General features: G+C 39.1%; 4 protein-coding genes and 1 long non-coding RNA gene across 11 annotated transcripts in view; 4 read left to right on the forward strand and 1 right to left on the reverse strand.

Moving 5' to 3' along the window:
* Positions 1-2,001: 2,001 nt before the first annotated feature.
* On the forward strand, positions 2,002-67,347 carry hlcs (holocarboxylase synthetase (biotin-(proprionyl-CoA-carboxylase (ATP-hydrolysing)) ligase)). 4 transcript variants are annotated; one of them, XM_051386386.1, is made up of 12 exons: positions 2,002-2,397; positions 4,837-4,977; positions 8,065-8,227; positions 9,180-10,207; positions 10,724-10,903; positions 19,005-19,285; positions 43,249-43,316; positions 43,484-43,644; positions 43,885-43,999; positions 50,279-50,492; positions 50,575-50,671; positions 59,945-67,347. In XM_051386386.1, the coding sequence occupies exons 1-11, from the start codon at positions 2,122-2,124 to the stop codon at positions 50,636-50,638; spliced, it is 2,691 nt and encodes an 896-aa protein (XP_051242346.1). In that variant the 5' UTR covers positions 2,002-2,121; the 3' UTR covers positions 50,639-50,671; positions 59,945-67,347. The 4 variants fall into 4 exon arrangements, with proteins under 4 accessions (XP_051242346.1, XP_051242348.1, XP_051242345.1 ...); XM_051386385.1 differs by lacking the exons at positions 50,575-50,671; positions 59,945-67,347 and adding an exon at positions 53,679-54,319 and having other exon boundaries at positions 2,003-2,397; XM_051386387.1 differs by lacking the exons at positions 4,837-4,977; positions 50,575-50,671; positions 59,945-67,347 and adding an exon at positions 53,679-54,319 and having other exon boundaries at positions 2,003-2,397.
* On the forward strand, positions 44,006-46,968 carry LOC127355519 (uncharacterized). Its single transcript, XR_007881777.1, has 2 exons — positions 44,006-45,640; positions 46,791-46,968. It is a non-coding gene; the product is annotated as an uncharacterized LOC127355519 (long non-coding RNA).
* On the reverse strand, positions 63,876-88,004 carry sim2 (SIM bHLH transcription factor 2). The gene is made up of 11 exons (XM_051386405.1): positions 87,317-88,004; positions 80,684-80,766; positions 78,011-78,100; positions 75,738-75,846; positions 73,087-73,172; positions 72,023-72,222; positions 71,634-71,740; positions 68,199-68,346; positions 67,912-68,104; positions 65,568-65,889; positions 63,876-64,615 (listed from the first exon to the last, which is right to left on the reverse strand). Exons 1-11 carry the CDS (start codon positions 87,489-87,491, stop codon positions 63,876-63,878), a joined length of 2,253 nt encoding a protein of 750 aa, XP_051242365.1. The 5' UTR covers positions 87,492-88,004.
* Positions 88,005-92,777: 4,773 nt separating this feature from the next.
* Positions 92,778-100,811, forward strand: riox2 (ribosomal oxygenase 2). Of its 3 annotated transcripts, none has more exons than XM_051386421.1 (10): positions 92,778-92,872; positions 93,570-94,019; positions 94,699-94,818; positions 96,413-96,541; positions 96,735-96,838; positions 97,968-98,070; positions 98,507-98,675; positions 98,913-99,001; positions 100,131-100,241; positions 100,583-100,811. In XM_051386421.1, exons 2-10 carry the CDS (start codon positions 93,576-93,578, stop codon positions 100,736-100,738), a joined length of 1,425 nt encoding a protein of 474 aa, XP_051242381.1. In that variant the 5' UTR covers positions 92,778-92,872; positions 93,570-93,575; the 3' UTR covers positions 100,739-100,811. The 3 variants fall into 3 exon arrangements, with proteins under 3 accessions (XP_051242381.1, XP_051242379.1, XP_051242380.1); XM_051386419.1 differs by lacking the exon at positions 92,778-92,872 and adding an exon at positions 93,070-93,093; XM_051386420.1 differs by lacking the exon at positions 92,778-92,872 and adding an exon at positions 93,070-93,093 and having other exon boundaries at positions 100,586-100,811.
* Positions 100,812-106,469: 5,658 nt separating this feature from the next.
* tiprl (TIP41, TOR signaling pathway regulator-like (S. cerevisiae)) overlaps positions 106,470-122,589 on the forward strand; it is a 23,752-nt gene continuing 7,632 nt past the window's right edge. Inside the window, exons 1-10 of one of the 2 annotated variants that reach the window (XM_051386453.1) lie at positions 106,470-106,587; positions 107,867-107,994; positions 108,460-108,639; positions 109,895-109,994; positions 110,103-110,234; positions 110,743-110,838; positions 110,915-110,977; positions 118,266-118,358; positions 119,359-119,535; positions 120,530-120,604. In XM_051386453.1, coding sequence (XP_051242413.1) covers positions 107,870-107,994; positions 108,460-108,639; positions 109,895-109,994; positions 110,103-110,234; positions 110,743-110,838; positions 110,915-110,977; positions 118,266-118,358; positions 119,359-119,535; positions 120,530-120,604 — 1,041 coding nt within the window. In that variant the 5' untranslated portion in view covers positions 106,470-106,587; positions 107,867-107,869. Of the gene's footprint in view, positions 106,588-107,866; positions 107,995-108,459; positions 108,640-109,894; positions 109,995-110,102; positions 110,235-110,742; positions 110,839-110,914; positions 110,978-111,335; positions 112,013-118,265; positions 118,359-119,358; positions 119,536-120,529; positions 120,605-122,589 lie in introns of those variants that run through there. The other variant, XM_051386452.1, reaches the window with a different exon arrangement.

Below are 122,589 nucleotides of genomic sequence, written 5' to 3' on the forward strand. Positions count from 1 at the left end.
TGTCAAAGACTATCAAATGTAACACATCAGTTTAGATTCGTTTGAAAATAACGGGACGGGAATTCATTTAATGATCTGCCACATTTTAAACGGAGGCTTAAAGTCTGTGCAAATGAAATGTATAGCTTTCTTTCTAAACACATTTTAGGCTATATGTTTGAAAATAATTGCTGAAAAGTGAAAACATTATAAAAGACTGTAAACTATGTAGTCCTGAATTGGGAAGTTAGGCCGTTAATTAATTATTTAACAACTATTGATACACTGTATGTGATTGTCTATGATTTTCTGCCACCCCATGAATATTTCTCCAAATTCTCCCATGCAGAGATTCAGGGGGATGAGTTGAGGATAAGTGATTCCGAATCACACAGACTCAACCACCGACCACAGTGAACAAACCTGGCTACCAAGAGAAGACAAGCTGTCTATCCAAAATTTCTCCTGAAATAATAATTGAATTCCCTCATATATTTATTACATCTTTTTTTTCCTCAAAAGCCCAGAATCTTTTAAAATACCTTTGTAGCATTTCCCCTCAGCCTCTCTGACTGGATTAGAGCAAAGATATATTACTGGGAAAATACTGCCATGTAAGTTAGCTAAACATGAATTCTGTGAACACGTGGTTTGGTTTGAGAATGGTAAAGACAGTTGGAAAATAATTAATTCCAAAATAAGATGTAGGCTGTACCGTAAGCAGGGCCGCTGGAAGTAATTTTGAACAGGGGGTGCTGTGAAAACAAAAAACCTTTGAGCCTATAGGCCGATTTAAAATACATTTTAAAAATAAATAAATAGATTGAGATTCATTACTTTATTGTCATATACACCTCAGTGCACACAGCCAGGGTCTGTAACACAGGGACATCATCAGTTCTCAGATGAATATATGCGCTATTAATTAATTTATTTGATTTGGTCAGCTGGCATGAACCTGAGTCACTGCACCATCTACGTTTATGTCACACGCGATTAGCTCCAAAATCCTTTTACTCACACCACAAGGAAATAATCTCTGACTATTTAAACGTTATTGAAATGTTCTCCACATCCGTTACACAAAGAACACACGATCAAAATAACGTTCTCCATCTCCATCCCCACCACCTTGCAAAAATACTACAGTGTAACGTTAAACTGCATGAATAGATATGAAAGTGAGCATTGGCACTATGCTCTTACTTTGAGCTACAGACAGGGTGCCCTGGTTACAGGTGTCCAAATGTTGAAGTGCGCTCTGGGGTCGCGGAGATAAAGTCTCTCATGAGGGGACGAATGTCCAGGGAGTTCAGAATGTCTGTGTGGGCATGCATCAGCGAAAGGTGTGTGAGTCTTTTCTGGGTCATGGTGCTGTGTACCCATGTCCTCAAAAGACGCAAGGCGGAGACAGTGCGCTCGGATGAGGCCACGGAGATGGGTAGGCACAGACATAACTCGATCAGTTTTTCTGTCTCTGAAAACATGGCTCTAGTTTGTGGTTGGAGCTTTGTCAAACATGATGCTACATCTTGGACTGTGACACACTTAGACCCTCTGTCTTTTGTGACATCGGCAAGCTGCTTGAGAACCTCTTTACTCAGCGACCACTAGCCTGCCTGACGTTGACAACGTAACTTCCGTGAACCTGTGTTGATTAGGCCTCAAAATAATTAAATTAAAATCCAAAATACACGTAATAGCCTACGTGTGTCAAAATCATTTCCCAAAATATTCATGAGGAATTTATAAATTGTGTAAAATATTTTTTATATATTTTTTTAAATCTCCATCTCGCCACAAGGGGGTGCTGCAGCACCCCCAGCCCCCCCACCATGGTGTACAGGATCAATTTTCCTGGACAACTGTCATGTTTTTTCCAAATGATGTACATATTTTTTTAGACATTATATTTTATCAACTGGCTTGAAAAATAAAACATTTCCTGCTAATCTACTACGCCACACTCCAGTCCCGCAGGTGGCGGTAATGCACCTACAAGCTAGTTTGCCAACCGCCATTAGTAGAAGAACGTAGCAGTTAGCTTTACAGTGTGACAGTTAGCGTTGTGACCGCTGTGAGCAGTGTCAATGTACATGGCCAGAACAACCACTATGGCCCCGTTCGCGTACGCTGGCTAAGATGTTAATAACTCTGTGCTACGTCTACCTGTGGGTGCGCTTTCACAAGTGCTACTCGGTGCTGATCCGCAACAGTCTGTCCAGACTGAACAGCAGCAGCTTCGGCTTCAGCTTCAGTGTTTGCTCCGGCTCGGCCTCAGCACCAGCCAGAGCTCCGCCGGCTGGACGCACAGCCGGACGCACAGCCGGACGCAGCCGGCAGCCCAGCCCTCTCCCACCCGAGGACGTCGTCTTCCTCCAGCTGGGAGACAAGGCCGTCTATGTAACAGAGCCTCAGGTTGGATAACAGTTAGTTAACAGTTTAATGTCATTCATACAGTGTGGTGAGTGGATACTGTCTGGGCCTGTCACAGCCTTGTTTACTCCTCATTGAGCTGCACAACTGGTTCTCTTTAAGCTACTGTCCAGAACCAGAGCTGTCTGGAGACTGTCCCACAGAGCTGTATATGGCTTTAAAATGTATATACAGTTAATGACATAGATGGAGCAGAAACAGGTTTGACCGAGTCTGTTTCGTCTTATTAGCTTTTGGTTTTACAAGAGAAAAGATAAGATAAGATAAGATATTCCTTTATTTGTCCCACAATGGGGACATTCCAAAAAAAGACTGTCAATGCTGTATAGAATTAAAGTTCCCCTTTCAGTCCAACATTTGTTGTTCTTCTTGTCCCTACAGTGTGATGTTTGAATGCTGTCTGTGCAGAGTTTGACACTAGAAGGATGTTTTCACATTCATCTGCTGAAAGAGAAAGTTTCTCTGTGCTCATTGAAAATCAGATTATAAGGGCGGGGGGGGCAGCATGATCTGTGACATCACCAATAGTTAGGAAGTCCATCCTGGTCCAGTATCAATTTGTACAGTGTGATGTAGAAACTTGAAGCCAGCAGTGCACATCCACTGAGAACGGACTTTACAGTGAAGTAGGAGACATCTTGTGTCCAGCAGCAAAACTTTATTAATTAACAGCATTTGTATATTCAGAGATTCTGGAAGTTTTAATGAGATAGAAGGAAAAGATGACTTTTTAAGGATTTTAATGTTGAAATTATACTTTTTTCGTGGAAAAACTATTACTACTTACTTTTATTATTAGACTAGCCTATATCTATATATATATATATATATATATATGTGTGTGTGTGTGTGTGTGTGTTAATACATGTCTGAAGGAGATCTAACTTAAGGTTGGTAAATGTACTACTGGTTAACTTCCTAACCTTTTCTGTGGGACCATCCTTACTTGTCCACAACTTCTGTAGGAAGTTGTTGCTGTCTTATTTCTTAGGCTTTTGCTCATCTGTCTGTTCATTGAGGCGGGCGGCTGTGGCGCAGAGGCAGAGCGGGTTGTCCCCCAATCAGAAGGTTGTAAGTTCGATTGCCAGCTCCTGGTGCCACATGTCAAAGTATCCTCGAGCAAAATACTGAATCCCGAATCAGTATGTGAATGTGTATGACTGCATTAGTTTCTGTTCGATGGGCTTTGCGTAGTGTAAAAATCGCTTTGAGTGGTTGGAAGACTAGAAAGGTCCATTTACCATTGAGTCATTGCACAGATTATTTAAATATTGTCAGTTTTTCTAAAGCTACAGATCTCCTCTATATTTCCAAAGTTGAATTTCACATGCAGATTTTTTAAGTACACAAAAAGGATGTAAGATATTGTAAATTATTTCATTGGGCACTTTTAAAACGGAGACTAGCATTTGAAAGGTTTAATTAATAAGCAATAAGCAACAAGCAACAGAAATGTGCCCTTATTCAGTACACTCTGGCTTTTTTATTGCTACAGCCATATACAACAGTGTCACCAGTTAAAAAGGTAAGAAAAATAGTACTGTTATGTTGGTACTGCATCTTGCCAATAACATAAAGGTTTATGTCAGAGATGTATGCTCAAGAATCTAGTCAGACTCGACTAATTTTTTAGACATGTCTGAGACTAGTGGTGGGCGATATACTGGATGAACCAGTATACAGGTTTTAATTTGCCATGAGATATGAATTTTTCATATACCTCCATACCATTATTATTATTATTATTATTATTATTTAAATATATCCCTGTAAATATGCACATTACTCTGTACTTTACTGCTTTGCACTTCTGGATATATGCTTAACTGCATTTCCTTGTCTAGTACTTGTACTTGTGCAATGACAGTCAAGTTGAAACTAATCTAATCTAATCTAATAGGCAGCCATATTCTTTTTGCTGAGAAGAGCACTACAGTCGGTGTGTAGCATTATTGAGAGGGTAGCCCTATTAAGTGTGTACCCGTCTTTCTAACAGTTATAACTTTCTAACAACTAATAACTCACAACTAACTCTCTTTAACAGGACAAAACACCATGGCACACAATCATTTGTGACTATTTGTTTCCTAAACCTTTACAAAAAGGTTACATTTTTGGTCATACTGCCCAGAACTATCTGAGAGTTCACTGATTGAAGGCTCAGCTGGATTTGAGACTTGATCAGTTAAACCCTTGGCCCAGAGCAACAAATACTGAAAACTCTTTTGCTGTGTGTAGTTTTGTTACTGATATCACAATACGGATGTCACTGTCACTGTCTATGGTAACCCTCCTTCTACACAGTTTCTGCACGACTAAATGTCATTCTGTTCCTCTGATCAAAGCATTTGATGACTAACTGCTAATCTATCAGCCTTGTAGTGTTGGAGTTATTTTCTGTTCTGTCTGTATTGTCCCCAGGCATGTGAGGACCTCAGCAAATGGACTGTGCTGTTGGGGTCTTCTCTGGTTTGTGGCCCACGAATAGAGAATATTTCATTCATCATTGAATCTACAGGACACAGAGTGGGCTGCCATTTTCCTCACACATCGAATAAAAAAGTAGGCACCACACATTGCTTACCAAGTAATCTTCTCAGAGAAATCATTCTAATGTAGCAAAGCTGGTTTCTAGCACACATACTTTGGCGTGATTTTCCCAAGTTCTTTATTCCCTAATCTCATGAACGCATTCATATTTAAATTAATTGTGCAGTCTAAGAAACATTTGATGGAAAATAGGCATCGACCGATGTGTTTTTTTCAGGGCCAGTTATTAGAAATGGAGGAAACAGATTACCGATATTTGGAACCGATATACATTTGCAATAAAAATTAAAAACTGAGCTACAGCTGCAACATTAAAGTGATCAACACCTTAATGTAGCAATAATTATAATCCAATAATAGCATATACATCAATATTTGAGTATATTTTGATTTGAATACTTTTGTACTTTTACTAAATAAATCCTTATACTTTTATTGTAACAGAATGTTTAAACTGTTATTGCGATTTGAGAACTTTATGCATATATTTAATTACATTTTAAAATGTATTTTTATTTTTTTTTTTATAAAAAAAATTGGAAAAGGCATATGCATTAGTACCATGACATAATTTTGGCATACATACAGTGTATTACCTGTAAATGGCATATCATTTATATGCGTACCAGTTGGAATGAAACATTCTGTAACGTGGCAACCGCAAATTTTTAGACATTTACAGAATGATCACTGCTAGCCACCAATGCGGAGGAATGTACAATCATCTCCAGTTCAATCAGTCGATTTTAAAAGGACAGCAGGGGAACTGTTGGTGTGGTTTGCAGTGGAATTCTATGTATGTTGTTTGGTGAATTTTACATGTACATGTATGTTTTTGTTTAGTCACCAAGCTCTGCTTGTACTTCATAGTACAAGCAGCTTTTAACTGCTAGCTATTGACACTATTGTGCTGCTGAGGAATAATGTGTTCATTTTTACATTGGGTGTGTTAGGCTAATTGTGTGACTGTCAACTTTATATGAAGTCAGTGCGCTCTTCAGTGTCACTTTTCCTGAGAGTAAACTTTCTAAATGCTGTAGATAATTTTTCTGGAATTAATGAACAAAACCTCTATGAAACATAATATATGTAAGGGATAACGCCTGACGATGTGTCCATTATCAAGAATTAATGGACGACGCAGAGGCCAAAACCATTCAGCGTGCAGAAGCATTTAGCTCAGCTTCAAGCCAGAGAACTAACGTCATACTAGCAAGAGTCAAAGTAAATAACACTGCGTATGGTTGACAAACAGTAAATTTAATTTGACAGTATGTTAAACAGCAAGACTAGCTAGCTCTCCAGCTACACCATAGCACCAGCCATAAGATTGTGAATAACACTTATTATCTGGTTATGATGGCACCTGTCAGTAAGTGGGATATATCAGACAGCAAGTGAACATCTTGTCCTCAAAGTTGATGTTAGAAGCAGGAAAAATGGGCAGCAACAAGGGCCAAATTGTGATGGCTAGATGACTGGGTCAGAGCTTCTCCAAAACTGCAGCAATTGTGGGGTGTTCCCAGTCTGCAGAGGTCAGTACCTATCAAAAGGGCTCCAAGGAAGGAGAAGAACTGGAGACAGGGTCATGGGGGGCCAAGGCTCATTGATGCAAACTGCTGAAACAGTTAATGCTGGTTCTGATAGAAAGGGGTCAGAACACACAGGGCTGCATAACATTATGACCACCAGGGTGCCCAGATGAATTAATGTGTCATTGTTAATGGAGGACTGGAACTGGAGGTATTTCCACCTGATGGAAAAGAGTATAGTGGTCTTTATTTCTCCTGCACTCTCTCTCTCTGTCTCTCTCTCTGTCTGTCTCTCACAAACACCAACTGGTCGAGGCAGACAGCCACCCACCTATCGACAGCAAATCCTAAAACACAGGCAGTAACACTAACACTTGCCCAAAAAGTCAGAGTCCTATTTTCATTTATTATAATTTCCCTTCAAGGATAAATAAAGTATTTTCTATTTCTATTATATTATATTCTATTCTATAGTATTTGATATATCCATAAGGAATTCTGAGACACCGGATAAATACAAGCCCAGAAAGAGCTACCAACAGCTGGAGAAATGTGAGACGTAGATTGTGCTGTGAGAGCTCAGAAAATTTGTGAATGATGATTTGTGACTAGTTTAAATGAAAGAATCAATTGAAAGCATTTTTACTAGCCTTTTGTTAAGATTTAATATTTGAAGTTGTCATTCGTTTTCCAAAATCTGTTTAATTTAAATCCCTCACTGCACCCCTTGTACCATTTCTTGTTTGCACAATATAATATATTGTACTGTAGTTCAATACAAATTATTGTCTATTATCCCTCAGTAGTCAGTGTTTTTGGTCAGATTACTTTGAAATGTTGTCAATTACTAGACATAATAATTATAATATTATAAATGTACACAGTAGGCCTATATGTCAGCATTTTGTTCAATTATTTAAGGGAAACTAAATTAAGTCATTTTTTTTTTATTATTTAGATTATTATTGAAGAGCTAAACTAAAAAGCTATATTCACAGAGCTTTAACTCTAATAAACAGCCTCGTCCAGCATTAACCAAAGAGCCAATAGAGCAATGAGAGAGATAAAAAAAGCCTATTAAGTGTGTATGATTGCAAATATGTATACAAAAAAAACAGAATACAGACAGATAATTGTGTAAAAAGTTGCTAAAATATTAGGTAAATGAATCTCTAATCAATATCAGGAAATAATCTGCTCAAAATTCATACAAATCGGTCCTTTTACACAAACTCTATAAAATATGGCACTGATGTCAGTTTAGGCAATGATAAAAGATGGGTCCTATACAGAAAAAGGTTGAACCCATGGTTTACTATACAATTCTTCTTTCATTGTTATCAATTTTATATTCATTAATTAATCTGCTTTAATTTAGTAGGTTTGACACTATGCATCTAAAGACATTTTACTACAGTGCTCATGGTTGAGGAACCTAGACATGCATGTCTCTGTACAAACCTGAGAGAGACTGATGATGATGATGATGATGATGATGATGATGATGACAACTCTACACTGTGGATCAGAACAGTGTCAGCTAACCAGTGGTGTGTGTTGTGTGCAGGTGCTGAAGTGGTCTGACTACTGTCTTCCTCTGGCCTGTAGCCCCGGCCAGCCATTCAGGGCGGTGGCTCAGGCCACTGTAGATAACTTCAGTCGGCTGGGGGTGGCTTTCATCGAAGACCGGCTTCATCTGGAGAATGGACTTGTGCCTTCAAAGATAGTCCGTATGTTGCTTTTAATAACATTTCATATTTGCCCTTTTTATATTCAGTTGTTTTCACATCCCCACCTCTGAACACAGTACTTATGTGTTAATGTATCTCTTGCAATACATACTTCATTTTAGTAGCATTTTGTTATTTCAGTAAAATAAGAATTTCACCTTCACTTTAGGGTTCCAATGCATCCTGGACAATCTGGAAATTTAGAGACTACTTTTCCAGTCATGGAAACCCCTGGGAATTCTTTAAACTGACCAAATATTCTGGAAATTCTTCTTCATTTAAACTGTTACATATGGGCTGTTATGGTGAGAGGAAAACTGTATTAAAGTGTAGTCAATAGACTACAGGCAGTTAAATCAGCTATGGTGAGAACAGCCAAGTGTGCCACAAAACATGGACGTAAACACTGACCAGTTATCTGCAATGAGCTGAGACACATCATCATAAACCTGCATCAGTAGAAAAAGGGGGGATAAAAGTTAGAGTTAAATGTGTCAATACTAGGCTTACTGATAAATAAATAAATACCATTTGAGAGTAAGTGCTTGTCAGATTGTGTGTGTTAATACATGTCTGGAGAGGATCTTTAATTTTAAAGATCTCCACTGTCATTTACCTTGTTTCCAGCAGGCAGTTGTTTTCAGTGATAAAGCTCTGAAAGACCCACTGTACGCTACCAGCACCAAACAGCAGACAGACAAAGCTAGCAACTAGCTGGTGAACATACTAAAGCTTTTAAAGAGCCAGATATTTTCCTCAGTAGTTGGTGAAAACCAAACCAGAGATACAAGGAGAGTGAATATTGATAAATGTTGAGTGCTAATGCTATATATGCTGGTTGTGTAAATAGACAACTGCTAAGCTATACTTAGCTATAGCTTGTTAAAGGCTTGTTAACAGAAATATTTATTTATACATTTTTTGTGCATTTTGTTTTCTGATCTTCCCTTAGCTGTCCTCTTGCAAGAATCCACTCTCAGTGAGCTTTTGGAAAAGAAGTGTCCACGGAAGACTGAGCCGTCATTATGGCTCTGTGGCACTGAAGAGGGCGTTGCTGAGCCTTCACCCTCGCCTTCGCCTCGTCACCTGTCAGTAGACCAGCAGCACCTACAGTGCCGTAAAGGCAGCCTTCTCCTCACCCCAGAGGCGAAGAGGAGGTTGGAGGAGCGACGAGGATCAGAGCCGCTCCGCAGCACCCAGGATCTGGGATCTGCCTTGGACTTGGAGGACCATTCCTTAGGGAATCATCACCACATGGAGGGCCATGGACACCACCTCCATCTGTCCAGCTGCCACGAATGTTTGCAGCTGGAGAACAGTACCATCCTCTCTGTCAAATATGCCTCAGCTGATAACATTCCAGACCTTCCTGATGATAACTCAGTGGGGCTGGATAGTGGGGATGAGACTCTGGACGAAGTTGAGCACGATGCCAAAGGGTTTTTTGGATCTGACTGTAATAGCAAACCGCCAAATGTTCTGGTGTTCACAGGTGGTTCCCAGGAGCGTTTCCAGGCAGTCCGTCAGCTTTTATCAGAGTGTATAAACATGGACAACAACATAATATATCCCCTCCTACCACAGCAGGCTTTGAGTGATCCTTGGCTGGACAACACCAGGCTATTGGTCCTGGCAGAGGAGGAAACCCTGACCCCCCAGCTTCAGACCCGCTTTCTCACCTACCTGAGCCAGGGTGGCAGGGTACTGGGGCTAGCCTCCACCCTGTGCCCCGCAGGCCTGTGTCTGGAAGTCAGGGAAAGGAGACGTGGGCAGATCAGCCGGCTGAGCTTCACCAGGGAGGACAGCACAGAACTGGAACTGAGCTTGTTGGCGAGCGGGAAGGTCTACATCAGGGACACTCAGGGAGGAGGGGAAGTTGAGCTCTGGGGGGAGCTGAAAGGGGACATCCCTCATCAGAGGGACATGGTTATAGTCAGAGTAACCCATGGAGGGGATGGCGGGGAAGCTGTCCTCTGTCAGGTAGGGACATATGACTTTATATTATATTGTATACTATTAAGTGTTTTACATGGCTGAATATTGGTGAAACAGTTTCTTACGATTCAATCTTAGTTCTGTTTTAATTAAAGCATATGTCTTGGCTGGAATACTGCGTAGACACTCTAGCCTGAAAAAGATATGAGCTTAAAAGTATTCAAGTGCAGCCCCATTTAAAATGTGATAAATCTGACAGGTGCTGCAGACTGACTAATGTAAAAGTACGGAGTTAAAGAGGGAGGAGGAACGCTGTTTGACCCCGTCAGAAAATTGATTTGTAGCGCTGGTTCAACCTGAGAGGAAGTTTAAGTTTAAGTTCAAGTTTATTGGAGGGCATACACATGCTAGGTGTGATTACTTTGGAATATATTGTAAGGATATGTCTAAATCACAAGTGCAGAATTGAAATGTTAAATGTATGTAAATATTTGTAAAAGAAAAATGCTTATTCTCGTTTGGGCCGTCCCTGGCTGGACACTCTCTGTGCCCTGTCTGCAGGTCCACCTGGAAATTGCTCCTGACTCCCAGAATCTGACATCAGAAGCTTTCGATGAACTGAAGGTCAGCAATGCACGGCGTTTTGAAGTCTTGACAGAGATCCTCACCTCTCTTGGCCTCACTTGTGAGCTGAACCAGACCCCAGCCCCAGGCCCAGTCCACCTGCTGGCCACTTCTCAGGTAAGACTCAGTGCTCATTTGTCAGGCTGTGGGAAGGTCACAAGGAACCAAGCAAGTGCTAGTCACAGTCTTCTCACATTGTCTAGTCAGATGTGGTAATCTTGACCAGTCATGTAATAGAGTATCATGTGTAAATGTACACTTATTCCATGGTCAGATTAGTGTTTTGGATGCACTATCTGTCTTAAAATAAACATGCTCCAGGAAGGGATGGAGAAAGCGCACAAAGCGTTCTGAAATGAGAGGGGAATTTCTTCGCAAAGCCACCATAATATCCCGAAATTTTAGATGGCTTTACCAGATACTATTGAGATACTATTAAGATCACTAATAGACGGACCATGGCCCGGGTCTAGACTTAGGAATGGGAATTTTGAAGGAGCGTTTCTGTTCTGTAACAGCATCTTTTCTAGCCTTTTAGAAACTGGTTTAGAGGCCCTGGAAACTCACACAACAAATGCAATCAAATCCAATCAAATCGGTGTATTCTAATAAGCACTGTGACTCGAGTCAGTGAGTTAGAAATAAACACAGTAGTGAAAATCAAAGTGTTATCTTTACATTCACCCATCATCATCATCATCATCCATCATCTAACCACCATTCATCCATTCACTCATACACACACACACACACACACACACACACACACACACACACACAGTGAGCACCAGATTGTTTTTATTAAGTTAATTGTATGAGCAGCAAAACAGATATAATGCATACCACACATGTGGAAACAATCTGTCCTCCTAAACGTATGCAAATATATGAGCATATAAGAGCAGGCTTACTGCATGTCTTTGTACAGAGGGCCAATACTAACATGTGAGGGCAGCAAATCAGTCTTCGATCAGCCATCACAGTGACTGCTGCTCACTTTGGGTACCATGTGGTTTGATTTTTAGAAAACATTGAAGTTCACTTTATCTTGAGGATAGGACTATTGAAGGCAGTCTAATTAATAAAAAGCTCAAAGAATATGTTGAACTGAATTCATATTTTCATAGTTAAAAAAACCCCCAAAATAGTCAGCTCTCCTCTGCAGCTGCACTGCCAACAATAAGCACAGAGAATGCATCCAGCATCCATTATGTCCAGTTTACATTGAGAAGTGCTGATTACAGTCTGTTGGTATTGAACTGATTTTATTGACATCTCACCAGATATAATAGGATCCTATTTGGAAAGTAGCTAAATAAATGTTCTTTAAGGGCGGCTGTGGCTCAGAGGCAGAGCGGGTCGTTCCTTAATCGGAAGGTTATGGGTTCGATCCCCGGCTCCTGGTGCCACATGTCGAAGTATCCTTGAGCAAGATACTGAACCCCAAATTGCTCCCGATGCCGTGCGTCGGTGTGTGAATGTGTATGAATGTTAGTTTCTGTTCAATGGACTTTGTCATCACTGAGTGAATGTGTGTGAAAGGGTGAATGTTGTTCATAGCTTTTGTGCTGTTGGGCTGTCAAAGCAAGAGGTTTGTTTTTACAGTTTCTTTATGAATTTTATTGATGTCGAATTGACAAGAACACTGCCATATAAGACGCTAGCTTGTAGTATTGCTGGTATAGAACTAATTTACTGTGCCTTCACTACCTCACTTGGGTGACAAGCTAAGTAGGAAGGCACTGTTCTGACTTCTTCTCCCTAGATTCAGATCACACTCTTTATGGGATGATACACTACGAAATACTGATCCGATAACAATGCTCTTTTTTCCAAATTTAAAGTCTGTAAACCTCTGTGTGGAGATCATTATTCTATGTGTAGGCTGTAACTATGCAACGTCTCTTAACATTCTTGGCAGTTATGTTTATACACCAATGTGGTTTTTAGGCTTGTGCAAGACTTAATGATCCCCTCCAGACACGTTTTAATATGTATAAAATTTAATAAACATAATATATTGTTTTACCACAAAAGAAGGTTAGACATTCTTAAAATTCCATCTACTCCTCCCTCAGGGAAGAATCCAGAATCAAAAAAATATATAAAGGTTTTCAATTTAAGAGTGTAATTTCTGGACACAGGGTATCTTGTACCTAAAGCCAGTATGGGACTGACAGAATGTGCTGATTACCATTGTAGTGAATCTTTTGAGCTGGAACGAAAATATACCTTTTCTACGTGTATTGTTCACCAATTTCGCACCAATATGACTCTGCAGAGCTACTACCAAATAACTTTAATAAAGAATATGAAATATTCTCTAACATGTTAAATCATTGAACATATACATTGTCAACAAATCCTAGTTGACATTGCTGAGAGCTGCTTCTTCTCTCTTACTATGTGATGATGTGTGCCCTCTGCTGTGACACCACAAGCATTTTTTTTATGAATTATATACCGGAAAAAAATGTTTTATATTGTTGAATATCAGATAACGTATATTCCAATACTGATATTGGCCGACTCTGCTTCTATCGCACTAAAATGTCCTTTCTGTGAATGTGCGTCACACATTTTTCTTACAGTCTGTTATCCTCATAATGACAAGATACACCATCAGGGTCAACTTGACTAATAAATGTAACAGTCCCATCAGGAAGATCACTGCTGTAGGGTTGGGACCCCTACAAAGGGTCCCCAAAGCTTCACAGGGGATTGCAAGGCCTTGTAAAGCGGTGTAAGAAAATGTAAATCTTATAAATATAATATAAATAATTTTGAATTTTAGATTATTTAAGATAACTTTGAAGAGCTTAATGCAAGCTATATTCACAGAGCCTTCAGTCTCTGATAAACAGCCTCGTCCTGCATTAGAAAAGTACACAGTTAAACAAAAACAAACAACGAACACAGCTATGGCCAAGAGAGAAGAAAACATTGAATTTATCAAAAAAGAAGCCTATTAAGTATGAATGTATGATTGTTAAAGATGATAAGAAATACATAATACAAACATAGGATTGTATAAAAACTTTCAGTCACTATTTGGGTTCATTATACAGTTCTGAATAAAATATGAAATATTCATATGTGTATGACATAAAGGAGGTCCATTGATTCAGTTCAATTCAATTAAATTTTATTTGTATAGCGCCAATTCATAACAGAAGTTATCTCAGGACACTTTTCAAATAGAGCAGGTCTAGACCGAACTCCTTATAACATTTACAGAGACCCAGCAGTACCACCATGAGCAAGCACTTGGCGACAGGGGCAAGGAAAAACTTCCTTTTAAGAGGCAGAAACCTAGGACAGACCCTTCAGCTCTAGGTGGGTGGTCGTCTGCCTCAACCAGTTGGGGGAGGAAAAAGGTTGGGAACCACTGGTGTACAAGTGCGCAACAGCCCTCCAGGTTTAAATTGTCATAATTTTAAAAAACTTTGTTTTGGGTTTTTTTTTACTAAAAAGGAGGTGTTCTTACTTTGTAGACATTTCCTCTGTAAAATGTTTGCCTTGGTGTGTCAGGAAATGACAACAGGAGCAGCAGTAACTTTGCAGTAAGACTGAGGGAGTTTATCAGAAATGTTGCAGTCGTCATGGAGTAGGAAGAAACCCACCGTTTTGATTATGCATGTCCTCAAGAACCACTAGGGGGAGTCAGAGCTCCAGGTTAAGAAGCAGCTCCTTTAACTGGCTGGTATCAGTGAAGCAAGGTGTCCTTTTTGGTCACAGAGCCTGGGCCCATAAAAACAGTATTTAAAATAATATTAGTAGAAGTAGCAGTAGTATTGAAGCTGCTTTTGTATTCACTGTTGTATGTTTGGATTACTGTGTGACCTTTGACCCTACTGCCCCAGCCACTTTGTCCCAACAAGCAGCAGGCTGATGGAAATTGGGGGCTGCAGAATTGTTTCCAGATTGTTGTGTAGGTTGAGGAGGAGAGCTGGTAGCTGTGGACCTCAACATGTCTGCAGAACGGCCTCTCTGCTCCAAGTGAACCACCTCAGATTGCTTCCATTAGCTTTTATTCAGTCCTAAAGTTGTCAGGATGTTCTGGTCTTGAGTGGATCAGGTTAAGCCTGAGGGTGTTGGTTTCTTTGAGTGCTCGTTGTCAGGCATTGGTACTCATGATCTGTACTTTGGAAGCTCTTTACCTGAATAAATAGACTTTTACAGATCCTTTCCCTTCATGCTCCAAATGTAAGTAATATTCTCGAGAGGCCTTTCAATCAGTGTGTTTCGAGCCGAGGTATGTGAGAGCTTGGGCTTCTGAAAATGTACAAAGGCAGAAAAGAGAAGCATTTCATGCAAATCAAAACTATGAGATGTGTTGTGCTGAAACAGTGACTCTACAGTGACTGTTAGTCAGACAAAACAAGCAACAAGTGCATGTCACCACGGGAGAACTATTTTAAAGGACCAGTGCATAGGATTTAGTGGCATATAGTGGTGTAGTTGCAGATTGCAACTCCCTCATTTCACCCTCCCCTTTCAAGCGCGAAAGGAGAAACGCACGAAAAACGCTAATGCCCCTGTCTAGAGCCAGTCCCTTCTGGGCTACTGTAGAAACATTGTAGTTCAACATTCCATGGAAGGCGACTTGTGGTGTCTGTACAACAACTTTCAGGTAATTATACACTAAAGAAAATGCTATGAATATTATATTCCATTTCTGGCAATAGATCCTCCTAAATGTTACACACTCGACCATAAACACGTAGTTGACCAAATGATTAAAAATAATCCACAGATTAATGTGTAATGAAAATATTTGTTAGTTGCAACCATGTGTTGTTGTAACAGTTGAATTTAATAACTGTATTTTGATGAAATTACCCACATGATCCTCATGTTCAGAGATATTTTTGACATACGACCACCTATCCATGTCCCATATTACATCCTTTAAACAAGTAACAACAAAAAAAATCAAACAGAAAACAAACAAGAAACAGTACAGTAATAACCACATGACATAGCTGGACTGTATATCACAGACTCATATCTAGAGCCCAATAAATACACTGACATGGGCAATAATTAATTGCCCATGTTAATATTTTTTGTATATATATATTAGTTTTTTCAAGTACAGGCTGAATTTCATTATACAACCCTACATTGTAAAATAGCAATTCAATTATGTTGTATTCTTGTAATATATTTTATTCCATTCTTTGAAACATCACCATAGCAACATATCGTCATGCATGTTTTATTTTGCCCTGTTGACATTGCATATTATTGTTTTTTCCTGTGCTGTCCAGAAGGTGTTGTCCGTCTGCCTGAATCCATGTGAATGCAGCATAGATTGTCTCCATGATATAGTTTGTTCATTAGAGAGAACTGACTCATTTTTTACTTTAAAATGTCCCGCTCTGGTCATATGACCAAATTTAGAAAATCCAGAAAATTAAGTTATGTATGTTTTATCATATCCATAATAAAAAGTAAAACAACCACAGCATGATAAAAGCAAAAGTGATTAGATCTGTTGTCCATAGAACACAGCATCCATTTTAGCCGGTTTTTACTGCTAATCAGTGCTTTTAGATAAATGATCTGTCCTCTCACAGTATTCAAATGGAGGTGATAAACAGTCTGGTCAGATAATGTCTAAAGGCAGACCATAGGAATTAGATTATATAAAATATCCATAGAGAATCATTTTGTTTCTACAACTGGCAATATCCACATGTATAATAAATCTAACGTCTGTGATTTATCAGAATCCTTTTGGAAAAGAAAAGGGTTAGTTCACTGCTGTAGTCAATCTAGTAGCAGGACTCCTTCAGGTGATGAAAACCTTCTCCAGCACACACTAATGTAGTCAGTGTGCTGGTGATTAGTGCGGCTGACTTCCATCACTGCTCAGTGGGTGTTCCTGTTCTCTGCCATGAGGTGGCATATCTCCATTTTCCTCTGTCTGGGGAAGAAGTGGGCTCTTGAGTTAAACAGAGTCAGGACTGGAAAGTATTTGCCAAATCCATTTTTTTATTCATTTAAGTGCAGAGGCTTGTTTTGTGTAAAGCTTGTTGGATGGTCATAGTTTCTAGTTACAGTTAAAATGTGCAAAAAGTGGAGTCAGTATTCCTATGGAAGCCCAGATGTTTTGACCGATCATCAAGCCTGATGCCCTGGCCAAATTTACCTCTAAAAAAAAAAAAGGGAGGAGCAGAGTCCTGTTTCTCGGCTAATAAATTACGTTGAAATGATCGGTGCAGAGACACACATACTTGTCAATACCCGATACCACATTTTAGGCAGTATTGGAATTGGAACAACTCTGTCTGCAGGTGGCATGGCTGATTTGTAGCTGAAGTCAGAGGTGTAGAGAGTTAACGGGAAGGGGTAGAAGACCCCCTGTGTTGCTCATCCCAGTTCCTGACATGCATGTCTACAGCATCACCAGCTAACAGAATGCTAACCAGTGCTAGTTTTGGGGGGAAAAAACAAACAATTAGAGACTAAAGACTAGATCTAAAACTTACTCACAATATGAACACTAACCATGAGCAGATTGAGTTTCTTCGGAAGCATATGCAGGGCTTGTCACACCATTGTGATACTGTTTTTGTCTTTGTTCAATTTCAAATCTCATCATAAATTTCAACAGAAAAGTTCAAATGAATGTTTGAGTGGGAACTGTAGGGAACATTATGGAATACAATGCATTCAATCAGTGAGGTCTATCAGGGTAGTTGTGTGTGTGTGTGGCCATGGTTTCACTGGTTCTGCTGTTATGTACAGTAAGTTGAGTTGAAACAATTCTTGTCATGTATCAGAATTACAATGATGTTTGACACTGGGACCAACCTGTTATGCTTAGCCAATCCTGTGACAGAACATTGGCTCATTGAAACTGATTTTATGATCCATCTGTTAAATGTCAGTATCATTCTGTACAAATCATATACTGTTACTCTGTGTCTTGTGGGTATGACTTAGTGTTAATGTCAAATCAAATCAAATAAACTAGCCATTATATAGTAAATATTAGGCAGAATTGCTCAATAAAGTTGACATAATTACATCACATACATACAGTTACAATAAGATCCAATAAGAGAGTTGAAGGAAGTCCATAACAAAATAAGATATATGCACCAAAGATCACAGTAAATAAAACACATTAAGACGATGTGTTTTGTGTTTGTAAGGACATAAGAGAGAAACTTGATTAATGGGAAGTGACTGGAACAGAGCAGACTGGGACTGCTGCCTAATTACACCATGTCATTGATTATCCACACACACTGATGAACTCATTCAGCATATTCATTTCAAATGGAAAATCCATTATTTTGGACAACTGATTCTCAGTATGAACTGTCCTGGTGCCTGATATAAAAACCCAGTAAAACATAGAGCACTTAGATATGTCCTCATACTCTGCACTGCACTGCAGTTTTAGAAGATCCATTCAATTAAAACTAAATGTTCAACTAAAGGACCAGTGTGTAGGATCCAGTGGTATCTAGTGTTGAACTAAGAAACATGGCGGTTCAACATGGCAGACTCCTTGGAAGAGGACCTTTGTGGATAAAAATACCAATAGATGCTTTTAAATGTTACACACTGGATCTTTAACACCCACAGTATTGTAAGAGTAGTGTATTGAGCTTGATATTCCTCTGTGCCATTGAGCTCTATTTTTGTCTAAAAACTATTTGAAGTGTATCAAAACCTCTAATTTCTTCTAGCTCCCTCCCACCCAGTAGATATAAAAAAACTGCAGCAGAGAGAACCATATGGGGGGGTGGCCTTGTGTACGGAGTGTGTGACACTTGAGGTGACATTGACCAGAGTGACAGACTGCCTACCGTTTATTGTAGTAGGGGTACAAATGCTGGTAGTCAGAGCTAACCAGCCATAAGCATCTGCTGTCCGACTTTCAATGTCCATGCTGGAAACACAGTCTGCTGGAGCTTTAACAGTCACTAGAAGCACATTCACAGCCATTTGTAAAAGTTTTTGCAATACTGCCTGCCTGCCTGTGTGTGTGTGTGTGTGTGTGTGTGTGTGTGTGTGTGTGTGTGTGTGTGTGTGTGTGTGTGTGTGTGTGTGTGTGTGTGTGTGTGTGTGTGTGTGTGTGGTGTGGGTGGGTGGGTGTGTGTGTGTGTGTGGGGTGGGCGGGCGTGTGGGGGCGGGCGGGCGGGTACATATCAGAAACCACTGATGCTATTATTGTCCTTCTATGTCTTCCTCACAGGAGGCCAAGGCCCGCTTCCTGATTTGGCTTCACACACGTGCAGATCAAAATGGCCTCCTGAAATTGCCCAAGGCATCCCTCAGGATGGTGTCCTGTTCTGAGCACCAGGATGGTCCTTCGCTGCCCGACAGCTCTCTGGCCCTGATCACCGACTCTTCAGAGTCCCAGAGCTGGGCACAGTTCAGTATGGAGACCTACAGCAAGAACCTGAAGACCAACCTACTTGGGCGCACCGTGCTGTACGCTGAGGTCACCACATCTACCATGGACCTGTTGGAAGGGTAACACATCCTCTGAGCCTGTTTAATGTTTCAAATATACTGAGCCTGCCAGCAGCTTATTCTCACAGGCAAAATAGTGGCTGTGTGACCAAAAACACGTGCAACACTGCAATGTAAACAGGCTAACCGTCTGTTACCTTGCACAGCACCTTTTACCATCCTAAAACACAGTTAGGCTTACCTACAATAGTTGACTTGATTGTTTAGAGATTAAAGATTCAGTGTAGATCTTCTTAGCACAATAAAGAAATCATCATTGAAGTTGGTCACATGGCTGCCACCTTACTTTTCACAACTCCCTATTATACTTTAGGTTCTGATTCAGAGAGAGAGAGAGAGAGAGAGAGAGAGACACCAACAGCTAGTCTCTATGTAAAGATATAGTGGAGTCATGGTGTCACTCTCCCTCTGCCTGTGTTGCTATCGCAGCCTCTCTGTGTTTGTTTCCATAGGCAGTCTGCTCCGTGTGCAGCTGAGTAGAGCGACTGAAACTGCTGTTTTTATCATCAACGTCGCTGAATTAAGGATTTATTTCAACCAAATCAGAGTTGGTGATTGTTAGAACAGTAGAAATACTAAAAAAGATGGTTTTTGGTGACTTTTGTTTCTGTCCACTTTGAATGAACTTGTATAGTGCAAGCTAAAATTTGCATTTTTGTCTATGGAGTCTGGTTATGAGCGATAGCCATATCATGGCTGTTAGATATAAATGTATCTACTTTAAGATCTTTTTGCCAATTGTTCCATGCCCATTGAGCACAGTAAGAAAATGCATATTTCTCCAAATCTGTCAAATCCAAGGTTACATTAAAGAGCAACCACCTGGAGGGACGTAGCTGGTAACTATCAGAGCTGAGAGATAGCTGTAAGATGAGCGGTGTGGCAGCAGGCATGCAACAAAAGAGTGAACAGAACAGCAACACTGCCTGTTTAATGAATAGACCGACATAACTGAAAAACAATGACTGATGTCAGTGGCACTTTAAGGTAATAAAGTGCTGCTATATCAAGGGATGAAAATGAAGCTAACACCAGGCAAGTGAAGGAGAGAATAGATAGCGATAAAACAAAAATCCTACAATCAATCCAGCATTTGGCGTGTGTGTTTGCGCGCATGTGCGCGTGCGCACACTGGGTGGGAGGGTAGACAGGCTGGAACTAATTTAATGCCTAAGTGACCTCACTGCAGCAAAGGCAAGTTGCACCTAATAGACTTCTTTGTCTGCCTCCACACGTGAGTAAAAGTGGCTGTTGAGCAGGTCGATCAGGCAGCAGGTGGGAGCAATTAAAACTGTCATAAAGTTTGAAAAATGGATTGTGAAGCAGCGCTGAGCTGATTGGAACAGACAGTGTTGTCATTAAGGTTATACAAAAACTAAAGCCGGGTGAATGAGTCGACCATATAACCCCAAAACCTGTTGCTATAGTTTGATTTCACTGCTAATGTTTGAGTTTCCTGCTGTCCCTCTGGAGTAGCCTTGATTAATGCTATTATTAAGGAATGCTTGTTTTATTTCTTCAAGCGTTTGTGTTAAGTATTCAGTATGATACTGAATATTTTCAGAGAAAGCCAAGCTTTTTCGTAGAACTTTAACAGTGTTAGAGAAAAGCAAATGGAGCGGATTGCATTGAGTCTTTGCATGGTGCCCACTGATGCTGTGGTATTACACTATGCAACAGTAAAACATTTTGTGTTCTGTGTGTTTCAGTGTAAATATCAGTGTGGCCACATACTAAACTCATGTAGCTAAGTAGGTTAAAGGGCGAGAACACATGAACATCAGTTTTAGTAGTATATAGTACTACATTATAGTCATGAGTTGTGATTGTATAGTGTCCTCTGTGGCTCTGGAGGAGCGTTGTCAAGTCTGAATCAATTCAAGCTTGGGCTCAGAGAATTCTTCAATATGTTTTATAATCGGTCATTTGCAAGTTATGTAACTTTATGATGCATGTGCATTTCTAACTACATTTTGCCACATTTTTTTCAGACTTTTTTGCCTTTTTTGGACAGCAACAGCTGAAGAGAGACAGGAAAGGGGTAGATAGAGAGGGCCGCTGGAATTGAATCTGAGCCACTGCGCTAAGGACCCAGCCCCACTACATGGGGTGCACGCTCCACCAGGTGAGCTACTGGGGCACCCCATAGAGTGTTACAGTAATTAGTCCCAAAAGGTGGAACTGAGTTAGCATTTTAGCACTTCCCAATTGGCTCCCAGCCAGGCTCACGTTAAACCTTTTGTCAGAGTAGGGTGGGTCCTTGCAATCCTGGGGAAGAAAAGGTAAACAGGACACTGCTTGTAAGTATCGGAGTCCTGTTCTGCAGCTAATACCCAATTCTAGTCAGTATCAGAGTAATTTCCCATACTGGTCTTGGTATCGGAACAACTCTAGTTTTTGGTAAGATGGCTGAAATAAACTCGGCTGATTTTCACATTTTGCTCTACAACATGAAATATGTCAGTAAATACCCCACCTGTTTTTAAAAAAAGGAGGTTGCTAAAAAGTGGCTAAATGAGACTGCAGAGGTTGTCAGTGACATTAAAACATAGAAACCTATCTACTCACTAGTACGCCTTTACAGCCTTCTTGTGTTTACACTCGCATTCTTGCAAACTATTCTAACTCCCACTCTCACTTGTAGATTTGTAGATTTTAAATACACATTTTAATTACTAGTTGGAAGTTTAGTGACGATGACTTCTTATACTAACCTTGTTAGAGAACTCTAAATGGATGTCCACACCTCCAATCTGTTCAATGATTCCAGTAGAATGATTGAAGTGGAACAGAGAGTTTTCAGGCTGTGTTTATGTGAAACTGTGCTTTCCACCGCAGAGCAGAAGCTGGAGTCACTCACTGTTCACTACAGTAGTGTTCCTTGTCTGGGTTTAGCTTAAGAAGACCAACTATGTTGTGCAACAATAATGCAGTGATATTCCTTTAGTGACCAGCTAGTTGAAGAGATTAATCCCGCAGTCATTCCTATAAACCTGAAAGATTTAACAGTAATATGCTAATGTTACATTACCAATAGCTTACCTTCTACCTTCATGTTTTAATGGTCTGCCCCAGCTGTTCTGTTCAGTGGATTACCTGAATTAAATCCATTATTATTTGCCTTCCAAGAACTGGTAATGTTAGTGTATATATATAGTATAATGCTGTATGTATACACAGGTCAAATGTCTAAATATAATTCTGTTATTCTACAAATGCATGCGGGTTGTTGAAAAGGACAGCAGTAAAACAGTTAATAGTCAAATTGGCCAAATTATCCATCTAAAATTATGTTACAATTTCTGTTTATCACATTTTAATCCTTGGCCCAACATTTTTTTTTAAAATTATATTTTCCTTTTTATTTAGTTTTAATTGCGTAAAGGATATTGGAATATGAGAAAATAAAGACAATTTTGATTTACTTGTACTTACGAGTAAATCCATTTCACACTACATTACAGATGGAAATATAACACTTTTTTATAAAATATGATGTATTTTAAACTGTCCAAGGTCAAATTCCCATTTTGACCAGCTGTAACATGCTGCTTACATAGTAATGATAATACATAGTATGTGATATGTAGCACTGATTTGTCTTTTGATGGAACATGAACGCAGCTTCTTCATATACAAATATTATATAACATTATGTGATCAATCATTCATTCATTTGTTCATGTAACTATACAACACTGACGAGACTCATTCTTTTTATATACTTTTAATTTTATCATTTTAATTTGTAATACACAGCTTGTAATAGATTATATTTTAAATTCCGCCTTTACTTCTTTCATTTCAGTTAAGTGTTAGAATACTTCTTCCACCAGTGGAGTTTAGGTTGATATGATTTTCCAATCGTACACATGAAATGTTAGTATTTTAATATGCTTGGAGTGAAACATATTATTATCACAGTTATCATGAAAATATAATTCATGCCTTGAAAATTGCACTAAAACATACTGGAATCACTTTACCTTACATTTTGTTAAGAAACATGTATATTTATGGCATCACAGAAAGGGACCTCTTCTCCCTTTCTTTTGGAATATATACTATTTCCACATCCGGTTTAACTTTTCTTTCTGGGGGATAAAACGGGGAAGCCGAGCCTTCAGCCATGGTGACAGGCTTAGGATTTTGGGATGTCTGGAAGATGCGGTATCCCAGTTGTCCCCTTGTTCAAACTAAATCAGGAAAACAATATAGCACTGTATGCTGGAGAGCTAGACAGCTTTGTCACGATAACGGTAATTCAACATGATAAATGTGTTTTTTTATGCTGATACGCAATATTATGATATATTATCCCATCCCTACTACAAATACGTACCCCACTAAATACCACCAGGTTTCTATGTATCAGTGCATACTCTAATTTATAGTCAGTCGGTTTAAATTAATAACAGCCCCAACTCGTTCCTATTTAATCTTTAATCTAGACACAGCGTCTTTCTAATTTAACAATATGATGTAACAGACCCAGTGGCATACCATACCATGAGTCCAGCAGGGCAACTTTGTTGCAGCTCTGTTTCTACTCACTTTATTTTCATAGTGGTTGCTTTATGAGTGGTGACTTGGTGAAAAATCCAAAGAAGCTTTTCTTTGTTTAAGTAGTAACTGGATGTTTGCAGGTCACTATTAAAATTTACACATGATGTAAGGAGTGCAAATATTTAAAAAAATATATAGACAATACATCACATACACCATGACGGCAATAAATACACCACACTACTGCTCAGAAGTTTTGGGTCACCTCTAATATTGGTGTTTTTCTTCTTTCTTTCAACAATGGCTATTTTAACATAGTAGAAAGTAGAAACAGAAACAGTAATTCAGACACCAAATATATTATTTATGTTTGAAATCATTTTGGCCAGAAAAGAATAATAATGAAATGACTGTAACTTCTTTTTAGTTGATGTCCACAGGACTATATGACAGGGAATAAAACTTTTTGAATTTGTTTTCCAGTCCAGAAAGGCATCAGTAACCAGAAATCATTATTGATCCACAATGCTGCAACTGGGTTCTAAATATTTAGGGAAGCTGTTTTTCTCTGGGCCCTCTACATTCTACTCAGTGGTCAGATTCGGCAGGTTTAAACTGTGATCTGTCAGTCCATAGTATGTTCAGCTGATGTTCAATAGTGCTGACCCTATACTAAACATCTGTTTCTATCTTGAAGTTTTAAGAATAGCTTTGCTAAAGCAACCGACCTGTTAATTCTAGCTTGTTAGAGACATTATTGTGCACTCGACACTGAATCAGGAACCTGTTCTTGTTTAAATCTGCACACATTTTCATGATTAGCTTCCAGTTTCTTTTACCAATGGCTGCTGTTTTCTGTTGCCTGTCTTTGTCCCTCTCTGCCCTTTCACTTGTCATTCTGGTTGAACTATTGTGCAGACTTTTCTTTTTTTGGAAACATTTTAACAATATAACACATTTTAGTAAAGAGGACTTTTTACAACCTTTTATTTTTTTAAACATTTGTTTATTGATTTTTCAGTGACATAATAAAATCAAGAGGTGACATTTCGAGAGTCAAAACAGTGTCAAGTATAACAAGTAGAAAAATAAATATAAGCAATAAAATAAAATTAGATGACTTTTTACAACTTTAAAGCAAGGAAGACTGTTCAAAAATATAGTAGTCCTCTTAGCCATCTGACTGTACTGAATCAAGCTTTTTTGGCAGGTGACAGCAAACTTTTGAGTGTTAGCGTGTATTACAGGGTGTCTGCATAATCTTACAAAGTCTAAAATCCAAGTAAACTTTAATCCTTAAAATGTTTTAGATATTGTTTTTGAAGTTAACATTATTTGTAGAAAGTTGGATTTTTAAGTCTCACTTTTAAATGTGTTTTTAGACAATATTTGTATTGCTCATATTGTAACAACTACAAAGGGAAACATGGAACCAGTATCAGTTCTCCTTCATAGCTTTCGTATTTCATTTCTCAGTATGGACATTAAAAAGGTCTTAAATTAAAGGTTCATGGTTCAAGCTTGTTTATTGTCATTTAAACATAAAGAGTATATGGAAATGAAATGTTGTTTCTTGCAACCCAAGGTGCAACTATACAAATACTCAAAAATACACCAGAAAAATACAGTACAATAATCATGGACATTCGTACATTCAGCACAAATTGCTTTCATAATAGTCTTAAAGAGTCTTAAATAAAACCTGTTGAAACATGCAGAAACCCTGTGTTAGGCAAATTAAAATGGTAATTTGTGTACAATATAAAACCCAGTAAAGCCCCTGATAGAAGTCTTTCTGTCATCTAATATAACATATAACTTATGTTAATATTTTCCGCTGAGCATCAAGTATAGCCTCTGCTAATATAATATATATAGTTGGTAGAGAGTATTGCATTATTATGTTGTTCTTGACACTGCACATGAAGATAAACAGACCTTTATTACGGTTAAAATTCCTAAGGATGTTAATGGAATCTTATCTCATTTGAAAGATATGCCTATAATCAAATAAGCAAATAGTCAAACAGATGATGAATTTTAGACGAGTCAGTTATTAGAGTCCTTTGAAATGACAATGTCTGGGCTTTTCTTATATCTGGAGAACAAATAAAGCATTGAGACGGGGCCTAATAGACAGAGAGGGAGCTGGTTTAAAGACGAAGCGCCTTGCACGCTGGCTGAGATTGAGGAGCTGATGAAAACACAGGTTCAGCTGCTCGAGTGCAGAGGTTTGAGGCTGAGGCTCAATGGCCGGCAGCCTGCATGTTTGTTCAGGGTATTAATGCTTTGTTTGGCTGGGAGTGGCTAATAATAGCCAGGACTGAGACGCAGGATGGTGTTCTCACAAGGTCACACCAGACTGAAATCTCAATGCTTTTTAGTTAGCAGCTTCACACTCAGCAGCGCTTTAGACACACCGATGTCCCTGCTATGTGTAGCAGTTGCACAGCCAGTACAGGCTGTCCTTATTGATTGATATTATTAAAGGAAAGTTTGTCATTTTGAGAAATACGCTTTTTAGGCGAGAACTAGAGGAGAAGATTGATACCACTCACATATGTCTGTTTAATATAAACCCACCAGCTGGTTAGCTTATAGGACAAAGCCTGGAAACAGATGTAAACATGTAGTCTGGTTCTGTCCAGCAGTAACAAAGGCTTCCTGTTACTCTGATAATGTTAATTTATTACAGCAATCATGATCTCAGTGTTAAACTGGAATCATTGACACACTTTGATACCTTTTCACTAAAACAATTTCTCTATGTAACAGATCCAAGACAAAAAAATACAATTTTCAATCATATCGCATCAGTAATATTTTTTTTTTAAATGTAAAACAATACCAAGCCCTTCATGTCAGGAGCTCCCCAGTAGAGCACATACCACAAATCAAGTCGTTGCCGCAGTGTCCCAGGGTCAAATCCAGCCCAGGTTCTCTCTCTCTCTCTCTCTCTCTCTCTCTCTCTCTCTCTCTCTCTCTCTCTCTCTCTCTCTCTCTCTCTCTCTCTCTCTTTCTCCCTGCCTTTCCCTTCACTCGTTTCTGTTACTATCCAAATAAAACCACAAGAAAAAAAAAAATACAAATATGTTTGTATATACACACACACATTTTTTCAATATATATATAAATAAATGTGTACACATATATACTATATGTGGTTGGTCATTAACAGTGATGCATTTTTTCTGTCTTTGTTTAGAATGTAATACTTTAAACATACAGATATATGGAAAAGATTAAAGTTATGTCTGCTGCGTGGTATTAACCTTTTAGAATTGCAAGTGGAGAACATAATGACACAGATATAAGAAAATAGAATGACAAAGCACAGCCTCAGACATACTGAACTCCTCTAGTACAGTATCTCTTTTTATTTTTATCATTGATTAAGCTTTAGTATTTTCATTAGCTGTCAGAAATGTATGAAAAATCATGTGTTTCTTAAACACATTATTTAAATTAGCCTATTTTGTCCAACCAGAACAGAGAAAAGCCTCACATTTGGAGAAGCTGGAACCAGAGAATATTTTTATAAATAACTTTATTTAGTTTAACTTTATTAATCATATAGTTATTGGAATAGTTGGCAATTAATTTTCTGCCAGTCAGTTCGTTTATCAACTGAACCCATATTACTAATTGCAAATACAATAACAAGCAAAGAAACTTGTTTGTGTGGATTTACATGTGTAGAATCATTTATCATTTATTCTTCATTAAATTGTTCATGTCTTCTCAAAACACCCCCTCATTATAACTGATTCATTTATACTATGTGAGTGGTGTATGTGGGTGTCAACAACACTGTCTTGGTGTTTAGTTAAGGATCGGTAAAAGTGTGGAAGTGTTTATTTGTGAAAAGTTGGGACAAGTATATAGGAATATAGGGTTTTTCTAACACCACTTGGCTAGTCCAGAGAGCATAATGATTCTTTTCCTGCTCTGCTGAACTTGATCCCTGTGCCTGGAGCAACACACTTCCTACTTGTTGACTTTTTCTTGTAAGAGCTTCAGGCTGAGACATGAAAACCCAAGGGCCCACTTTTATTTTGTGTTTTTTTTTTTTTGCCTACTTTATTTTCCCCCCAAAAGAATGAGATGCAGAAAGAAGCAGCAATGGATGTAAATGTAATTCTGATTATTTTACCTTCTACTTGTGGTCATATAAAAGTTTCCCATGCTGTCTGCACATGTGGAAAGTATTTTTGGCATGTACCCAGTTTTTTTAAAACACTGTCGCTAACTTTCATTATTCCAAAATAGCAACTTCTATGACTGAGAGTCACATAAACAGAATGCTGTACAGTAACTGCAGTGTAACACCTCCATATGCTGGAAATCTGCATAGAAAAACAACCTTAACAAGGGACTCTTCTACTTAAAGCTGTTCCAGTTGTTGGGCAAATGCCCTGGCAATCACTGTTTATTTTGACAAGCAATCCAATATCCAAACTGACACTGTATGGAATTAGAGTCCTGTTTCCTGTGAAAAATATAAACCATGGGACATACATAGGGTTTGGTGCAGAGAAAATGGATTCCTCATAACTGTGGCAACAGGTTCGACCATAAAAATCAAATTGGCCCAATTGACCTTGCATGCTCCACCTGCAATTATAAAAGATTGTAAGCAGATGCCTAAACGTCCTTATTTCTTATTCTGGGGAACATATGGTGCAGTGTTTGACTTGAACTTTTTATGTCCAGTGGAAGGTATGTTATACTCCAGAGCCCTCAGCCCTTCTGTGTGATGCTGACTCCCAACGCAGGGAAGGGACATGCAAGGTCCAAACGCTGCAGACTACACCAACCTGTCAGAAAGCAGTTTAATCTGCTTAAATCCAAAGCCTGTATTTAATATGAGAAGGGAAAACTTAAAGTTAAGTTAAAGGTCCAGTGTGTAACCTTTAGGATCTATTGGCAGAAATATATTAATATTTATAGGTATGTGTGAGTAAGTGTAGAATCACCTGAAAATAAGAATTGTTGTGTTTTTGTTACCATAGGATGAGACAGTGGGGTCGCCTTCCATGGAGTCCGCCATGTTGAACCGCCATGATTCTAAAGTATGAGCTACCTTTAGAAGGGACAAACCAAATACTGGCTCAACATAGGAACGTTCACGTTTTACATGCCTTTCGTGGCCACCGTAGTTTCTCCTTCATGTTTGGAATGGGATGGTGAAGCCAGAGAGTTGCTATCTGCATCTACTAGATACCACTAACCTTTGCCATCTATTATCAAGTGCCATATCAAAGGGCAAAAAGTAATGTACCAGGCCCATAAGCAACCATGGCTCATTCACATTCTTTCTATAAATGAATATGAATATAAATATATATATTATATAATATGTTATTATAGGGATGGTTTTCACCGGAGAACCACCTGTCTCACTCGAGCTCTTATATAATATATAACGAGAGGCTACTGACAAGTCCATGTCTTGTCCATATACTGAGTTCAGTTGTATGCCACACAACAAACCCTGTTTCCTAATTAAACAATGAGACTAACATTATGGTGAACACTGCATCCTGCTGTAGGGCTCACATGAAAAGAACTGTGTTTTTACAAGGACACCAGTCAAACACACTGTTTAGAATAATCACATCTGAAAAGGATCACTGTGAAATAAACCTATGCACATTCTGTTTAGTTGACATATGAAATAAAGTTACAATTGTAACTTCTTGAGCAGCCTTTGTTTTTTCTACTTGTAGTAAGTTAACATCTTTCAAATGCTTTTTCCTCAAACAATATTTAAAAATATTAAATGTATAATTTATAACAGATAGTCAGACTGCCAGAACAGGGACCATTTCTGACCCACTATCCCCCTAAATATCCCCCCATGACATGATGTCAAAACTAATATAATCTGACCTTCTAGTTGTTTCCTATCAATTTAAACTACCCCTTCATATAAAATTCAAATAAAAACGCAATTCTATCTTAACAAAACATATTTAACTTCGTGTAACATGAAAGGTCAAATGCATGCAACAGGTTAATAAGAAGAGAGCAGGTTTCGTACCTTCATTTGTTGTTTGCTGGCAAAGACCCCTGATTTATAACATGATAAATGCAATGGAAGAATGAAAGGTTCTTAGATTTGGAATTGCACTGATTAGAACATTTTGCTTCAGAAACAATTTGGGATGAACTTGTCTGAATGCATTGTCTCTTACTTCTTTGCATTTGTAAAAAACAGTTTCATTAGCAGGGGCCCTGTACCTTTTATTATTTAGAAATGTGACCAATAATTGTATATTCAGATTGACTGTTTCTCTCTAAACTGTTTCTCAGGCTGCTGAAGAAGAACCAAAGAAATTATTCTAGATTTGGTACTTCCTCCATTTTTTTTTTACATACATTTAGCATAGTTCTAATTTACTCTGCAGTCGGTATTAGTGCATCTACATGCTAGCCTGGCAGTGAAGAGCATGTTTTCTGTCCGCCAGTATGGCAGCTTTTGGAGACTGTGAAATAAACTGTAGGACGTCCATGAGAGGAGGAGACTTGCTTTGTTTGAAAAACTGAAAGAAACTGGACATTTCAAGGTGTGCAGACAGTATAAGGGATGATTGTGTGTTGCTGTCCAGAACCTCTGCCAAAGAAGGCAGGCCTTGTCCAGACAAGCAAAGCAAGGTCATTCATTGGTGCCTCAGCTGCCCTGTGGTAATGGAGCAGCCCTCTCTCATTGATCACTTCCAATAGTGCTATTTGGAAATGATAATTTCTGCTGTCCCTCAGTAAACAGGATTAGCTCAATTAATCACATTTACAGATTAGTTTGTCCTCTCTTATTGATCATTCCTTTGATGCTTCTGAATGATCAATACAAACACGCTTATGCACGGCAAATCCTGTTTCAAAAATGAGAATCGATGGCAGAAATAATCTTTTAATCTGAGATATTTTAATCTGGGAAGTGAGAGGGTTTTTGGGGGGGCGGGGGATAAATGGCTTTCAGAAAAATTATATTTTAACTGACCATATCAAATCCACCAATTTAAGTACTAAGATTATGTGTATATATAAGGAAATGTAAAGGTAGAACCTCTACTGGATGAGTAGCTTTACACCCCTGTGAATATAATCCGCCTTTATTTCCGAAGTGACCGGTCATTAGCCTTGCTTGTTGCTGTGTTTGAGAAAGTGACATGCCCATAGCTCATGATGGCAGGTCCTCCTCCACCTTTTTTTTCTCACAGATGACTCGGCTGTTAGGCGTTTATCCTCCTGACCTGCTGTATCTGGAAGGGTGACCCCTGTGGCTTAGCTGCCCTCTAAAACAAAGACTTCTGAGCAGGGATTTAGAGGCCCATGGTCTTCCTCAGGAGGACAATAGCTCCTCTCTCTATCGTCAAATACGCTACTTTGTACGTCTTTGTTCTGGTCTTGTTGGAATGAGTAGATGACAATGGTCACAGAGTGATCTGAGGAGATGAAATGGATCTCAGTAGTGAGAGTAACACCGCAGAGGGTCCACATTTTCTCTGTCTGTTTCTGTCCACGTGTCTCTGTCTGGCACCTTCTTTCTCAAATAACCTGCTTTTTTCCTATTGCACAGCTGCACACTTTGCTTTAACTAGATAATTGTTTTATTTAAAGCCCTAAATAAAACTTCTGATATTGGTAGTTTTAAACAAGCCTCCAGGTTACCCAAACGTATCTGTGAGGGAAAACAAAGGTGAACTGAGCAGAAACCTGGTGCAGTCAAAAAATACACATAACACTAGTAATTTTCAGAACTAGTCATTTATGAATACTACAGCACTAAGGTACACATCAGTTAACTATTATACAGTATAATACAATCAGTGATAAAAAGCATTTTGGGTGGCTGCCAACTTACTTTTCACAACTCCCTATTATACTGTAGGTTCTGATTCAAAACTATTAAGATGATAAGTTTGAAATACTAATATGATATGTATGTCCACCTCCTGAAATTAACGTGATGCGATCAACCTGACATTTTCAGTTGAGACGACTCCTCTCTCTGTTGGTCTTGTTGGACTGCAAAAACATGTGAACACACTGTCTGCACATTATATATTTATGTATACATATATATATATATATATATATATATATATATATATATGGATGGATGGATGGATGGATGGATGGATGGATGGATAGATAGATATACTTTATTGATCCCAAGCTGGGAAATTGCAGTGTAGCAGCAGCATTATACACAGTAACATCAAAAAAGCAATATAAAATGCAATATAAAAAAATTTATAGAGAATGTATAAATAAGCGGTCTAATTGTAGTGCAAAGTAAAAATATAAGGTGCAGTGAACAGATAATGTAAAAACATATAAGGTGCTTGGAGACTGTATTATTATGGACAGAGTTTTAGCTGTTATTTTACAGGGCATGTGGCAGGAAAGATTTCCAGTATCTGTCCCTTCGACAGCGGAGCTGGAGCAGCCTGTGAGAGAAGGTGCTCTGCTGTCTGACCATTGTGTGTTGGAGAGGGTGCTGATCATTGTCTATGATGGATAACAGTTTATTCAGCGTTCTCCTCTCCACCACGGACTCAAAAGACTCCAGCCTGAGACCAAGTACAGAGCCAGCCTTCTTGATGATTTTATCAAGTCTGTTGGTGTCACTGGCTCTGATGCTGCTGCCCCAACACACAGCAGCAAAGAAAATGGCGCTGGAAACAACAGACTGGTAGAAGATCTCCAACATCTTGCTGCACACGTTGAAGGATCTCAGCTTCCTCAGGAAATAGAGTCTGCTCATCCCCTTCTTGTACACAGCCTCGGTGTTAGATTTCCAGTCCAGTCTGTTGTCGATCACCACTCCCAAGTATTTGTAGTCCTCCACCACCTCCCCCCTGATCCGTAGTGGCTGTGAAGGCATCCTCTTCTTCCTACCGAAGTCGATCACCATCTCTCTGGTCTTGTTGACATTCAGACTCAGGTGATTCTGTTCGGACTACTCTACAAAGTTGTCTACCAGTGTCCTCTACTCACCCTCATCTCCCCCTCTTATACACCCGACAACAGCTGAGTCATCAGAAAACTTTGGTGGCATGACTCAGAGTTGTACTGGAAGTCAGTGGTGTATAAGGTGAAGAGGAAGGGAGAAAGCACAGTTCCCTGTGGAGCTCCTGTATCACTGACCACCACGTCAGACAGGACACTGCCCAGACGGACAAACTGTGGCCTGTAGTCAGTAATCCAGGAGATCATAGTGTCGTCAACACCCACCACCCGCAGCTTCTCACCCATCAGCAGAGGCTAAATGGTGTTGAAAGCACTGGAGAAATCAAAGAATGTGATCCTCACAGTGCCTCCCCCACCATCCAGATGCACATGGGCTCGTTGCAGCAGGTAGATGACAGCATCATCGACTCCTAAATGGGTCTGATAGGCAAATTGCAAAGGGTCCAGAAACGTCCTCAGATATAGATATACAGTCCTGCTCACCATTATTGGCACCCCTTCATTTTTTGCATAACCTCTACAATATCTTCAGAAATAAATAGAAATATACCAAATTTATATCATCAGGATCTTTTAAGTGGAGGTCCAAAGTAATTTAACAAAGAAAATTGTTTTCTCAACTTACATATTGTAATTTCAAAGAAGAAACAGAAAAAACAGCATGTGCAGCAATAATGGCACCCTTCTTTAATATTTGGTTGCACACCTGTTGGCAGTGATGACAGCCTCAAAATGTTTCTATAAGCTTCTTGCACTTCTCAGCTGGTATTTTCTCCCACTCTGTCTTTGTAAATTGTTCAAGCTCTTGAACGTTTGCAGGTTTCTTTTGCCCAATGGCAGATTTCAGCTCATACCAAAGATTTTCAATCGGATTGAGATCAGGACTCATTGCTGGCCATTTTAAAACAGGCCATTTTTTCCTTTTCAACCATTCCTGCATGCGTTTGGATGTGTGCTTTGGGTCTTTGTCTTGCTGGAGGACCCATGATCTTCAACTCAAACCAAGTTTTCTTACACTGGGTAGGACATTTCACTCTAAAATCTCTTGATAATTCTCTGTTTTCATGATTCCTGTGATACGGTCAAGGCCTCCAGTCCGATGCAGCAAGCAGCCCCACAGCATTATGGATCCTCCTTGCTAACTGTTGGTAGGGTGTTCTTTTCCTTGTAGGCTTCATTGCGCCGTCTGTAAACAAACTGTTGGTGTGCATTGCCAAAAAGCTCTATTTTTGTTTCACCTGTCCACAGAACATTTTCCCAGAAGGATTGTGGTTTGTCCAGGTACTCTTTGGCATAGATTAGTCTTTCCTTTTTATGTCTTTTCCTCAGCAATTATGTCTTCCTTGGCCTTCGCCCATGAAGCCCTGTTTGGTTTAGTGTGCGGCGTATGGTAGTTGTTGAAACCATGACCCCAGACTGTTCCAGGTTGGCCTTCAGGTCTTTGGATGTTTGACGTGGTGTTTTGTCCACCTTTCGCACCAACCTTCGAAGACTTCTCTCATCAATTTTTCTCTTCCCCCTACGTCTAGGGCGGTTCTTGACAGTTCCATGCTTGGCATACTTCGTAATAACATTATGCACTGTTGAAACAGGGATACCAAGGTCTTTGGAGATGGCCTTATACCCTTTGGAGGTCTTGTGTTTGCTAATTATCGCACTTCTGATGTCTTCAGAAAACTTCTTTGTCTTCACCATTGTGACAAAGGAACAGGGGATAAGAGATGGCTTTTTAAAACACGGAAGTCATCATTCATTGGCTAATTCATGTCACATGGGCACAGACAATTCTCATTTGTGATTTACCATAGGTGAGTCACAATGTGTTTCCATACTGATTTACAGCAAAGGGTGCCAATACCAGTGACACAGCAAGCTTTAAGTTTTTCTATTTTTTCCTCCCATAGTTTATTGTTTTAAATTGTTGTTTATCATTTGCTCTTTTGTATCAAACACGAGTTCTCTATAGAACAGAAATGTTTCACTTGATTAATTTTTTTCAGAAGATATTCCACTTAAACTTCATGGGTGCCAATAATGGTGAGCAGGACTGTATATAGATTTAGAACATAAATATAGCAGCCAACAACTAGTCTCTATGTAAAGATATAGTGAAGTCATGGTGTCTCTCTCCCTCTGCCTGTGTTGTATCGCAGCCTCTCTGTGGTTTGTTTCCATAGCCGGTCTGCTCCGACTGAAACTGCTGTTTTTATCATCTACCTCGATGAATTAAGGATTGATTTCCACCAAACCAGAGTTGGTTATTGTTGGAACAGTGGAAAGACTAATAAAGATTAAGTTAATGTTACGATGATATGTAACGTAAAATTCCAGTTTTTTTCTATGGAGTCTGGTGGTGAGTGATATTGAGTTTGATTTTATTTCTGTTTGGTTTATTTTGTCTGAGATTGTGGTGATCTAGTGCAATATCCAGTGGCTCCATATCCAGTGGTGAATTTTGTATAAATAACCTTCAAATTGTATTTTTGTTCACACACTAAAGAGTTATTTCCACATGGGTTTTCTATCAGTTATCAAATTATAGTATGCACCAAAGTAATTACTGACATCTCTGAACACAGTGGCATTGTTGAACTGAATTGAATTTGAACTGATTTTTTTTTTAAATAGGTCCAAAAGTAAGCATAGCAAAAAGTCAGTGGGTCTTTAAAATGTGATGGTGAGATGAAGAATATTTTGAGTAATAATTTTACCATTGTCCTTTTGTTTTCGCTTTTACATTTTTAAACTAACTTGGAGGTTTGATCCCTGGCTGCTTGTGTTTCTTATGCCCATGCACTATATTCATCTGTCATATCACTTGTAACATACAGAAAAAAGCCTTTAAAGTGGATGGGAGTTAAGAGAAATGCGTGTTATATCAGTAATATCACCTGAGCTGTTTTAGTCAGGACAGTTGGTTATTTGAACAGATTGCATATGACAGTCCAGTCCAGAATCCATAATGTAATGGCTTTACCACGTTAAACGTGGTGATGATTGCTGTTGATGCTATTATTGACAGGATCAGATCCGATGGGGGGGGGGAATCAGCAATGAGCATCTTAAAACTCCTGATGCAGAAATCCATCTACTTCTGTAGTTCAGGCCCTTATAAATTGAATGGGGTACATTTCCAAATAAAGTCCCAGCTCCATCCTGTCCCCCCTCACTCAGTGCAGACAGTACTGTGATATCAGAAGAGGCAGTCAGCACTGGACTTACTTGTCTTGTTAGGTCCAGCTTTTCTGATTTAAAGCTCATTTCTAAAGCTTGAGAACTCAAGAGAGCCAGCTGGGCTCCTGGTTTTGTTCTCTGTGGAAGTTGATTGTTGGCAGAGACCTCTCAGTCACGGATCAGGCTGATTCTCTGGTGGTCCTGCCAAACAGCAGCATCCCCCAGTTACAACCCCAGCAGGGACTAACCACCTCCTAACCAGCCTCACCGTCAGCAGGGTCATGCTCCAGCTAACATAGCTTCCACTGAGCTCTCACACAGTCAGTGCTGTACTGAGTTCCACCCCTCACACAATGTGATGAACACATTGTGTGTGTTTATCAATTCATATTTAAATATTTGATGTTCTAATATGAGGATTTATAATAATTGAATGATAATTCAATCAAAAACAAAATCTTTTTTTCTTGTCATTCTCCGTTTTCTGCATATGTAATCAGCTATTAACATTCTGTTTTCAAGATGACTTCTTTCCATGATGCTTTAAGGCAATGGGTTTCTTTTTTTTTCATTAGTGAGTACATGTTGGCAGTTACTTGGCTGCAGAAACGTTTTACAAAATGTCCAGTGTAATCATCTTCAGTCTAGTGAACAAATTCCTGAGGCTGTGAACTATTTTCAGAAAGTAATTTTTTTTTACATTCCCTACATGTTTTCATTTTCCCCAGCTATAAACGTCTGGCTGATTTTTTTTAAGTATTTATTGAGGATTTTCTCATTTTTTACAGAAGGCAACAAAACACACAAGAGGCACATGTATGGATAGGAAGATAAATAAAAAAATTTAAAAAAAGATAAATAACACAAATAATAACAATAATATATAATAATAATAATAATAATAAAAAAATAATAATACACATTGGCCTATTTGTAGAGGTATCTTAGGCTTCAATATATCAGTCCATGAAAAGACATTTCACCATCAGCATAAAAGGAGAATTTAATGAATACACAAAAGAAAAGAATAGAAAAGAAAAAATGTATTCAGCTTGTCATCAAACCAGCCATCTACATCCATATTGTTCTCTCAAGGAAGTTATAAAAGATGTCCCAAATCTTCTAAAACTTATCAAGCCTCTCTTTTGCAGTGTAACTGATCTTTTCCAAAGCCATGTAAAATGTCATTCCCTTTAGCCATTGTGAAGTGGCACAGGGTGTATCTGATTTCCATGAGGAAGCTATACATCGCTTGGCTTCCAAAAAGCAAATATTAAGTAGAGATCTTTCTTTGTTCGAGGTGTTAAAGCCATCTGGGTAAAGGTTTAATAAACATAATTTAGAATTGATAGGCACATCCTCACCAATGATTTGTCTTGCTAAATATAAGATTTTTCTCCAGAATGTGAGTATCTGTGGGCATTCCCACATACAGTGAAAGAGTGTCCCCTTTTGGTCTTTGCATTTGAGGCAGGTATCAGGTATGTTGGGATTAAAGTGGTGCAACTTAGATGGTGTTATATATAGTCTACTTATCCATTTATATTGTAATAATTTGGAATTTATATTTATTGATTGAGTTTGAGCTAGAGAGCATGCTTCTGACCACTCCTTCTCTGTTAAGTTATGCAGATCTGTCCTCCATGCTTTTAGTGTGTTTTGTGAAGATTCTTTAGACTTGCTTTCAAAGCGCTTGTACAGTAAGGAAATCTGTCCCCTGGAGTATAAAAATTTCAAGGTATAATCTTCCAAAGTGGATCTGGGGGGGAGTGTCAAACTATTACTTTGTCTGGACAAGATAAAGCTTCTAAGTTGCAAATATTTAAATAAATGTTTTCCAGGAATCCCATACCAGGTTTTAAGTTCCTCAAATGAACAAAAAAATTGCAAAGGTCAGCTATAAGTTTGTAAAAAGCTTTTTAAGTAAGTGAAAAAACGAAGGTGGAGGAGCCAAAGGAATAGATTGAAAAAGATTTAAAAACTTTGGTAAAATTCCCCTCTTCAGAACATTTATGCACCCCATCATAGAATTAAATTTGTCCACCTATTAATAAGGTGTGTAACCTTATCTGTCAAGGTGTTATAATTGCTTGATACAATTCTTTCAATAGTAGGGGCAATGTTAACTCCTAAGTAGGAGAAACCTTCTTGTGAAACCAGAAGAAGAGTATGAATCGGAGGAGCTTGTCTCTCCTTTTTATCTAGGAAGAGTATTACTGATTTTGAGTAGTTTATTTTGTAACCTGCAAACATCCCAAAATAGTCTGTAAGGTCAAGTATAGTGGGTAGAGTCCGCTTTAGATTGGAGCAAACCAAATAATATCGTCAGCATACAGAGCAATGCGATGCAGCATTTCCTATTCTTATGCCTTTATAGTTGGTACTCTTATGGACTGCCATGGCCAGTGGTTAAATTGCTAATGTGAATTACAAGGGGGAGAGGGGGCAGCCCTGTCTTGTTCCCCTGTGTAATTTAAATCTGGCTGATTTTTATTTATTTTATTATAAAAATTACCTACTGCAACATTCTTAAGTAATTTTTCATCTCTTAAAAATAATATAATATGAACATTGAAAGAGGTTTTGTTCGGTTGTAATCATTCCTCTGGCTCACAAAGACAATAAAAAAAATGTTATGTCAGTGAGTTTAACAAATCAAGAGGGTATCTTCCAAAGTTAAGGCAATTTTAGTATACAATTTCCTCTTCTTGTTACTATGCTTTATTATGGTCCTTGGAAGATATTAACTTTGTAGCAGTTTGTATCAGTTTTTGAATGCATTTTGCACAGAAGGTGTTCTGAGGATTTTGTCTCCCATCTCTTTCATTGGAAGGGCACTAGGGAGGTGCAGTGTAAACACAGGGAGGTGCAGATTAATCTGTGCTCCATTGAAGTCCATTAGAATTAAAACTAGGCGATACAACACATATCACAATCCAGGGGTTATGATTCAATATATTGCGATACTGTAATCAAAGAGATATATTGTGATTTTTTTTTAAATCTAATTTTAGGAAAACTTTCATAGTATAAAGAACACACCACCATATGCAGAAAATCTGAGTTAAAAAGAAAAATACTTGCAACCAGAATAGTGGGATCTGCATTATCACAGTCCCCCTTTTCCAGTATACCATACTTTTTGCTTATTGCTTATTTTTGCTATTTGCTTAATATTTTCAGCTGTCTTGCCTTCACCAGGGCCGTGGTTAGTATGAACAGGAGGAATAACCTGTTTTCACTGTACATATGGGCACCTGACAATTGTTTTAAGACAGGCGTGAAAAATTGTGAGCCTATCCTGCAAGTTATATAGCTTTTCACACTCAGTCGCACTAATCACCTGTACTTAACCTGCCTAAAGGCTTATACACTCGTTGCTAATTTAGTCTTCAGTCTGAAGATAACAGCCTGTCACATCAAAATACCCTGAGTTCAGAATCTAGATTGAGCTATCCATCTATCCCTTCTATAAACAGTTCTTCAAGAAGTCTGTTACAAAGCTCTTTCTGGCCAGAGTTGGGGCACCCTGCACTTAAGCTGATTTACCACTGACTAACTTTGCATTACAATAGCAGAAAGGGCCTACTCTCTTGCTCTGGCAGCTTCACAATCTTTGTTCGCTAGCCAATCGAGGGCTGTTGCCTTGGGTCACTGGATCAGCTTTAATTGCATTTGGAGATGAGAGAACGTGCAAACATTTTCTTTTTGGTTTCTGGTAGGAACACAGCCCCCCGCTTTCAAATCAGCATTTTTTGAAACGCTGACTGACACTCTGTGCTAATAATTACAGCCATGCAGGACGGTCATAGCAAAACAACTGCACTTTAAATTAACTTGCATTAACCTTATTAACCATCTTAAAAGCTGTAAGAAAGAGTGAAAGATTAATGTAGTGACCATCTTCACGGGCCATAATGAAAACATGTTTAGTCGGCTGTAGTTAATTAAAACTAATTCCATGAGTTTGCAAAACTGCTAAATTAAACTACTGCCTTCTGGTTATGATCTATGCATACTTCATGAATTATTTAGGCTTGACCAAGATTTGTTTCCGCAACAAAGAAGCACCATTCTCAATCATTTTGATGGCTGAAAGTATTTTGATTGCTCACTATCTTTTTTGCATTTTAGAAAGAGCGTCCTAAATCTTCTAGAGAAGCAACTAATTACATTTTTAGTATGCATAAATCTGCAGATTATTATTTGTCATTTATGTTTAATTCCTCATGTTTTTATTTCTTTAAATAATTTAGGTGGTCGGGGGACAGACACAGTATGGGATTTTGCGTGGAAGCGCAGAGAAATTAAATAATTTCCCCCTGGGATTATTAAAGTATTTCTGATTCTGATTCTGAAGTGTGTAAGACAGCAGCTCTGCTTCCTGGTCCCAACTCTGGACTGTCAGGTTTTAGAAATAAACGTAGTCATATTCGTAGATAAGAGAGCCACTCCATCCACAGTGGGATGGATGCCGTCGCTCCTAATCAGACCAGGTTTTCCCCAAAAAGGCTGCCAGTTATCTATGAAGCCCACATCGTTTTCTGGACACCACCTCGACAGCCAGTGGTGGAATGACGACAAGCCACTATGCATGTCATCACTGGTCACATTGGGCAGGGGTCCAGAGTGTGAAGAAAACTATGGAGTCCAACATTGTTTTTTGCATATCTACACACCGACTCCACATTAATTTTAGTGACTTCTGATTGGCGTTATAGGGCGTCATTACCGCTGACGTGAATAACTATTTTACTTTTACGTTTATCTTAAGTGATGGCATGTGGCAGGAAAGATTTCCTATATCTGTCCCTTCGACAGCGGAGCTGGAGCAGCCTGTGAGAGAAGGTGCTCTGCTGTCTGACCATTGTGTGTTGGAGAGGGTGCTGATCATTGTCTATGATGGATAACAGTTTATTCAGCGTTCTCCTCTCCACCACGGACTCAAAAGACTCCAGCCTGAGACCAAGTACAGAGCCAGCCATCTTGATGATTTTATCAAGTCTGTTGGTGTCACTGGCTCTCTGGTCTTGTTGACATTCAGCCTCAGGTGATTCTGTTCGGACTACTCTACAAAGTTGTCTACCAGTGTCCTCTACTCACCCTCATCTCCCCCTCTTATACACCCGACAACAGCTGAATCATCAGAAAACTTTGGTGGCATGACTCAGACTTGTACTGGAAGTCAGTGGTGTATAAGGTAAAGAGGAAGGGAGAAAGCACAGTTCCCTGTGGAGCTCCTGTATCACTGACCACCACGTCAGACAGGACACTGCCCAGACGGACAAACTGTGGCCTGCCTGTCAAGTAGTCAGTAATCCAGGAGATCATAGTGTCGTCAACACCCACCCGCAGCTTCTCACCCATCAGCAGAGGCTGAATGGTGTTGAAAGCACAGGAGAAATCAAAGAATGTGATCCTCACAGTGCCTCCCCCACCATCCAGATGCACATGGGCTTGTTGCAGCAGGTAGATGACAGCATCATCGACTCCTAAATGGGTCTGGCAAATTGCAAAGGGTCCAGAAACGTTCTCACCTGTGGCCTCAGCTGGGCTAAGACCAGTCTCTCCAGGACCTTCATCACATGCGATGTTAGGGCGACTGGTCTGTAGTCTGCCGGGTCGGATGGCCTCAACTTCTTGGGGACTGGGACAAAGCAGGAGGTCTTACACAACAACGGGACTTTCTCCTGACTCAGGCTCAGGTTGTACAGATGTCCGAGTACAGGAGACAGCTGGCTGGCACAGGTCTTCAGGATCCTGGGTGAGATGCCAGGAGGGGGGGCAGATGGAGAGGTGTTGTACAGGAGAATGTTGGGGGGAGGGTCGAGCCATTTGGGACAGTGTGAGTGTGTGGGGGTCTGGGGGTGTCGGAGGGGTAGCAGGAGGTGAGCTAAACCTGTTGAAAAACTGGTTATACTGATTAGCTCTATCCAGGCTCCCAGATGTCTGCCTGTCTTTCCCCTTCATCCCCGTGATGTGCTTCATTCCCACCCACACATCCCTCACACTGTTCTGTTGTTCCTGTAGTTGTCCTTGCACGTCGTCAGCATCTCTCGGAGTTCGTTCTGCTCTCTCCTCTGCTCCTCTCTGTCACCCGACCTGAAAGCCTTCTTCTTGTTATTTGCTTGTTATTGGAGAAGCAGTGAACGGTCCGGGCTGGCATGGTGGTGTCCTCACAGAATCTGATATAATCCGTAATGGAGTCGGTCATCTTATCGATGTCCTCCCCATGTGGCTCACAGAGTACATCCCAGTCTGTCAACTCGAAGTTGGGTTGAATATCTGAAACTGGGGCTTGATGACACCATTCCTGATGACATAGTCAAAGTATTCTGTCTCAGCAGAAATCTACTTGGAAGTGCTTCTCCCAGGAATGACTATAAATCACAAAATAAATCCACGTTCTAGGCAGAGGCAAAATCTGCTACCATATAGTATCAGTAGCATAACCGGTGTACAGACGGCTATCACCTGTGAATGCCAGGCGTCAGGCACATGGTCAGGGGCTAAGGGAGTTGGCAACGATAGATACTGCTTTTCTACCTTCTACTCTTTCAAATTTCTATTAATCAGGACACTAAGCTTCTCTCGAGGCCTGGGGACCCACTCCATCAACAGGTTGACATGTAGGACCTGAGTGGGGTGACCCCTACCTGCTGGTACCTTACCGGTTGTATAGCAACCGGTGCCATATTGGCACTGGGCTTCGGTACCCAACCCTATAGAGGATGTGGTGGTACCTGTCCACAAAGCCTGGCGTTTGCCCATCAAGTAACATAATTGAAAAGTATTCTTACATATGTGTTCCTGTGGTCCAGGTGGGAGAGGGCAGTGTGGAGTGCTAGGTCGTTGTTGTCATCCATTGATCTGTTTGGCCTGTATGCAAATTGTAGTGGGTCAGGAAGAGAGCAGGTTTTGACTAACTGCTCAAACACTTCCTGATGGTGAAGGTGAGTGCAGTAGTTGTCCAGGCAGAGGGCTTTAGCCTTTTTGGGAACAGGCATAATGGTGGTCTTTTTGAAACGTGGGGACTGAGCACTGAGAGGTTGAAAATTCTTTGAAGACATCCACCAGTTGATCTACACACGACTTGAGAGCTCAACCGATGTGCACCATCAGGAGCATTTTGTGGTTCAGTATCTTGCTTAGCCTTGGAACCTTCTGATTAGTGGATGACCCGCTCTACCTCTGAGCGACAGCCGCCCACAAGCCCAAGTTGCATGCATTAGTCTGCTTTTCACGGTTTATCACCCACTTCCCCGTTAACCCTGTGTTCTGTGTTCATTCTTGTCTCCATTCAGTCTGACTCTGCACTTACCAAAGGATGTGGGGTTAATAGCAGTATCTGCTCGACAAAGCCAGGGCAGAGGTCAGTGCTCCAGCATACTGTAAACTTGTATATGCAACATTCACACAAACCTAAAATGTATTGACGTACTGAAGTTTCAGTTGCATGCACTTTTGTTTTTATTGATCTTATTTGTCAAATGTATGTCATAAGTGTTGCGCCCCCTTGTATGTTTGTTGCTGCTGCAGGTCGGGGCAGGAATGCCTGGCTCAGCCCTCTGGGTTGTGCCATGTTCACTCTGGCGGTCCAGGTTGAGCTGAGCTCCAGGCTCGGACAGAGGATTCCCTTCCTGCAGCATCTGGCTGCTCTGGCAGTAGTGGAGGGTGTTCGCACACTTCCTGGATACCAGGTACCATATTATCAGACTGTGTTAGCCTTCACATATTTTGTAAGTTTGCCCATACAATGTCCATCTGAATATACCCTAAACATTAAAATAGTTGTCTGTAGTAGCACAATATCATATTGTATCACCGGCATATTGTATCACAAAGCAATCATTTGTTAAAGGCCATTGCATTAGGTATTAATTTAAAATGTCTTATGTTATAGATTGATGATGTCTGAACATATTTCATATCTTCACCAGGACTTAGACCTGAGGGTGAAGTGGCCCAACGACATCTACTACAGTAACCTAATGAAGCTTGGGGGAGTCCTTGTGACTTCCACTGTAATAGGATCAATCTTTCATCTGCTCATAGGTAAAAAGGTCCCCCTTAATTAGACAGGGGCTTTTTCAGCCTCTCCTGAAGATGGTCCTTCAGGAGAGGCTGAATTGTTAATTGTTGCAGAAAAAGTGGCATCCCGCTTATCTATAAACACATAATTCATGGGGTTATTATAATGATCAGCTGTATGTGTCATTAGAAAAGAGCAGAGAAGCAGAATTACTTGTTGACTGGCGCAGAGACACGTACATCTGCTGTGAATAGCCAGGCTCACACTTGAATTGACATATCGCAGCAGTTTGCAGCACATCCACCTCCTGTGTGTCCCTAGCGTCAGATCAGTATGTACAATGATTTTCTTCACAATTTGGGTTTGAGTGGCAACAATTAGTCAATTAATCAATTATGTGTCAGCTATTTAATTAATCACAAACTATTTGGCATTTGATTACTTCTTTTGAGTATTTTTTAAAGAAAATAATTCAAATTCTCTAATTTCAGCATTTTCTAGTTTCTTTAGTCCTCTGACAGTTAACTGAATATCTTTGGGTTGTAGACAAAACAAGACATTTGAGAACATCACCTTGGCAATTTGGAAAACACTGATAAACATTTTTCACTATTTTCTGTAATTTTATGGGCCAAGCAAATAATCGATTAATGAAGAAAACAAATTAATCAATAATGAAAATAACATTAGTTGCAGCCCTAGTTTTGGTGCAAAGACATAAAAAAATCTCATCCATGCCAACTGCGTGGATGAGATTATGAATATCTAGAAAAACACTTAAACACGCTACTACTACATACTGCATGTTAGCAACTTGTCTTTCACATGCCATACGGCTGTAACTGATGAGGCAGTGGCTTCCATAGCTTTTTTCTTAGTTTCCACATGTCTTCTGGACAGGGCCTGGATCACTTGTGCTCCTCTTACACAAACACTCAACCTGCTGGAGGAAGGTTTACGACTATTCTATATTCTCTCCGTCTTTATGATTACCTTAATGTACTCTGAGAGATCCTGAGAGCATTGAAGTGTTTGGATCGTCCTTTGTCCTTATTTTGTAGATTTTCTACGTATTTAACCTTAAAGGGGACATATTATGAAAAACCAACTTTTTAATCATTTGATTATGTACATTTGGGACTCTGGAGGGCCTATCAGCAGCAAAGTGTGAAAAAAAATGACTCAGTCATGTTTTTGTGGGCTGCCTCAGTCAGAATACAGGAGAGAAATCACTCCGTTTCAGACAGTCAGACTTTTTGACGTCATTTCGCCTCCATGTTGCCACCCACCGCAGTTTACTTCCTGTTGACTATCGGAGCTCCGCCATTGTTACTATAAAAGCGCAAGCTAGTGGAGAACAAGCTAGTGGAGAACCAGCAAGCGAGCCCAGCCAGCAGCCTGCCAGGCTAATGTCTGGGCAAAGGCTTCAGCAGACTAACTGTTCAGTCATTGGCTGCACAGCCCAATCTACATATGTGTGAGCCATTGGATTTGTTTTTATTTTTGACGGAAATGTCTGTCGGAAAAGCCGGAACGTGTGTGAACCACTTCCTGTCGGACTGTTTTCACAACCTCGGTCAGTACAACACTGGACTGACTGAAAGACTGTTCCTGAAAGAGGGATTGTACCAACTGTCTGTGGAGAGACAGCAGAGGAAATAACTGTAAGTATTTTTAAGAATTGATGCTGTTTTTCATTGTTCGTGTAATGCTAGCACATAATAACAGTTGTTAGCTACAGGAGCCTCAGTGATGCTAACGTAGTTATTGTTTGTTAAATGTTTGTTAAATGTTTGTTAAATGTTAAAAGATGAAGATGAAACTTATAAGGTGAAGTTAATTTATTAACCAGCTGGTGCAGATGTCTCCATATTCTCCCCTGCTGATATTTTTATAGAGATTCACACAAAGTTTATACTGAGAATCACCAAGCTTCATGCTGGGGGGGGGGGCTCTGTAACTCTGTAACTGTTGAGGGTTTTGTGACCGGGTTAAATTGGCTTTATGTTGGTCTGTATTTAGTTAAAGTGCTCAGTCAGTAATATGTTTGTGTCGCTGTTAGAAAGAGCAGAAAACCTCCGAGTGAACAAACTGTAGCTGCTCATCAGCTGTTAGCTTGTTGAACTGCATGGAACCGGGAATATAATGTCAGTTAGCTTTAATTGTCTTTAACCTGGTAACTTATTATCTGCTGGGTAGCTCAGTATCTGTTCACCGTGTGGATCAATAAAGCAGTGATCAGAAGACACCGTACTTGTACTGTGTATAAATTCAACAGCGGAGGTCATTAGTTTGGTAGCATTGTAGCTTTGATTAGCACACAGCAGCTCTGTGATGTCACTGTGTTACTATAGTTACTGAGTCTGTGGGACTTTATGATGTAATATGAGGGACAGTGTGATCGATAACCCTCGTTAGAAACTACCAAAATACAGGGAGTGAGTTATGGTGATTCTTTTCTGTTTGTGTAACCTGCTAACGTGCTAACCAGCTGGGGCTATCTGCAATGTTTTGTGTGTGTGTGTTACAGTGTGTAAATGAACTTGATCAACGTGCACCGGAGTTAACAATAGAGCTACTGTGAGAGAGAAATAGTCAAACTGCAGGGATTCATTAGTTTAGTAATATTGTGTAACTACGACGCTCACTAGGCTTTATGTGGAGTCAAACACTGCTTTATTATTTTATTTTATAACTTAGGACTACTTTGAGCCACAATGAGCTGTTGTACTTGTATTATATTATACCGTATTATATTGTACTGTATATTATATGCTGCCTTACAAGTAACACTGCATCTGACTTGTTTTACAGGTGACCTGATGAAGCTCAGGTGTTCCTGGACCCATCAGAGGACAGAGACAGCTGCAGCATCAGGACAGTATGAAGGACACGATCTGCACAGTTTACATAAAAGTTCTAGCTTTGTTACTTACAACATGTGTAACTGGAATATAAATTAAACATAAATAAAGTGTTTTACTTTTAAGAAGAGTTTTGGTCATTTTTAAATACAGTAATAAGTGTGGTTTTATATAAATAACATGTTATTTCACAAAGGTTTTATGAAGATTTCCTGGATGTACAAGAGTTGAAAACCTGATTTGTGTAACATCTATGTATGAAAATGTTAAACCTGTATTAATGACTGTAAGCAACACAATACATTACTGTCTCACATTCAAACTGTATTATGTTGGAAGATAAATTACATCATAATATATAATATAAATTATAGAATATCCAGTATATATACAGTATTTTGAATGGGGTTCAAACATAATTGCAGCTTTTACACATATCTGAAGGTTCACTTTGGTAATAATACTTTCAAGTTAAAATATCAGACTATGAAATATGGACACAGTTAACAGTTGGTTACTTAGCAGTTTTTAAACCACATAAACAAGTTACTTTATTAGATGAGTAATTCCTTCAGTTATGTTGACATGTTGTACAGGATAAAGTATTGCAGGCATATAATATGTTTAACTTCACTGTAGGTCACTGCTCACTGCTGTACCTGTAAAGACAAGCATAAAACACAGTGTTGGTTCTCATAGTTAAGGTATAAACACTAACATTATGTGATAGAGGTTTTTATAGCAGTATTTACCTGAGGAAAACGTCACAGAAAGCTGTAATCCTGATTGTTGATGTTGTTCATTTCTCCGTGATTTCAGGTCAGACTCCCGCTCTAACATGTCCGCTGGTGAAGTTTTTGGTTTAGAAGCAGTTATTGAATTAATATTGACGGTAGAAATGCAGCTAAACTCAGTAGCAGTGAGGAGCTAACTGCCGGTGTGTCGGTTTAACTGGTGGTTGAATTAACTGGTGATATTCCCGAGCATTGATGCAGATCTGTACACTAGAAATACTGACTGAATTGACTTCTTTTCATAATTTTAACCCACCAGAATGAAATCCTTAACAATGTCAACACTCCAGTTCTGATGTCTAATAAGATTAACGGAGTTACCTGAAATTTGAATTAATTTTATTTGTGACGGCGATCTCCGGAGGCTTGAAGAGAATGACACAGTAGGTGACTGTGTCGATGCCTGTTCCAAACACTGTAAATGTCTATAAATAATTCAGAAAATGTTTTTGCTGTCGTTTTACGAATCCTTATTAATCTGATGTCCAGTCTATTTGAGAAGAGTTTATACTGTCACACAGTCTGTAAGGAAACATACAGTCTGCAGTATATGTTTAATGCAGTGTGGAGTCAGCTGCGGCAAAGCGTGATACGCCCAGATCAACTGGTGATAGCCTACAACATTTTACCATCGATCATGTCGCGTCTTCACTTTTAATCTCACCAATCACAATGATATTATTTACACAACAGCACACTCTTTCTTGCAAATTAGACAACTGTCAAATCTCATTTTGCAATAGGAACAGAAATTGGATAAAGTTAAAACTTTAATCAGTAGAGGGGCTACACTATACAAATCCTTTTCACATGTCACAACTTTGGGGGATTTTGAATAAATGGGACAGAGATTATAAGATGTGATAGAATTGTGGTATTATATATAGAAACAGTCAGTATATGTTTAATACCATGTTGAAGTAGAGTTGTGGCAAAGCATTATATGACCAGATTAACTTGTGATGCAACGTCTGTCTACCATTGATCACATTTCATATTAAAGTTTATCTAAACTTTTATCTTTTATTTATATTCTATACATGTCAGCAAAGTCTTTCAACCAAATTAGATATTGTAATTAATTTGGCAAATAGGAGCAGAAGTTGGATGCCCAGCTGAACACAACTTATTCAAATCCACAGAGTTGTGACATGTCCAGCAAACATGTTGACTGAATCTTGTAGACTGTTGGGATGAGTGAGCGAAACGTCTAGATTTTAATATTAAACCCGATCGTCAGTAAATACAGATAGTGTAGCATGAATGAATGTGCACTCTGCCACAGCTGACACAGTTCTCTACACTGCTTGGAGCGTAAACTCAGACTGATTAATTTATAGGCTGGATGAATTACACACATTAAAAACAACTATGACACAACACCGATAACATGAGGATTTTGGACGTTTTATTGACGTTATCAGTGTTATCACATACATTGCCATTCCCTATAGTCCTCACTTTATACTCTTACAGATTTGAGAACCTACTGGTTCCAGAGGAATACATAAATATTCATTATAGAGACGTTTTTGTGAAGGTTTTTTTTTTCCACATGAGAAACTACGAACATTGAGCTCATCATTGCAACCAGTCTCACTCAGGATAATATCACCTGTTAATCTAAACTCAAGCTACATTAATGTTGTTTTACAACAGTGCGAGCGTGTGGTTGCCTTTATAAACAATTACATTTTGGTGTGTTTAAATTATTTAAAATAGTTAGTGTTTCTAAGATGTATTGTAAAGCCATTGTATGATTACAATATACAATATCCAAAGAAGTCTTTCTTCGATGTAACGTTATACTCGGGGAGGACTCAGAACTGAAACAACGGTAGCGATCAGCAGCTGTTAATGTCACCATGACAGTGAATAATAGTTCCGTAGTGAGGAGCAGACACCAACATTATTGTTCCAGCACAGAGTTTCTATTGCAGTGTTTTAAAAGTCACCAACAAATGAATGTCATAGAAGTAGTCAGAATCTTTATTTCCTGGTTCGGCAATAAGGGGTCCTAAAAAGCCACGCCTACACACATCTGCCTCAGTATCACCAGTTAATTCAACTCCAGTTAAACCGACACACCGGCAACACTGAGGCAGAAGTGGGAGAGGTCGGAGCGTCATCCGCGTGAACCGCGTCATAATGCCGACCAATCGAGCAGACTGGGCTTTTAGGGAGGGGGGCCTTAAAGAGACGGGAGCTAAAATCGATCGATTCAGACAGAGGCTGAAAAGAGCTGCTCAGCTAAAAATAATGTGTTTTTTGAACATTAAAACATCTAAACCTATTGTAGTAGAGCCACAAAATACAATTATGAACCTGAAAAGAGGCATAATATGTCTCCTTTAAATCACTTGTCTTGCACACAGGTGATCTCTTCATATTTTCCAACTTGTAGAAACACATAAACACTATTTTTTCATGATGATTTTAGTGTGTCATAGTAAAGGGGTGAATACTTATGCAGTCAGTTTTTTAGTGTGCTGTCACCTTCCACCTACTCTATCTATAGTAATATGGGGTGGAACAACTATTTAGTCAGGAATAGTAATAATACAGTTTATATATACTGTATATATCTTTTGCAGTATATTATCAGCCAGGCACCAGTCAAATACTGTTATTGTTTGCCTGACAGGCTGTGGGTTCAATGTGACAAACAGCAACCCAACAGTGTGCATCAATGACCTGATCCAGCAGCACAACATACAGCATAACTGCAGCCTGCAGCCCCTCAGCTGTTGCCAGCTCATCGCTCGGACTGTCACCTGCCTGGAGAGTCTCATCTGCAGCTTCCAACAAGGAGGCCCAGATGCCATCCTGCCCACCTACTACAAGAGATGGCTCCACAGGTAAGCATTAACTTCAATGTAATTCAATAGAGCAGGTCTATACTCATACTCAACTCCATACTCCTTATAAAATTATTTACAGAGATCCAACATTTGCCACCTTGAGCAAGCACTTGGCGACCACAGCAAGAAAAACTTCCTTTTAAGAGGCAGAAACCTCAAGCAGACCCCAGCTCTAGGTGGGTGGCCGCCTGCCTATACCAGTTGGGGTTAGAGAGGAAGAGAGGAGGGTAGGGGGAGTAGAGAGAAAGAGGGGTGAGGGGATGGGAAGAAATAGCAGCATAACGACTCACCTGAGCCAGCCCTAACTATAAGCTTTATCAAAGAGGAATGTCTTAAGCCTACTCTTGAATGTGGTGAGGGTGTCTGCCTCCTGAACCACAAATGGAAGCTGGTTCCACAGGAGAGGAGCTTGGTAACTGAAGGCTCTGGCTCCTGTTCTACTTTTAGAGACTATAGGAACCACAAGTTTAATCAGTCTTGACCTCATTCTATCATATGGCATTGATATTGACCATTTAATAGTCTTCCCACATAATCCTTTTTTATCAGACCATTATTTAATAACCTTTGAATTCCTGTTACTAGACTACAAGCCATTAGGCAAAACGTCCTCCAGCAGATGTCTATCTGATAGTGCTGTAGCTAAATTTAAGGAGGAGATTCTGTATTTAATTCAATGCCACGTCTCAATATAACAGAGGACTCCCTTGTTAACCTTAGTCCCTCCCAAATTGATCATCTTGTCAATAGTGCTGCCGTCTCACTGCGAACAACACTTTACTCTATTGGCCCTCTAAAAAAGGAGATATTAAAACATAGCAGGCTAGCAATGTGGTACAACCACCAAACCCGCCAATTAAAGCAAAAAAGGTGGAAAAGGAAAGAAATCACATTCAATATGGTAAGATAGTCTTTAAACATATAGAAAGGCCCTCTGTAATGCCAGAGCAGCCTATTATTCAACATTAACAGAAGAAAATAAGAACAACCCCAGGTTTCTTTTGAGCACTGCAAGCTGACAGAGTAACAGCTCTATTGAACCATGTATTCATAAAGCCCTCAGTAGCAACGACTTCATGAGCTCCCATTTCTCTCTAAGACAGTTGTGTGACTTTCTACATAGCAACAGCTTATTTGAGGATTTTCAGTCAGGATTTAGAGTACATCATAGCACAGAGACAGCACTGGTGAAAGTTACTAACGACTTTTTAATTGCATCAGACAATGGACTTGTCTCTGTACTTGTCTTGTTATATCTTTGTGACCACTTGTCAGTGGTCATAATGTTATGGCTGATCGGTGTATTTTCTAGCATTGCGAGATAAGACAGATCTAGCAAGCTCTTTGCACAGTAGTTTCTGTTGTGGGAAAATATGAATATTCTTGCCAGTAACAGACAATCACTATTAGTTTTGGTACTGCTTGACAACATTGTGAAGTATCATTACCTGAATCATTTTCTGACACATCAAGGTTGGCAACCCCAGTGTATTAAGGTGCTTTTAAGGCAGTTCTGGCTATTCTGCTTCCTGCCACACAACCCAACCTTAAAACTACAGCCAACACTAATTAAAGTACTGTCTCTCTGGCTGGCTAGCTTAAAGGAAATTGTTTTTTGTTTTGTTTTGTTTTTTTAAAGTTATTTTTTTGGCCTTTTATTGCCTTTATTTGATAGATACAACTGAAGGACTCAGCCTTGGTACATGGGTCGCCAGCTCTACCCACTGAGCTAACCGGGCGCTCAAAGGAAAATGTTTTAATGTGAAAGCTGTCTGTTATAGCTGCCATCAACTTGTGTCAGACATACAAAGCTCATGGTCCCCAAGCTGTGATAGGATAGTTGATTGTTTTTTATTTTGGCATAGACAGTGCCTCACCAGCTCAAAGAAGAAATAGCTCCCTTCCGCTTTCTCAAGAAAACTGATGACAGTGCTTTGCAACTCAAATCAACTTTATTTATATAGCACATTTCATACAAACATACAGCCCATGCAGCTTCATGTAACAAATTGAAATATAACATAAAGTCGAGGCAGACAGCCACCCACCTAGAGCCAGGGTCTGTCCGAGGTTTCTGCCTCTTAAAAGGACCTTTTTCCTTGCCGCTGTCGCCAAGGTCTTGCTCATGGTGGGAACTGTTGGCTCTCTGTAAATAATTTTATAAGGAGGACGGTCTAGACCTGCTCTATTTGAAAAGTGTCCTGAGATAACTTTTGTTATGAATTGGCGCTATAAAAAAAATAAAAATGTAATTGAATTGAAAAATGATATGCAGTACACCACCACTTCTGTTGTGGATTCAGTGTGGTCTGGAAATTTTGTGAAAATGTCAAAATAAAAAACGCTGAGACACTAGGTCCCCTGGCCTTCCCATTTCGTTGTGTAGCGGGACAGTAGTAGGACCTAATGGGGGGGCTGTGGCTCAGAGGCAAAGCGGGTCATCCACTAATAGGAAGGTTGTTGGTGCGATCCCCGGCTCCTCCCACCATGTGCCGAAGCATCCTTGAGCAAGATACTGAACCTCGAATTGCTCCCGATGCTGTAAATCTGTGTGTGTGTGTGAATGTGTATGAATGAGTTAGTTTCTGTTCAATGGGTTTTGCCATCACTGTGTGAAAGGGCGAATGTGGCATGTAGTGTAAACTAGTGGAGTAGAGTGGTCGGAAGACTAGAAAGGCTCTATACAAGTACAGGTCCATTTACCATTTATCATTTACAGGATTGAAAAAAGAAAAAGAGAAAAATTTAGACTGTCACACCTGAGAGTGCTCGTTAATTTTAAGGGCAAACCTGAAGAAACAGCAGGTTGCTGTTCGCTTCTAAAAAAAAAAGTGGTTAATTCTTTAATTTTTAACTGCGTAGTTTTGTTTACTGAATACCTGCTCTTAAACATGCTTTTAATTTAATTATGATACAGTAGATGCATATAATAATGTACTGTATTTCACTTTATTTCTTCAATTGATTTGTTTGTATTTAGGCATTTCAAATCCTCCGTATGAATCTGGCCTGTTAAGAGATTAGTGCAGGAGTTGGTGGGTTGCCTCAGTCTTTAAGGCTCTCACTCTTGGTCTAAGCTGTGTAGCAAACACCCCTTTCAGCTGCAGAGTTTGTTGTTCCTGAACCCCATACTAACATCCTGAAGCAGAACTGTAACAGTAGCTCTCTGTGCTCTGCTCTTAGCGGGACTCTGGTGCGTCTCTGGAGCGAGGATGGGCTGGAGGCTGAGGTGGTGGGTCTGGACCACAACGGCTTCCTCCAAGTGCACAGCAAGGAGCAGGGCGTGGTCTCAGTGGAGCCTGATGGAAACTCTTTCGACATGTTGAAGAACCTGGTGGTCATCAAGCAGCGTTAGGACCAAACCCAACAAAACACAGACTCAGCGTCTCTTTCAGCACATTGAACCAGTAACTGAGTTATTAGAAAACTATATCAATGTGTCAGGGTTTTCTAATTGATTCATATGTCACTGGTTTACAGTGGGATAATTGGTTAGCTTCTTCTTATGTGAAGCTGACATACATTTGAAATAGGTGTGGTCATTTGTTGGAAGACACACAATGATGATAACTGGGTTTAAAGGCAGCTACATTAAGTTATATCTGCATCAGTGACTAGCACATACTGTACATCAGCTTGATCATTACCTGCTGGTTTTGGACCACCTATTCAAACCATTATTTAACTTGTACTACTTTCTGGGCACAATATATCTCATACTCCTCATTTGAAAATCTAACCTAATTCCAGTGTCACATGTAAACGGTGACCATTGCAGCTTTTTCTGTTGCTAATTTCAGCTAAATAAATACTTCCACAGAAAATATGTTGTTCATTTCTTTAAATTAACCAGCATTTGTTTACTTACACTGATCAGCCAAAACATTATGCAGCCCCATATGCAACTAACTGCACTGTGTGTTCTTACACCTTTCTATCAGAACCAGCATTACATTTTTGAGCTTTTTCAACTTTTTCGGACATGGTTTCACTGTAAGGATAAACTGTTGTCAGTCTGAATGACAAAAATAAGAAAAACTTTGAGGCAGACATTTTTTGCATTTTGATAATGTGCATGATTATGTTACCTAACAGTTTTTATAGTTGTGGCAGAGCTGGTGAACAAATAATCATCTTTTTAAAATATTCAGCTAGCTATAAAGCTAGTAACCAGCTAACATTTGATAGCTGATGCTGAGCTTTTGCTAACATTCCAGGTTACTCACCCATCTGGTGAACTTCCTTTATGTATTGAATATCTACACACCATCTACTGTACATAGCAAGGTATCAATATAGTTTTAAATTATTTTTTTTTAAATTTAAATATTTCGCCAATGTATTTAATTTGAACCCCTGTGTTGTGATATATATCATATCACCAGATTCTTGCAAATACACAGCCCTATGTCCTACCTGTACAAGTGCCTGATGGGATAATGGTTTAAAAAGAAGGGGTTTCCAAAAACCAAAAATACTAAAGAGATGTACAATGCCTATAAAAAAGTATTCACCCCCCCTTGGATTTTTCACCCTTTTGTTTCTTTATACATGAAATCATGGTCAATATATTTTTTGACAAGATATCAAACTGAAAACAGATTTTTACAAACTAATGTCAATTAATTAGAAATATATAAGGTAAAGAAGATGATTCCAGAAATATTCACCCCCTTTAAAGTGACTGACCTAATTCAACAGAAGTCCAGCTAGTTGATGCCAGCAGTGTCACAATAAGTGAAATGGAGATCACCTGAGTTCAGCTGATGTGTGTCAAGTGATTGTAGTATAAAAAACACCTGTGTCCAGTCTCTGGTTCATCAGTTTTCCTACTACAATTGCAACATGAAGAAAAAACAAACACTCCAAGCAACTCAGAGAAAAGATCCTTGAAAAGTACAAGTCAGGAGATGGCTACAAAAAGATTTCCAACTCACTGGACATCCCATGGAGTTCAGTTAAATCCATCCATCAGAAAAGGATGGAGTATGGCACTTGTTTAAATCTGCCTAGAGCTGGCCATCCTCAAAAACTGAGTGACCGGGCAAGAAGAAGACTGGTGAGGGAGGCCACCAAGACACCTACGACCACTTTGAAGGAGTTAAAAGCTTCAGTGGCCCAGATGGGAGAGACTGTACATACAACAACTGTTTCCCGGGTTCTTCACCAGTCAAAGCTGTATGGGAGAGTGGCAAAGAGAAAGCCACTCTTGAAAAATGATCATATGAAATCTCGCCTGGGATTCGCCCAAAGGCATGTGCTGGAGTCCAAGGTCAATTGGAAGAAGGTTCTTTGGTTTGATGAGGCAAAAATTGAGCTTTTTGTCCATCAGACTAGACACTATGTTTGGCAAACACCAAACACTGCACATTGCCACAAATACACCATCTCCACCGTGAAGCATGGTGGTGGCAGCATCATGCTCTGGGGATGCTTCGCAGCAGCAGACCCTGGAAGGCTTGTAAAGGTAGAGGGGAACACGAATGCCGAAAAATATCGCCAAATCCTGGAGGATAATCTGACTCAGTCTGCAAGAGAACTACAACTTGGGAGAAGATTTATTTTCCTGCAAGACAACAACCCCAAGCATATAGCAAAAGGTGAATGTTTTGGAGTGGCCAAATCAAAGCCCAGATCTCAATCCAATCGAGAATTTGTGTCTGGACTTGAAAAGAGCTGTTCACGCCCGATCCCTGAGGAACCTGACAGAGCTTGAGCTGTTTTGCAAGGAAGAATGGAGAAAAATAGCAGTGTCCAGATGTGCCAGCCTGATTGAAACATATCCACCCAGACTCAGTGCTGTAATTGCAGCCAGAGGTGCATCTACTAAATACTGACCTGAAGGGGGTGAATATTTATGCAATCATCTTCTGTACCTTATATATTTTTAATTAATTGACATTAGTTTGTAAAAATCCGTCTTTGATATTAAAGAGGGGTTTTTTTCAAATTTTCCAAAAAGCCAAATTATATTGACCATGATTTCATGTATAAAAGAAACAAAAGGGTGAAACATCCCAGGGGGTGAATACTTTTTATAGGCATTGTATTGGTTGCCTTATGTATCTTTTTGTATGAATGTACATCGTCACCCCTGGATGGTGTTACTGTAATGCAACAAATATTATATTGGGTGCCTGTGGCAGGTGGAACGGGGCATCTACTAATCGCAGGGTTGGTGGTTCGAGCCTGCCTCTTCCTGTCGATGAGTCCCAAAGTGTCATTTCCCCAAGCAGTCACTCCAATAAAGTTACAGCTAATTAATTTAATATTCAATTATCAACAAACTTTCCAACTGGTAAATACATACACCAAGTATGTAGTTTTGCCACTGAACCAGTACCGCACCACAGAGATAGTTAGCCTCCGGTAGATCCCCCGGTAGTTCCCGAGCAGCCGGGAAGACAGGGAGAGTGGGTGAATGTTCGGAGGAAGCATAAAACGCCGAAGCCCACAGTTCACCACCAGCCGATTCACGTTTCCAATAAATTTTCCCCACTCAGCGACACACCCGCTGAGGAACCAACTCTGGTTATTGGCAGCTCCATAGTCAGAAACGTGAAGTTAGCGAAGCCAGCGGCCATAGTTAAATGTATCCCTGGGGCCAGAGCGGGCGACATTGAATCAAATTTAAAACTGCTGGCTAAAGGTAAACGTAAATATAGCAAGATTGTTATCCACGTTGGCAGTAATGACACCCGTTTACGCCAATCGGCGGTCACTAAAATTAATGTGGAGTCGGTGTGTAATTATGCTAAAACTATGTCGGACTCCGTAGTTTTCTCTGGACCCCTGCCCAATGTGACCAGTGATGACATGTATAGCCGCATGTCGTCATTCCACCGCTGGCTGTCGAGGTGGTGTCCAGAAAACGATGTGGGCTTCATTGATAACTGGAAGCCTTTTTGGGGAAAACCTGGTCTGATTAGGAGAGACGACATCCATCCCACTTTGGATGGAGCGGCTCTCTTATCTAGAAATATGGCGAAGTTTATTTCTAAAACCTGACAGTCCAGAGTTGGGACCAGGAAGCAGAGCTGCTGTCTTACACACTTCTCTGCACTTTCTTTAGAACAGTCACCCACCAAAACCCCATAGAGACTGTCTGTCCCCCGACCACCTCAATTATTTAAAGAAATAAGAATAAGAGGAGTTAAACATAAAAATCTAATAAAAATTAAAACTAACTCCTCAGTAGCACAAAATAAGAGAATGAAATGTGGGCTGTTAAATATCAGGTCTCTGTCCTCTAAAGCTGTTTTAGTGAATGAATTAATATCAGATTATGATATTGATTTACTTTGTCTTACTGAGACCTGGTTGTCCCACGAGGAGTATGTTAGCCTAAATGAATCCACTCCAATTATTAAAACATAGGAAACTAGCACCATGGTATAACCACCAAACCCGCCAGTTAAAACAAATAGCCAGGAAATCTGAAAGGAAATGGTGCTCTTCCAAATTATCAGAATATCGCTCAATTTGGCAAGATAATCTTAAAACCTATAGAAAGGCCCTCCGTAACGCCAGAGGAGCCTATTTTTCAGCACTAATAGAAGAAAATAAGAATAACCCTAGGTTCCTCTTCAGCACTGTAGCCAGGCTGACAGTGAGCCACAGCTCTATTGAGCCACATATCCCCATAAACTTAAGTAGCAACGACTTTGAGCTTCTTTTATAATAAAATTATTACTATTAGAGAGAAAATTAATCAACAACTGCCATCAGTAGTTATCAGTGGCTCTCCAAGTTCAGGAACTTTAACTAATGTAAACCCATATATATTCAGGCTGTTTTTCTGCTATCGATCTTCACCAGTTAACTTAAATAATTTCTACATCGAAGCCATCAACCTGTCTGTTGGACCCGATCCCAACTAGGCTGCTTAAAGAAGTCGTACCCTTAATTGGCACTTCTTTACTGGATATGATTAATCTTTCTGTATTATAAGGATATGTACCACAGTCCTTTAAAGTAGCTGTAATTAAACCCCTTCTTAAAAAGCCCACTCTTGACCCAGGGGTTTTAGCCAACTATAGACCGATCTCTAACCTCCCCTTCCTCTCTAAGATTCTGGAGAAAGTAGTCGCCAAAGAGTTGTGTGACTTTTTACATAACAATAGTTTATTTGAGGATTTGCAGTCAGGGTTTAGAGTTCATCACAGCACAGAGACAGCTCTGGTTAAAGTCAATTATGACCTTTTGATTGCTTCAGACAATGGACTTGTCTCTGTACTTGTATTATTAGATCTTAGTGCCGCATTTGACACCATTGACCATAATATTCTTTTACAGAGACTTGAGCATCAAATTGGCATTAAAGGAACTGCACTAAGCTGGTTTAAGTCATATTTATCAGATCGTTCGCAGTTTGTACATGTTAACGATGAATCTTCAATAAATACTACAGTTAGTCATGGAGTTCCACAAGGTTCTGTACTTGGACCAATAATATTTACTTTATATATGCTCCCGTTAGGCAACATTATTAGGAATCACTCCATTAACTTTCACTGTTATGCAGATGATACGCAGTCATATCTATCAATCAAGCCCGATGAAATTAATCAATTATCTAAATTACAAACATGTCTTAAGGACATAAAATCCTGGATGAGCTGCAATTTTCTGATGTTAAACTCAGAAAAAAACGAAATTCTTGTTCTTGGCCCCAAAAATCTTAGAGACTCACTGTCTAAAGATATAGTTACTCTAGATGGCATTACCTTGGCCTCTAGCACCACCGTCAGGAATCTTGGAGTTATCTTTGATCAGGATTGTCATTTAATTCCCACATAAAGCAGACCTCTAGGACTGCCTTCTTTCATTTACGTAATATTACAAAAATTAGACACATCCTCTCACAGACAGATGCAAAAAAACTAATCCATGCATTTGTTACTTCTAGGCTGGATTACTGCAACTCTTTATTATCAGGTTGCCCCATTAAGTCCATTAAAACGCTCCAATTAATTCAAAACGCTGCAGCACGAGTACTGACAGGAACTAGAAAAAGAGATCACATCTCTCCTGTACTAGCTTCTCTGCACTGGCTCCCTGTAAAATTTAGAATAGAATTTAAAATTCTCCTCCTCACCTATAAAGCTCTTCATGGTCAGGCCCCTTCATATCTTGAAGAGCTCATAGTACCCTATTACCCCACTAGAACACTACGTTCTCTGAATACAGGGCTACTTGTGGTTCCTATAGTCTCTAAAAGTAGAACAGGAGACAGAACCTTCAGTTACCAAGCTACTCTCCTGTGGAACCAGCTTCCAGTTGTGGTTCGGGAGGCAGACACCCTCACCACATTCAAGAGTAGGCTTAAGACATTCCTCTTTGATAAAGCTTATAGTTAGGGCTGGATCAGGTGAGTCCTGAACCATCCTTAGGATTATTTGTCTGAGGTCCATCACACAGCTTCTTGATGACACTTCATTTGTCTTCAGTACCTTGGCCCTCTGGCTCATCCTCCCCAGATGAAGTGAAAATGTCAAAGGAAACGTGCAAACTGCTGGAACTGGATACAGCCATGTGCTTCATTACAACATCAGTCCTCCTCCTCTGCCTATGCCCAAGACATCACACACCAATATGGAAGTCATCACAGTAATAGTATGTACTAGTATTACTAGTGTGGTATGAATGAACCATACCTACATCTGTTTTCACTGTGTCTGGATTAGTTTTTTGGCTTAAATTATAATAACATCACAGTGAATGAGCTAACATACTGTAAAAGGCCATGTATGAATCTAGTTTTAAAGATAATACAGATATTTATTACAGTTGGTTTGTTGCATTAATTTTAATTTCTGTCTTGAAGTCATGGTTCCCTACTACATTACAGCAACAGGGGGTCGCACACTACTTCTGATAAGATCTTTCTTTTTTTCTTTTTTGTATATATATATATATATATATATATATATACACTGAACAAAATTATAAACGCAACACTTTTGTTCTTGCCCCCATTCATCATGAGCTGAACTCAAAGATCTAAGACTTTCTATGTACACAAAAGGTCTATTTCTCTCAAATATTGTTCACAAATCTGTCAAAATCTGTGTTAGTGAGCACTTCTCCTTTGCTGAGATAATCCATCCACCTCAGAGATGTGGCATAGGCTGGCCACAATAAAAGGCCACTCGAAATAAATAAGTTGTCATTGTCATTTACAATGACGACCTAGGCAAGAGGCAGCAACAGGAGATGAGTCGATACAACAATAAAAAAATATACAGCTAGTGCAAAAAATATATATAATAGTATAGTTAAATCTGCACAATAAAAACAGTATGTACACAACAGTAATCAAGTATTGTGTTTAAAAGCAGGTGCAGTGATCACAAACTATTACCTGTTTGTAAAGTTAGTAAAGGAGGGTAACGAAATCAAGGTGTGTGGTTTTAGTTTCTTTTGTAACTCATTCCAGTCACTGGGAGTGGCAAACTGAAGTGAGTGATGGGCTGAGAAGCTCACTGTGGGGACAATGTTAATGCTGAAAGTCTGAATGTCATTTTATGTTTAAGATATTTTAATATTTTCATTTTATTGTTACATTTACAGATCCATTCTCCAATACAATCTATCTTACAGAGACTATTTTCCCCTTGTCAACCTCTCCATTGGGGTAACACATCTTGTTGAGGGTCTAGACTTGTCGACAGTATCAACAGCAGCTACAGGCAGTGGCTCCAAGTCTCGGTTTCCCCCCTCAGCGTGCACAGTCTACCCCCAGGCCAAATGACTCTATTCTCCCACTGCTTACATTCCCCTGACATGCACCAAGCCAGCTGGTCCTATACTTGTTTATTAAGGTTTCTCCTTAATGTGGCAGGTGCAGGCTGGAATATGGGATTCATATGGTGCAAATAATGCAAACTTGCAAAATACAGTAATTTGCTGTTACTGACATAGATTTAGGTCACGTGCATGGACACATAGTGCATTTAGTTTTTGTCCCTCAAACCTTTTTTTATTGACTTTTTTTTAAGAATGCGCACACTAGTTGTGGGTGTGTGTGACATGGGTGTGTTGTTTTTGTCATCGTCTAAGACTTGTTGTAGCTCAGCATTCAAATGGATTCGGTAGACGGAAAACCAGATGTCATGTGAATGAGAGCAGGATGGTTGTTTGGGTTTTGGGAGGCAGACACCCTCTCCACATTTAAGAGTAGGTTTGAGCTATTAATAAGAAATTACATAAAATAATATACACAAAATAATTTAATCTTATATAGTCATTAAATGTATTTTATTTGTTACGTGAGAAAACACAATTGTTTTTGTATGAGTGATTGTGATTGTGTGAGTACTAAGTACCTTAACATGTATCATGATAATTATAACATCTTGTCTGTTGTACTCAACTGGTTTGAGAAAGAAAGGTAATGTTTATTGAAAGTATCCTTCAGTTATGGATAGGTGAACATAGATGAAGAAGAAAGATGTTATACTTGATGAATGTTCTACAAAGCAACGAGTGTTGCTAGTTTATTTACTTTTTACCTATCAAGTACCTATTAACAACACTAACATTATCTCCTCTGTCTTAGGCCTAGGATATTGGCAGAGGTGAGCAATGAAGGATATGCCCCAAGAGGAAAAGGTTAAAGGAATAAAATGTACCTCTTAACCTCATTTATTTGTGTTGTTTTTGGCTGACACTTTGGTATAAAGGATATTGATGTGGTACTCTCATATAACAAGGGATTTGGCAACATCTATTACATCCTCCTTATAATGTAGGATGTTTTTATTTAAATGTAGTTAGATTAGCTAGATGAGAGGATCTGTATAGTAGCTACTGTCAGCAGCTGGTTAGCTTAGCTGGAGACGTGAAACAGAGAACGTGCTAAAGGAAAATCGCAGTTTATTAAAACTTTGTTTTATTGTCATAGCTCTTGGTTATATCAGTTATAACACTGTACTCACTAATTTATTGTATAGATCTGGGAATAAGAAAAAGCTAGAAAAATTAAGCCTAACAGATAAAGAAACACCAGTAGCCAGATCAGACAAGTTAGAAAGTTTGTTCAGAATATCCAGGCTCGAACCTGCCAGGAGGGGCTCTCAAATGACTAATACCCCACCTATTATTATTATTATTATTATTATTATAAAATATAATTTATAATAATATATAACATATCTTATCTTATTTGCCATGCCCATATTTCTAATTGCTTACCAGTCAAAACAAGGAAATAGACCTGATGAGCAGATCTCACTCCCAGACACAAACACACACAAACAGAAACAAGGTTGTTAGGAACCCCTGATCCAAACCACTTTATTTGGAAGTCAAACTAAAGGGGGTAAATACAGTAAATACAGTTTGTACATGTTGAAGCAGGCAGTGTTCAAAGAACATGGTGAGTGCAGTATCACCATAACCAAAAGAACCCATGGCTATATTACCCAAGTTGAATAAACCATAGTTTTCCTTTTCTTTATTTTATTGTCAACAGAAAGTTTCCATGATACCAATTCCAATATCCATATTCCAATTCAATCAGAGTTGAGCCTCTATGGGCTGTTAGCTTATATTATGCTAAAATTTCCCACGGTTGCCCACTCTATTGCTCCATATTTTGAGCCTGTTAAATGATTCAAGTTATGCAATAAATATATAATACTGAATAAATAGTTCATTTAAAGAAAAAAAAATCCTGTTTGAAGGCACTTTTTGCCTGTTAAATCAAATACAAAAGACTTGACCCTCTGTTATACCAGAGCGTTATGTCCACTCATAGACAGTTATACTGCACTCAGTCTGGTAAAGGAGCTACAAATCTGTTGCTGTTTGTTTGCCAAAAGTTATATGGCTATTTAATTTTCAAAAACTCATCAAAAGTAGATCATGGTTTTGGGTGGGTTTATTGATGTTTGCTTGCCATCACTATTTAACATTCTTTTTCAAACCTTATTTGAACCTTACAACACTGCCGATACTCACATACCATGAATGACATGTTTTCCAAATGATGCCTGTTTTTTGACCCAATACAGGCTGCCTGAGATCCTCCCAAACTTTTATAAATATAAACACTCAGATCTTTACTACCAAGTTAGACATGGTATTTCCATGTAAGAAAATTAATACAAATGCTACAGTGTTTTCTCTGAGTACAAAAATGAGCTCAAAATCATAGATAATGATCAGGCCCTAAGTTTGGGTTGAATATTAATACAATTGCTGGGAAAGCTGTATTGCATATATAATCTTTAGAACATGTATCAGGTTGATCTTTGATATGACAGACAACATGGCTATCCTGCAGGAGTAAAATACAAAATGAGAGAGAGAAGAGAAATGACTGGCTGGAGTCTTTGAAAGAGTCAGAGTCAGAGTCTTCTGAGCTTCTGCCCTGGGTCACCTCTCATTTGTGATAATGACGGATGTGCCAATGTAATGTGGGATCTCTCTTTGGCTGTCAGGGGACGAGCTGGAGCTGGGGCTGTTGCAGCTGTAAGAGACTGTCTCTTTACCATGGTAACTGTAGCCGTCGGTAAGATGGCTCAGTGCGGTAAAAGGGTGGGCTTTAATGGAATTGTGTTTGCTCAAAACTTCATGAAAGTTCAAAGACATGTGTTGAGCTTGGGCTGGAAGTCCCACCCCGACCCCCATACCTGTCAACATTCTCCTGTCCTCAGCAGACCTGGGCTGCACCTCCGTGGCAGCTTCACGCTGCTGGTGGCCATCAGAAGGCTGTGGATATTCTACAGCGGGGTGGCTGTAGGGAGCCTCCATCATACACAGCCTCCTCCTCTGCCCTAGGGCCATTTGCACAGGGAGAGGCTGGCCCATGCTGTGCAGCAGGTCACCCTGCTCACCTTTTCCTAGAACAAGGCCACTGAGCAAAGGGCAGGCCTGGGCCCGATCACCCTGAAGTCTCTCAGCACCTTTTGTATTACGCTGGACATCCTGGCTTAAAGGTTCACTGTCCTTGGTGGCATGAGCATGGGGATGTGGACACACCTCAGGCACGCTGTGTACAAGCGTGTAAGGTTCGTAGGGTTCTTCCTTCAGCCTGCCAGTAGAATGGTTTGTGCTGCTGGAACAGTGATGGGAGATCTTATCGGGGTACCTACGGTCAGCTGTCAGCATGGGGCCTGATGAGGAAAACAATATTCAGGAGCTGAAATTATACCAGAACTTCAGCGGAAAGAGAAAGGCAGTATGATTAGGGTATTTTAACTAAAATGTTAGTCCATCAGTGTGTTACAGGTCCAGTACGTAGGATTTAGTGGCATTTAGCAGTGTAGTTGCAGATTGCAACTCTCTCGCTTCAGAGTGCACCATATTCATTTTATTGATATTTTCTATTTGCACTCACATTTCCTACTTCGTACTACAACTGCAGCACAATAATTTCCCTCAGGATGAATAAAGTTCTTATCTGATGTCAGCTTATTATTTACTGAAGGACAATTCACAATTTTTGAGGGGTAACAGTTCACACTACTGAGATTAGATTAGTCGGTCAAGTTAGTTCTAGTAGGATCAAGATCTCTTTTGCACAAGAGACCTGACAATACATACAAACAAGATCACAGGATAATTCACCACACATGCAATTAAATGTTAAATAAACTAGAATGTCTACTGATAGCATACAAGATTGTATCATCAGCATAGTAGTGAATATGGTGTCCTCTGGTTTGAAAGCATAAAAAACAACACTCTGGACTGTTTATGTCACAAATCTCAATTCAATTCAATTCAATTTTATTTGCATAGCGCCAAATCATAACAGAAGTTATCTCAGGACACTTTTCAAAATAGAGCAGGTCTAGATAGTACTCCTTATAAAATTAATTACAGAGACCCAACAGGCCCCACCATGAGCAAGCACTTGGCGACGGCGGCAAGGAAAAACTTCCTTTTAAGAGGCAGAAACCTCGGATAGACCCCGGCTCTAGGTGAGGGGCCGTCTGCCTCGACCAGTTGAGGTGAGAGAGAGAGAGAGAGAGAGAGAGAGAGAGAGAGAGAGAGAGAGAGAGAATTTGTCCAGCAGGTTTAATGAGGTTTAATCATGGTAACTTTGTCAGATAAAGACTGTACCTGTGTATTTCTTGGGTACTGGGGGGCTGCTGATGTTCCATCCAACAGACCCTCTGCTTTGCAGGGAACCGATGATCTGTTGAGCCAGCTGAGAAGAGGGACCTGAGCTTGGCAGGTGAGTCTGAGCATCCAGATGCTGGTGTTTGTAGGGGTAGTGGAGGGTCAGATTGTAAGTGGGGCTGCAGGACGCCTGACCTGCTTCAGGGCTCAAGCTGGAGTTCTTCTCCCTGCAGGGGGTCACTGGGTACGGGGACCTCTCCTTCCATAGCCCCTTCTGTGGGGAGCAGCTCAAATGGTCTGGCTGGAAGAGGCGAGTGGCCTGCTGTTAGCCATAAATAAGCATAAAGAAGGTTACTGAAATGCAAGTATGTAGTTTTGCAATAGACACTCATAAAGGAATGTTATATTATATGTCTTTCACACTGGATCCCTATTTAGCTGAACATATAGTCTGGCTAATAAAGGACTGACATTCTGAGATAAATTTGGTTTCCTCAAATAAAAGTTGGATCTCAAATAATGGTGGTGGTCGCAATGAACAAATAAAGGCTATTCCCAAATACAGGCTGGGGAACAAAACAGGGTGGATAAACTCCCGGTGCATGTTATGTATGTCTATGCCAACTAAGCCTAAATAGCCTAATTCCATTCCATAAATGAAATTAATAAATTCAACAACAAAATTATGCTATTTTCAACACTTAGCATCTTACTCATCTCTTACTGTAGACACACAGTGAACCCACTCCCTTTGTAGCAGGGGCGTGTGTTTTTAACAGGGCTGTGGCTCAGAGGCAGAGCGGGTCGTCCACTAATTGGAAGGTTGTTGGTTCGATCCCCAGCTCCTCCCTCCACATGTCGAAGCATCCTTGAGCAAGATACTGAACCCCAAATTGCTCCCGATGCTGTGCATCACTGAGTGAATGTGTGTGAAAGGGTAAATGTGGCACGTAGTGTAAAAGCGCTTTGAGTGGTCGGAAGACTAGAAAGGTTTATTATATTTCACCAAAAATCCATCTTTGTCGATATTTTATTATTTTTTCTGTATAAACCTGTTTTTGTGTGTATTTATTTTGGGGAGCTTTTATTTTGTCAATTGTATTTTGGCAGTGTGACCGTTGACCTGTTAGTGATGTCACTTAGGTAAGACTCTGGTAAGACGACCTGAGCACTCTGGTTCAAAGTGACTTAAAACATGTTAAAAACGCTAAATAGAGGTTTTAACTCTACTTTATAACAGTTGCTGGCTTTGATTTTTATTTAAATGTGTACATAAAGTTTTATCATGTACAGCACTTTTTGTGTGAGATATTAGCTCACCTGCCTCAGCTTAATGAAGAGCACACAGACAGTTTCTCATGTGCCGACTCTTTTCTCCCTCTCATTTAAAGGTGTGCGTGTGGGAACCAAGTTGCTATACTAATCTTATGTGTGTTGTACACAGGTATGTGAGTACTCCCCTTGTTTTTTTGTGATGAAAATGTTATTTTTATACATGTAGTTTTTTATGTTTGTTCATGTTTACATTTTACATTTATTAATGAAACCTAAAAATTGCTGTTGGTATGTAGGGAAATGTTTTTGATTTTACATTGAAATTTTGACAATACGATCACATTGAAATTAATTTTGGTTTATTATTTTAATAAGAACACTGCACATGTTATTGAGTAACGGTACGCTATGCTGAGGAGAGGTGTGCGTGTGGGAACCAAGTTGCTGTACTTATTTTATGTGTATTGTACACAGAGAATAAATTCACTGTCCAACTGGCAAAGCAGCAGATGTCTGTCGTCCGTTTCTACACAAAGCCGAACACAACGGAGAGTCAAATTAAAGGAGTGTCAGGCCACGCTGGCTACAGGTCCATTTACCATTTACCAACTTATGCAGAGGTGGCATGAAGTATGAGTGTCAGCTTTCCCGTCATACCCAAAGAATGCAATTCCTATACTGTTCATGGACCCCAGTATGCAGAAATATTCAGAATCAGAATCAGAAATATTTTATTGATTTCATAATATATCATTATCAGATATCATTTTATCTCCAGGGGGAAATTTGTTAATATTCAGTATTCAATATGCACCTGAAAAAAAACAACAAACATTTATACGACATGCAAAAAACTGCATGGGATTAGCATGAAGTGGACATGTCTGCAAAGGGGATACTCGTGAGTACACAGAGAACCTATTTTTATTCAGATATCTTGAAGTGATCAAGGGATTCCTTTGAAAATAGCCATGTTTTTCCGTCTGCAAAAACTTTGGAGCGTTATTTAGCCACCTTCTTGACATGCTAACATGACACGTTGGTTTAATAACTGTGTGAAAACATTCACCTTCTGTTTACTCATCAGTAAGCCAACTGGAAGTCCCACCTCAGGATAGGGAGCGGCTCTGAGTTTGGTTTTCATCTTGACAGCTTTGTTTCTGAGTTGTTTGTGGTGGTCCTGAGAGGAAGTAAGGCTAAGACCAGGCTTAGTGGCTCGACTCTGGTCCTCAGATAATTGCAGCTCCTTGCACTCGATGTCACTGTATACAAACAGACAGGCATACACTGTGTATCTTTGCATTGGTTTAACTGGAGGTTTTACATTCAAAATGACAGGGGGAGGGGCAGACTCACGTGAGGACGTAGTTCACGCTGACAATACAGTGAGGTCTGGAGGAACGGCTGTTGTGGACGATGGTGGCATAGCTCTGCACCCACACCCAACCTCCATGCTTTGATAACATGCGGTAGTACTTAGTGGTGACCTGCCCCTTCACCAGTACTACAGGGAAGAAAAAGATTAGGGTCAAAGTGGAAAAATTGTTAAATATGACATCAGCCCCTTGGAATCACACAGGGCCCACTATTATGCATCAGTACAAAACATACATTACATACATTAAACATACATTAAAGGGGAACTTGGCAACTCTAGCCATTTCTTCGCTGGTTTTCACTTTTGTCGTCGCATGTTTTCTCAACGAGCTCCCCCTACAGCTCTGGGAGGTATATTTCAAAACACTGTCATAAAAAAGCTGGGCACCCTCCTCCCCCTTTCTACCACTGCTGATGTGCATTTGTTGCCGGGCAACTTTTTCGTGTGGAGCAATGTCTACCGAGGTGGGTAATACATTCATTGTCGCTTGTTCTTACAGCCTGCGTGGCTAACCAGTATTGAGGGGGGCGTGTGCGTTTATGTGAAATTGCCGTAAAGCAGTTCGTGTTTCTCGCTCGTTCTCGCCTCTCACGATACTTCCTAATTCCAACTTAACGGGACGGAAGTCCCAAAGTTGCAAGGTTGGTTTTCCGCCTGGGGACGCTAGGGGGAGCGGGGAAAGTCACCATTTTCACCAGAACAGGCCATTTAACCATCCAAATGATTTCTAAACAGGTTTATTAAGTTGAAATAGTAGCCAAGTTCCCCTTCAAACATACATTAAACTAAAATTAAAAACCCTAACCTTAAGTATAAAAAATATATAATATAAAAATATATATATATATATATATATATATATATATATATATATACATATATATATTAACAGTAGCTACAGTAAACAGTGCAAATGGAGTGGAGTGCAAATGGAAGTAAAACAGTGCAAATGGAGGTAGAAATTGTCCATTGTCTATTATCTATTGTCCTCCCTGCCTTTACTGAGAGCTGTTGTACAGTCTGATGGCCAGCGGGACGAAAGAGTTTTTGAGTCTGTTGGTGGAACTGGACTGGGACAGCAGTCTGCCACTGAACTTATACTCAGCAGCATACGCACAAAAGCTTTGGGCTGCCGAAAGGAGGAGGTTTTCAGGCTCAGAGTGGGGGGACCAAGCTGAGAGAGGCACTAGAATGGGCACTAGAACCAGATGCAGGAAATGAAACTGGGTTCAGCTGCCTCCCAATGGACACGGCTGGACTGGAACCAAACACAGATTGGTCTGGCGCTCTTTGCTTACGGGCGAGAACACAGCGTCAGCGTCAGGACTATATCCTCTCCTGATAACCGCTAATCCCAGTGAACACACTGGACTTTGAGCGTGATTTACAGTGGCTCCAACCAGGATGACACCGGGGACGACAAAGACACAGGAGAGGCATCAAGCAGTAGAGAAGTGAGAGGGATTTCGGGCATCAGAGAGGCACTTTTTTCCTTTGTTTTCACATCTTACTATGAAGTTTTATTTTGACCAAACCGGAGTTGGTGATTGTTGTTTTAAACAAAAATTCGTACATGTTGCATCTTTAAACCTGCAATAACAAATTTATTTATCCACTTGAGGGCAGCGATGAGTAGAAAGCAACACATACACCACTTGCTTGGTGCAGAGAATAAAAACCCCTTTAAAAAAAACCCTTCCAGGGCAAAAAGTTAACTCCGGGAGTTGACAGAACATTAACATATAATCCTTTTAAGTGAACTTGGCAGTTGCTTACTTACACATCAAGTAGTTACAGAGCAGCATTATCATTTATAAATCATGTTTCTGGTCAGCTGGCTGGTACAATATTCAATCTACGGCTTAGAAACATATCTGGCTCTTTAGCAGCTAGATGCTCCATTATACACCAGCTAGCCTCCAACTGTGTCTGTCCACAGTTTGGTGCTGGGCAGGGGGTGTACAGTGGGTTTTTACAGCTTTTTATCTGGTAATAGCTGCCTGCTGCAGCAGAAAACAATACAATGAGAGTGGTGAGAGTGAACCAAAACAGTAAAGTTGCAGCCAGATAGATAAACAATAAGCTGAAACTCTCTCTGTATATTTTTTCCTCCATCAACCATTTCTGCCAGTTCAATAACATTTCCAGTCATTCCCTTTGTCAGTGCCCGATCTGCACCTCTTGGCATATCAGTACTGCGCATGTGCAGCTTCAGTAAAGATAAGAAGGAAACATGATGGCTCACTTATTACTTATTAAACTGTGTGTAATTCAGGATATTAATAAGTTTTAACCATAGACTGTACAATTAAGTTTCTGAAGAGCCGTTGTGCAGCTCAGTGTGGTCAGCTCTGGCCATTGCCATCATGGCACTCCCAGCTAATCAAAAAATGGGCAAAGACGTTCCAAATTCCCTCCCCCATACAGTTGTGCTATGCTGTAACAAGTTTACAAAGTTGGACATTTAAATATGGGGCCTTATTGACATTGACTCATTGCTGGAGCCAGCCTCAAGTGGATGTTAGAGGAACTGCAGTTTTTGTTATTATTATTATTATTATTATTTATTTTATTTGAACAGGGACAGTGCACAATAAAACATTAACCCTGTATGTAACAAGGAGAGATACATTGCACTGTTATTTCAGTGTTGGCTTCATTTGCAGCCACAGAAGTTACAGCTTGGTTTTAATGTCTTCTTGATGCATTCTGATGAGGTATCATATCTATCAGCATGTGTGAGACATACCACCATATGTTCATAGCAAACGTTAGCAAAAGTGTTGCCAAAGTTTTGCTAAGTTAGTTACTGCTAGCTTAATACAGTAAGTAAGGAATTTTTAAATGAAAAAACTAAATATAATAATACATGTTATGATGCATGTTAATGATAATTAAAATAGCTACTATGATCTCTGTTGAACATTGCACATGTGTAGTACTGATCTGGCTGGAGGTACTGACACCCTTTCCACTCAGTAGCTGCCCTTAGTTCTTGTTCAATTCATGTTGAAGCACCTTGCAAATTTACTTTGTCCTTGTTGCAATCAGTCTTGTTCACAGCCCCCATGCCCTAACCTCAAATATATCAAATAAAGACATTTGTCAGCCTGAATAATTGTAATTGACTTGGCCCATTGTCAGATTCCTCTAGAAGCTGAAAGACAGCATATTTGTGTGTTGGCTGACTCCAAAATACACTGGGGAGAAATACACAAGGAAAGCACATTCTGTGTGAATCATACCATCACCAGCACACACATGGTAATCATACACCAGTGTGTTATGGCTGTTTCTATATGTATGGGTTTCACTCACTAATCCTTTGAAAACTGGATCTGTTGCTGATTTGTCACTACTTTGTCTACTTACCCTCCCACCCAGTTGGTCTGACTAAGGATTTCAAGACTCACATAAATGATGAGCATAGCGTAGATGGAAAACATCACAGGCGTGGACGTGGTGGTAGAGAGTCTTCTCTATCAGGTCCTGAGGCTCATAGCCTGTCAGCTCTGCCACCCTGGCGCCAGCACACAGGAGAGAGGGTACAGGCTAACAGTCAGGGGTTGATTTGTGCTTAAGTGCATCATAATGTTCGGTTAAAACTGCAGTAGGTAATTTTTATACAAATACATTTTTGTCATATGTCTACATATTTCTATATTGTAATTACAAATCATTTTTCTGTTAATTATTTTTGATGGTTTCTATGATTTTATACTTCATGCAGGCATCATCAAGATATCATAATATCATGGCTTTCATTTATCCATTCTCCTGCTCAGTGAAGTGTCTCTCCTACCTTGTGTCCAAGAAAATTAGTTTAAAGTCCAGGCTGGCCCGGAACATGAACATGTTGCTGTGGAGTTTTATCTCAGTGATACCACTGGGGGGCAGGGAGTGACCGACTGCCACCAGACCCACAGTCTGATAACAGGATTCATACAGCGGCATGTCCATCATGTACTGACGCACTTTCAGGTAGCCGCTGCAGTGGATGACCTGGGGAACAATGGTATGAAACCAATGTCATTACACGTTTCACACATTCACTTGAGGGTTTACAACAAACAAGATTGGGATTTAAAACTGCATGCTGGATTTCTGTAAAAAAAAAAAATTACTTTTTGTTATATTTGCTCCTGATGAGAGTACATTCATTCCCAGGTCATCAAATACACACGCTTTGTGTGCCGGTAGTTGATTATTGAGTCTCCTGGGAATGAGACTCAACAACATCCTACATCTTTCTTGGCTCTGATTGGGTTGTTTTTGTTCAGGTACAGTGGATTCTTGCAAATGCCATTAGGAGCACTCTAAGAAACCTAATTTTTTCACAGATCATCTGTCGCATATACTATGTCAGGATAAAATGAAAGTTTCAGAAAATATGACGAAAAAGTTACCTGGTGCAGCTTTAAACTACGGTTGCTTAGCCACAACTTTGCAACTGCTACTATATTACCAGCCAACATTACTTCCTTAAGTAGTGCCTGTGGGTTTGTAATAATTATGAGGGACTCAATTCATTGAAGTAATTCAACATAGATCTGACTAGTTCTCTATATAGCTCTAGTTTTATTGAGGAGCAACTGAACATTCATGAATTTCCTAAATGTGTAGCCAACTAATGGTGAAACCACAGGAAACCATAATCTGTCTACAAGACACCTCCAGACCTTCAGCTGCTGCTGCTTCATGAGAGCGTATCCTGAGATGAATACAGTTGATGTTTAACACCATGGTTTTTTGAGAATGACCAATAAGTGATTGTGCAGTGCAGTGATTGTTTATGTATTACTTAATGGAAAGAAATCACTTCCATGTATGTGTTTGGGTAAATGAAACTCCAGTGGCTGGACCTACCTTATATCCTCCACATGTAAGTCCTGCATTTCTTTTAGCAAGAACACACTTCATCCTCAAGAAGAAGGAGCGTTCTATTTCATACTCTGTCACATAAACACACATTACAGAGGCATTACTCACATGTTGTAGTACATTGTGTTTTTACAATAAACAAAAATATACCTTATTTTTTCTATTCATTGTATACATTTTTATCATGTTTAGAGGACCACAGTTATGGAATTCATTTGAAATAACATTTAATTTTTTTCTCCCTTATCAGCTTTTAAAGTAATTCTCATATTATCTTCATCCTTATGGCAAGATGCTTCTTTGGTTGTATATATCAGTGATTCCCAACCTTTTTCCTTAAGGGACATCTTTTTTTTATCATTGACTAAACTGACAATATATTCTATGTATTCAATGCAGATCATTTCTTGTTTGTGATTATGTTCAGCTTCTTACACCCCTTAAAATCAAGAAGGCCTCGTGACCACCTGTGAAGCTTTGTCAACTTGTTCTAGTTGGCATCCTGACACCCAGGTTGGAAATCACTGGTATATATATCTACTTATAGGTTTGTTTTTCTGTTCTCTCTCATTCTTCTTTTAATGCTATTCATGCCTGTACCTGTGGCTGTGTATATAAAGATTGTTTGTGCTATGTGTTTTGTTTTGTTTTGTTTGTTTTTCTTGAATATTAATGCCATTTTTACTTAATTGTTAATAACAAGGTAGGACTGTGAATAAGCCTTTCAGGTTTCCTTCCTTCCTGCACTGTAATTACTGTCTTCTATATGTATGTATTTTGCTTTGTATTATTGTGCAAATAAACTAATTCCAGTGCTGTGATCACCCTAAAGATTAGTAATTTCTAGTTGTTCACTTCTGTTCAGTTGTTGCTATTGTTGTTGCTGTACAACTTTGTCTCTGTCCTCCTTTCTTCTGTAAATAAATGTATAAGGCGTATGGTCTAGACCTGCTCTATTTGAAATGTGTCCTAAGATAACTTTTGTTATGAATTTGTTTTGAATTGAACTGAATTATCTCAGATTTCTTTTTACAGACCAGTATAATCAAATGTGCATAAAAGAGACCAACAGGTAACAGTCTATAGTCTAAAGGCTATATGACTTATGTAGTATGACTGGATCTTATGATGTATACACAGATCAGCCATAACATGATGGCCTCCTGGGCACCATGGCAGTAATAATGTTCTTGTCAAAGTCGCTCAAATCCTTACTCTTGCTCATTTTTCCTGCTTCTAACACATCAACTTTGAGGACAAAATGTTCACTTGCTGCCTAATATATCTCACCCACTGACAGGAGCCATGATAACCAGATAATCAGTGTTATTCACCAGTCAGTAAATGGTAAAAGGACTGTACTTACATATATAGTGCCTTTCTAGTCTTTCCGACTACTCCAAGCGCTTTACACTACATGCCCATTCACCCATTCACACACCCATTCACACACTGATGACGCAGCATCGGGAGCAATTCAGGGCTCAGTATCTTGCTCAAGGACACTTTGACATGCAGCAACCTACTGAGCCCAGTGGTCATAATGTTATGGCTGATTGGTGTACATAATCTGGCAGACGCCTTTACTCCAAAGCCATGTACAAATGAGATGCAGTCCAAACCACAAGCACACATATCTAAGGCAGTAAAAAGTTGTTTTACTGTTTAATGACAACTATGGAGTCTGTATTGCTTCTCCTGAGGTTGGACAACCAGCCAGAAACTCCTCTTCCTGTGCCTCTTCCCTGGCAAAAACAGACCAGGATCAACAGTCACTACACCCACCCACCCTCTTTACCAATCCAAGAATATTGTTTTTAAAGTTCAATAATGGGGTACGTCAAGACTCACAAGATTTAGAAAAGAACGTCCAAAATTGAAGCAGCATATGCCAAAATCCCATAATGCAAACCAACATCTTTTCTTTAGACTCTCCCTGCATGGTAAACAATGTCCTCTTTCAGACTCCATACCCCAAGTTGTAATGCAGGCTCTCTGTTAAAATGTACTGTTTCCACACCTGTAGTCCATGCCAAACCAGATGACATCATTATGATACCATTATCTCAAACTCGACAATGTCATCACAAAGATCCATCATCTAAAACAACCCTCAAAGTTCTTTTTCATCACAGCAAGAATTACTTACTTTAATTACTCAGCTGAGGTCAACTGTAATGTTTGGCACTGTTCTATAAAAGTGAGCAGTGGCAGCAGACCAACAGACTTAACAATATGTATGATTTAATTTACTATGATGGCAAAAATAGGAAAATAACACTGAGGTTGTAATCAAACAAACAAAAAAATATCTCATTATCATTACAACAACAGAGGAATGTCGTACTCGGCATTCTGCTTTGTGCTTCAGTACAGTAATACTTAAAAAAAAAAATTTAAAAAGGAAGTCAAGTTAGACTTTTTTCAGAACTGCTTTTTACCACACCTCACAGTCTTCATAACAGCAATGAATATGACCTGACATATAATAGTTTACTTTGCACTAACCAGGGAACAGCAAATCTCTCTAATACGAGCAATGGTTGTCTGTGCCGTAAATAAATGCTCTGGTAATTTACAGTATGTGATATACCATGACATGTGCACGAGAGCCTGGAGGTTGAAGGTTTAGGTACCTGGAGAGAAGTGATGGTGCGGAGGCTGGCAAAGACCCAGCACTGCTGTCATCTCATCGTGGTCTGATGGGTGAATGTACTCAAATATACTGTTTCCTGTTAGCTCCACCTGCAGCACACACATTTCCAGCATGAGTTATATGGTGATCAGCTACACAAAAGCCAACTAACCAAAATCCATACAAAATGCAAAGACATGCAGCCAGAGGTGCCCCTAGAAATCTTTCATAGGGGTGAGCAGATAGGGCCACTGAATTTCTTGGAGTGGCACACCAAAACCAAAAGCCACCGGAGGGGTCTGAGTTTTACTCAGTGATGGATGGTAAAGAGTGGCTGACTGGCTATGCATTTATTATTTACTTTCACATTAACTATTATGAAGAATATAAATAAATACGAATTCAGAGGGCTATTTCCAGCCCTTCATCCACCCCTCCTTCTGATGTCAAAAATATATAATAGAAAATAGAATCTGGCCTGCAAGTTTATCTATCTATCTATCTATCTATCTATCTATCTATCTATCTATCTATCTATCTATCTATATATCTATATATATATATATGTATTATGGCATGTCCTTTAGGAAATTATTCAATGAATATATTAAATGAAATCTGACATCATCAAGGCACTGATGCCATCTTGTGTTTTAGATAATAAGATTTAATATTATTACAATGTTGCTTCAAGTCGAGACATGCCCATTCAAGCTGAAAGGACACATGCCCCACCAGATTTTTGATATCCCGATTTTTTTTTTTTTCACTTTTTTATAATCTGTAATTGTAGCTTTATATCCAGGCCCGGTTCTACGAGGGTGCAAACATGCATTGCACCCTGAGTTTAATCATTTGCACTCTTAATGCCAAGCGCAAGGGGCTCTTATAGGCGCACACACTGTATGGCGTCTCCATGCACACCTTCTAATTTGGTCCATGTATGTTCAGCAGCGCAACCTGCAAAAGGGCTGGGTGAAGCTAAATATAGATCATAGGTGGCGATTATTAAATACTGTATAAAAATAAAGATACTGATTTGGTGAAACCGCTTGTATTTTTATAACCTAACTGACTGATGCTCTTTTAGAAATAATTATCTTGTATCTCACCTCGTACATGGTCATATAGTTCAGTAATTAATGTTACACAACAGCGTTTGCCTTGCAGTGTGTTTCAGGAATGAAACATGAGACGCTTTTGCCAAAGTTTGCCAAAACATAAAGTTGGATGAGGCTATGATAAGCCCTGGTAACTGGATGTCTCCTTCAGAAAAAAAACAGAATATTGAGTTCTATCCGACCAGTCTGGTGTGTGTAGAGCTCTGTATGTTAATATTGTAGCAGCCTGCTGTCGATTTAATAAAGGTAAACTCAGCGAACGGCGGTGCGTAAAGACACTGCGCTCTGGCACGGCACTTAAAACAACTTAACATAACCGTCCATGACTTCAGATGCTGCAGAGACTTCATGAACTGTAGGAGATGCTTTTTATATGATATAAAGCCACTGTGGACAGCAGATACTGTAAGAATCACCCACATTCATTCATAGATCAGTGACTGATTTACTGACTTTCCTGCTTTAACCATATTGAACCTTTTGCTGCTTCCTATGCATTGTGTTTGAACATACTACAGTACAGTAGCAGCGTGAATATTTGCCCGCATACGCCAGGGCGTTAATTATCTCTTCATTAGTAAGGACTGTTTATGATAGAATCCGTGCAGGCTCACTTAGGCCCACACTTCTTGCATAACATCCTTAAACCACCCCTTCATATACAATTGAAATAAAAACACAATTCTATCCTAAAAACTGTATTTCATTTGGCACAAAATAATGGGTTAGGGTTAGCGCCAAAGGTGTCCGCAAATACGTGTGAATAACGGTTGATAAGAAGAGAGACGATTTTGGCCCTTTGTTTGTTGTTTGGCTGTGAACAACAAATATGATATAAAATGATGATATTTGTATTTTTTGTTAAGTATTATGTTAGTAATGGAAATATATTCAGAATATTGCACTTTCTTGTAGTACTTGAATGTTGACAGGCCCTTCTATGAGACAACAATAACAACAGTGGCCAAGTTGAGTTTGAGGCCCCTGGTTTAAATGAATAGCAGCTAATGTAAAATATAAGATAGAAACATTTTATGCAAACAGTACTCATTACTCAGAAGACTTGCGAGGGAGGGGGCAGAAATTGTATCAGGGTAGCCATGGCCCCCTTCACGTTTATGGTTAATGTGAAATGTTATGTGATGGGGCTTACCTGGGACAGGCCAAGGTGGACTGATGCTGTTTCAGAGATGTACATGATTTTTCCATCAGAGGCAACAACAAACACGAAACCATCCAGAGTCTGTGGGAGCAGTAACAAAGTAGTTACTGTTAAACAGTAAATGAGTAAGGTTTTCATTTTTATTAAAAATCGTATTATTTACCCGTGACTACCTTTTATTAGATTCTCTTTTTTTTTTTATTAAGAAAAGCATCTGGGAATATTTGTGTCTTCATTTAAAATTAAAATTAAAATGGTAAACATTGGTTATAAATTAACATTACAAAAATTCCTGGTAAATGTAAGATCTAGCAATATAATTGCCAGTACAAACACTGTATTTTTAAGTTTTTTTATTTATTAATTTAAATATCTTTTCATTAATTTGATGGATGTGTTGTGCATAACCAGCAGCTCATTTGCACTTCCTGCTGTCTGTCAGTAAACCCATGCTCCAGGTAGTACCAGGTCATAAAATTAAAAATGACTAGCCTTGACCACCCTATCAAATATATATAAAGTGAAAAATACTGGCTGATATATATATATAATTCTAATGTGTCTGACATATAATCCAGGTGGCAGTACAGTTCTCCAAAACATATTTACAAAGAGAAGTTTAGATTAGTTTAGTTTTAAATGTATTCAGACCCATGTGGTTTATTGCTAGATCTATTTTTTACTGTCATATTTAACCATTTGTGACTCAGCTGTCTCTAGAGAAAGAAATGTATGATTTAGTCCAAAACGTAAACTACACTGTCAGTAATCTAAATCCAGCTGCTTTCCATCTTAACTAGTCCAAATAGTGGACCTCAAATTGGCTGCACATTCTTACATCCTCTGTTTGAGCAAGAGGTAGGACTATTGGGCCTGACACTTATAACTACACAATGAGCGCATATAGTCATTTAAAAGTCGTAGTACAGACTAATAAATAAAATAACTCAACTGGACCATAAATCCTGTCATACTGGTGAGTACTGGCCCAGTTAAACATCATTAAGATGTCTTAAAATCAAACACAGGAATATGAAGAGCTAGGGAATGTAACACTGAAAAAGGCATGTGAAAATGAAAAAGGTTTTAGCATAAGAGTTAACAAAAGTACAGTATACCTGTATATAAAAACCATTGTAGTGGCAGCTGTAATTGAGCTGGTAATGATCGAAGTATGATTGTTTTAACAGCATTATTGTTGGTGTAATCAGTGAAATAGTAGAGAAGAATGAATATTTAAGGTAGGTTACAGGTCATAGTAGTGGTATCAGTATTTGCAGTACTAGTGAAGTAATGGTAGCAGTTTTAAACAGTAGTGGAGGTATTTTAGTGAATTAAGTAATTTGAATATAACATAAGTGATAACACCTGCGGCACACTTGGCCAATCACATTCCTTACTTTCATGCCCATAACAGCGTGTGAGAATTTTCCTCAGAGAAATTTTACTGCAGAGTTTCAAAATTATATCAGCAGCTAAAATATACTGCTACTGAGAGCAGATGATGTCTCCTTTAGAGCTGAGTTCATGTTTCTGGACATATTGAAGATCCTATGATCATCATGTTTTCCAAGTGTATTTTACTTGGCATCACAGTCATCTTACACAGAATTACCATCTGCCGGTAAAAACTCACAATATCATAAATAATATAAAAGTTAAATTTAAAACGTGACAATCACTGAGATTTTTATTATGCCTCTGGTCTTTTTCACCAACAGGAAATCGGCTCTATTCTGGTTCAAAGACCTTGTTTTGAACTATTCTGAACGTTTTGACCCATACTAAATTGGTTCAGAACCCAAAAAGTTGGTTTCCAGATGGGACCAAAAAATAACAGGTCTTCCTTGGGAATCAAAGTGGGCATGTTATGTTCTACAGGTTGTGCATTGTACCGGACCCTCTGCTGATGATTCATCCAGTTACTATGGTTCGACTCAAAATTGGCAGAAGGCTGGTTTGCTAGAACGCACCATGGTTCCAAAAATCTTGAATGTTCAAGAACCAGAGCTAATTTGGTGGAAAAGGGGCCTCAGTAGAGTGCATACCTCTACTAGGTTTCTCTGGAGCTAGAAGTCAGTAATTAGTGGTGGTATAAAACAGAGCAGTCAATGATACAGGTTGAATCATGAATCACAGTAACTTTGAGAGGTTCTTGAACATACAGTCATAAATGTGTAAAAAAATATCAACCTGATGTCTTCAGTAGTATGCAAGATTAGCTGCGGACAGACCCACACACGACCAAACACATGATCCCCTCCAGACATAAACATATTAAAAAACATTAGATGATATACAACCTAAACTGAGCACCACTTGCTGCCTATGTTATTTACAGTATTTAACCGTAAATACAGCATTTAATTGTTATACTTACGGAGGCATAAGAAGCCTAAAATGATGAATAATTTGCAGGGTTTAATAATTCAGTGTCAAGCCAGATTTATTGCCCACAGACTATTTGGTGCTATCTACTGACCTCCACTCTAATGAGCATAGCAAAGCAAAATCAGCTGCATAGGCTAGCATACAGTAACATCATTTAGTACTGAGCAGCACTTTCATGGAGCATATTATAGCAGTCATCCCAGAGGATAGTGTACAGTAGAGTATGAAAGAGAATACTGCAGTGCTAGAACACAATTTATTTCCCGTACTGACTTGTAAAAGGTGGGAACCCAGTTCTTTAGCCATGCTATCCAGAGGACTGAACCTTGTTGACTGACCCCATCCATCACCAAGACCTACAGAGAGAAACAGACACAGTAAGACAGTCAAACTGACAAAGACAGACAAGTGATGAAGACACTGTCACTTTCATATCAAACATGTAAGTTCAACATTGCGCAGATCCAGGGCATTATTTCCAGGGCTGAGAGCGGCTGCAGTTGTGTGAGCACTTCTATCAGTTTTCACAGGTATTGTGTCAAAAACTTCAACTATTTGTATGCATGTATATCCTAATACATATCCGGTGATGATTTATAAACCTTTTGGTGCTTGTTTGAACTACCAGACTTGTGTAACTCCACTGTTTGACACCACCAGAATTTGGAGGGGAAAAAATATACAAATAAATATATATGAGAAAATATCATTGAGGATGTGATACCAAGTTGAACATTTAATATTACAAAATATATGTAAATATATTCAAATATTGTGATTACATTTTCACAATATAAAACACTTACATACATAGTATGAAAGTAAAAAAGGAAATAACAGGGATTTGTCCGATTTTTAAAATACCAGACAGATTTTTATTTTAGAGCAGGGCCAATTCTGACCATTTTGGTCCCTGTGGCCGGACATTGTAGCCTTGTAAGTTATCTCAGGACACAGACCCAACAATTCCCACCATGTGCATGCACTGGGCGACTGTAGCAAGGACAAATTCCTTCTTATAAACAACCCATACAGTAGCCTGGTCTGTCAGTGACTAAGAGTGAGAGAGTTAGGTTATAATCCTATGAGGGCTACTTTTAGACTCCTCCATTTAGATTTCTGTATTATCACCACTCTTACAGTTCTACGTGTCAGTCACTTAATAGGGGCAGAAGTAGGTGCTTTTGATTCCAGGAGCAAATATCTACCTTTATAGCTGTTACATAGACCCATGGTCTCAGAGGACAAATCGTCTTGGCTTTGGGGATGCCCCTGACTTTTGTTCTAGTACCACAATGACGTTCAGCTGTGGATTTAAGTCTCAACAACTTTCAGATGCATTGCCATGGCATTATAGTTAACTAAAACTACACTAAAAACTGAAAACATTTTAAATCAACTAAAATAAAAATGCACAGGAAATGTCAACACAACAAGTCTGCATACGTTTGAGACTGGGATGTCTACATAACTGTGAGTCACTGTATTTGTATTGTATTGTCTATTCTCAACATCCTTAATCTTTCCCTGACAAATACCGCCATATTATTAGTTTAAAAAACTATGAAAAAGTATGATAAAAAAAGCGAAAGTGAAACGAGCAAACCCACTTTGGAAACAGATAGCAGTGCAGTAATAGACACTGTGATCTGTGGAATAAGTTTTTATGTAGTATGTAAACAAGTACCCACTCCAACTGTAAAATAAATATGTTCATGGGAAATAGAGGGTTCTGTCATCACCTGAGTTGTTACTAAGTTTTAATCTAAATTTGTTTTCCATAATCCATGCTGACATTCAGAGAGGCCTGTGTCTGCTGAGCTGCTCAACAATCAACAACCTAGTTGTCATCGAGCTGGGCTTACTATTAGGCCTTTTCCACCAACAGGGAACCGGCTCAGTTCCGATTTGTGTGCCTAGTTTTGAACAGTTTGAAACTTACCAATAATAAATTGGTCCAGAATCCAAAAAGTTGATTCCTACTTGGTACCAAATAATAGCAGGTTTTCATTGGGAACCAAAGGGTCCATGTCATAATCTACAGGTTGTTGTGCAGCGCCCTTTGTTGATGACGCCTCCTTGATTACAGTGGTTCCACTCAGAACTGATGGAAACACAGGCTAGTTAGTTGGAAAAGACATCAGATACCTGTCAAGGCCCATTTAGTTCTCAGTGATTATTTATTAGAATAAAACAAGGTGTTATCCTTTACTCCTCAGTATCAAAAACATGGTGTTTTCTGTCTCACAGAACACAACCAGCTGCCTCCACATGCAGTGTGTGTTCCTCTCACACACTCACTTTCTGAGAAACCAATTACAAAATACTCACTGTATTTTGTAACAGTCAAAGTGCTTCAAAATAAATGTATTGTTGAGTGTATGTTAAGATTATCACATAGGGGAATATTACTGTTCCCAGATCAGTGTTTCTGCTGAGCAGGTTAGCTTTTGTAATTATGTAATTATTCACACTGCCATCTCTACACTTTGCTCCCTCGACTAGTCCGGCTCATTGTCCCGTACACATCACTGTGTACTTTATGATCTGCTCTCCTGTCTTCATAAGGAGACTGCAGCATTGGTATATTTTTTATTAAAAAGCCATACTGAGTAAACTCCTTTCATATTTGTGTAATCTCCTCTCACTCACCAACAGCTATTATGATTTTTGCTCCACTAGATGGCTGTGCTACCAGGTCCCAAGGATTTGCTCAGAGCTTGGTAGATCAGCTTTCTCCTATTTTGCGGCCTGGTAATGGAATAAACATCAGAACACACTGCAGCTTAATGTTTTTGTCTTCCTGGAAGAGTTCATGGCTTTGATAAAAGCTGTGTAACTGAAGAGCGTTAGTGTTGTTCTTGAACTGAGTTTTGTATTGTATGTGTATATGTATCTGCTGTCCCTTGTTGTTTTTAACATGCTTTATTCAATAATTTTTGTTACCTCGTAATGGTGCACTGTCTTGGCCAGGTCTCCCTTGAAAAAGAGATTTTAATCTCTATGGACTTTTAAATAAAAGTTGAATTTAAAATTTCTTTAAAAATACAGGGTTAGTAGTTGGTAAAAGGGAAAAAATACTGAAGTAAACCTGCAGAAATCTAAATCTGCAAGTGGCCTCATCAATAAGGCAAGTGACCTTCACTGACACTGACTCCACCAACCACCCTGAATCTGTGCCTTACATTAATGCACATTTCCTGGGACTATATCTTGCACACTGTAAACATCCTTTATACTTCAAACTGTGAACTTGCACATTCGCATATTTTGCACATGCCCACACAAACGGCACAGCCTTTCAATTAAATAACTCTTATCTTGTATATTGTCTCTTTTTTAATTGTCTCTATTTCGTCTTTATTTCTATTTTCCTCATACTATGTTTATAGTTATGCACCAATATACCAAGGCAAATTCCTTGTATGTGAAAGCCTACTTGGCAATAAACCTGTTTCTGATTCTAAAGCACCATTGTCCCTAAATTGTACTATTACAGTTTGAGTCAATACTTTAATTTCCATTCAGAATATTAACATACTGACGGACACACGTTTTTATTTGGGAATGATACATTGCTGTGTTCCCTTTTCACCTTTTTGAGAGGCTTTGTGACCCAAACAGAGCAATATGGGCCAGAAAACTACAGCATTTAGTCTTCAGTATTACATGAACTCTTTAAAAGTAATATGGTTTTCATGAAAACACCTAAAAATGTTAAGGAAATTATTCTGTGTGGCTTTCAGTGAACACAAATAAATAATTTAGTATAAATTTAAATAATCTTTTTTTATCAGCTTTATATAATGGGAGCAAAAACCTCTTGTGACCTTACTGAATTCCTCATTTTCTTCCCATAATAACAATTTTACCAAAACAACAAAAGGCTGAATCTTAAAAGCAACATACAATTGAACAAAATACAAAATTATATGTAAAAATTATGCAAAAACTATAAAAACTATATATCCCTCACTCCCATCCTTTAAAACCACACTCAGAACTCTTCTATTTAGATCTTTGAATCTCTGATCTATCCAACCCCTTCTATCCTTTTATTGTTGCCACTGTTTTTATTCAGTTTTGCTTCTCCTGTTTATAGTTGTTTACAGTTGTTATAGTTGTTGTTGGTTTTTTTACTGATATTGCCCTCGTTGTTTCTGTTATTGTCTTTTGTTACCATGTAATGTGCCATTTGTCACTGTTCAGTCCATATTTCTAAGCCTGATAATTGTTTCATGAGGTCTGTTTTTGTTGTTTTTTTAATATGAAACTAAACAAATAGCAGTAGTTTTTTCAGCAGCCGAGGTACACCTTACAACAGTCAGGCTACTGTGCTTCATGTGGATGGATCCGCCTCTCACTCGGTCTAAACTCTCCAAAATAACAAAAGCTTCATTTCACTGTTATCACCAACTCTTCATCAGTAAATGCCTGCAGTAGTAATGCTGTCAACCTGAGGGATAGCTCCTGGATGAACACATGAATGTCATTTTTCAGCAGTCACTAATAGATACAAGACGTCTTGACTCACTGCAGGTATTAACATACTGTTAAATGTAGAATTATCAGCAGGAGAAGATCCAACAGCTGTATGTGTCTTGTGTCTGATCCTGTCTGTTATTCAGATTTAATAACATAGAGAGGACAAACTCAAATAACCACTAGGTGAAAAACAAAATTGCTGCATGATGGCAGCTAAATATCTGAGCTCTTGCCACAACCTGAGGGACATCCAGAAAAACAGCACCAAATGAAATTGTTTTTGCATGTTGAGATTGACTGTTGATGTTTGCTTGTTAGTGTCATATTTGTGTTACAATGCCCTATTTACTAGGGTTTGTGATTGTACAAATATGTACACCTTTATCATAATTGTTATTTAGTAACAAATATCATTCTTTAATAACTTTTCATATGTGTTTGCTTTGGCAGTACAGGCACTATTCGTGACAATAAAGCTCATTAAATGTAATTGAAACTGAATAGCGATTAAAACAGATTCATGAAAAAAGCATCACATTAAGTTTTTCCACGAAGCCTATGTAGTCTATATTAATTATAGATGCATTATAATTAATCCTACATTCATTTCTGATCGTAAATGAGGGCCATAAAAGCTCTGACATAAACGATCTTGACTTCCTCAAGTCCCAGCTCTGCGTTCTGGAGCTTTACTGGGATTTACAGGACTACAAAATAATCGACCACAAAACGGGTCCGTGACATTCTGGATTTCTCAACCGCACCCTGGATCAGCCCTGTGCGCACTGACAACTCACAGGCCGCTGAAGTGAATGAATGCGCAGGCCTGCTCTCGCTGAGGCGTACTGCGGCTCGGACAAAGAGGTCGCATTGACGGCTCCGCTGCCACGGGTGGCCCGGCCGTAAGAGGCCAAGTATTCAGTCTGACTTTATGAGTGATGACAGAGAGGAAAAGCTCTGTTTTCTTGCCCTCTAACCTGCCCCGGTGGAGCTGTACGCGGCCTAATGAAATAATTCACCTTGATGAATGAGTGAGGAGGATAAACTGGACGTCAGCTTTTAATCAGAGTGGGAAAACAACTTCGATGACACCTCAATTAACGAAATTAGTCTAACAGCCGAGAGATTATGATTGAGTGAAGGAGCAGACTTCCAGCCCGAAATTCACCTTCTGCTACTGCTACTGCAAGAACAAGTAATACTGAAATTACTACTACTAACATAAACTAAACTATTATTATTATTATTATTATTATTATTACTATAGCTTTCAGACAAAAGTCTAAATGCGGTACAAAGGCGCCTATAGCTACATTTTGTTGCAACCAAAGTTTTTTTAACGCAACAGTGACATTTAGTTTTTAAGCTATATGTTAATTGCTAGAGTATATTAATATTGTTTTAAAGCGGTACAAACCCCCCCCAAAAAACAAAAAACAAAAAAAACAATGGGTATCACTTTATAATAAGGCACCCATTTCTGAGTTGTAATTTACGGCTTTAAAAACTGTTAATAAACCATTTACTTTAGAATCTATTCAGAAAAACAACAGTGGGGTTGCCAAGTTGTGAAAATCCCCTTTGGTTGGTTTTTTTGTATTGATACTTTTTTTAGTAGTGGTGCAGTTAATTACGGTGGAAAATGGTTCTTCATTAGATCACTCAGTTCTATATTCTCAATAAGTCAATTATTCATGGTCGTGTCACTAATAATAATAGCAATATTTTAATAGCACATTTTGCTTTGTAATTGTAATTTATAACTTTTAAATAGCAATAAAGGCTGTTGCCTTTTAAAAGGACACTTTACTTTTTAAGAACATTATATATAGCCTAGTATTACATGTTATATAGTTATTACTTGTAACCCCATTTACAAAGACTGCCTCATTAGAAAGCGGTACCAAAAACGGAGTCTATTTCCTCACATTCCACATTTAGACTTTTTTCCCCTCAAACTATTTAAGAGACAGTGAAAGCGCCTCTGTGATGTTTATATGCTACAAAGCTCCCGTACGTCTGTTCTTTAGGAAATCCTGCTCTCACACACTGAAAATCTAAACGAAACAGCTTTATTTTATACATACTGAAAACTAATAGATTGTGTTGGATATTTGTAATGCGTTGTTAGAATATGTCAAATTAAAAAAGCAGGAAACTGATTTTTTATTTATTTATTTATTTATTTTTTGCTATCTTTTCATATTTCAATTCTGATAGCCTATATTTTTCATAATAATCTAATTAAGATAAATTATTATGGTCTGTGATTTTGTAGCTATACTGACTGTTATAAAACATGCAGAGTTTGTGTTCTTTTTTTAGTGTAGGCTATTTGACATTTCACTGTTTTGAGAATGTGAAATACACCGGTAGCCCCCCCCAATGTGTGCCGCTCTCTGGCTGTTCCCTGGTGCCTACCGTCGGGGAAGACTGCCCTCATCTTGAGGTAGCTGCTGGTCAGCCGGATGATGGAGGCCTTGTCCAGCTGGGAGGTGATGGCCGCCGGCAGAGGCAGCAGCTTGGCCAGCTCATAAAACTCTCCGTTCTCCTTCTCTCTCCGCGTCTTCGCCGCGTTCTTGCATTTTTCCTTCATCTCTTGAAGTTCTGATAGATGATTCTTGCATAAACGTAAGTCTCCGCTGATCTTTTTCCGATAGACTCATGTAACAAATGCAGTTATGTTACTGAGAGATGAAATCGCACCCCTACCATCCCCAAAGTCCAGATTCCAACAAATAAAATAAATGAGCAGCAGGATTCTGTTATCTTGATCCAGAGAACAGACCAAAGTCGCCTATGTGTTTCGTTTATTCCATCAGCCGCCCAACGCACTCCGAAAACCAGAGAACACACATGTCTGAACCATCCTTACTGAAGCTTTGTTCAACTCTTCAGCTTCACCTGTTAGACAAAGTTGCAGAAACCCCGACGCGTAACGCCACGTCCTCTCCACGGCGTGTTCACGGTGCTGTTGGTTGCCCTTCCATCCAGACATCAACGCATCCAGATGTTTAGCTCTCTGAACATCGATAGTCTCACGTACACAAACTAAAAACAAACAGAACACTTATAACTAAATGTAGAGAACAGGACAGCAGAAGAACTGAACTCGTCTGAAAACCTCTCAGACCAGATCCCGCTCTCTCTCCCTCGCCCTCTCTCCTCTCTCTCTCTCTCTCTCTCTCTCTCTCTCTCTCTCTCCTATCTGTGTCTCTCTTTCTTACTCTCTCTCTCACTCTTTCTTTGTGTGTGTTGAGTGTGTCCACCGACTGCTCATCTAAATACACTGTACACAATTTTTACTACTATATTCAAAGAATAAATTCAACATAAAAGGTTTTTTGTTTGAACTTGCTGTCAGCTGTATGGCAAAATAAAGCTAAAAAACATTCACAGTAGGCTATACTTTTATTAAGTACATTTTATTTCTTTATTGCTGCAATAACCATTTTAAAAGTACTTGGAGAGTATTTGTTTAGTTTGCCTTATTATACAGTGACAGTAGAAAGCCCATAGCAAATGAGGAGAGAGATAGAGGATGGCATGCAAGAATTAGGAATGTTGTGATTATATAGTAAATGGTAAATGGTAAGTGGACCTGTACTTGTATAGCGCCTTTAGTCTTCCGACCACTCAAAGCGCTTTTACACACATTCACCCTTTCACACACATTCACTCAGTGATGGCGAAGCCCATCGAACAGAGACTAACTCATTAATTCACACACTGATGCACAGCATCAGGAGCAATTTGGGGTTTAGTAACTTGCTCAAGGACACTTCAACATGTGGCAGGAGGAGCCGGGGATCGAACCACCAACCTTCCGATTAGACGACCTGCTCTGCCCCCTGAGCCAAAGCCGCACATAGTGATGGTTTTAAATGAGCAGTGTGTAGAATTTAGTGGAATCTAGCGAAGTGGTTGCAGAATGTAACCCCCTCGCCTCTCGTTCCCATTCCAAGCATGTAAAAGAAACAACTGGCCCAAAACCCAAAAGGACCAATCTAGAGCCAATGTTTGTTTTTTAATAGCCAATTTGTATTTGTGGGCCGCACATGGGTTATGCTCAGGCTACATGGGTACCAAGTGGGTATGGGCCCAAAATGGGCAACTTATCTGTCCATATGGGGCCCATTTTTAAGCCCATATAATACCCACATAGATAGATACTTTATTGTCCTTCACAGGAAATTTGAGGCGTGTTGAGGTCTGAGAGGTTCAATGATTTTGGAGCCGTGGTGTGTAATGCATGTCAGTGTGTTCCTATTTGAGGCAGTTAACATGTTGTAGAAGCAGGTTGAACAGTAGAGGATGACAGGTTGGACTGTACTTTTATAGAGTAATAACAGAAGTTGGGGGGCAACAGAAAGTGCATTGAGTTTGCGGATGGCAGAGAGTCTTTGTTGGCATCGTTTGTGGATGTCAGTGGTGTGATGATGGAATGGTCATGGACCCCACATACAAATGTTGGCTGGGTAGAAACATGGCGGTTCAACCTGATGGCCTCAATGGAGGAGGAACCACTTACCTCTACACACCGCACTGGATCTGAAACTAAATACCTGGAGAGCTGGACTCCTTTTCCAGGGTAACGGCAGATGTGGGGAACTGTTGTTTGCAGATCCACTGAACAACAGTTTGTAATATCCAGCCCTCTTGAATTCTTGGGTGGGGTCCTGCAGGTGGGTGGTGGACTAGCAGACCACCAATTATAGTTCTCATTTTTAAAAAGGTTCGGAGGGTGTTGAAACAAAGCTCAGACCAACTGTCAATCCTCACATTTAGGAGGAACAGTGCCTATTCCTTCGTGGCCATGGAATCATGGACCAGCTCTTCACCCTTGGAAGGTTACTGGAGGGGTCACTGGAGTTTGTTAATTCAGACATGTGTTTGTGGACTTACAGAGAAGACTTACAAACATTTCACCCAAGACACCCTACAAGACACCCCCTTGTAGGTACCCCGTACTCTGCATGAGTAGGGGTTACCAGGGCCATTGCTACAAGCCATTAGATCCTTATATAACCAGGGTGAGAGCTATGTCCAATCAAGCATGTTTTAACGGGATGTTAGGCCCTGCTAGGTTTGTATCTTATCATGGTTCTGTTTGTGATCTTCATGGACAAGATTTCAAGTGAGGGGGGAGGAGAGTGTCCAGATTTGGGACCTCAGAATCACTTCTCTGCTCTTTGCAGATTATATGGTTTAGTAAACTTCAGCAGACCATGAGTTCCATCATGCACTGGGGCAGTTTGCATTGTGTAATTAGTAAACTCTATTTTCAGAGCAACTGTATCAATCAGCGAGGTCAGTGGTCAGGATGGGAGTCAGCACCTCCAAATCAGCCCCAAAACAATGGATTGTTCCCTCCGGGTGTAGAGTGACTTGCTGCCCCAAGTGAAGGAGTTCAAGTATCTTGGGGTCTTGTACACAAGTACATTTAAAATGAAGTGTGTAAACAAGTGTATTGGTGATATAATAGCAGTTATATACAGATATAATAGCTATTTGGTATAACAACAAAAATACAATGATAATATTAATTTTTTTTTTTTAACTTACCCCTACCTTAAATTTATATTTCTAATTATCCGTAGAGCATCTTTTTGAAAATATTTTACAAAGCCATCACACTTTTGGGGGGTATTAATTGACAATTGATTAATTGATTCTAAGTGATTCCTCTAAAATTAAACTGAATAAAAATTCATTATAAAATGTTTACTTATAAAAGTTAACATTTCAACCCAACAATAGACATTGCTCAGACAGATTAAGGTAAGTAGAACACATTTTTCAACGAGATATCAACTAAAAATGTGTTTTTCTGAATGTTTAAGAAGGCCATTAAAGGATTAAATACAAATACAGTAGATTTAAGCAGCATATGAAAAGTTTTCCTATACTTATATGGGCACATAAATTAAAAAACAAAACATTTCTAATTACTCTACAATGAAGACAAAATTTATTTTTGTGGGTGACAATAAAACTTTGTCATTACTTCTGAAATCTACCATTGTCAACGTGACATTTAACCCACACGTTAAAGTTTTGTTAATCGCACCTATGGTTTAGGGTGCATAAGCTGGATAGTAACTGGAGGAAAAATGTTACTCGCACACCTAAAGGCAGCTTTCATAAGTGTAATCATTCCATTTATTTGCATTGGCTGTAAAATTCTGGCTATCACTTTCTGTATGGCTGTCAGTGTTGATGGATAACCATTGCTCTGGCTGTCGAAGGAAAATCTTACCACAGGACTCACTGTGGACCTTTGAATCTGCTCTTGTGTATAAGTGCTCTTAACAAGTGGAAGGAGGAATGTTTGTTTTGTTGTTGTTTTGGATGCCAGTAGGCTAATGAACATTCCTGTAATACACTCTAAAGGACCAGTTTAGTGGGTACATCTATTAAACCACCTCTCAATATTATGTAATTCATTTCAACTGGACAACACACCGCTGCCTCCAAAATAACCACAGAGCTGAATCAACACTGGCAATGTAAACATTATAAATGTCAGGCAGGTTTTATTAATGAAGGGCTGTTGTATTTAATTGCAATTTAAAGTGGTAACTGTGTGTGAAGAAGATCATTTAAAAAAATTGACAGGCTGACATGCAGTGGTGTAGTGGTGCCTGGAGAAGTGGATATGCTGTAAATGTATGCCCCAAATAATTTTTAAAGGGCCCACTTAGCAAAGGATAAACTTGTTTCTTAAAGCTGCAGTACGTAACCTTTATAAAAAAAAAAAAAAACATTTTGGTTATATCTGCTGACCTCTCCTCAGCTGTCACATGTACTACTGTCAGGATAAAGTGAAAGTTTCAGAAAATTTGACCAAAAGTTTTTTTTTTTAAATTACCTACTGCAGCTTTAGACTTCACACAGTGAGGATCATTATGAAATCAATATTGGCCACAGAAGGATCAATACCGGCCCACAGAAGGGTGAGACAATAACATAATTATACATTTTAAGTGAAGTACGGTGTTCCTTATTCCTTACTCACTCCACTCATGAAAATTGGACTATGTCATGTCTTCACCATCCTAGGAAAAACAACTGACTTGCAGAACACTACTGTATGATCAGGGGGAATTTAGAAGTGGGTTTAGCCAATGTTGACTGAAAAATAAGTAGGTATACTCCGTATGTCTGCATATACCCTGCACTAAACCACTGCTGTCCTGTTTGAGGTGGATGGTCAGTTGTTACCTGTGCTACTAGCCAGTGTAAGACAGGCCATACTTAGTGATGTATGTGGATTGTCAGTTTACTTTATCATTCTGTCTTTTCTATATTAAGTATAGTTAGAGACTGACAGACAAACAATGTCTGATGATGAACAGTCAATCATTGTGGTAGCAGTTTTTGCATTGAGAGCTTACAGTGTGCTGACTCATGTTCCAATGATAGAATGTACATGTGTGGTATGCTGAGTCAAGTATAAAATCCATCCAGGTGTGCAGCACATATTTGCAGATTATTTCCAGCTCAATACAACATGCGTGGTAAAGCTGGGCGATATGGCTAAAAACTCATATACATCATGTAAGATGTATAGCCTACTATAGGACTTAGATATTAATAATAATGATAATACATTTAATTTATATTTCAAGAAGCTCAAAGACACTTCACATGAGTTAAAAAGGAAAAGAAAAAGGTAATAAAAAAAACAACACACTAAGAAATTATAGCTAAAACACACAGAGCAAAGAGTGAGAAGGACTATGACTGTATCTCATATATAATGTCAGAATTTTTTTTAATTTTTCTCAAAAATGACTTATATGTATGTCAGGCGTTTTTCATAATAATGAATTAACGTTACATGATGCTTTTTTTCACCACATTGCCGGAAATGGGCCTCCACAGTATGAGTTTCCAGTCGGACGTATTCCGGGGAACACAACCCGGTTCACGTGGGGCAGGGCTGCAGGGCTGCCCTGAGACGCTGTTGGAAAGGTGAGTGAGTGAGTGAGTGAGTGAGTGGAGTTGTTCTCTAAACTAACATTAACACAGCACAGTGTGGACCGGGCCGCTGTCAGCAGCCACAGACCCCCAGCGGCCCACTGGCACTGTTCAGGTCGCCAGCTGGATCTGTTCTGATCGGGAGCGCGCAAAGCTACAGACCTCAATACAGTTTAACAATGATACAATATTAACTGTCTGCTGCGTCAATGCTTGTATGGTTTATTCTGGTTTATTCTGGTTTATTCTATTGTCTATGAAAGTGAAGACCGCGCAATGGTTTTGTAAAATAGCGTTTCCTTAATCTGAAATGAACACAGTTTGTTTAATAATCCCTCAGTATGTTTTCGTTTGTTTATTATTTATACGTTGAGCCAAAATGTCAGCATAGTATAACATGGATCCAAACTTTGTGCAATTTATAAATTACTTGGAGATTTTAATATAATTTTTTCTAAAATGTCCACTGTTGCAAATGCCATTTGGAGCACTAGGAGGAGCCAGAGAAACCCGATTGTTTTTGTCACAGGTTATCTGTCTCATGCACTACTGTCAAGATATAGTAAACGTTTCAGCAAATATGACCTACAGCAGCTTTAACCCAGGTCTAATATGACTGAAAGCGGTAGCTAAACAGCCTGATTTTAGCTCAGCATCTAACTGATAATATTCTTTGATTTTTTTTCTGCAGATTAAAATGCCAAAGAAAAGCAAAGCAAAGATTGTAAAGAGACAGAGCAATGTTGAGGACGAGCAGCTCCCTTCTAAACAGAGCAGGGTAGAGCACAGTGACACTCCATCCCCTCTGTGCTTCGACAGCCCAGCCAGCCTGTTCCAGAGCCTCATCCAGCCCATGGACACAGAGCAGTTCTTCAGGGAGTACTGGGAGAAGAAACCCCTCCATCTGCAGAGGTCTGACCCCAGAACTGCCTCCTACTACCAATCTTTGTTCCAGCTGTCCAATCTGCAGAGTCTGTGTTCTCAGGGTCTGGAGTACTACAGGGACATCAATGTTGTTCGCTGCATTAATGGCAAGAAAAAAGTGCTCAACAAGGAGGGGCAAGTTAAGAACAGTGTTCTCAATAAGAACTTTGTTCAGAATAAGGCCACCATCCAGTTCCACCAGCCACAGAGGTTCAAGGTGAGCAAAAGAGCAAAGATGAAATCATGACTTTGTTGGCTTTGTTGCCTTTGTGACAAAAGATGCTCCAGAATGTATTTTTCATCAACATCTAAAACAACAACAATGCTACTGGCTAAGATAACCATGTATTTTAGATTGTAATGTGCATGGAAAATGTACATTCTTTTGATGTCAGCATTATATATCGGCTGCCCCGCTCCCTAAATATCGGCATCGGCCATAGAAAAACCCATGCACCTCATGCATATATAAAAAAAATAAATGACGCATTAGGTCCAAACATTGCATTCAAAGCAGTCTGAGTTCTGAGCTTTTTGTTAACAGGGATTACTTTTACATACCGTTTCCTCATTATTTTACACTTTGGCCTCTTTTCATATCAACATCTGACATTTTAACATATTTGTGATAATAACTAAGGAACTGCAGAATTGGTCCGCTTTTAAGTAGATTTCAATGTACCATAATAGAATGTACAGGGTGGGATATTCTAGTCCTGAATCCAGACTTTAAGAACACTTTTTTCATATTCACTATGTATTAGACCAGGATATCTACCCCTGCTAATATCCTTCTAAAATGACATTACATTACATTCATTAGGCAAATACACAATTAGTGCATTCAGGAATAAGAGCTAGGTATGTATACATGTAGTGTTTCCTATTGTTGTCAGGATGAGCTGTGGAGGATCCAGGAGAAGCTTGAGTGTTTCTTTGGAGGTTTGGTGGGCTCTAACATCTACATCACGCCACAGGAGTCCCAGGGCCTTCCAGCCCACTATGATGATGTCGAGGTAAGATGGAGCTATGACTGGACTCACTCAACGCATGATGACACACCCTCATTTCACAAATTATTCATGACTATGCTCTCAGTAGTGGCAAAAGTACAAAAGTAGTTTACTTATTTACTAATACTTGGTATTTCACACAAACCCCTTGACTGGTTTAAATCCTACCTCTCAGGCCGCACTCAGTTCATCCAACTCCAATCCTTCAGTTCCCACCCGTCCCCCGTCACCACTGGTGCCATCCACAACCTTTCCCCTCCTTATCTGTCCGAACTCCTCCACATTGCCACCCCTTCCCGTTCCCTCAGATCTGCCTCCTCTGTCCCTCCCACCCGCCTCGTCACCATGGGGAGCAGGGCTTTCAGCCGCTCTGCCCCCCGACTCTGGAACTCACTTCCATCGGACATCAGGAACCTGGACTCTCTCCCCCTTTTTAAATCAAGACTAAAAACTCACCTATTCAGAACTGCATACCCCACTTAACTCTCTACATTGTCTTTTTCCTGTCTGTTTCTTATTTCTTACTTTTTATTTGTATTTTTATGTATTGTAGGGTGTTGTACAGAGTGCCCAGAGAGGCGCCTTTAAATAAAATGTATTATTATTATTACTTGAGTATAATTAGCAATACCACCGAAAAATATTCTGTTACCAGTTAAAGTCAGTATTAATTTTTTTATTTAAAGGACCAGTGTGTAGGATTTAGTGGCATCTATCAGTGAAGTTGCTGATTTCAACCAATACTGAATACTGCTCGCCTTCTAAATATGTAGGAGAAACTATGGTGGCTGCAAAAACGTGAAAAGCCCTATCTAGAGTCAGTGTTTGGTTAGTCCTTTCTGGGCTACTGTAGAAACACGGCAGTTCAACATGGCGGACTCCACCATGAGACCCGCTCTTTCTGTAGATAAAAAATGGCTCAAGTTAACAACAATCTTATTTTCAGGCAATTATACACTATGATGAAAACATTCCTATGAATATTATATGTACAATATATCCTCCTAAATGTTACACACTGGAACTTTTAAAGTTAATGTACTTTCACTCATATTTTATATGCTCATTATAGCTAGTATAGCTAGTAGCTAGTAACTATAACTGTCAAATCAATGTAGGGCATAAAATGTGAAATGATATTTGACTATAAATCTAAATGTAGTGGAGGTAAGTATTTGGCAGACGCTTTTGTCCAAAGCAACATTGTACAAACACAGTAGATCAAGGAGATGCCTTGAAAAATAAGAGTCTCAACACTCCATGTTCCACCTTACACAAGGGCCACAAGGTTGCAGGTGCATGAAGTAACACATACAATAAGTCATATATTCAGCTGAGTCTGGGTTGAGGTACGGTTAATTTGCTGATCGTTGTTCAACATTTTTGAACAGTTGAATGGTGCTGAGCATTCAGTGAGGTGCCGTATATTTCAAATGTGAAAGAACTTTGATGAGAGTGGTGCAACTCCACACCCACCCTAGTAATTTAATGTCAGTCCTTGAGTTTTAGCCTCCATGTGGTCAGCAGAGAGCAGGTAGCAACTTAGAGGTCTCAGTAACATGTATTGTTTCCTTATGCTGATGGTGGTCTTCTCCAGGTGTTTATTCTGCAGCTGGAGGGAGAGAAACGTTGGCTTCTCTACAATCCTACTGTCCCACTGGCAACAGAGTACAGCGTGGAGTCAGAGGAGAGGATCGGCAGCCCAACCCATGATATTATACTGAAGGTACAGCACCCTAATTGTGTGTGTGTGTGTGTGTGTTGTTTTAAGACAGACTTAAAAAAAAAATGTGAACCTATCCTTTAATTTTCATATGCAAAGCTGTTAACAGAACATCAGCCAAATATCTTATTGAACAAGTTTTTGTTATATAAAATACAGTTTTCCCAAGTGAGACAGTCATTTTGTCTCTCCACAGGCAGGAGATCTTCTGTACTTTCCCAGAGGAACCATCCATCAAGCCAGCACCACAGCAGGAGTGGATCACTCCACCCACCTCACTCTCAGCACCTACCAGAGAATGTACGAGAGCTACTCTCTTCAGTTTACACAATGGCAGTGGAGTGAAAGCAGTATAGTATAGTATAGTATAGTATAGTATAGTATAGTATAGTAATAGTACTGAGTGAAGGTTTTCCCATGTCTTGGCAGCGTCACACAATCACTGCACTTATGCACATCAAACAGACACAAAAACAACACACAGCAAAGAGAACAGAAAATATCAGAGATTGTATTGTATTGGCATGCAATTATTCGTTTGCTATTGCTATGCAGTTAACCTGAACACATTTACACTTGTAGTGTAAGCAGAGATGTTTGGGTTAAAGATAAAGGTTGAAGGTTGTATGAATGTGAAAGTTACTCAGTCTTGAAGCACCAGTCTGAAATGAAATGGCGCAGTTATTAGGAAAAATAACATTAATGTAAAGCTTCTGTCCAACCTCAATGGTGTGTAGGGTGTGGAGACAGGAATTACTGTGCAAATGTTCATTAAAAATTTAAAACACACAATACTGTATAAAGGTAGTCCCAAACTAACAGAACTAAGCAGATCCCTCAGTGTTTCACAGTCGTGGTTCAGGAGGTAATCAGAAGGCTGGTGGTAAATGCTAAGTGGACCTGTACTTGTATAGCGCCTTTCTAGTCGTCCGACCACTCAAAGCGCTTTTACACTACATGTCTTTTACACTACTACCACATTCACCCTTTCACACAGTCACACACCATCAAACAGAAACTAACATTCATACACATTCACACACCGATGCACATCGGGAGCAATTTAGGGTTCAGTATCTTGCTCAAGGATACTTCCGTCATGTGGCACCAGGAGCCGGGGATCGAATCCACAACCTTCCGATTAAGGACCGACCCACTCTGCCTCTGAGCCGTAATGGAGTAGAGCATTGTGGATATTACTTTACGATGTCTGACTAAATTGCATTGAGAAAAAAGTTTTTACACTATAAAGTTAATTTTAATGACATTTGATGACTGTATTGTTAATATAAAACCAGCTCAGCAGGAACAGATTTCTTGGCAAAGAAGGGAAATTGTTGGGTATTTGTCCCTCTGTGACGTGGCTGGTGAAGATCGTTACACTCTCTGATACTCTCTCACCTGTCCTCTCTACCTGTCCTTACCTCAGGTCATGGGGAGATTTGCTGTTGGACATATTTCCCAGCTTGCTGTCCGACAGAAGCAGGACTGAAGTCAGCCTGAGAGAGGGCATGCCCAGAAGTCTATTACTGGTAAAACGGTTTGTTTGGTTTTCTGTGGCGGAACTAAAAATGAAATCACACTTCAGAACTGGCAAATATAAGACAAATGTTTGTTAAGTGGAATTCTCAGGTTGTCTAATACCAATGCTGGGAATGACCTTAGTGGACAACCTGCTCTCCCTCTGAGCCACACCTGCATACCTACAGCACCAAGTGTCTACAATGAGTCAGAGAATGCTGATTTTAGAGATTATCTGTGAAAGGTTAAGCAAATTTGAAAAAAAAGTTATTTTTGTAAAAGTTGCCTACTGCAGCTTTAAATTTGCAAGGAAAAATAATAAACAACACATGTTTACCATAAAAATTGCTATACACAAAGGTAGACTTAAGCGAACATTACAACCTGCAAGCCACTGTTTCTTGGGGAAATGTTGCAGGAGCATTGTCTGTGTGTTTCTGTGTGTAGGGCAGCGGTGAAGGTCCGGACAGTCGCAGGAGACTGGCCACTGCCCTGAGATCTCTGGCTGATGAAATGGAAACAGGGATGCAGGAAGTCCGCTCCACTCACATGAAGAGAGACTTCATAATGAACAGACTGCCGCCGTACAGCCAACAGCAGCAGCTGCTGACACCATGTGAGCTCTCAAACATGTACCGGGGACTGTATACTATGTGTACATTAATAGAATTGACTTTTGCCATTTTGTGTGTGTGTGTGTGTGTGTGTGTGTGTGTGTGTGTGTGTGTGTGTGTGTGTGTGTGTGTGTGTGTGTGTGTGTGTGTGTGTGTGTGTGTGTGTGTGTGTGTGTGTGTGTGTGTGTGTGTGTGTGTGTGTGTGTGTGTGTGTGTGTGTGTGTGTGTGTGTCACACAGCTGGAAGGATTCCTGCCCTGGAGGATATGGTGTGTTTGAGGTTTAAAGAACATATCCTAATAACAGTGGAGCCCAGCCAAGAGAGAACAGTAAGTCCATTAAAGCTTTCATTTTATTTTTTGTATTTTTCAATCTGGTCCTTATGTTTTTGTGTCAAAGTGACTAATGGGGACAACAAGTTTTGAAATAATACAAGTTGTGCTGGACATTTTTGGATTGTAGTCCCTCACTCAGATCGCCTATATAAACCTGGGTGCGTATTTAGTTTGAACCTCAACTGTTGGTAGGATAACCTGTATGACACTTCATTCAAAGTGGAACAGACTGCAGTGATCTTTTCAGCATCAAGTTAATGTTTTCCAGAGCTGCAAGCCAAATTCTCATATCTACATGCGTACAAGTATAACATTTCTTAATTAATATATACATGCACAACAGTCATCATTGTATGTGCAATGAACACTTTAACTTTGTAGAAGATGAATTTTCTGTAAAATAAAAAAATAAAAAAAAAACTTTTTTACCCATTACTTATGTGCTGTGTCCAAATTAATGTAGTCAATTTGCCTAAAACAGCAGTATACATCACCTTGGGTAAGCAAGGACTCTCCTGTATTGTCAAGAAAATAATTTGTTAAAAAGAGTGGGAACCCTGTTCTGGCAATACAACCCTACAGAGAAATGACACGTTTTTTGTTCTTTTTATCCATTGTGTGTCTACCCAAGTCTTGCTCAAAGACAAGTCTCAGGAGAGGTGACTTGTTACAGAAATGATGGTGAACAAGCTACTGCAACTTGAGAGACTGCTGGTGTCCTGTGGGTGCTGTGACCCTATGCTAACAGAGGAGATTTCACAAACACTTTTAATGGATGTCATTTAAAAGATTACGTTGTAGCCTGTTTCGTAGCTGCAGGCGAGAAAGCTCGCCCTCAATACTGGACCAAATTCAAAACTTGTCCCCATGAGTCACTTTGACACAAAACATGGAAAATAAGGTCCAGGTTGTTCTGTGCAACACCACTGGTCAGGTAACCTGACCAACATTAAAGACTGAATTCAGTGACACACTCAGCTGTGTGTGTGTGTGTGTGTGTGTGTGTGTGTGTGTGTGTGTGTGTGTGTGTGTGTGTGTGTGTGTGTGTGTGTGTGTGTGTGTGTGTGTGTGTGTGTGTGTGTGTGTGTGTGTGTGTGTGTGTGTGTGTGTGTGTGTGTTTCAGGATGAGGCCATGGAGCTGGTAGTCTTTGTCTTACACTCTTTGAAGAACCCAAGGGTGAGCCACATGATGGGTGAAACCTGTGATGAAGAGGTAGAACAGGACATCTCCAGGGTAAGCTGCTAGTTATCTGTTTCATGTACTACTGTCAGGATATAGTGAAAGTTTCAGCAAATATGAAAAAAAGTTACTTTTAGAAAAATTACCCACTGCCGTTTATAACTGGTAATGGAAACGCAAATCAGTGTGGTTTTACTCAGTGTGGGCAAGTGCTAATGGAAAAGCCCTATAATATGTGCATGTGTATTGATTGTAAATCAGGTATATATACAGCTGCTTATATACAGTCACCTGAAGCACTCTTGTCTTGCACCTAGGTAGTTTACTGGCAGTGCAGTCTTTGATGCAATATGTCCCTGGTTGTCCAAACCCATTTCCAATTGTCTTTGTCTCAGCAGGGTCTGCAGTTCCCTCTGTCCCACCTCCAGGCCCTGCGGCAGCTCCAGCAGGTAGGGCAGCTGGCTGTGGACCAGCTCCAGCTGCCCACACGGGAGGACAAACTCAGTCTGGTCCTGGCTCTCTGGAGTGAGAGCCTGCTGGTTGTGTTATAGCCCACCACTACATCCAGATATCACTGAAGTGAAGTATTAAAGTCATCTGTTGATTTTTAGAAATACCTATAAATATTTCTCTGTGCCTTTATTGTGTTTTTTGGTCTCTTCCTTCGTTCCTTCCTTCTCTTTTCTGACAAAATGAAGTGTGTTCCTGGGGTTTCCTTTCCATCTTCTAAGATAAAGCAACATCAACTACAGCACCTCCTGTAAGAAATTGAAATAACATTCAATTACTTTATGAGCACAGAAAAAACTAAAAGTCACTTGAGTCATTATCATTATAACTTGGATTCATCTGTACACTTAAAAGGCACGGAAGCTCTCCTTGGTGGATTTATAGTTGAGGCAAGTGGTTAATAAAAGTACCACCCAGGGGCGCCCTATAGGGGGGGAAAAGTTAGGACAATTCCAAGGGCCCATGACTGACAAGGGCCCAAAAAATAGGTAAAAACTAATATAAAATTATTAAACCATCATCATTCAGTATATATATTTCAAATATAATAATAAAATTAATGATCTCTTTGTTTTTACTTGTTTTTGGCAGTAAAAGTTAAATATCCCTATTGACCAAAAAGTAAACATCCATATTGACCGATCACCCCCCTGTATCTGCATGAAATGGTTTGGTCCTGCCTTAGCACACTTATCAGTGACGGTGTTTATTGCAGTCAGTAGATGGCCAGAACTACAGTGATCACAATGTTAACTAGTAAATCAAAATCTGGTTTTCAAAAAAGCAAAGAGAGAAAAGAGAGAGGAAAGACAAAGGAAAGGATGTTAATCTGTAACCCAGTGTTTCACCAAGAAAGGTGGTTACCCTATAGTCTGTGAGTGGTATTAACCTGTTGGCTTAATGTCCATAGTGAAATAAGATAGCCAGCTACAGACTAGTGTTAGCCTACATTTAATCACCATTTAATCAGTTCAGGGAAACGTTTAGCAACATATTCATATTAAATCATTGTCCCTGCCCCTTTTAGCAGACTTAACAACAGATGAGTCAGCAGCACCCCAGTCTGCCCATCACTGTACCCCTCCCTGTCCCAGTGAAGAAGCTGAGCAACATTGTGTTCAATGACAGGCCAGTTAGCATCATTGCAGGGAGTCTGTGGGGATTTCTCTGTCTCTCTTGCTCTTTTTACCATTACAAAAAAGAAAATGAAATATTTATTAATGACAGAAATTCAAACACATTAATAACAATTATTTTCTCACATAATGATCATTATGAAATAAAATAAAAGAACAACAACCTACTGTCTGTACTGGATGCTGGACAGTTGGAAACAGTGAGTAGTTTACCTGAGCCTGCATGTAAGATACAGACAATATTAAATTAATCCAGTTTGATACATTCATTTAGATTGAATTATGGAATGACATCTATAGATACAGACTTTATTATAATAATAATAATAATTAATAACAATAATTTTGTTAAGAGAATTTTCCATTTTGAAATTTTACAATAAAAATACATTGAGACTGTAAAAGATGGCCTTTAGCACATTTTTTATGGTTGCTTTTAATCTTGCATCAAATAGTGAACTGCATACTGTATGCAGACTTGCATGCATTTACAAATCACCAGCAGTAAATATTGTGCTAGTACTAGTATTGAACTACAAGAAGCAAGACAGTTGCAAGCCTTTAGTTAGAGTTATGTAAAGCTTTTGATGGGACATAGTCTGCAAAATAAGTCCAATAGTATTGAGTCTTATAAAGAAATGAGCCTACTTTGGACTTGATTTATGAACTCCGTAAACAGTTTCCCAATGAGTTTATGGTCTCAATCTCTAGTTTCAGTCTTCTTCCATACAACATGACCATGAAATTTTGTGATTGACAGGTCATTCTCAAAAACTCAAACTAAGCAGTGCTGATCAAATTTGAATCAAGATTCGGTTACTGCCCTAACTATTTCTGTTCAATTCAATTTTATTTGAATTTGAATATAAGAGAGGAGCTCAGTGCATCATGGGAAATCCCCAAGCAATCTAGGCCTATAGCAGCATAACTAAGGGATGGTTCAGGACTCACCTGGGTCAGCCCTTACTATAGACTCTCTCCTCAAATCTTAGTGTACTTTTTATTTGGAATATAAGGTTGTGTGTGACCAGGCAAGCTGCCATTGTTTCCTGCTACGGACATGATGAAACTCCAGCCAATGAGAGCAACTCAACGAGCAGTATGTCACCTCAGCTGGCTCTGAAAAACCAACATGGTGACCACCTTAAAGGACCAAGATTCTTTTGCGTACACAAAGCTAGGCAAAGTGTCTCTCCAGATTCTGCAAATTAAGTTGTTTGCCAATTTGTCTTGCACACATATGATACAGCCGACAAAGTTTTGGACATTGGATTTCACAAGTCTTCTCTCAACTGTATCTGCAATCTCTGCCTCATTCCAGAGACCAAAAAGACATCGGAGGCTGCACTACACAATGTAAGGTCTTTTCTTGTCATTGAAGAATTACAAACCAGAAAAAGTTTAATATTAATGTAACTCATAAAATGCAAATTGATCACTGGTGTATTATATTTAAACATTAATCAAGTTTGTTAGCAATAAGGTAATACAAAGGTTATACAAACTTTGTATCTGGTAGGTGGATATGAAATCAAGACTTTATTGCAAATAAGGATTAAAAGACACTGTTAGCCCATCTGGTAGAGATGGCACCCCATGTAATAAGGCTGAGTCCTTGCTGCAGCGGCTGTGGCTCTTTGCTGCATGTCATCCCCTCTCTCTCCTTTTACTGTCTTAAAAAACTTAAAACATATATATCCCTTTGATGCACCTTCAAAATAGTTACATTAAGGTCCCGTCACTCAAAAATGTGCTCGTAAAAAAATCAAGCTATAAAATGTTCATAAATTTAACAATTTTTAAATGTATTTTTAAACGGTAGTATATAGTGCCGCACACGTATACTGTCATGATGATGTTCGTGACGTGTAGGCGGAGTGATAAAAAGTTTGGTGTGTCTAGTTCCCGGTCTACCGGAGTGCATGTAATGCAGGCTACAAGTGTGCGTAATAAAGTAACACTCTTGGAGTTAAAGACCAGCCTATGGATGTCCGTTATGTATGTTGAGGGTCCGTGTATGTTTTGGTCATTGGATTTTCCTTTCAGAAACGGGTATTAAAAAACAGAAAACGAGTGCTTATTTGATTTTCGTTTTAAAATACAAAAATTAAAATTGAAATACAAGGCGTTTTTCTTTTTCATGGTCATAAAGGGAAGAGCAAAATTTAAAAAATGATTCGATTTTCATTTTCTATTTCATATAACAAAAAATAAAATCACTAGAAAACAGAAACAGAAAAAAGGCCTGTTGTTTCATATTCTGAGACCGGATGTTGTCATTTACAGGACGGTGCTGTGTAGAAGAAACAGTAGGCTAGTAGACTGCGGTCAATCCAGCCGTGAGTCCGATCTCCGTGGTCAAATTTTGTCATGATTACTGCATCATTATTGAAGTGTAATGAAAATGCTTCACCCATAGCCTGGAAATATTGAGCAATATGTTTTTAGAGTACCTCAAAGATAAGAAAATATGGAATCTGGAGGTATAAATATGGGACTTTTATTCTTAAATTTCTCCAAATTGGTGCCGTAAAAATGCTTGATATTAGTATGCTTGTAGTCTCTATGTGTAAAAGTCAAATATACCATCAGTAGCCAGGAAACACTGAGCAATATGTTTTTACAGTACCTCAAATATGGTCAAATATGCAATCTCTGGAGGCATAAATATGAGGCTTTTATTTTGGCATTTCTCCACACTGGTGCAGTAAAGATACTTGATATAAAGTGTTTTTATTGATAATGGGTGCATGAAACACTTTAATGTAACATATTTTATTTTAAATGTAGGTTCGAATTATAGCTTACTGTTCTAAATACCTTTATTTTGAAAACCATCGGAAGTAAATACGCTGTTTCTCCGCATTTACCATAATGCTGAGAATACTTGTACACTCGAAATTGCTGTGCGGCTGTTTTGACCACGGAGATCGGACTCACGGCTGGATTGACCGCAGTCTACTAGCCTACTGTTTCTTCTCCACAGCACTGTCCTGTAAATGACAACATCCGGTCTCAGAATATGAAACAACAGGCCTTTTTTCCGTTTCTGTTTTCTAGTGATTTTATTTTTTGTTATATGAAATAGAAAATGAAAATCGAATCATTTTTTAAATTTCGCTCATCCCTTTTTGACCATGAAAAAGAAAAACGCCTTGTATTTCAATTTTAATTTTTGTATTTTAAAACAAAAATCAAATAACCACTCGTTTTCAGTTTTTTAATACCCGTTTCTGAAAGGAAAATCCAATGACCAAAACATACACGGACCCGGTCATGAAGAACTATAACATAAACCAGTATCAGTCCTAATCATACATATCAAATATTAATGAATTTGAAAACAATTTAACCCTTAAATTGCCATGTTTTTGGTCATGATGCAACTCCATTGTGTGGTCTAAATAACAAAAATATATATATATATTTTCAATATACTTCATGCAAACTGGATTATTTATGGTTTGATTACTGCAGCCTGGTATATGTGAAAGATTAGCAGCAACATTTATTTATATGCATTATTTTTTGCTCAATGTCAAGTTACTGAGACATTGACATTTTTTGTTGAGGTATACCCACCACTGTTAGCTTTTGTTTCAATAAATTCATTGAGATGAAGAAATGACCATTGCATGCTTCTACTTAAATGACCTACTTTCATGATATAATATCACTGTGGCATGAACTTTTTACATTTCCCATACGTTTCACCCGAAAGTCGAATATCCCTAACTTTTTTTGAGTAGTATAACAACATAAAACATAAAACAGAGCAAGAACAAGATCTATAAATGAACATAACCTGAATAACAACAACAACATAACATAACATAACAACAGCATACAGAACAGTTCAGGGGTTGCGTTTTGTTAATTTCAAAGCTGTGTAGATGTGTGTTTTACGTATTTTATAATAAAAAATGTTGTGGTGCTTTGAACGTTTGCATCAAAATTACACGTGAAACGGATGATATGGAAAAGGTGCCACTTCAAAGCTACCTGCGCTTTTACGCATTCGGTCATAAGGTAATGCAACGTGCACGCTGTAGACACGTGTGCGCATGCGTACATCCCCACACACGTACTCACACACCCACACAAACTTAATGCCTCATAACTTGTGTGGAGAGAGGAGGAGGAGGACGAAGTGCAAGTGCCCTCTATTGTTAAAAGCAGGTATTTTCAACATTTGCCATAGGCCTATATGGTAAAATGACGTCACCGGGAAGGTAATCCCCCAGAGCAGATTTAAAAGCCTCGGGCCTCGAATGAAGCGGAGAAATGAGAAGTTCCATGTTTTATACTTTTTATTCGAGCAGGATCAAAAATAGTGTTTTGAATGGTTTTCAATCTGCACATTTTTGTGCGAAGGGACATTACCACGTCCACGTTGTTCACAATAGGCTAAAAATATATGTAAATATGAAAACAATTGAGAACACTCAAAAATGCACAACTTTGCATAATTCATCAACAATATGCATAACATAAAGGATGAAATATGCTAGAAATGAAAAGTCAAAAACACAAAAATGTGCTTGGGTGCATCAAAGGGATATATAAATGGAAAAATAAAGAATAAAACAACAGCAGGGGGCGTGCTCAGTCTGCATTCAGACTGTAACAGCAGCAAACGGACACGTGAAGAAAGAGCGGAACCACAGTGACAGCCTAGCAAACATAATCGGACTGCTTTTACCAGCGCACTCGAGTAGCCTCCATGACAGGCAGCAGTTGACAATAATACCAAGGTAAACACATATTTTTCTATTATTGTAAGGTGTGACACACAGATGGACTGACTTTCAGTCTGTCCTTACGGCCCGGCTGTGTGTAATGTGTCAGTGACGTTAGCACTGCTTTAATGTGAAGAGAATGGCGTTCTACCTAACGTTATCTGTCGGCGTTAATACACAACATTCCTCAGAAACTACAAACAACTAACTACATTTGGAATTGCTTTTGATAAGTTGTTTCTGGTGGCATTTGTGTTGAACGTGTGTGAATATGTAAAAACCACTACTGTGGTGAATAAGTTAAGGTTAACATTAACTGTCAGCCAGAGTCATTCTTTCCAGAGGGTTCAGTACGGATAACGTTAATGTGTGCTAGGTTTAACGAAGCTAACCAGCTAATGTTAATGTTACTAATGAATAATGTATTTTTTTTCTTTTAAATGTAAGGACTGTAAAATGTGTAACGTGTATGACGTTACACATTTTACAGTCCTTATAACTGTGAATGTGGCACTGGATTCATTAGGAAATAAAGTGTTCGGCTAGTTCCTCAGGAAATAACACTTTTCAAAATGAGTTTTATTACTTTATTTATTACTCCCTGCCAACCGTAATTAGTCACACTACTAGTTATGTTACTTGTCTGCTACTCCCCATAAGACTGGTAATTGTGCCCCTTTCTCCCTAAAATTCCGACTGAAGATGATTAAAATCTAGTTTTGTTTGTTAAAATTAAAGTAATGGAAATATTTCCAGTTGCTGATTGTAAGTGTTCCCATCTTCCAAACTAGTTTCCTCCACAGTTACAAAAATCTATTCAAGACAGTGATTGGATTGTTGGATTTCAAATTAGTAGGGAGGTGAAAACCAAAATAAGTAAACTAAGGTTGTAACTACTTTTCTGATGTTGCTGTAACTGTAATATTATTACTGAAATGTATTAGTAACACTAGTAGTTACTAGGGAAAGTAATTACTGTAATATTATTACTAGTAATGAGTTGCACTGCAAAATCAAGCATTAGGCACATATATTTAATGATATTTAAATAACATGACAAACAGATAGAAGGAAGAATGCAAAAAATAAAAAATAAAAAAGAATTATAGACTACACCAGAATTCCCTCTCCTTCTTATCTCCCCATTACTATCATTCTTTTTTTGTAGTACAGCACAATATCAGAAACCAAAATTATATTTCAATACAACGGTGAATGTCAGATCTAGCAGGTATCAGCAGTGACAGGGTCTGTGCAGTCTGTCTAAGAAGTCTGCTCATGATCTCTTTTGCAGTTGATGTTTGCCTCTCTGTCCACAATGATGTCGCATGGGTTCAAGAGCAGTAAGCAGGACTTCACCTTTGGACCATGGAAAGTGACTGCTGCCAAAAACCACATCATGAAATCCAAAGACATTGAACGGTGAGATGTTTTAGTTTGTTCAACCCAGCTCATCTTTATTATATTCTGGTCTATGTATGTATAAAATGATGCACTGATCTACAGTTGTGCAGCCAAAAAAGCATTGTACTGTGTCTTTGAATCAGAGATACCTGGCGGATCTTGGGGGTACTTCTATGGCAAGATTTTCAGTTCCGCATTCTCAGGGGACGATGAATATTTTTGTTACCTTTTTAGAATGAGCTGATTTTATCTACAGAGAGTGCAGTTCTCATGGCATGGTCTGACATGTTGAACTGTCACGTTTCTACAGTAGCCCAGAACAGACAGACCATATACTGGCTTTAGATTAGGTCCTTTCGTGTTTTACGTGGGCACCGTTGTTTCTCCTTCATGTTTGGTTGAGTTATAGGGTTTGCAATCTGCAACTTCTTATTCCTGAGCATGTAAGTGTCTGTTAAGCAGCTTTTCTGTTTGTCTTTCCAGGTTAGCGGAGGAGATGAACATGCCCTCCCTCCCAGAGATGCTGTTTGGGGACAATGTCCTGCGCATCCAACACACTGATGGCTACGGCATCGAATTCAGTGCCATCAACGCTCTTAAGAGAGTCAACAACATGGAGGATGCTGTCAAGGTGGCTTGTGCTCAGGAATGGCAGGAGAGCAGGCAAGATGAGCTTCACAATGTGTTACCAAAGGCTGGTTTCATTAACATTGGATATGTCAAAACTGTAAAACAGCTGTGGTCAACTAACCAGACACAGAGAGCTACAGAAACAACCATGCTACGTTAAGGGCATGCTGAGTAAGATTTAAAAAAGAAATAGATGTGTCTGTATCTCCAGAGACCCTGCATCCCTTTTCCTGTATTTTCTTATGTTGCTGCGTGAGGGACCTTTCTGGTTGTAACAATCAGATTACTGTCTTTGTCCTCGTCTCTCCAGTACAGAGGTTCCGTAGAATGTAACTGCTGTGAAAACAATCATAAAATAATGTTTTATTTCTCGGATTTTCTTTTGCTCCCTCACTCCACTCAACTTTTTTTTACCATTCGATTCAAAAGGCTTTATTGCCATGACATTTGACATGTGTTGCCAAAGCACAATTACTATAATAACAATATTAAAGAATGAAATTGACAAAAGCAATGGAAATACAAATTGTTAAAAAAATAAAATAGATAAATGTAAGAGAATAATATGTATTAGGGCTGCACGAATGATCATTTTGCATCACAAATGCAATTGTCACTGAAAAAACTATTAAAATCATGATGATTCGGATTCTTATGGGGACTGTACCAAACAAAGATTTGTAGGCCAGGGCATCTATATAGAACTGCAATACTTCATTAATGGTAAATGGTAAATGGACCTGTACTTGTAAAGCGCCTTTCTAGTCCTCCGACCACTCAAAGCGCTTTTACACTACATGCCACATTCACCCTTTCACACACATTCACACAGTGATGGTAAAGTCCATCGAACAGAAATTAACATTCATACACATTCACACACCGATGCACGGCATCGGGAGCAATTCGGGGTTCAGTATCTTGCTCAAGGATACTTCGACATGTGGCACCAGGAGCTGGGGATCGAACCCACAACCTTCCGATTAAGGAACGACCCGCCCATTATAATGCTGTTTGTCACATTTTACCGTTATCCAAAAGCTGCAGCTTCTGTGATTCGGTGCAGCCCTAAAAAATCGCTGCTCTCAGTTGAGCTGTGTTCAGCACTTTTTTTGTGTCTCTGGAAACACTGTTGTCACGTGTGTCTAATTGATGAAGATGATTTGCCTATTTGCAAGTTGCAGTGTGTTGAGCTTTTTGAAAATAATTATCTATAATAAATGGAGTCTTCTGTTGAAAATCGATGTAAAAACTATATAAAGCAGTTCACTGTGTGATCTCCTTCCAGAGCTGATTCTGAACACTCCAAAGAGGTGGTGAGACCCTACGACTGGACATACACCACAGACTACAGAGGCACTCTGATAGGAGACGATATGCAGATAAAGGTGGGTCATTTTTATCGACACCTTTGGTCTGTATTGTTAAAAGTCTTAGAAATATGGAGAGTGATTTTGTGTCTCTGTGTTTCATTCCTCCCTGTTGTTCGTCTGAAGGTGACTAAGACAGCGGCACGTATTGACATGGAGAAGCTGAAGGCTCGGGAACAGATCATGTTCTTCGATGAGGTGTTGTTGTTCGAGGACGAGCTGCATGACCACGGAGTCTCAATGATCAGTGTCAAAATTGTGAGTGTTGACTTCATGTAAAAAAGCTGATACTATTGATCCAAATAAGGACCAGATTTACTAACATCTAAGAGGAAGCCTATAATCTGTGTATAATCAGTGCTCGATTTAGTTTCTGAAGTTTCACTGAGAGCTTGGCTCTCTGTCGCAGGAGCCAGAATCACACATTCACACCCAGAAGCCACCTATAATGCAGTCAGATTCTGGAACCTCCCTACAGGCACATTCTGTTAATGAAGAAGAGCTCAGCAGGCAATGTTGTAATTGGTACAGTACAGGACAGAGATCTGACCACTTTGAAAGTAGTGTGACCAAGGCTTAAGAGTACCAAGCTCAGGAAATAAATGATAATGTAGTGCATCTTAACTGTTCTAAAACTTGCTTTTTGCTTTTTGGTAATATACTGCATCATTATATAATGTTTCATGAAAACTGTTGGAATGTTGTATGTTTTGGAAGAGCGACTCTGCAGTATAACATGTTGCTGTGTGTCTTGTTGATGATGCAGAGGGTGATGCCCACCAGTTTCTTCTTGTTGCTGCGTTTCTTCCTACGAGTGGACGGAGTCCTGATTAGAATAAATGACACACGACTGTACCACGAGGCAAGTTGGTTATATATAATTCATAGAATTTGAACTGACTGATAATGATCAATTGTGATGATGTTTTTGATTCCAGGCTGGAAAGAATTACATGCTACGGGAGTTCAGCACGAGGGAAAGCAAAATAGCAGAACTGAAGGTAAATAATAAATCCTCACACACAGCCACAGCTACAAAGCAGGAATGCGCGGGCTCTGGTTGTGGTTTCCAAAGAAATTGTTTTAAACTTGGAAATGTATTTTTTGCCTTGAGAGCAGTAACAGCAACTGCCCTGAAGCTAGTAGTATCCACTTTCACTATATCTTAACAGTGGTACATGAGAGATATAATCTGTGAAAAAATTAGTTTCTCTGGCTCCTCCTAGTGCTCCTAATGGCATTTGCAAGAATCCACCTGGACACAAACAAAAAAAAGACAAGGCCACAACCCAAAGTGTTTTTTCTATCTTTCTTGATGTATAGTTATCATTTTAACACAGATGTTACTCTCTCCTTCAGAATGTTCCTGCTGCACTGTACACTGATCCTAATGAGATCGCTCAGCACTTAACCCTGAAGCTGACAGAGTGTGAGAAGCTGGAGCTTCCTGTGTTGGAGTCTCAGACAGCTCATAATAAAGTCCTTCAGTGACCAGTAGCCTATTGATGTTATGCATGATGACAAATGGGAATAGTAATCTTAAACCACCTCCTTAATCTTACAGTAACAACCATTGATCTCCCCTTTAAAAATATGTACAGGAATAGTTTTTATATGTGACACTATGATGGTGTGTTCTTAAAAATGCAGCCTGACTTTAGACAGTTCCAGTATGTGCACAGTGCAGTGTGATGCTCTGTAATATCATAGAAATTTTAACCTCAGTTAAATACTTTGGTTTAGCTTCTGAATTTGTTCATATTTGAACTGAGTTTGAATTTGTTTTATGATACATTTTTCACTGTCAAGTTTGTGGGCCTTTTGACACAAGGCTTGGTAGAGTAGCTGTATGCTTCTTAGTATATCAATAATGTGTTTGTAAAAAAGCTACACAAAACAGCACTGTCATCAAGAATTTCTGTAAATATGTCTACTGTATTTTCTACGGTGATTTATGGAAGGTTTTCCATTTGCAAGTCAAACACCTCCAGAAGTGCTGTGAATATGGCCAAATACATGTTGTTTGTGCAAATGTAGCTAATTCGTGTTTTCTTTTGAGGATCTTCATGATAGTTCACATTTACGGAAGCCCTAAAGGGCCATGCATTCATACATTTTATTTCCTCGTTTTCCCGTGATAACGAGTTAATTATCTTGAGATCTCGAGATAACGAAACTTTGTTTTCCCGAGATAACAATATAATTCATTTGAGATCTCGAGATAATGACTGTGATATGATAACTGTGGTCAAGCCAGCCGTTACTCTGATCTCCGTGGTCAAATCAGCCGTACTTAAATTTACAGTGTATTCACTTCCGGTTTTCAAAATAAAGGTATTAAGAACAGTAAGCTATAATTCGAACCTACATTTAAAATAAAATATGTTACATTAAAGTGTTTCATGCGCCCATGATGAATAAAAAACATACTTTATATCAAGCATTTTCTGCACCAATGTGAAGAAATGCCAAAACAAAAGTTCCATATTTGTGTCTCCAAGTGGCATCTTTTCATATATTTGAGGTACAGTAAAAACATATTGCTCAACAATTCCTGGTTATGGATGGTATATTTGACTTCTGCACATATAAGAATACAAGTATACTTAATAGCAAGCATTTTTACTGCACCAATTTGGAGAAATTCAACAATAAAATTCCATATTTGTACCTGCTTTTACTGTACCTCAAATATGAGAAAAGATGCCACTTGGAGATAAAAATATGGAACTTTTGTTTTGGCATTTCTCCACATTGGTGCTGTAAAATGCTTGATATTAAGTATGTTTTTTATTCATCATGGGCACATGAAACACTTTAATGTAACATTTTATTTTAAATGTAGGTTCGCTTACTGTTCTTAATACCTTTTTATTTTGAAAACCGGAAGTGAATACGCTGTAAATTTAAGTGCGGCTGACTTGACCACGGAGATCGGAGTAACGGCTGGCTTGACCACAGTTATCATATCACAGTCATTATATCGATAATTATATTGTTATCTCGGGAAAACAAAGTTTCGTTATCTCGAGATCTCGAGGAACTTAACTCGTTATCACGGGAAAACAGAGGAAATAAAATGTATGAATGCATGGACCTTTAGGGCTTCCGTACACTTTAGCTGTGCAAAACACTATCAAAGTGTTTCTACCAATAATAATCATATAAAGGTCTGGTGTGTAGGATTTATTGGCATCTAGCTGTGAAGTTACAGATTGCAGCCAACTCGCCTCACTCTCTTCTTCCAAGTGTGTAAGAGAAAGTAGAGCTTTGATTCTCTGCCCAAACCTGGTGGGTTGTGTCGGGTCCAAATGTCATTTATTATTATATTATATATATATTATATATTATTATTATATTATTTATTCATTTTTTCAGTGTATGTTTACTTTAGCTTGTGATAAAATATTAAAATTTTTCAGATTCAGAAATTTAGATTCGGGTGGCGCTCATGCCCAAAACTTGGTCCGGGATTGCACCAAATTTTTTTGGGCTTGGGTAGGCAAGATTTTTTTGGGGCAGCTCTAGGAGAGGTGGCCATGAAAAACATGAAAGGCCCTATCCAGAACCAATGTTTGGTTTGTCCATTCTAGGCTGCTGTAGAAACATGGCAGTTCCACATGGCGGACCCGCTCCCTCTGTAAATATAAAGGCTAATTTTAAGGTAACGAAAACACTAATGACAACATGAGTATTTTATTCCATTTCTGCCAGTGGAGCCTCCTAAATGTTACACACTGGACTTTTAAATGAGTCCATTCTGACAAATTTCATCCCAGCTAAATGTTGAATTGCAAATCAACCTAGGACTTGTGTTTAGTTTAACAACATCAGGTGGGGCCATGGAGCAAATATGGTGATTTGATGTGGGAATTGCTATACATAACTAAAATATGGAATTATTCAACCAGCAAGATAATTCCCCTGAGAGTGTATATAATCACAAAGAAAGAAGAAAAACATTGCATTTGTCCTTTCATTACCACAAACACGTTTATTTTCAGTCCTACATACACCGTCCTGCTGTCAGAAATACTCTAGAGCACCAAATGTGGATGAGTCCGCTGCGGAAAGCAGTCCTGCTGCTTCTGAGGAAGTATGTCTTTAGTAGGAAGGAAATGTCCTCAGCAGGTTGAAAAAGCTTAATTTCATCAGCCTTTAAGTGTCGGCAAAGACATTACAGAACCTTACTATTTGGAGTGATTGAAGCCATTTTGAAATAAAATGGGGTAAACACAGGTGTTATCAATGACACTAATTAAGCTTCCATTCCATTTAGTGCAGCAGAGCCTTTTCAGTGAGCCAACATAGACAATAGCAGCACCCTGACTCTGTTTGACCCGAATGGAACGGAACCGTTTACCATTAGAAGAGACATGCTGAGTTTAAAGGTTATGAAATTACCCATCGTTGGTGGTATCACATTTTAATTTTTATATTGTGCATATCTCAATAAAGTTTTTCAATGACTGTAGTGCTTATGTCCCTTACTGCAGACAATTGTCATACACTGACAGGACATAAAAGTGATCGTCTTCTACAGCTGGCTTAGCAATTAGATAGACTTGGAGCTGTATTCACTGTAAAAACCTCATTATATAAAAACCTCTTCTACTCCATAACAATGATGAACAGCACTCTGTGTACCAACGGTGTCCACATTAACATTCCAAGAGCAAGATACTGAACCCCGAATGTGTATGAATGCGTGTGAAAGGGTGAATGTGGCATGTAGTGTAAAAGTGCTTTGAGTGGTCGGAAGACTAGAAAGGCGCTATACAAGTACAGGTCCATTTACCATTTACCATTAACCTGACCGTGTCAGGCTGCTGAAATAAGTAGGCCTGTCTTTACCTGTAGTTTTTAGGAAGTATCCAAAGTTTAAAAAATTAGCTTCCCTTCTATCTGCATGTATATATCAGTACATAATGTACTGGTACACTGTTTTATTATTATAAATAAATTGGAATCAGGGGCAGATCTACAGGAATATTCATGGGGTGTCTAGAGGGTGACCTGGAGACTTTAAGGGGTGGAAGAAATATATAAACAATCATATATCAATATTTACTTGTAAAAGCCCCCAAATGAAGATATTTGAACATTCCATTATTGTGGCATATTAGTAAAGCATTGAATAGAAATATTTAAAAGTAGCATTAGAAATCAATTAATTGTTTTATTGCCAAATACATTCATTTTACTTAAATCTTAGTTTTTTTCATTAAATTAATTTCCGTTTTTCAAACAAAAAAACAAGTGTTTAGGATGCTATAACGTTTAGAAATACTTCAAAAAAAGTGCCAGAAAAGCTTTTTCTCTGATATTATAAAATGTCGTGTATGAGATGAACCCAAAATACATTTCCTGTACTGAACAGTTCTGTAAAGAACTTTAATGACAGATCAAGCTTTGTAAATAAAGATTTTGTCCAAAAAAAAAAAAAAAAAGAAAAGAAATACAGCCATTCCGCAAAAAGAGACGGGCAGCAATATGGCGCACACACAGAGGCTCTCTTCTCACACAGCTGTCCAATCGGCTTTCCCCGTTGCTGACAGCTGGCCAATCACAGAGCTCGCATCAGGCTGAAAACTATTCAACATGGAGACAACAGTTGAAAAGCTTGAAGCGATGGTAAGCACAGTGTAAAACTGTTATTTTCTGTAATATCCCTTCTCTCTAATGGTTCTTATCCTCGTTGAACGTTTCCAGAGACATTCAGCAACTCATTAATTATCGATAAGTTATTAATACGGCATTGCTGTCACAGTGAGAGCAGCCAAGTCCTGGTTTTCTCTGTGTGTTCATAAACAATTCAAACTCCTTTGCGCCGTTCAGAAGGCCTTTCTACGTCCCGTTAGAACACCGAATATTACAACGCCGTTTGGAACCCTTCAACTTCAACCACAGAACTGTTAATATGGCGTCCAGCGTAAAGGCACTTACGGCGTAACGTTATGCTTTCGAAAGCGGCTTTCTGCTCTCTTCAAGATACATAGCTGTTGTTCCGGTTTCTAAAGTATTTCCATTAAATAGCATCATAACAACACAGCCGTTGTTTTCCGTGTTGTTTTAGCTTAATGGTTGCCTTTTCCAAAAAACAAACAAACAAAATATTTTTTTATTCCAAATATACTTTTTTCACAATTCTACACTGCTGTTTGTACGAGTTATTTAAAGCTGCACTAGGTGTTTGTCATAAAAAAACAAACAAACAGAAAACATTATTTTGTCATATTTGTTGAAACTTTCACTATGGACAAAAACAAAGAATCATTGCCAAGAAAGATAGTTGATTGAGTCCCTGAGTGTCACATACAGATGCTTTGGGACCCTGGGAATGATTCAAACCTCCAACCCAAAGCGTCTTTATGTCTTTCTCGGCCCAGTGTGAATGCTGTAGGCATATCTACATGCATACAGCCTATTAATGATCAAATTGACATTTGTTGTTGTGGATGATAAGTAACAAACACTTTCACCTTCTATTTCTTCTTTCAATTGCTAATGGCAATGAAGATGACTTTACTGTAAAGCCAAACACTACTACTTGATTTTTCCTTGAAAATTCCTGTAAAATGTCCTGAAAAGTTCCTGAAAATTATTTCTTAAAAAGGGTCGGGGCCATCATACTGAAGCAGATATTAAACTACAGAATATATTTCATGACATTTCAAGTCTGTCCATTGCCCCTTTTATATTGTACTACTGGTAGCCCTGCTGGAAAAGCAGTGCAATGTTAAAAGGGCATTGGCCAGAAATAGTAGCAAGTTAAGGAAATGTTTCCAAACTCTGAAGCTTCAGCTGTTGGCAGGTGCTCTGACTTCATTGCACTACTGTATCAGACAGCTAGCAGTGCAATAGTATTGTCAAAGCATCTGAAAACTGCAGAGAGCAGCTGCACTGACTACTTTTAAATTGTAGACTGTATGAAGTCATGTCGACGTGATAGACGGACTATGGTATGGTCTGATGGAGTGTTTCACAGCACACTAGGTCCAGGTTCAACAGTGGAAAGAAACACTATAAGATTTGGTATTTGTTATGATTTGGCGCCCCCAGTTGCAATAACACTGGTAAATATAGACAATTTATGATTACATTACTTACGATCAAAAATTACTGACACAGCCAAACATCAGCAAAGTGCAATAATACGAGACATAACAAGCAGCTAATATAACTGACTAGGCCATCAGCCTGAAGGGTAACTCACTCCTGTGTTATCAGTGTAAACACCAACACTCCCCCGGTGCTCTGAACACCCAGTCTTGGGCATCCAGTGCTGTACTGCTAAGCTAACTACCTAACAGCAGCTACATTTCACAGCAGTTACTTTACAGTCCATCAGGAAACTCTGTAAATAACAGTTGAGGTGGAGCAGCTGGAGGGCATCAGAGGAAAAGACAGAAAAGGTGTTGTGTCACCACTGCCGTAAAGCCTTACACACTTGTCTCGACCCGGAGCAAAAAGTTACATACTGCAACAACAGGTGTATGGGGAGCAGAGTGGGAAGTGATTTTGGAGTTGTTACTTTAAGGTAACATAATGGGGCTTTAATCCAATAATTGAAAATAAGATATATATGCATTAGCTTTTCTAAAAAAAAATGAGATTGCATGAGAAAGTGAACATAAACGGTTGTGATGTGATAGTGATCAAAATTGTTCCAGTGAGAAGTAGCACTGTTTGCACAGGGTTAAATGTGAGACTTTGTGTGCAATGTGAGAAATGCACATGTCTATATGGTCTGCATCTTCACAGCTAGAAACAAGAAACTGACTTTGGTGACCTATGAATCATTTTCTTGTGCAGAAAACTACAGTGATTGTTTGGGGAGAAGTTGCTGTGATTGGACAAAGTTGTAAGGTTGCGTAGAATTCACAGGTATTGGTTAAAATTGAGTTTATTGATAGCAACATTGCAACTAACTGGATGGACTGCTTATGGCACAGAAGTATTTTTAATAATTAGTAATTAGTGCAGTAAGCCTGTCATAACAGCTAATCTTACTTAATGCACTGAAATTTGGGTCAGATTTGTCATCCTGATTCTTTGTAATAATTTTACCAGTTTTAGATCGCTTGTATTTAGACATCATTTGACTTTTGAGAACTTTGGCATTTACCATTAAACTTTTGTTCAATTAAAAAAGGAATTGGTATCAGTACTGAAACTCAGGTTTACATATCAGCAGTAGAAACATTTCAGGAAAAAAGCCAGACCTACATATGAGCAGGGTAAATTTGCCAGTGTACTATTAAAGCGTAAAGCTGTGCGTCTTTGCAGTTCCTGAAGTCAGAGGCAGACCTGGAGTACATTGAGAAGCGGCTGAAGCTGGATTTCATTAACAGCACTGCAGAGAATGGATGTCCTGCTGAGGTGAGGTGGATCTTTCTCCTAACATTCTCACACAACTAAAGACATGACCAATTCAACAACATCTGCAGTCTGTAGGGCATTAAATAGCCACTGCAGTTCACATGCAATATCAGTTATTGGATGGTTAGGGTTACAACTAACAATTATCTTCAGTATTGATTAATCTGTTGATCATTTTCTCAATTAACTGATTTGTTGTTTGTTCGTTAATCACTAATTGTTCCATACAAACTTCCTTTGTTATTAGGAGTCTTTGCAATTAGAGATTCCAAAGATTCAATGTGCATCATTAATTCTAACCATTCAGCAAAATCAGGCTTTGTCTGACCTCTGACAGAACAATCCTTGAAGGGGCCAACAAAGCCTGGCCAAATTCCTGTTTTCCTTATAAACACAGCTGGGTGGAAGAAAATATCAGTCCACTTTAGTATTGCAATATTGTATTGATTCCCAAAAACACTGAAGTGATTTTTGTGTTTATAAGGGGGTGCTGTAATTATAACTAAACTGAGGGCTGTGATTTTGGAAGTAACAGTGTAACTGTGATAAATACAAATGCAGATCCTACTGTCCTAAATTCTTTAATTGCAATATATTGCCTTGCTTACAGTATCACAATATATGGAATCATAACCTTAATATTGTGATGCGTGCACATCAAATTAAGAAAAGTACATGCTTAATTTTTACACCTCCAACAGTAATCAGTCATCCATGAGTCTCGTTTTGAATTTTAATTGGTTTTATAATAATACTTGTTTATTACTTTGTAATGTAGATTAAAATGTTAATAATTTTGATTATTACTAATATTGGAAATCCATTATTTTCTACATTATCATTAATGAAGACCATCAGAGAGGTTTTTCACCCGTCTTGTTGCTAAACATGCCAGTTAACAATATGCAATGTGAAATGTGCCAAGAAGCATCTGAGGCTTGAAGGTGAGCCAGTTGAACAGTAAGTCTGTACAGGCTAATGACTGAGCCTGTATCTGCAGGAGAACCCAGCGGTGATGCTGGAGAACCTGAGGGCCATCAAGGCCAAACACACAGCACTGTGCTCTCAGGTAAAGGAGATTGCAGCTGCACAGAAAGAATCCATGGACTCCATAAGGAACAACCTCAGCAGCGTCATGGACGTGATCCAACACTTCCAACAAACCACTGATGTGGAGGTAAGAAAGCAAAGTTTGTTTCTATAAATCACAAAGTGCTTCACAGTCAAAGAAATAAAAGCAAATAGAATCAAAGTTAAAACATTAGATAAAATATACAAGGGGAACAGACGTAAGACACCAGTTAAAACATGAAATACCACATGCTAGTTTCTTGAACGGTGGCGTGAACAGCCACTAACAAACGTACACCCCTTACTTAATGGTCACGCCTTACCTGAAACAATGCTCTGTTGTTGTTGTTGTTGTTGTTGTTGGTGGTTCAATCCCCGGCTCCTCCTGCCACATGTCGAAGTGTCCTTTAGCAAGATACTGAACCCCAAATTGCTCCTGATGCTGTGCATCGGTGTGTGAATGTGTGTGAAAGGGTGAATGTGGCATGTAGTGTAAAAGCGCTTTGAGTGGTTGGAAGACTAGAAAGGCGCTATACAAGAACAGGTCCACTTACCATTTACCATAATCAAGGTTTCACCAAGTCCCTCAACTGTAGAGGATAGAGATGCACAGAATGTTGAGCCTTGTATGTAAAAAGATATACTACAATCATTTTCAGTTGGATTTTATCTGCACAAAACCCCATTCATTTGTTCATTCTGTGATTCAGTGTTTTATTATGAACATACAATTGAATTTCCCATTAACTTTTGTATGCTGTCAATTATAGTTCTCATAGAGAAAGAAAATTGGAATTGGCCAAAAATAAAAAAGGAATCTGTGTATCTCTAGCACAGGCCTCTCAAGGGACGAAGTCTGGTGTTTGTTTTGATCTGGTTAAAGGAGACCTAATAATGGCTTTTAAGACAGATACAGCCATTAGTGTTACAGATTGTCTGCAAAGAGAACTGAAACCCCCAAATCTTACATTAGCAGAACAAATATGATGTCACAGAAGAAATGTAATACAGCATTTTATTATACACAAATATATATATATATATATATATTGCAGCTGTGGTTACAAACGGTTCACTGTGTCCTTGTTTACCTGCTGCAGGTTCAGCCACTGACAGACTCAATGCAGGACTCACTACAGATCCTGGGTTCAGCTTTCAGTGAGACCACAAAGCAGGTAAGACAAACAACTGCCAGGAATCTTTATGTTGCTTACTCTTTTTGACATAGTCAGCACTTCCTCAGCTGTTTCACAACAAAAAGGCATCCAGTGATTTACTGATTTATTAGCAGGACGTCTTTGGTTTACCTCAGTGATAACTTCAGCTCTGATAGCACAGCACAACAGACCAGAACTCTCATCAGCAATGTAGGAGTGAAATGAAACCACAGGGGCTGCAAAACTACATCAACTCATTCTAGAAGACACTCTAAGGACATGCATCTTCTATAATGTCTGACTTCCCTTAATCAATTTTCATGGAAATACAAAGGACCATCTCTTTGGAACAATGTGCTTCCATCACTATGATAATAACAATACCTACATTATCTTTATCCAGAAAAGAAGGTCAAAAGGTCTTTTAATTAGCAAAGATTTGAAAAAACATACATTTCTATCTTCTGCTGCTTGGAACTTTGATGTTATCACTACGTATAAGCAAGTACACCATTGTCTGAATCGGTTCAACCAACTAAATGATCTGTATTTGTAGCCGTACTCTGTATGGGCTGGGCTTGAACTGGAACTGTGGCGCTAACTAAAGTTGTTCATTTAATCCTGAAACTGATCTGAATTAATCTGAAGTCGCTGTATTTTTTAGATAACTATTCAAGATACTGATGAGAAATGCTCTGTTCCAAGGTTGGATTTTTAGTTATTGGTGATGTATAAATCCTATAAAAATAGGAACAGAAATCACAAGTTCCCATTTCACTTCAGCTCTCTGAATTTTTATTATATTGTAGTAGGAAGACTAAAGTGCCACTGAGCTGAGTGGTGGGCATCAAAACTGCCAGCTTTGTTATTAAAACTAGCTCTGGAGATTCAGGTGAGGTTAAATTGTGGTATCCACACCATATTTTAAGCTAGTGTCTAATTGTTGACATATTATTATATGGTACAATAAGTTTTTGTATTAAAAAAGGAAACAGTTGGCCTTCACAGTTGAAAAGGTTTGCATCCCGCTAAATGGGACAACACTGCCACCTGCTGTTGTAACTGTGTACCAGCATTGGGTAGTAACAGCAAAGGATAATTTGTCATCAATGACGATCTGCTGTTACCATGAGCTTACCAGCTCCAGGAGAACCACTGCTGTGTGTGTGTGTGTGTGTGTGTGTGTGTGTGTGTGTGTGTGTGTGTGTGTGTGTGTGTGTGTGTGTGTGTGTGTGTGTGTGTGTGTGTGTGTGTGTGTGTGTGTGTGTGTGTGTGTGTGTGTGTGTGTGTGTGTGTGTGTGTGTGTGTGTGTGTGTGTGTGTGTGTGTGTGTTTTTTAGCCTTTAGTGTTGTAACACAAATTCAGTTTAATGCTGCATTCACATGGGTTCAGACAGACAAACAATTCCGGCACAAGAAAAACAAATAAACATTCTGACAGAATGGCAGGATAGCAAAACAAAACATGCATGATGATAGGGTGATATTATATTGTTTACAAAGAAATAAAATATTTATGTATATTTTATGTTATTGTTTAATTATTTGCTTCTCACTTTCCAGATCGCACCTGTTTTCTCTGTGTGAGGGAGAAATGTAACATCTGGTTGTAAATTCCATTGCCAATATTCTCATCCTCCTGTTCTCATCCACTAAAATCATATCTGCTTTGCTGTCTGCCTGAATCCCTGTGAATGCAGATTAACAGTGAATATAGGGTTTATCCCAAATTTATCCCAATATTATTGAAATTGTTATTATATTATAAAGTACTGTAGTGCTGCAGAGATGTCCTGGCATACACATTTTGTTCTCCAGATGTAAGAAAACATGTTTGTTCCCTACAGACCCCAACAAATGTCACATCATCATGATTTGAATCGTTTGTTTTGTGAATCATATTACAATCACAATATCTGTCAGGGCGGCTGTGGCTCAGAGGCAGAGCGGGTCGTTCCTTAATTGGAAGGTTGTGGGTTCAATCCCTGGCTCCTGGTGCCACAT

Source organism: Dicentrarchus labrax, unplaced genomic scaffold (assembly GCF_905237075.1).
Source record: "Dicentrarchus labrax unplaced genomic scaffold, dlabrax2021, whole genome shotgun sequence".
NCBI classification, from domain to species: Eukaryota; Metazoa; Chordata; class Actinopteri; family Moronidae; genus Dicentrarchus; species Dicentrarchus labrax.

Bases quoted from the DNA above. Each gene is read 5' to 3' on its own strand.
- hlcs (XM_051386385.1), top strand. From the start codon at position 2,122: ATGTTAATAACTCTGTGCTACGTCTACCTGTGGGTGCGCTTTCACAAG. The intron at 4,978-8,064 runs GTAGGCACCACA...TGTTGTGTGCAG, and splicing joins CTCACACATCGAATAAAAAA to GTGCTGAAGTGGTCTGACTA. The intron at 8,228-9,179 runs GTATGTTGCTTT...ATCTTCCCTTAG, and splicing joins TGTGCCTTCAAAGATAGTCC to CTGTCCTCTTGCAAGAATCC.
- sim2 (XM_051386405.1), bottom strand. From the start codon at position 87,491: ATGAAGGAAAAATGCAAGAACGCGGCGAAGACGCGGAGAGAGAAGGAG. The intron at 68,347-71,633 runs GTGAGTCTTGAA...TCTTCCCTGTAG, and splicing joins ACGCTATGCTCATCATTTAT to TACTGGTGAAGGGGCAGGTC. The intron at 68,105-68,198 runs GTGAGTCTGCCC...GTTTGTATACAG, and splicing joins AGCGTGAACTACGTCCTCAC to TGACATCGAGTGCAAGGAGC.
- riox2 (XM_051386419.1), top strand. The intron at 94,020-94,698 runs GTGAGCAAAAGA...TATTGTTGTCAG, and splicing joins ACCAGCCACAGAGGTTCAAG to GATGAGCTGTGGAGGATCCA. The intron at 94,819-96,412 runs GTAAGATGGAGC...GGTCTTCTCCAG, and splicing joins CCCACTATGATGATGTCGAG to GTGTTTATTCTGCAGCTGGA.